This window comes from Salmo salar, chromosome ssa17 (assembly GCF_905237065.1).
Source record: "Salmo salar chromosome ssa17, Ssal_v3.1, whole genome shotgun sequence".
NCBI lineage: Eukaryota > Metazoa > Chordata > Actinopteri > Salmoniformes > Salmonidae > Salmo > Salmo salar.
The window spans coordinates 16,722,783-16,844,678 of record NC_059458.1 but is presented as its reverse complement, the minus strand read 5'-3'; the positions used below and the strand labels follow the sequence as shown (position 1 = coordinate 16,844,678).

The 121,896-nt window shown below is 43.6% G+C and overlaps 1 protein-coding gene across 2 annotated transcripts; it reads left to right on the top strand.

Moving 5' to 3' along the window:
* The first annotated feature begins 6,470 nt into the window (after window positions 1–6,470).
* LOC106575281 (E3 ubiquitin-protein ligase Midline-1) lies at window positions 6,471–67,366 on the top strand. Of its 2 annotated transcripts, none has more exons than XM_014151709.2 (10): window positions 6,471–6,602; window positions 37,145–37,919; window positions 55,009–55,104; window positions 57,947–58,054; window positions 59,123–59,271; window positions 59,419–59,546; window positions 60,376–60,519; window positions 63,267–63,428; window positions 63,684–63,891; window positions 65,481–67,366. In XM_014151709.2, exons 2-10 carry the CDS (start codon window positions 37,206–37,208, stop codon window positions 65,827–65,829), a joined length of 2,058 nt encoding a protein of 685 aa, XP_014007184.1. In that variant the 5' UTR covers window positions 6,471–6,602; window positions 37,145–37,205; the 3' UTR covers window positions 65,830–67,366. The 2 variants fall into 2 exon arrangements, with proteins under 2 accessions (XP_014007184.1, XP_014007183.1); XM_014151708.2 differs by lacking the exon at window positions 6,471–6,602 and adding an exon at window positions 26,980–27,266.
* The last annotated feature ends 54,530 nt before the right edge of the window (window positions 67,367–121,896 follow it).

Here is a 121,896-nt window from a genome sequence, read left to right as displayed (position 1 = left end):
CTTGATCTCCCAGAAAGTGGGAGAGCAACACTTATGTAGCTCCACTACACAATACATTTTTTTAAAAGCCGCATTCGACAGGATTACTAACACAAACTGACAAGCTCAAATAGACAGAAGCCTTCAATATGGCAGACCATTCCTCTCTCCTCTCTCGGCATGTCCAGCCCACTCATTATCCCAGCCAATCATGGATAGTGGGAAGGTTGCTCACTTTTTCTGTGGCTTAACCAACAAGGCTAGTAACTTAACAATTGTATTCGTATTTACAGATGGCATACAAGTTTGTTATTACGGCACATGAAAGTTCACATGTTCGAGAAGGCATTTCTGCCCCCAAAAAATGTTGATAAAAAAAATGTTTTACGTTCAATCGGCTCTCCTGTGAAGCCGTGACATGCGACATACGCCTAGTTTCCTGAATCGGGTCACAAATACACTACACGTTTTAAATGTTTAAATGTTTTAAAAGTTCTTAGTAGCCTTCCCTGTGGCTCAGTTGGTAGAGCATGGTGTTTGCACTGCCAGCATGGTGTGTGCAACGCCAGGGTTGTGGGTTTGATTCCCATGGGGGGCCAGTACACACACACACACACACACAAAAATGAAATGTATGCATTCACTACTGTAAGTGCCTCGGGATAAGAGTGTCTGCTAAATGACTAAAATGTAAATGTAAAATGTTCTCTTGCAACAGGATGATCAAATGAGGACCCCACATCTAAACATGTGTGTCAGTAATCTGATGGACAGTCTTCCACCAGTCTACCACTCCAATCAGAGGTATAATAAAATAGTGTTGCAAAGCGTGTAGTAGTGGTCCAAGCACACGCAGGGTGTGTTACAGTACAGTACAGTGACGTTACTAACGAGCTTGATGTGTAGTAGTGGTGTTATGGATGGCTCTGTGGTTGTGTGTGGCACACATGGGCCCAATAAAGACATGGAATTAGAAATTGCACAAATCCTCTCCAGGGATGGAAAAGGAAGATCAGAGGGCCTGGATAGTGCATCTCTTTAATGCACCATTGCCCTTAACCACACAGTTGTTTCCCGGTGTGTGTGTGTCCAAGTGTGTGTCCAAGATGTGAAATCCAAGTGTTATCCATTATTCCCAAAAAGTTGCACCTGTCAAATGTTGCAATTTGCAGTATAATATAAAATGACATAACATACCATAGTTAAGTATTCTCGGTTCAATCTGTGTCCTCGCCATAAACGTCCCATAAATTAATTGGTATGATGGAAATATACAGTCATAACCTAGTTTTCACTAATGCCTGTAGCTACAATGGTTAACATACTTATTATATACGTTATCCCCAGGGTGGACTATTATCATGTTGCTCATATGAAGGTTACACAGCAGGGTCATGTTAATTAGACACCAAACAGAAAAAAATGTATGGAAACAGGGACAGACTACCTGAATGTGTCCAAAAAGTAACGTTTGTTTTCATGAATACAACCCAGTAGTCTCTACATCCATCCACATGTCTGATGGTTTCTCTTCTCCAGATTATTGCACTCGCTAGCTAATTAACCCCAATATGCAGTGAAGTGGCACATGGGAGATGGAGGCCATCTGCAATCTATTCAGTGAAAAAATAATCCTGAGAAATCTAACTGCGTGGTGAGCTGCCCTGGAAGAGATACAGTATCATTAGCTATCACTATGACAGCATTTCAAGAAGTCCAAGAAGACCTTGGTGTTATTAACACTCAATCTCTTGCATACAAATTCCCATCGCACAGAGCTTAAACTTTACGAGTTTGTGAACTTGTGAAAGAGGTGTTTATTTTATACTTAGCAAATGAAAATTACAGTGGCGGATTTGAGTCCAAAAAAAAAAGCTAATCCTTTTGGGCTTGGGGGAGTACTGAGCTAGCTGAACTGTGGAGGAACAAAGAGCAAAAGGAATCACTCATTAATTGTGTTGGTTTTGTTCTTGGCCTTCTGGAACAGGCAGTGAATGTAATTAAATTAACATGCCCCCCAAAGAAGCAAATAGCGAGAAATCGCTTGTAGAACACAGTGAGCGAGCGGTGGCTCCTAAACTGAATCCAAGTGAAACTATGCTCTGAGGACGCTTCAGGGTCCTGGAGGGTCCTCTTAATGCGTAGATAACATTTTAATATATACTTCTGTCTGGAACAACGCAGCAAAGTTCAGAGCACAATCTGCAGCCATTGTGATATGTACAGTCGCCTTCTCCTGAGAGTCACTGCAGTACTTATTGGTTTAGTTCACTTATTTTACGTGACACCCTGTTTGCCTTCATTTAACTAGGCAAGTCAGTTAAGAACAAATTCTTATTTACAATGACGGCCTACTTGATGGAGGCTATATGGCTAACACATCCATCCCATCCACCCCCCGCCATCCACCTCCCACCCGGTCTCCCGCCCTCCGAACCCCTCAGGGGCAGCTGAGAAAAATGAATAATTTTTCCAGGTCACTTCCCATGGTTGCTCCTTGCATCGCAGCTGACTTGGCCTACTTTAATTACAAAGTCGACTGGGGGTCAAGGGAATGGAAGGTTGCTGAGAGTCGCAGTGACATGAGGCGGTAAGTGGTCATGGCATGCTTCTTCCCCATCCTCGCCCACACACTGAAGCCTGGAGGCATTGCCTGGCGGGCTAGGAGGCTCGGAGGAGATGCAGTCCTACATACGATAGAAGCTCCAGAAGTACTGGAGAGCCTGCAGCAAGGCATGCTGCACTGACTAAATTGGCAGAGACTGACGGAGTTCAATGCTGGCTTCCATCTTGGCACATGGCTCTGTTGGGATGTACTGTACAGTATCTCACTGTACAGTTCATGGCCACTGACATTGGTGACTGGGTCGTTGGTTAGCGTTGTTCTACGATCTTGTGATGTATGTTGTATAAAAGGCATTGGTGTCTTCTCAATTCTCTCTCAATATTCAGCTAAATTGCTAAGTATCTTTCCATTTAACTTGCAATACCGTAGTTAACGATCACACTATCAGTTTTCTTTCTCCTGCTTCATAGCTCTAACAATCTAACACTCATTTAAGTGACAGACACAATACTCATGATGAAGAATATTCTTTCCAAACCAACAAAATAATACAGGATATAATTCACCAATTTATGGGGTAAATGTATGTAGTCTCAGGGAAAATATTGTTTGGATTATTTCAAATCCCATTTCATTGGTGCCCAGTTAATAAAGATACACCCTCATGGACAGTATTTAGCTGGATGGATTGTGTATTGTCCTATACAAGCCATCTCCATCTTTGATTCTGACCCACATTACATAAGAGCCACTGGGATTGAGGAGGATGGAGGGGAGGATGATGAAGATGGTCCACAGTTATGAAGGCTTGTGTTGCTCCACATGCAGAAATCGTGTTATGTATACTGTGACACAAAGCATTAATGTCCTGAGCAGGCAGTCTTTGTTCAATGGCTTGTAGGTAACAGCATTGCCTGTGGACACTTTTCCCCAACCATTCCTCTGACACAGACTTGACCCTGAGACTTGTGCTGGAGAGTCATGTTTTAAACTTGACCCCACCACAGACCTGTACCAAAGCAAGCTGTATTACAGTGAACCTGTCACATCCACTTGTATACAAACTACTGCAAATTCACTGGAGGGATGCTATTCTCTTTTTAGAGTTTAGACCTGCCTCTGTTACTGTTGCTCTGACTCTTGGCCCTGGATTTTGTGTTTTTGGCGCCACTGTGTATTACTGATGTTGCTCTGAGGGACCATCATTCCTCTGCCCAGGAGAAGACTGCTGCATGGTGTCCATATTAGGACAGCTTCATTCTCAGCAGGACTACTTCTACTTCTGCTGTAATATAGATAAGAACAGCATGTTGTTGATACTAGCTTAAAAAGGCTTTGCAGATAAGGTTTGACGACCTAAATGTTCCTTTGTCCCTGCCCACCACTCTAAGATTAGCGACCCCAGTATACGTGTACTATCTTGTCCTCTGCTGTTACTTCATTTAGGAACTTCATGAGAAGTTACTTCATTTAGGATTCAACTTTCACTGTTTCATGCCAGCAAATCCATAGGTGGTGAACCTCCATTCCCCCCATTTTAACCATAACCGATCTATAGGTGGTGAACCTCCATTCCCCCCAGTTTAACCATAACTGATCTATAGGTGGTGAACCTCCATTCCCCCCAGTTTAACCATAACTGATCTATAGGTGGTGAACCTCCATTCCCCCCAGTTTAACCATAACTGATCTATAGGTGGTGAACCTCCATTCCCCCCAGTTTAACCATAACTGATCTATAGGTGGTGAACCTCCATTCCCCCAGTTTAACCATAACTGATCTATAGGTGGTGAACCTCCATTCCCCCAGTTTAACCATAACTGATCTATAGGTGGTGAACCTCCATTCCCCCCAGTTTAACCATAACTGATCTATAGGTGGTGAACCTCCATTCCCCCCAGTTTAACCATAACTGATCTATAGGTGGTGAACCTCCATTCCCCCCAGTTTAACCATAACTGATCTATAGGTGGTGAACCTCCATTCCCCCCAGTTTAACCATAACTGATCTATAGGTGGTGAACCTCCATTCCCCCCAGTTTAACCATAACTGATCTATAGGTGGTGAACCTCCATTCCCCCCAGTTTAACCATAACTGATCTATAGGTGGTGAACCTCCATTCCCCCCAGTTTAACCATAACTGCTCTAAAGGTGGTGAACCTCCATTCCCCCCAGTTTAACCATAACTGATCTATAGGTGGTGAACCTCCATTCCCCCCAGTTTAACCATAACTGATCTATAGGTGGTGGATCTCCATTCCCCCCAGTTTAACCATAACTGATCTATAGGTGGTGAACCTCCATTCCCCCCAGTTTAACCATAACTGATCTATAGGTGGTGAACCTTCATTCCCCACAGTTTAACCATAACTGATCTTGGTTTTGTCTCTTTGAAGAGCTTTTGTCCAGCTATATTCAATGATCTCTTTTCTCTAACCAGAGCTCGCTTATGCTGCTTGTTTAGCATTAGAGCAATACAATCACTGTCCCGATGGTAAACTTAGTGAGTCGTCTTTGTCTAGCTAGCCTCTAGAGTACTTCTCAACTGATCCAGCTATCAGATTCCATGTTGCATCCCTACTGTGTAAACCCTATTATGAAAATAACCGTTTTATGTTGGGAGGGCCTATTCTGTTAGCTTTGTTGGGATAAGATTAAACCAACTGTAATCTAACTGAACACATTGTTGGACTATCTCTCATGTGTCTGCACGTGTGGGTGGAGGGATACTAGCGAAATCAGGTCCACGTCCTGCCTAGCCTTTGGGGAAATTGGGCTGTCTAGTTGCAGCTTCACTATGTTCCTGATCTTGTAAGAGGTTTGCACTGCTGGCACCGCTAAGGGTAACTCAAATCCCCAGCCTGTGTCATCAGGGGGTACAAAATATTATTGCTTTTCCCAGATGTCTAAAGCGGTCATTTTGGATCTCGCTCCAGAACTACAGGACATTAAGCTGAAGCTCTGGTGGGTAATGTTGAACCCCGATTGTCAATCAAACTGCAGGCATGCTGGGGTGGAGCGCGCCTCATACTTGTAATTCCTAAATCCTGCAATCTGCTGCAAAAATATTTTGGCCTAGATTTACCCAGAGGCAATAGCATGTTTTCCAAGTCAGTGGGTGACGCTACAGAGAGCTTGATTATCATCAGGAACAATAACGGAAAGAAAACCCCAGCTGATCCCTCTGCCTTCAAGGACTGTCTGGAATACCCCATGATACACAAACTTCAAGTTGAGGGAGTTTACACTTTATATTCAGGTATAGTTAAGTTTACACTTTACAAAAACATATATTTTAAAAAGGTTTACTGTTTATTATAACAGTTCACAGTTAAGAGTAGTTTTATAAGTAGGTTTATAAGAAGCACATGATAAATGTTCAGAGTTAACAAGTGTTTTAAAAAGGATCAAGCCCATGTAGGAAAGAGCTGGTGCACTGTGTCCACCATGTTTATAAGAAAGAGTGATATAGATAGCAGGACAAACCATTGGCGCTAAGTCTGCTAAGTGTCAAGACAATCAGTAGCATCTCCCCCCTGAGGTTTCCCGCTCTTTTGTGTCCCAGTCTGAAGTCAACAAATGGGACAGTCGGAAGAGGGAAGGTGGGGGAGAGTAGTGGAGGAGCAGGCAGCTCAACTCTCAATGTTCCGCATAATGGGAATGAGAGGTCCAAACCACATGATAAAGCACTCAAAGCACTGGTCTCTCCAACCTGCTTCACGCTCTCCTGAGCAACTCGACAAGTACGAGTCAGGGGGAAGGGGGAAGGGAGGAGGAGAAGGAGAGGAGGGGGAGAACAACAGAGAGAAAGAGTCACTGAGGAGGCTTGATCACTCATGTTGTGTTTTGAGTGCCCGTTGGATACGTGGCTCCGTCTCTCTCTCTCTCTCTCTCTTTCTCTCTCTCTCTCTCTCTCTCTCTCTCTCTCTCTCTCTCTCTCTCTCTCTCTCTCTCTCTCTTTCTCTCTCTATCTTGCCGTGCTTCATTGTTTTCCCAGGTTGGTCATCCTATGCTTGTCTGTTCTCGGTTGGAGGATCACGAAAGAGTCTTGAATGTAAGTACTTCTTCATTTGTTCAGGGCCATCCTTGTGGGCTATTGGAGTTTGTTTGGTCAAACATGGGGACGTGTGTTTTCGGGGGCTCCATGTGCTTGGGCATGGGAGGCGCCTGCACGTGTACGTTGTTGTTATTCTGTCTGTGGCTTCCATTCTTCGGGTCTGACATGGACTGGGATAGACTTCTGGAGCACGGCATTGAGATGTACTTCAAATTGATTCAGATTCAGTAAGACAAAGTAAATAAAAGTGCAAATACTTTGAGGTAACTATATGCAAATTTATGTCCAAAAACAACTTTGAAATTGACTGATTGGACTGTATACATTAGAGACAACAAATACCATAGATTCAATAATAAATAAACCTATTACTTTGCTGATTCATTTTGCAGTACAGTTATTGAGAACATTATAACACGTTAATTTCAATGGAAAATTTGATGTCCTACTATTGTGGCTGAAACAGGTAGGCAATTGCTTTGCATGTTGAAACAAACATCCAAGTGATGTTAGCTTTCATGCAGAGGACATTTTTCAGATGAATTCGTATTGGGACCATAATTCCAGTCTTGCCTGACTGATGTCTAATATAATGACCCAAGTCTTTGTTTCGTTGGAATAAGGCTTTGGCCTATTTGTATTCTCACAGGCAGCAGCCAGAAGGACTCTGAAAAGGGCAAATACTCTTGGAGCAATCATATATTGTGCCTTTTTCAAGAGATTTATCTTCAGAGGTTTGCCAGAATCAGGGTTTGTGTAAATACCACTTGAATGACATGCTCATTGCTGAATTGTATAACAATCTAATACAAGAATGTACAGCGCTCAAGGACAAATGGTTTTAATTTTGCACTCATCTGCAGGACCATGTTGTCAGGCTTTTTCTGAACACCTGCAACTGAGCTGGGATAAATTTAGTCTTACATTTTTTGTTGGCGCGAAATACGAAAAACCTTAAAAATGCTATAATTTCAATTTCTCAAACATATGACTATTTTACACCATTTGAAAGATAAGACTCTCCTTTATCTAACCACATTGTCCGATTTCAAAAAGGCTTTACAACGAAAGCAAAACATTAGATTATGTCAGGAGAGTACCCAGCCAGAAATAATCACACACCCATTTTTCAAGCTAGCATATATGTCACAAAAACCAAAACCACAGCTAAATGCAGCACTAACCTTTGATGATCTTCATCAGATGACACTGCTAGGACATTATGTTATACAATACATGCATGTTTTCTTCAATCAAGTTCATATTTATATCAAAAAACATATTTTTACATTAGCATGTTTTGTTCAGAACTAGCATACCCACCGAAATCTTCCGGTGAATTTACAAAATTACTCACGATAAACGTTGACAAAAAACATAACAATTATTTTAAGAATTATAGATAGAGAACTCCTTTATTCAACCGCGGTGTCCGATTTTAAAATAGCTTTTCGGTGAAAGCACATTTTGCAATATTCTGAGTAGATAGCCCGGCCATCACGGCTAGCTATTTTGACACCCACCAAGTTTGGCACCCACCAAACTGAGATTTACTATAAGAAAAATTGGATTACCTTTGCTGTTCTTCGTCAGAATGCACTCCCAGGACTTCTACTTCAACAACAAATGTTGTTTTGGTTCGAAATAATCCATAGTTATATCCAAATAGCTCTGTTTTGTTTGTGCGTTCAGGTAACTATCCGAAGGTTGACGCGCCGGCACGTTTTGTGACAAAAAATGTCAAAATATTCCATTACCGTACTTCGAAGCATGTCAAACGCTGTTTAAAATAAATTTTTATGCGATTTTTCTCGGAAAATAGCGATAATATTCCAACCGGGCGACGACGTATTCGTTCAAAGAGAGAAAGAAAAACATGGAGTCGTCACATGCACACGCGCACCAGTGTCATTGTTCTCAGAAGGACCACTCTCCAAAACCCCTGCTGTTTTTCGCCCAGAGACTGCAGAGCTATCATTCCACTTTCTGGCGCCTTCCTAGAGCCAATGAAAGCCTTAGAAAATGTCACGTTACAGCAGAGATCCTGTATTTTCGATAAAGAGGCTAAAGAAGGACAAGAAATGGTCAGACAGGGCACTTCCCGTATAGAATCTTCTCAGGTTTTGGCCTGCCATATGAGTTCTGTTATACTCACAGACACCATTCAAACAGTTTTAGAAACTTTAGAATGTTTTCTATCCAAATCTACTAATTATATGCATATTCTAGTTACTGGGCAGGAGTAGTAACCATATTAAATCGGGTCCGTTTTTTATCCATCCGTGAAAATACTGCCCCCTATCCCAAACAGGTTAAGTCATTTAGCAGACAATCTTATCCAAAGCAACTTACTGTACAGGAGCAATTAAGGTTAAGTGCCTTGCTCAAGGGCACATCATCAGACTTTTCACCTATTTGGCTTGGGGATTCAAACCAGCGATCTTTTGGTTACTGGCCCAACGCTCTAAACCCCTAGGCTACCTAACAACAAAGGAACACAGAGACACGCAATTCTGACCTAACTTCTGGTCTTTTTTGGTCAATTATAGATGAAAGATTTACCCATTTTGAATGTTATATTGTTTTTGTGCATCTCTGAGCGATGTACTATCAATTCCCGGGGTCATTTCATGTTTTCATGTGTATCTGAGTTTTTGGCGTTCAAGCAGGCAGAAATCCTGCCGGTATGACGTAGCACTGTGATAAAGTCACTCTCACTACACTGGAAGTGTCATGCACTGACCATAGAGAGCCCTTGGTTCTCTATGGTGTAGTAGGTCAGGGCGTGACTAGGGGGTGTTCTAGTTCAATATTTCTATGTTGGTGTTTTGTATGGTTCCCAATTAGAGGCAGCTGGTAATCGTTGCCTCTTATTGGGGATCATATTTAGGTAGCCATTTCTCCAACTTGTGTTTGTGGGATATTGTTTGGTTTTGTGCTTGTTGCAACACGCAGTCACGTTTTGTTGCTTGTTATTGGTTTTGTTGAAGAAGTTTCACTTCAAATAAATATGTGGAACTCAACACACGACAGAATATCCCACCAAAAGAGGACCAAGCAGCATGTGCACGAGGTAAAGGAGTTTTGGACATGGGAAGAAGTCATGGGAGGACACGAGACCCTTCCTTGGCGGGAGTCGTAAAGAGGCATGGAAGGACAGCGACGACGCCGGAGACCGCAGCCACAGAAACCCAATTTTCTTTTTGGGGGGGGGGGACACACTGAAGCTGGCGGCTGAGCAGAGGGAAGAGACGGAGACCATCAGGGAGGCGATAGAGAAGTGGTTGGTCGACCCAAGGACAGTGCCAGAGCCCGCCTGGGAGTCGATGGAGCAATGTGAGGAGGGATATTGGAGAATGATGTTGGCGAGGAGTAGGCTGCAGTGCAGGCGTGCTGAAGAGCGTGTCATCAGTCCGGTGCCATCTGTGCTGGCTCCACGCACCAGGCCACCAGTGCGCCTCCCCAACCCGGTATGTCCTGTGCTGGTTCCTCGCACTCGCCCTGAAGAGCGGGTCATCAGTCCGGTGCCATCTGTGCCAGCTCTCCGCACTCTTCCTGAAGAGCCAGAGACCGTCAGGGAGGCGATGGAGAAGTTGGGAGAGAGAGAGATGAGAGAGATGTTGTACAGGTGTGTTCTGCATAACATTCGACCTGAAGATCCTGTCAGCAGTCTGGTGAGTCCTGTGCCAGCTCCCCGCACCCTCCCTGAAGTGCGTGTCAACAGTCCGGTGCCACCTGTGCCGGCTCCATGCACCAGGACTCCAGTGCGCCTTCCCAGTCCGGTACGTCCTGTGCCAGCTCCCGCACTCGCCCTGAAGTGCGTGTCACCAGTCCGGTGCCACCTGTGCCGGCTCCACGCACCAGGTCTCCAGTGCGCCTCCCCAGTCTGGTACGTCCTGTGCCAGCTCCCCGCACTCGCCCTGAAGTGCGTGTCACCAGTCCGGTGCCACCTGTGCCGGCTCCAAGCACCAGGCCTCCAGTGCGCCTTCCCAGTCCGGTACGTCCTGTGCCAGCTCCCTGCACTCGCCCTGATGTGCGTGTTACCAGTCCGGTGCCACCTGTGCCGGCTCCACGCACCAGGTCTCCAGTGCGCCTCCCCAGTCTGGTACGTCCTGTGCCAGCTCCCCGCACTTGCCCTGAAGTGCGTGTCACCAGTCCGGTGCCACCTGTGCCGGCTCCACGCACCAGGCCTCCAGAGCGCCTTCCCAGTCCGGTACGTCCTGTGCCAGCTCCCCGCACTTCGCCCTGAAGTGCGTGTCACCAGTCCGGTGCCACCTGTGCCGGCTCCAAGCACCAGGCCTCCAGTGCGCCTTCCCAGTACGGTACGTCCTGTGCCAGCTCCCTGCACTCGCCCTGATGTGCGTGTTACCAGTCCGGTGCCACCTGTGCCGGCTCCACGCACCAGGTCTCCAGTGCGCCTCCCAGTCTGGTACGTCCTGTGCCAGCTCCCCGCACTTGCCCTGAAGTGCGTGTCACCAGTCCGGTGCCACCTGTGCCGGCTCCACGCACCAGGCCTCCAGTGCGCCTTCCCAGTCCGGTACGTCCTGTGCCAGCTCCCCGCACTTGCCCTGAAGTGCGTGTCACCAGTCCGATGCCACCTGTGCCGGCTCCATGCACCAGGCCTCCAGTGCGCCTCCCCAGTCCGGTACGTCCTGTGCCAGCTCCTCGCACTCACCCTGAAGTGCGTGTCACCAGTCCGGTGCCACCTGTGCCGGCTCCAAGCACCAGGCCTCCAGTGCGCCTTCCCAGTACGGTACGTCCTGTGCCAGCTCCCTGCACTCGCCCTGATGTGCGTGTTACCAGTCCGGTGCCACCTGTGCCGGCTCCACGCACCAGGTCTCCAGTGCGCCTCCCCAGTCTGGTACGTCCTGTGCCAGCTCCCCGCACTTGCCCTGAAGTGCGTGTCACCAGTCCGGTGCCACCTGTGCCGGCTCCACGCACCAGGCCTCCAGAGCGCCTTCCCAGTCCGGTACGTCCTGTGCCAGCTCCCCGCACTCGCCCTGAAGTGCGTGTCACCAGTCCGGTGCCACCTGTGCCGGCTCCAAGCACCAGGCCTCCAGTGCGCCTTCCCAGTACGGTACGTCCTGTGCCAGCTCCCTGCACTCGCCCTGATGTGCGTGTTACCAGTCCGGTGCCACCTGTGCCGGCTCCACGCACCAGGTCTCCAGTGCGCCTCCCAGTCTGGTACGTCCTGTGCCAGCTCCCCGCACTTGCCCTGAAGTGCGTGTCACCAGTCCGGTGCCACCTGTGCCGGCTCCACGCACCAGGCCTCCAGAGCGCCTTCCCAGTCCGGTACGTCCTGTGCCAGCTCCCCGCACTTGCCCTGAAGTGCGTGTCACCAGTCCGATGCCACCTGTGCCGGCTCCATGCACCAGGCCTCCAGTGCGCCTCCCCAGTCCGGTACGTCCTGTGCCAGCTCCTCGCACTCACCCTGAAGTGCGTGTCACCAGTCCGGTGCCACCTGTACCGGCTCCACGCACTAGGCCTCCAGTGTGCCGCTCCGGCCTGGAGCTTCCAGTGACGGTCAACGGCCCGGAGCTTCGAGTGACGGTCAACGGTCCGGAGCTTCCAGTGACGGTCCATGGCCCGGAGCTTCCTGCGCCGGTGCCATGGCCGGAGCCTTCTTCTGCGCTGGTGCCCAGTCCAGGCACGGCATCCAGTCCCGCTCCATGGCCGGAGCCTTCCTCTGCGCCGGTGCCCAGTCCAGGCACGGCGTCCAGTCCAGCTCCAAGGCCGGAGTCTTCCTCTGCGCCGGTGCCCAGTCCAGGCACGACGTCCAGTCCTGCTCCATGGCAGGAGCCTTCCTCTGTGCCGCTGCCCAGTCAAGGCGCGGCGTCCAGTCCCGCTCCATGGCAGGAGCCTTCCTCTGCGCCGGTGCCCAGTCCAGGCACGACGTCCAGTCCCGCTCCATGGCAGGAGCCTTCCTCTGCGCCGGTGCCCAGTCCAGGCACGGCGTCCAGTCCCGCTCCAAGGACGGAGCCTTCCTCTGCACCGATGCCCAGTCCAGGCACGCCGTTCAGCCCGGCGCCATGGCCGGATCCAGGGTCTGGGCGTGGGCGGCAACCCGCACCGGAGCCGCCACCGACACTAGTCACCCCCCCTACCCTCCCCATTTGGTTTCAGGTTTTGCGGCCGGAGTCCGCACCTTTGGGGGGGTACTTTAAAGTTTCACTTTAAATAAATATGTGGAACTCAACACACGCTGCGCCTTGGTCCGTCTCTTACAACAACCATGACAGGAAGTTAATAGGAATATGACTTTTAGACCGTGAAAACATCTATCATACATGTCAGATTTCAATACTGGCTCATGTCATAACTCGGGAGGATGTCTTCTCTCGAATGAGCCATTGATCATATTTTTGCGATATTCCCACATTGAGAAATGTGTAATTGAACAGGAGGCCCACCTAATATCTCCTATTTGTCTGCCTCTTCAGTCCAGGGCGCCTTGCATGGTTCTGTTGTGAATGTCAGACTCCATTCTGCGAGGCACATTTATCTGCAGGCTGAACATGGTGAGATTGTAGACTCTTAAATAGACGGCAGATTGTTTAAGTGGTTTTACAGCTAACTAGCTACTCACATGATGATATTAACTTTGGTATTATCGTATGTAGCTATGTTTGCAGTCCAGCCCATAGAGAGAGCATTGCATTGTGGGTTTTGTAGTCAACTTGAGCTGGGACAAATTTCCACGATTTGTTGCTGCCAACTGTATTATGAAGAAAAAACGTGTTAGTGTTATTTAACACTATAAATTATAGGAATTAGTTGTTTGGGTGGATTTTTCCTTTAGGGCTGAAGCACTTTGAAACTCCCGGGATACTGTATTCATCAAGGCCTAATTGTAAATTCCACATAGAACTACAAATGAATTATAAATGTCACCTTGACCCTTTTCCACTTGGTTGTCATTATATGTAGGATGCTTTTATCGAGTATTTCGATTCAGTGCAACTCAATGACATTTGAAGTGAGTTTCAGTCAAGACAGCTGATGAGTAACCCACACAGTGTACATACATTTAAACAATAAGGCCCGGTGTATGGCAGGTGTTTGGAAGGTGAGGTGTATGGCCAATATACCACGGCTAAGGGCTGTTCTTATGTGCGCCTGGATACAGCCCTTAGCCGTGGTATATTGGCCATATACCACAAACCCCAGAGGTGCATTATTGCTATTATAAACGGGTTACCAATGTAATTAGAGCAGGGCTAGACCCACCCAGTTTATTAACATCAATAACACACATGCTTGGTAGGTATACAGAGTGCACATCAAATAAAGAGTCCGAATTGGCTACAACCTAAGTTTTAATATTCAGTATTGGTTGTTTTTCTGTGTGGCTGCTCTCTACTTTTCACACGGTTCTGCCCTGGGTCCATTGTTATAGCACGGCAGAATGTGTCCTAACATAAATATTGGATGACAAGATAAGTGTATTAGTGCAGGGGCCTGCTTCCTCCTTCCACCCCCTCATCTAAACATATAACACCATCAGCTAATCCCAAGGGAGTGATAAGATACAATATGAAATATTTCTTAACACTTCGAGGTCAGGAAGGTAATATGTTCTTGGGAAACCGATGAAAGGTAGGATAGCTGTCTGGAACTCTTTATTTACTTGTGAAAAGATGTACTTTCTTATTCAGACTTCTCAGTTGACCTCGAGCTAATGTTTGTCCTCTGAGAGAAACTGTGAAATGGGACTGCTTGGGCTCAGACATATAGATGTAGTGTAACGGCCGTCAAAGGGAGTAGACCAAGGCGCAGCGGGTTGAGTGCTCATTTTAACGTTTATTTTAATAAACTTTAACACGTAACAAAAACAAGAAAACGAATGACAGCTAAACAGTTTTGCAGGCTAACCCTAGCAGTGCAAAAACAATTTCCCACAAATCCCATGAAAAAAAACACCCCTCTTAAATAAGACCTTCATTTAGAACCAATGAAGAGCAGCTGCTTCCAATTGAAGGTCAACCCCATCAACTAAACATAGAAATAGAAAGACTAGACTAGAACATAGAAATATACTAACTGAACATTAACCAAAACCCCGGAACACTCTAAACAAACACCCCTCTACATAAACACATATCCCAACAAACCCCGAACCACATAAAACAAACACCCCCTGCCACGTCCTGACCAAACTACAATAACAAATAACCCCTTTACTGGTCAGAACATGACAGTACCCCCCCCAAAGGTGCAGACCCTGGATGCACCTAAACAAAAAACACAAAAATAACCCCCCCAAAATAATCCCAAACTAAAGGGATGGAAGGGAGGGTGGCCACCGTCACTGACGGTTCTTGTGCTACACCCCCCTCCCCATCCCACCTACTATGGAGGTGGATCAGGCTCCGGCCTTTCTCCCCAACCTAACCTGTCCACCCCCGCTAAATACCCATTAAATATTACCCCTCCCGAAGTCTCTGGGCTATGGCGCATCGCTGAAGACCTCCTCGGGCTGATGTGCATTGCTGGAGACCTCGGGCTGATGCGCGTCGCTGGAGACCTCGGGCTGAAGGGCGACGCTGGCTGCTCCGACTCCGGACTGTAGGGCGATTCTCGCTGCGCCGACTCCGGATTGTGGGCCGTCTCTCTCGGCTCCGGACTGTGGGCCGTCTCTCTCGGCTCCGGACTGTGGGCCGTCTCTCTCGGCTCCGGACTGTGGGCCGTCTCTCTCGGCTCCGGACTGTGGGCCGTCTCTCTCGGCTCCGGACTGTGGGCCGTCTCTCTCGGCTCCGGACTCTGGGCCGTCTCTCTCGGCTCCGGACTCTGGGCCGTCTCTGCTGGCTCTGAACTGTGGGCCGTCTCTGCTGGCTCTGAACTGTGGGCCGTCTCTGCTGGCTCCGAACTGTGGGCCGTCTCTCTACGGGGCACTGTCGCCTGAAGCTCTGGACGGGGCACTGTCGTTGGACGCTCTGGAAGGGGCACTGTTGCCGGAAGCGCTGGATGAGGCACTGTCGTCGGAAGCTCTGGACGAGGCACTGTTGCCGGAAGCTCTAGACGGGGACTGCGCACTGAAGGCCTGATGCGTGGAGCTGGCTTAGGAAGCGCCAGCCTATTTACACTCACCACAGGGCTAGTGCGAGTAGCAGGAGCAGGACGAGCTGGACTGGGCTGACGCACTGGAGGCCTGGTGCGTGGGGCTGGTAGTGGAGGTACCAGACTGGTGACATGCACCCCAAGGCTAGTGCGAGGAGCGGGAACAGGACGTACTAGACTGGGCTGATGCACTGGAGGCCTGGTGCGTGGTGCTGGCTTTGGACACGCCAGACTGGAGACACGCACCTCACGGACCTAGTGCGAGGAGCGGGAACTGGATACACCAGGACATAGGTAAGCACTGGAGGTCTGGAGCGCACCTCCTGCACAACCCATCCTGGCTGGATGGTAATAGCAGCCCTGCACGAGCGGAGTGCTGGCACAGGGCGAACTGGGCTGTGCAGAGGCCTGATGGTTGCCGTGCGTAGAGCAGGCGTAGGGTAGCCTGGGCCTAGGAGGCGCACCGGTGGCCAGATGCGCTGCGCTGGCATCCTCCTTCCAGGCTGGATGCCCACTCTAGCACGGCACTTGTGAGGGGCTGGGATCGCTCGCACCGGACTGTACGTGCACATGGGCGAGATTGTGCGCACTTCCGCATACTCCGACTCCACTCTCCACTCCATATGCTCCCCATAATAAGCATGGGGAGTTAGCTTAGGGCTCACCCTTGGCCCAGCCAAACTACCTGTGTGCCCCCCCAAAACATTTCTTGGGGGTGCCTCTCGTACTTGCCCCTCGGCGCGTATAATGCCTCATAGCATTGTCGCTCTGCCTTGGCTGCCTCTATTTCCTCCGGTGGGCGACGGTATTCACCAGCCTGATGCCATGGTCCAGCCCCGTCCAGAATTTCCTCCCATGTCCATGATTCCCCATAGTCCATATAGTTCCTCTGCTGCTTTTTACCCCGCTGCTTGGTCCTTTGGTGGTGGGAAGTTCTGTAACGGTCGTCGTATGGAGTAGACCAAGGCGCAGCGGGTTGAGTGCTCATTTTAACGTTTATTTTAATAAACTTGAACACGTAACAAAAACAAGAAAACGAATGCTAGCTAAACAGTTTTGCAGGCTAACCCTAGCAGTGCAAAACAACTTCCCACAAATCCCATGACAAAAACACCCCTCCTAAATAAGACCTTCAATTAGAAGCAATGAAGAGCAGCTGCTTCCAATTGAAGGTCAACCCCATCAACTAAACATAGAAATAGAAAGACTAGACTAGAACATAGAAATATACTAACTGAACATTAACCAAAACCCCGGAACACTCTAAACAAACACCCCTCTACATAAACACATATCCCAACAAACCCCGAACCACATAAAACAAACACCCCCTGCCACGTCCTGACCAAACTACAATAACAAATAACCCCTTTACTGGTCAGAACGTGACATGTAGGACCTTCATTTGATTGCTGTTTTGTTGCTGAGAATTTCCTGCATAGCAGGAAATTCTAACTTGTAGTGTATTCAAGGTTTAAAAAGGCTTCTAAACTTTGCAATTTCCACTTTAAAATGTCAAACTTGATTTGCCCTAATGTATCAAATGTATCAACCCCTACAAAAACGTCCATTAATTATAATCTACATGATAATTCACATTTCCTGTTGCTGCAGGAATCATTTCCTACTGTAGCAAACTGACTCAAATTGAAATTCTACATTTGTATTTATAGATTTGAATAGCTTCAGTCTGCCCTTCGCTTCAGAAAATTCCTGATTCTAGTTGACACACAGAGTTGAGGCAGTCGTGACAAAGTCAGGGAGTGACAGTTCTGGACCTGAGGCATGGAACAGAGCTGTGGTTGATCACACTGCTGAGACCGTTAACATAGAAACACAGAGAAAGTGATGCTGTTATACAAAGGCTTTGTCTTTGTATACTTGACAAATAAATTCCATCAGCAAGTCATGGCCATCCCCCAAACAGTAAAAACAAAATGGAGAATGTATTCATATTACTTTGGTGGGATCAGTTTCAGTTCAAATGACAACATGGTCTCATTAAATGTCAAAATGGTGATATTTAACCTCTGTACCCAAGCTGACCTATTCGTAAAATAAATGATACAGATATTCCCTTACATAGACTGCTATATGTTGTTAGTCAAAGCCTACAAGGGAAGATGCCACACTGGTTCGCAGTTGTCAACAAGGCAAAGGCAAGTTCACATCGGACCACAGTAATTAGACTAAAGAGGGACTGTCCCTCTTTAGTCTAATTACTGTGGTCCGGTTTTAATAAACCAACTCCCTTGTTGCCATGGTAGAAACACCACCGTTTCCAAGCAAGGCCTTGGCATGGGCGACCAGCAGTGTCTCAGATCTATTCATGGCCAGCCAGTCTCCCAAATTCCTGCTGAAAATCTATCCTCTCCCCCTGCTGTGGCTTCCAGTGTCTGGCAGCCTTTCTCTGGCTCCTCCACATCACACAGTTTCCCACTTGAGTCAAGAATGCTGGAGTTTTCAATAGAACTAAAAGTGGTTTGTTTGTGAGGGCCTTTCTCTTCTACACTGTGGGGTTACTGGACTGTGTGAAGGGTGGTTTGTGTTCCGCGTGACCAGACATGACACTAGAACGTACCTCTTGGCAAAGACAGACTAGAGAAAACCAAGCAAATCCAATTTACTGTGGTGGAGGGTGGATATTTAGTTCTATTCTTCCACCCGCACCTACTCATTAAAGTCTGTAGGCTTGGGAAAGATGCAGTGGCCACCCTTTTCCAGATCTATGCTGAGGACAGTAGCAGAGGACATACAGTCGTAGTATGTTTACCTCTGTGATGGCGTTGTGCAAAATTGTCTTTAGCTTCAATGTCATGGCTATTAAACCAGCTATGCTCCTGCCACAAACAAAATGGTCAATGACTTTACCCTGAGGCCGGTTTCACATCACTATCTAATGAAAGTGCGATGTCAGTCTTTGGGTATACAGGGACATGATAGGAAGCTGCTGTGGAGGTTTGTTGACTAGAACACGTTTGACACCTTCAATATACAGCAGAAACAACCTGAGAGATCTTAGAGCAGAAACTGATAACTGCAAATATATTTTGGTGTGAACGTCTTTACTTAGACCCAGGGCAAATCATTGACCTCAGACAGTACCCGTATTAGCCTAATCAAAGTATCTGAGTTGACTTACAAGGGCCTAACGCCATCATGTAGGGTTATTGTTTCTCAAGTGCACACTTGATTTGAACTGGTTGATTTTAGGCTTTGTGCCAACATGATTTTAGAAAATGTTGCATTGACAAAAGGCGCAGATGGAGTCTGTGTACACAGCTGTCGGCGTTAACTGGATATTCAGTTGGATGATGTTTTCAGTCAATGGCGCTGCATTCATACAACGGAGCAATAGATTTTTTTTCAAGCTACAGTAGGCTAGACGATAGCCCAGGATAAAAGAGAGGAGAAGCGAGTACAGAAAGAACAGTATTGATTGTCTCCTAGCCTTTAGAAAACATATGTTTACTTAAAAGGAAAGAAGACAATCAATGTATTTCCCTATTTCATGTTGCCACTGGGGTGAAACTACAGCAAGGTTACACATTGATTCTTACCTGAACTCGAGCACTGAAACATCGTCTTAGATAACCTTCTACATGCTTTTTGCTGCTGACAATCTGCTGTGCTTTGTAATTATACGTTGTGTTTGTGGACCCATTTGACCCAGTCTATGGAGGGAGACCATCACAGTACATTGAAATGCAAGGTGTGTATACACACAGCTAAGCCGTGTTTAATCTCATTAATGCAGAGAGGCCACTATTGGTCCTGGGGAAATGTAATTTTGTTATCAATTTCCCCTAATCTCCACTGTGATAGAACAGGCTCAAGGGGACAATATTATTAAATGCAAGGGCTTTGGTGGGCAGTCCTGGCATATTAGATATATCATTTCCCTGAAGGGCCAAACACCCAAGTTAATTGTCAAATAAATGGTCAATTAGTAATCCATTCAGAATTCATATGGGACGGGTTACCTTAACAAGGTATATTTATGAAATTCAGGTAACACTATACATTAGGCTGCTCTTATACCCGTGTAGTAACACTGCAATTGCCCTAGTAACAACATTGCGGTAATGATGATCTTAACGCATACAGTATTTCAGCATTAGTACACCGATAGAAGATCCACTTATTGTTAAACGTCACAAGAGCGTCACAAGTGCAACTTAATGTAATGTGTTAACACACATCTAGTCCATGGAAGGGTGACACTGTGCTGACTTGATCATGCTTTCACGCCACTCGTTCCACACTATCGACTATGGACACACCCTGTTGTCTCCACAGCTCGATGCAGCAACCACTCAATGTTGCTTTCCATCCACACAATCCATTCGGACTAATTTGATATCCATCCTGTGCATGAACACACGCTGAGAGGAAGTGTCAAGGTTGCATTGCATGGCCACCAATCAGAAAGCATCTTTCTTCGTTAGCAGATAACAAGTTGTGAGACAACAAAGCCACGGTGTGCCAAGGGAAGTGATGTGAAATCAGTATGTGGCCTATGGTGAATTCTGTAACGTGTTTCAAGAACAAAACATCACATTCTGTCTTGATAGAGGCCTACAATGCAACGTTTCATGGACAAAGGCTATGCTATAGGTGGTTTATTGATTTAGCTTTTCGACGTAAAAAGAATACAGATAAAGTGCTTAGTTTGCCTTTAGTCTGAGTCCGAATCTGTTAAAGGCCCAGTGCAGTCAAAAATGTGATTTTTCTTCATTTTATATATATTTCCACACTATGAGGTTGGAGTAATACTGTGAAATTATGAACATTATGATAATGTCCTTTTAGTTTAAGAGCTGTTTGAAAAGACCACCTGAAATTTTAGCCTGTTTTGGTGGAATGGAGTTTTGGCCTGCCTGGCGACATCAACAGGTGGTAAATTAGTTTACACACTCTTCGAAAAAAGGTTTCTGAAAGGGTTCTTCAGCTGTCCCCATAGGAAAACCCTTTTTGGTTCCAGGTAGAACTCGTTTGGGTTCCATGTAGAACCCTCTGTGGAAAGGGTTGTACATGGAACTCAAAAGGATTCTACCTGGAACCAAAAAGGGTTATTCAAAGGGTTATCCTATGGGGACAGCCGAAAAACCTTATAGGTTCTAGATAGCATCTTTTTTTCTAAGAGAATAGATCAATTAAAAGGGAGTTCCCCTCCCTACTCAGACCACACCTAGACAGTCCTAGCTAAGTTATTGCTTGAGTAATTGCTCTTTTCTAAGAAGCTTTTTTTTGTTTCTTTTTGACCATTTTAATGAGAAATATCATGGTAAGGTACTTAATTGTTACCCAGAAATGATTTGATATTGAGATAAAAACGGCTGCATTAGACCTTTCAGACTTAACTGTTCAGGGTTAAACTATTTCAGGTGAAAGAAACCCATTGTTTGACTTCCCATTGAGATCCTTAGAACTTTTTGTTTAGTTTGGACCCTATTCAGAACTTTTGGAATGCAGAATTTAAGGAAAATTAGTCATTCGAGATTTTGATAGGATCCACGACTATAGCCTGGCTCGAGGGCGTATCAATGGATCACGCGACCTAATGGTCGCTCATCACCATTTTTAATTCCTCTGCCATAGCTACCCCATGTCCGCTCATGTAAAATGCATGACTCTGATGAATGTTCCTACGCCTTCATCTCTTAGCCCCATTATGCATTTCTCTGCCGTCTCTCCCATCTCTCTGTCTTTGATGCCTAAAGATGATACATAACTTTCGTATTAGCGAAGAGCGAAGTGAGATATTCCAGTTCTGAGCTAGCCGAGGGTATAGACCTCTTGTTCTCTGTTTTGAAGGAGAGATAAATCACGTCTATCCCTAACGGGCCGTCACATTACACACTGCATTACTTCTAGCTCCACTGTTAGGGGAACAGCGAGGTTAGAGTGACTGAGTTATTCATGACTTATTCATGAACTTGCATTTTTATACACCTGGATATTTTTGTGTGTGATGTTGCTTGCGAGGACGTATGGTATAGGTGGTAGCCCGCCTGGGAACTTAGTCTTCTCCCATCCATATTCGTCCTCTTTGACTTATTCTTTGAAGTCATTATAACAATGTTCTAAATTATTATAAGACGTGTTATAACTGTCTTATAAACCGTGTTGTATCGTATACGTTCAGATTGGCTGAACAAACGCCCAGTGCTCACTCCCCCACACTGGATATGAGTGATGCGTTCATTAGATATCATTTCTCTTTTTAATTATTTCATCTCTAATAACTTCAAGCGTCACAGCTTACATGGGCACTCGACAAATAGTGCCTACGTACGATGCGTGTTAAAAAAGGATTAGCTGGCTGTCGTAATGGGTTTGGCACATCACAGTTCTGCTGTAATCATAGTAAGTCATAGTAAATACATGAAACATATACAGTATTTATGTCACTAGATTGAGGATGCAGAGGATTATAGCACATCACACCATCACAGGGTCCAAAACCTTATTTCACTCAATATGTCCTTGCCGGAGTCTAGCTAGTGTCAGTGATGGCGAGAGAGGAGAGGACGTGTTTGACAGTTTGAGTTCTCTTTGTAATACTGTTCCTACTGTGAGCAAATGGTGATGCTGTGTGACATGCCAGTGTTGTGTGGTGTGTGTGTGTGTGTGTGTGTGTGTGTGTGTGTGTGTGTGTGTGTGTGTGTGTGTGTGTGTGTGTGTGTGTGTGTGTTTGTGTGTGTGTGTGCATGCATGCTTGTACCCATATGTGTGTGTGTCTGTGCACACGCACGTGTGTGTGTGTGTGTGAACTGGATTTCCCTTGTGTGACAGAGAACGACAGCTGAGTTCAGTGCCGGGCGAGGGGTGTGTGTGTGTGTGTGTGTGTGTGTGTGTGTGTGTGTGCGCGTGCGTGCGTGTGTGTGTGCGCGCGCGTGTGTGTGTGTGTTTGCCAACACTTCCAGCATCCCCGCAAACTGTTTTCACTGTGCAATGCACTGTTCACCGCTGGATTTGATTCAGCATCAGGATTTCCACTGAACCATAAATTCAGGATGCTAAAGATATTGATGTTGTATTTCCATTCATCTCTTGTAGGCTATCTCACTGGTTTGTATCCACTGGCAGAAAGGAGAATGCAGTCATCACTGGTTATAGTCATTATTGACCACTTAATTCATCCCTGAGCGGTCATTTCATTCAGTTTGTGTCCAATTATTGGTTATTGCCTAGCAACCACAGCCGACTCATAGGAAGTCCTTGAACAACATAACACAGCAAACAGAGAATGTCTGGTCCTTTCAGCTGATAAATGTTCTTTCTCTCTGTGTCTTCTTGAACCATGCAGCCAGGCATACCTGTGGAACTTGGTGATTAGATCTAAAATATTGGGCCATCCCGGGAAGCATGTGTTGAGATGCCAAATGCAAACACTGGTCGTATATCACTACAAAGAGTAAAAAATGCTCTTTAAAGGCCCATCTGAACTCAGTTAAAGGGGCAAAAGTCACCAAGTGAAGAAATGTGTTTGGGATTTGCCTGGAGGCCATGACGCCTTAGAGCGTGATGCCCCCGAGGCAGACGCGTACTTGTATTAAAGTGCCCTCCCTTTTCTGAGTGCTTTGTCAACAAAGCTATGCAGAGAGGTTTAGATTTCCACTCAGCTTTATTAAACTACCACTACCATGTGTAGGAGCTCCCCTGTCAGACCATACCAGTTCATTGCAGGAGGGAGTCGAGATAGATGTGAGTGGATGTTATGACCAGGGAGGAAGATGAGAGATGTTGATAAGAAGGGAGTGTGTGTGTGTTATCCATAGCGGCAGTGCCCTCTAAATAATCTGGTAACAGCCCTGGTTAGGCTTATCCCTTTAATGGGCTCACTTAGAGAAAAGAGGCCATCTCCTGAACATTCCAAGCATTCCACCACGTTAAAACCAAGGCTCCCAAAACACATCCTAGATAGAAATGTAGAGAAACCCCAAACAACAGCTTGTGCTAATCATGTTTGTCAGTTTCAACCAATATAATCGCCCACATCCGGATGAAAGAGCTGGCATTTGTACTTCGTACACTATGACTTTGCACTAAGGATTCCACAGTCATTGTGTAGGTTGACGATATTGCTTCCCTCTACTAATTCGATTGCAGTTCTTCCAGGAAGAACAGAGAAAAGAATAGAAACACAGCATCAATGAATAAAACCCTTTACATCGGAGGACGCAAGGTGCAACCTTGTTATAAATGACCTTTTTGACTTGTATAAGAGTCTCTTGAACACTGAGGAGGCTGAAGAACGCCTGTGTGCTGAGTGGCGTGCATTGTGTTATTACAGCCGAGCCGGGGGCTTTCCAGCCAGGCTCTGTGACTGGAGGTCTATCGTGGGCTTAATTAAAGAAAGAGTCTCTACTGTGGGTATTCATGTGCTTTCTGAAGAGGCCTCTCCACCCAACAGCACATCCCAAGGCAGCAGCAGCAGCAGCAGCAGCAGCAGCAGCAGCAGCAGCAGCTCTCCAAAGGTTGCAAAGAGAACTGGGTTTTTGTTTGATTTTCTTTTTACTCTAAGGGAAATGGAGGATATCATCTTACTCTGGAGATGGCCACTTATTTACTGAGGCTATTCTGGCGAAGTGTTTTTCCCAAAGTTAGAGAAACCTCTCTCCTGCTCAAATCTGCTACATAGTCTTTGTCTTAAAATGTACAATATATTTTTTTTTGCATTTGTGCAGACTATACGTCATGTTTCATCAAATGTGCTTAGCTGATATACTGTAAAAGCACATTTTGTGATGATACAAGAACTGATCAGTCTAATTTTAATGGTAGGTTTATTTGAACAGTGAGAGACAGAATAACAACAAAACAATCCAGAAAAACATTATAAATTGATTTTCATGAGGGAAATAAGTATTTGATCCATTTTTCCATTTTAGTCATTTAGCAGACACTCTTATCCAGAGCGACTTAGAGTAGTGAATGCATACATTTCATTTGATGCATTTTTAGTTTTTGTACTGGCCCCCCATGGGAAACAAACCCACAACCCTGGCGTTGCAAACACCATGCTCTACCAACTGAGCCACAGGGAAGGCTACAACTGAACCACAAAGAAGGTGTCTTTTATACAGGTAACGAGCTGAGATTAGGAGCACACTCTTAAAGGGAGTGCTCCTAATCTCAGTTTGTTACCTGTATAAAAGACACCTGTCCACAGAAGCAATCAATCAGATTCCAAACTCTCCACCATGGCCAAGACCAAAGAGCTCTTCAAGGATGTCAGGGACAAGATTGTAGACCTACACAAGGCTGGAATGGGCTACAAGACCATCGCCAAGCAGCTTGGTGAGAAGGTGACAACAGTTGGTGCGATTATTCACAAATGGAAGAAACACAAAAGAACTGTCAATCTCCCTTGGCCTGGGGCTCCATGCAAGATCTCACCTCGTGGAGTTGCAATGATCATGAGAATGGTGAGGAATCAGCCCAGAACTACACGGGAGGATCTTGTCAATGATCTCAAGGCAGCTGGGACCATAGTCACCAAGAAAACAATTGGTAACACACTACGCCATGAAGGACTGAAATCCTGCAGTGCCCGCAAGGACCCCCTGCTCAAGAAAGCACATATACATGCCCGTCTGAAGTTTACCAATGAACATCTGAATGATTCAGAGGACAACTGGGTGAAAGTGTTGTGGTCAGATGAGACCAAAATGGAGCTCTTTGGCATCAACTCAACTCGCTGTGTTTGGAGGAGGAGGAATGCTGCCTATGACCCCAATAACATCATCCCCACCGTCAAACATGGAGGTGGAAACATTATGCTTTAGGGGTGTTTTTCTGCTAAGGGGACAGGACAACTTCACCGCATCAAAGGGACAATGGACAGGGCCATGTACCGTCAAATCTTGGGTGAGAACCTCCTTCCCTCAGCCAGGGCATTGAAAATGGGTCGTGGATGGGTATTCCAGCATGACAAAGACCCAAAACACATGGCCACAGCAACAAAAGAGTGGCTCAAGAAGAAGCACATTAAGGTCCTGGAGTGGCCTAGCCAGTCTCCAGACCTTAATCCCATAGAAAATCTGTGGAGGGAGCTGAAGGTTTGAGTTGCCAAGCGTCAGCCTCAAAACCTTAATGACTTGGAGAAGATCTGCAAAGAGAAGTGGGACAAAATCCCTCCTGAGATGTGTGCAAACCTGGTGGCCAACTACAAGAAATGTCTGACCTCTGTGATCACCAACAAGGGTTTTGCCACCAAATACTAAGTCATATTTTGCAGAGGGGTCAAATACTTATTTCCCTCATTAAAATGCAAATCAATTTTTAACATTTTTGACATGCGTTTTTCAGGATTTTTTTGTTGTTATTCTGTCTCTCACTGTTCAAATAAACCTCAATTAAAATTATAGACTGATCATTTCTTTGTAAGTGGGCAAATGTACAAAATCAGCAGGGGATCAAATACTTTTTTCCCTCACTGTAACCTTAGATGGAAATTGATTTTCTTGTCTTTCTCAAAAGTACATTTTTAAACTGTGCCTTACACATCCGGTTCCAACTCTAAAAATAAGTGCCAGAATCTCTGCCACGGTCAGGGTGCTTAACTAGCCAAGCGCCCTGATTCATTCCATTCAGCCAAGGTCTTAAACTTCAATTCTTTCTGACTAATACAAGCATATTACATTCTACAGATTCTAGAGGGGAGGTGGCAGATTTGAACTTTTCAAGTGACTATGGGGAATGTGATCCAAGATAAGGTCAGTGAGTCACTCAATATAATGTAGAAGTTGAGGGAGAAGGAACGCCCTACATGTCTCCAGAAGTAAATGACTGGGGACAGAATCTTTAATCTAACCTTCTTTCATTTGGGGAGAGAAAACAGCATGCTACAATTAACTTTTGCTAGTGTGTGTGTGTGTATGAATGTGTGTGTGTTTGAGAGAGAGAGAGAGAGAGAGAGAGACAGAGAAAGAGAGAGAAAGAAAGAGAGCGAGAAAGAGAGAGAGCGAGATACCAAGAGAGATACCAAGAAAAAGATGAAGAGAGACAGAGAACTTTGGCAAGATTGCAATGAGCGTGAAAATTATAAGTGGGACAATACCAGGAAGGAGAGAAGATTATAAACCAGGATTGGTGATCGCCACATTTTCATTTCAGATGCCATAATCCCACAACAGGCATACTGTACTGTACCAACTGACTGCACAGCATGGGCTGTCCCTGCTCTAGCTACAGTACCTCCCGATTGGCTCATCTAAAGCAGGGCCGCCCACTAAGCTATTTGAATACAGAGTGGAGGGGGAGGGGGAAGGGGAGGGGGAGGCGGAGCGGTGAGCTAGATTCCCTCCTCCTGCCTGCGTGTTCTCACTGGGCTGGGGAGAGGAGCGGCTTTAGGGTGCGAGGAAATATGCCACGAGAGGCGATGTGACAGCCAGAGACAGACGCACACTGACACAAAGTTCCCGCAGTCGGACTGGAGTATAGCAGGTCTACTACTGCTGCAGCTGGTCTGTTGTAACAGAGAATGAAGGGCCTCTTCTGACCTGACGGTTCAGCAGCTCAGTTCAGCGCTCTCATTTCTTCTTCCTCTCTTATTTCACTTTGTTTATGGACAATGGGATTTTAACCATGTGGCAGGTAAGGTGGACTGTGATTGATTGTGTGGAAATGTTGTTGTGTGGTCCCTGAGGCTATGGGGTCTCTGGTTACTTAAAGCAGGGGTCATCAGAAGTTCTCTCCAAAGCTCTATACATCTAGTGATGATGATAGCACAGAGAGAGCTGAGTTCTAATCATCATTAACTGGGATCACAGTTATAGAGCTGATGATAGTATGACCATGAGGTTAAATAGGCTACATTTCCAGATGGGACTACCACCATATACTTGTGAGAGGTAGTTACTTTAGTGAATATTCTACTGTATCAATATAACCTATTAATCATCAGAATTTGAGTATGATGCACTTTACTTCAGCATCTGTGTTCTTGTGTTTATGAGACTAGAATAGGTTTGCTGTTTGGGGTTATAACATAAGTAGTTGTTGTAGTGCTTTGCATATTCAGATGAGGGGACTGTGATATGTAAAATATTTTTAATAGCAGGAATACAGTGGGACTCCTAAGGGTGCACGTCGCGATTGTATCAGTGCAGGGAGTGATGCCTCTGTTCGCTTCCACAATCGTTTTCGTGTGACCTAATTTTGGGACGCTGATGAGCTTTTGTCCTCTTAGCAGACTCTATGTGAGTGGGTGAGAGATATCGGTGGGGTGTTCGCAAAGTTAGTGTGGTGTGAGAAACCTGAACTGTTGGGCTTTTTAAAATAAATCATGGAAGAGAATGTCACACACTGACTATGCGGGCGGCATGGGTGGGGAGGCAATTGGGAGGATGGCATGTGTGCGTGTGTGCGTTTGTTTATGCCATGTATTTCGGAGTTCCTCCAAATCCTCTCAGCATACTGCCGTCAACATGGTGTGATACTGATCACACAGAGTAGGAGGGAAGCAGAGGTCACATCTGCCCATTCAGCGACATGTCCTTTCCAGCCAAACACGCATTTGACAACGGTCTGCTGAGGACTCCTGAACCCTAATCACAAACCTATCATGGTCACTTCCCTTCACTTACTGTATTGTGGGTCAAAGGCACAGAGATGCCCCTCTAACCTTCTCTCCCCTGGTTCCAGATCTATTTGTCCATGTTTGGCATGACAATGACCATATGAGTTGACAGACAGCACAAACATATCTTGGATCAGGCTTTGCATTTATTGTCTTTGATCATGAAGGGAGAGCTGTGATTTCAAGATATGGTTGATGCTTTGTCAACCTGTTATATAAAGCGGTCCACAGTCGACTTGGTCAGTGGAGACGACTGCTTGAGGACCATAGTCTGATAAGCTCTCGTGGGGCCACTTTGACCTGCCATAGGACATGACAGACTGTGGGAATGAGTCACTGTGACTTGCTCTGTTTGTCACTGGGCATAAATATAGCAACAACAGCATTGTCTGTTTGTCTCTGTTTTCCTGTCTTTGATGTACTTCTGGTCATGTTGTGTGTCTTGTTGATATAAGGTAATTAGATGGATGGTGACTTAGCTGTTATCTTTGAGTTAGTAGTGGCATATTTTCAGTTTATTACAGTTGTGCTGTTTGCTAATTGCAATCTGGGTATCTCCCAGCTGGAAAGGAACCACAGACAGTTTTTTTTCTTCTTTTCTGCGCCTATGCTTATGCGTTCTTTGATTATTTGGTCCAATAGATGCATTAACAATATGTCCATGGTAACTTCTTCTGCAATGAGCCTTTGACAACGAGAGACTTGTTTGGGATTTTGGCTCTGCCTCTTCGATCAGGGAAGTTGTGTGGACAGGAACACAGTTTTTCAGTTTCCAGCGATCAGTCATAGTCATTCGGCACAGTAGAGCGAGAACAATTGAAATAGGAAAAGTGTGACTTTAGTTTGGTGGTTGCCATTTTGGGGGAAATGATGGAATGTGTAGTGATGAGAGCCGTCTCTCTCAAGATCCAGAGAAGCAGATGCTCAAATGTATAAGGATGTGTCCTTCTGCACGTCTGCATTGTTGCCACCAGAGAGCATTCTTTCTTGAAACGTTTTACAAAGTCACTTTGACGATCATTTTTGTGTATAAATTGAAGATATTTTTAAAATGTATATATCTTTTTTTTGATTATTATTATTTATATATTTTTTTTAGGGGTGGATCAGCTTAATATTGCAGAAAGATTGTTGTTTCCATCAATGTAATTGTCTGCACCATTTCCAATCCCCCATATCTTTTTTTGGTAAATATATATATCCATATACATACACGTACATACCCATACATATGCATATGCATATGCATACGTAAACATTCATACATATACACATATATACATACATACATACATACATACATACATACATACATACATACATACATACCTATATAGATATACTTTTTGTGGAATATACCTTTATTATTCCCCGCAAACCCTACCAAATTGAAGAATTTGACAGTCCTCCCATTCATATCACAAGAATGGACAAACAACACTATTAAAACAGGCAAGAGAATAGACAGGCTTGTGCATCGTGCATGGTACATTGCCCAGAAAACCCTGAAGAAGAAGGCCCTGCATGCTGAAACGTTGGTTGTTATACCCATTAAATGTTTGGGAGCATAATTAGTGTGCAACTTTCTTTCTTTCTTTTTATAGTTTACCCTCCGGGTATGTGTCAGCTTATGTCTTTTACTACAGAAAACTCAATAAAAGGTGTAGTATTTGAAGTGTGAAACATAAACAGATATCACCTACACAAATGCTGCTTAAACACCTCCCGTAGTGGTTTCATAGAGCTTCTAACTTGATCCATGTGTAGGGTGTTATGTATGCTGTTATGACCTTATACGATTGTTTACCAGGTCAGTTCAAGCATGCCAAGAATAACCTGGGGTCAGCCTCTTGGAGTGTAACTGATGGAGCAACCAATGACTTGTAGTCTAACTGACATGTCAGGACGAGGGCCCCCAATCCCATGACTGTGTCTGCAGTCTATAGCGACACCTTCTGCTGGTAGAAAAGGGTATCAGTATGACTTGATGATGCGTGTCAGAGAGAAGATAACCACACACACACACACACACACACACACACACACACACACACACACACACACACACACACACACACACACACACACACACACACACACACACACACACACACACACACACACACACAGTTGCACACACACACAGTTCAAAACACACACACAGGCACACACACACACCAGCCGCACACACACACACACACACACACACACACACACACACACACACACACACACACACACACACACACACACACACACACACACACACACAGGTGTATTTTCACTTCAGGACACTTGTGCCTGCATCTTAGCCACATCAGTATTTAGCACAAAACAAAAAACACACACACACACACACACACACACACACACACACACACACACACACACACACACACACACACACAGTTGCACACACACACACAGGCACACACAGGCACACACACAGGCGCGTACACACACACACACACACACACACACACACACACACACACACACACACACACACACACACACACACACACACAGGTGTATGCACACACTCACACAAACGAGTGCACTCACACACACACCTTTATTACATTCCCACCTCTGACCTCTATGTCTGTTAAACTCAGTACCATAAGCTTCCTAGCTCCATATAACATTCCATAGACGCCAGGTAAAGTTTTCCCACTCTCTCCGACCGGCACTGGGTCTTTGACTCTGCCAGAACTGGCTGATGAGTGGAGAGGCATATGTCACCCCTGACCCCTCTCTCTTCCCCTGTCACTGACTGACACTTAGCCATGTCAGTGGAAACTAAAGCTGGGTCTTGAACAGTATCACAGAATCACATCAACAGTCTCAGCTATTCTGAACGGGAGACAATCACACACATTTAATACACTGTCATGTAAACATGCACACATACTTGCATAGTCGCTTCATAAGACATGTCTCTCGTCATCTGTCTTGGGATGTAAGGGAGTGGAGCGAGGGAGAGGGGAACGATCCTATACAGTATGATACATTATAGATAAAGGATTTGTGTACTATTTACATCACACAGGTCATATAAGATGTCTCCACCGTAAACTGGATAGACTCCCGCTTTCTACACAAACTCATAACCTCACATATGTGACTCGTTTCAGGAAATGAGGCGTATGTCGTGGGTCACTACTTCACGGGAGAGCCATTTTTTATGCAGACTTGCTGTGCAAACATGCACTCACACTTAAGCATACAGGCACGCAGGCTCGCGCACAGGCACACGCAACGCACACACACACACACACACACACATATGCTTGCTTGCTCGCACACACACGCATACAGTACACACATGCGTCATTGAAACTTTTCCATCTGGCCCTGTCAGCTTTATAAACACTATTATATAAACACATTCTTCCATTCTTCCCCAATCTGTCCCCAACACAAATGTAATTTTTAATAACATTTTTTTATTTTTATTATTCCATATCTGGGTCAGTCAGGAAGGGGGAGCCAGATGAGGATCATAGCCAGAGAGACCCCCTGAGTCAGATGTGCCAATTTAGGGTTCCAGGTCCCCCCCAATCGCCCGGCTCGCACCCCAGCCTCAAACACAGCGTCCAATCCCATTAGTCGTGACTGACCCGATCTTCAACATGAAAGTCTCTGATTGGTCACAGACACACTGGCAGGAGCGGATTATGGATAAACAGGCAGGGTGTCTGGGGCCGAAACAAAGACAGGCAGGCCGAGATTGAGGGGGGCAAGAGGCTAAATGCTAACGCTAATGAGTCTGACGGACGGTCTGGGGCGGTCATTAGAGGTGATTAGGGGGGCACTGCATGCGACGGTCATGGGGAGAAGGGGAGAGAGAGAGAGAGACACTGGGTAACAATACACTCTATAACTGGTGTCAGAACAGTGGAGGGACTGGGGCTGTGGGACTGTAGCTGTGACAAATCCGTTTTTATGCCAAGACCAGAGGGTCCAATTGCCATTTAGTAGTGGATATTTTCACACTCTCAACAATGACTTTGGAAATATGCCTACAGTATATATTGACAACAAAAGCAGACATCAGGGGCATGAAGACCAGGCACCAAATGTTATTCTATGGTTCAAAGGGTGGTGTCAATTTCATACTCAATAAAAAATCTACAACTTCAGGTAAATTGTATGGGGGGGGGGGGGTCAGCTCCTGAAAGAAACTTTAGGGTCAGGGGTTAATCTCAGATGCTCCAATTTTGTGGGTCTGAAAGAGAATGTTGTTACTCTTAACATCCAATCCTCTAATCTGCCTTTAGGTTATTAAACGTGTTTCGAGAGAAGCAAAAAAATTCAAAAGTCCTAGGTAGCTACAACAATTTTTTGTTATTTTTGGCCGTGGTTAGGAAACTATAGATTATGTCGTGATATATGAACTATGGACATGTGAGCGTTGATTCTTGTTAGATACTGTATAGAGATTATAAAACCATAATTATTAATTTGTATTTTTGTCCCTTTTTTCAACTCCAAAATAATGCAACCATTTTTTTTTACCATTAACAATTGCAAAATAAAACTGATATTTGAAGTATGTATCTCACATCTAATCCCCAAAAATTACGCGAGATGTAGAAGAGATGTTTGTATTTACGCTACCTATAAATGGTTCATACTTTTGCCCTGAAAGTATGAACCATCTCCATTCGTGCATCTCCTCTCATTTTTTCACCCGTCTCAGTTCATTTGGAAATGAAAGTGCATATGCATACACACACTGATTATGTTAGGTAGGTCAATGCCTTTGACCTAGTTTGAGCGTTGCGCTCCATGGGATGCCACAGTCGCTCACGTCAAGCCACCGGATAGACAATATTCCCCTCCATTTTGTTACAGCAGCTTTCTGCTGGTTAATTTTTTTAATTTACATTTTATTTTAAGTTTCAGCTGTTCTGGGATAACAAGCGTGGGATTATAAAATGGTATCCACTGTATGGGATCTCCCTTTTTTGATAGTCCCATTGTCCTGAACTGAAAGGGAATCTTGACCACATATTATTGAATAAGGGGTGTTTTGTTTGGCTACTCTAGCTACAAACATTCAGTAGGAGACTTAAGCTTACTATGATAGCATAAGGGCTATTTTTATATCCAATTTCAATATACTGTAGCTTAAAGGCGTTAACCAATCTCCAATTGAATACTTTTCCTTTTTGTCTCAGAGCATCTGATCTTTGCACCCTTATACATCATATTGTCTTCCCCTTTCATCTTTTCATCCACTCTTCATGAAGTGACTGTTTTTAGAAACTGGAGAGAAAAAGGATCTGTTTAAAATTTAACAGATCAAAGATAGTGAAAAAGCCACAACCTCTAGCAACTGAGTTGAATTAAAGATACAACCAGTGCCTCCACACACAGACAAGATATCCAGCGAGGCACAAGGGGATATGCATAGTGCTCTAAATCAGGGGTTCTTATACTTTTTTCAGCCTGGGACCCAAATGAGAAATTCAATGTTTTTCTGGGACCAGAAAGAATATGTTGCAATTTCATAACACATTTTGCCACGGGGAAGAGATATATATATATATATACGTACATATTTTTTTGCAGTTTTACAGCTAATTTCATGCAATTCTACACATTATGCCATGTTAATATGATATTAGAGTGAGGGGGAATATCAAAATCAAAGTGGGACCCTTGGAGTTCAGGGCCCCTGGGACCATGGCCGGCATCAGTATTTTGCCACGATAACAACTTTAAATAGCTGGCTAGACTAACTTACCAATCAAAAAATTGTTAGCTGATAAGGCGAATTGAGTGACTGACATAACAAGAGAAAAACTGCTGATGCACAACCAAATTTAGAAATTGCACCATGTATTCTACTATTGTAACTCTCAACAGTAAGTTCACCCCCCCCCTCCCTCATACTTTAAAAAAGTCTACTCTAAATGTTACTTGGGACCATATAACTTACTCACAGTTCAGGCAAATTTAGCTGAAAGTGATAAAGTTTCCTTACCGGTAAATCCATTTTTGTTGTTGTTAATGGTTAGGTTTCAACTTGGTATGAAGATTTGTGTAGCCTCGTCTTCAATGGCCATGTTTTAGTCTGGCTATGGCCTAGCTGGCTGTCAGTGTGAGTCTACATTCTTTGTACCTGTCCCCACCTGGCTTCAATTGCCAAGCCAGCAACATTTAACTTTCTCAACCAAACCTGCCTAAGGCACCATGTTAGTTACAACAGAAAGGGTTAATGCCATGACAGTTAGCAAATGGAAAATACTGTAATTCAACTTGCGACTCTCTCCAGTCTGCATATCAGCACACTAACATAACTCCACATAGTATTTGATTGATCTTAAAGGTTCAGACTCAGTTCAACTACTAACCCTGCCGATTTTAATTGGACCACAGCTATAAATGAGCAGAAGAGAGAGAGAAGACAATACCCTCTCCCTCACCCCCTCTCTGCCCCTCTCTTCTCTTCTCTCCCTCCTCCACTGTGAGGTCCGACAGATTGCAGTGTCACTTTTTGTCTGTGAAGTGGGATTGTCCACAGAGCTAACCGCTCTAGTGAACCGCTCTAACTCTCGCTAACTTTCCTGGAATTGTCGGGACAACTCTGTCCTTTCCTGTTGTGCTTCTGTGGCTCCTGTGAAACTCCTGTGAAACGCTGGTCGGCAGCTACACTAGACGACTTTGCGTATTCAGTGTGTGCGTGAGGAGGATAAGGGATAAGCAGGCAGCAGAGTGATGCCTGCTGTGGACCGGTGTTCCACCCCGCTGTGTCTCCATGCTCAGGGATCTGTCCTCTGAGCTCCCTGCTGCCTGTGTTTCTGATTCGGGCTCTTCAGCTTCTGTAGCATCATCCTCCTCCTCAGTAGAGATGTCTGCAATGCTGAGTGCACGGGAGCGAGATCCATCGGTGGGTACTGAGCGGGTAGGCTAAAAGGGGATCCGCGTGTTAAAGAAGGGCAAAGACCATGGCAAAGTCTGACGGCGGCTCCACTTCAAATCAATTCAAATTTTATTGGTCACATACATGTGTTTAGCAGATGTTATTGCGGGTGTAGCGAAATGCTTGTGTTTCTAGCTCCAACAGTGCAGTAATATCTAACAGTAATATCTAACAATTTCACAACATATACCAATACACACAAATCTAAGTAGAGGAATGGAATTAAGAATATATAAATATATGGATGAGCAATATCAGAGTGGCATAGACTAAGATACAGTGGATAGTATAGAATACAGTATATACATATGAGATGAGTAATGCAAAATATGTAAACATTATTAAAGTGACTATTCTATTCCATCGTATTCTATTTATTCAAGTTATTACTTGCTTTGGACTTTTACCAGAGGAATCTATTCAGCTGTTTCATGGTATATCTGGTGTTATTAGGTTGAGAGCAGACACTTTGACATGCAGTCGCACACTTTAATGGTGTACACTGAAGTCAAGGGATTTTCTTCACTGAGTTCAGGGAAACGATTGGGTCACTGCAGTTGTCTCTGATAGCCAAGTCATTGTTAGTACGGTGCGCGCTACATTGATTTATTCAGTTCGGTATCCGGTCAATTAATCTAGGCATGTTTGGTGTACGTGTTTTTAAAACGTATGACTTATTACACAATGTACGATCCTTAATAAGGAATGTGTGTTGTCACTACAGCGTCTGTCCGATGACCGACGGTTTAAGCATTCTGCAGTTGACATTCAGTGGACTCAATTTCCCAGATCAGAGGAATTCAGAGACCATTCAATGCTATATAAGACGTGTTGTGTCTGTCACAGTTCCAGGGGGTAGGGGAGTGGCGTTGCTTAGCAGTCTATTCCCACTTGGAACTAGGTCAGAGAGATGTATAGTACTGTACATGCTGGACACACGAGTACAGAAAACAGTGACATCTGTTGAAAATACTACACTCGGGGACATCCCTGGAAAAACTGCTTTATTAGAGGAAGGATTATTCTTTGACTTTGAAGGATTATTCACTTATTGACATAAGACTTTGAAGAAGGGTTCAAATTGAACCGTTCGATTAAATCAGGTCAGCATTACCACGGTCACGTAAAATCACGTAATGGTTCTGGGTAGCTGTAAAATCATGATATTTCCAGGTAGACAGGTCCTGTTTCCTGTGCTCTGCTCAGCATCAGTTTATTGAAAATCATTTGCCCCTTGCTGTACTCGGCCAACCGGAAGTCTGAGGGTACATTTTCACTGCCGCAGGATTGAGAGAATGGCATGGCGTCGGGAGAGTATTGGCACACGCCACCTCAGACAATGGCATGAGTGTTTAGCTGACCTATCTAGACAGCGTTATGGGTTTCAGTTCTCTGTTCTGATGAGTGATTATCTGCATTCAGCATCAATTGTGGATTAGATAACCCACCTGGAAGCCTACAAAAATGATATACAAATGTATATTGCCAAATGTATTGTGTAATGTATTGAGTTGTGTAACCAGGTTTCGATAGAAGTAAAAAAACATCCCTCCTTATTGGTTTTGACAAGGGCTCTGAGTCACCATCAGTCAGTGTTTTACAACTTGCCATTACTGAGACAGATGTTTTAACATAAATTGTACTCCTGTCCTCTGTTTATTAACATTAGACAATTAAGACAAATAAATAAAGGAAACATAAAGTAACAGAAGAGACTTTTGCTTTGTTATTTCTATGACCTCAACATTTTATTTAGCATAGCATCCACCCATATATTGTGGACATTTTAAACAATACAAGCTCTGATAGCTCAACACTCCACGTTTTGGTTGAATTCATTTATCGCTTTATTTCCATTGAAGTACTACATCTGATGACAATGGAAATGATCAGCTAACTTTAGATAACCATTCACGTGTATTTATCTGAACGGTTAAGTCTTTCTGTCCACCTCTCCAGATAGCTGAGCAGTTAACCTGGATTTCGCTGACACGCCCGCGCCTGAGTTCCACCTGAGAGGATGGACGCGCTGGAGTCAGAGCTGACTTGCCCAATCTGCCTAGAGCTCTTTGAGGACCCACTGCTCCTGCCCTGTGCCCACAGCCTGTGCTTCGGCTGCGCCCATCGCATCCTGGTATCCCACTGCGCCTCCAACGAGCCCGTCCAGTCCATCGGAGCCTTCCAGTGCCCCACCTGCCGCTATGTCATCTCTCTCAGTCCGCAGCGTGGCCTAGAAGGACTGAAACGCAACGTCACCCTCCAGAACATCATCGCCCGCGTCCAGAGGGCCACCTCCTCCGGCCCCCTGGCCCTGCTGCCCCAGAGCGGGCCCAACTCCCCTAGCGAGGACGCCGGGCGATTCGCCCTGGCCCTGGTCCCCGCCTCCACCGCCATGACCAGCCCTGGGACGCCGCCCAGCCACGTACAGTGCCAGTTCTGCGAGCAGGACCCGCCGCAGAATGCTGTCAAGACGTGCGTGACGTGCGAGGTGTCATACTGTGACGAGTGCCTGCGCGCCACGCACCCCAACAAGAAGCCCTTCACAGGCCACCGTCTGATTGAGCCCATGCCAGACTGCCACCTGCGGGGGCTGCAGTGCCTGGAGCACGAGGAGGAAAAAGTGAACATGTATTGCGTCACCGACGAACAGCTCATCTGCTCGCTGTGCAAACTTGTGGGTAGACACCGAGACCACCAGGTGGCGGCCTTGAGCGACCGCTTCGAGAAACTCAAGGTAAGGGATGACTTTTTGAATGTATGCATGAACCTGGTTGCTATGCTCTGCTGGTGGACATGTTGTTTTGAGGAGGGGCGGCATCAGAACGGCCGTGGATAATGTGTGTGACGGGGTAAAGAATTAAAAGCGAGAAGTGAGGAGCTGTGGAAAGCTGTGTGTGAAGTGAAAAGAGTGAGAAAGTGAGATGCCCGATTGTGCATTCACCATCGTAGGTGTGACTTTGTAAGTGTAATGTTGTGGTGAAGAAATACAGCTACTATATTTTGTTTTGAGTGCACTATAATCCTCACTAACTATGTAGCCTAGATTTCCAACAAAAAATTATGTTATCATATTTTGTTTCATCATTAGCGGAGCGTCCTAATCATACAATTAGTACAAGTACTGCACCGCCCCAAAATGCCAAGATGGTCTCTCTGCATTTCTCCTGTGCAGGCAGTGTGAAAATAGGGGCTTATAAGTGATGAGGAAGATGGCTGCATTCAGAAGGTTGAGGTTAAACAGTGGTAATCGCTCCATTTGGTGAGGGTTGGTTTAATTGAGTGTGACTGGTAGGTTGTGTTAGAGGCTGTTAGGGAGGGCCCACTGGGAGATGGCCTGTTATTACCCCCTCTCTCAGGGGGGAGCTGAAGCACACTCAGGGGGGCTGTCGGATGGGGGCCTGCTGCCATGTGAAGAAGGGTGTCTGTTAGGGCATGGTGGTCCCCAGAAGTGTGGTGTTTGATGGATGTGTCCTATATGGATTCTGCAGAACAAATTAAGACCAGAGTTTGATTTGTGAGAAGGCCATGTGTGATCACTGATTTTCAGTGGCATCTTTTGCAATCTGCTCCATCTCTCCTGTCTATGTTAAGTGGTCTAGAAAAGTGTTCTGATTACAGAAGTAACACATGAAGTCCAAATGTAACTATTATCAATGCTTAATTTGTAAATCGGGAGGTTCTCAAACAAAAAGTGAGCACGAGAGGGGGGTGACCTGTGAGGATCTGAGGTACCGGAATGCATGATAAAAAAACTGCTTTATAATAAAGCATTGCAAACATATCATCGTATTTGCCTAGTGGCATAGAGCAGTAGAGTAGAGGCACTTGCAGAAGTTGCACAAATGGCGACATCATTTGTTGCCTATGGTCTGGGAAGAATGTGTCCTTTTATAAAAGCATTTCATACAATTCTACTTCATTTTAAGTGACTGGTGACTTTAGCAGAATCTTTTTTTAATACAGCACAAATTATAGAAATTACAGGCTACTTTGACACTGACAAACTGATAATCTGAGATCAATAAAAACGACCTTGTTTTGAATCCATCAATAGCCTAGGCATAGATGTGTGGAGACACACAAAGGCTGCATTTATACAGGCAGCACAATTCTGATATTTTTTTTCTTCTTCGCTAATTGGTCTTAGATCAGCTCTGGAAACGATCTGATGTGATTGGTCAAAAGACCAATTAGTTGAAAGAATATCAGAATTGGGCTGCCTGTCTAACACTGCCATTTTGTACAGTCTGAGGTAGAAATTAAAATCCTAGAAAAGCTTTCCAGTTTCACTGACTCACCCAATGATCCACAGCTCACTCACCAGTCATGGACAATGCGCTGGTGTCAACAGCCTCTCTCTCTATTGTTTTACTTTGTAAAACAATGCTGTTCACTGAACAGGCCTATTTGGAAGTTGATCAAATATTTTGGCATCCTACAGACATATTAGAGTCTTCTCTTTTTAGCAGTAGCTATTTGCTTTCCAACCTATGTTTTCCTGCGATTGTATTTGAAATATTGCGAAAGGTCTGTTTTGGCCGCATGATATTCACTGGCAGATTTGCCGCGCGTTCCCGAGGCCAATCCTTGTGTTATTTTCATTAAGCTATTGATCCTCTGTGGCTAAATTATAGACATATTCCTGGTGTAGAATTCTGAATCATTTCATTTATTTCAGAACAGACAGCAGCAATTCTATAATTTAGTGCAACACTGGAGAGGTGATAGTTGCAGGCTCGCGTCTATCAGAGCAAGAGAGACGGGGAGATATAGATATAGATATAGAAAATGAATATCATTCTAGTTCTGTGAGTGATTCAATGGCCACCAGACTACAATGTTGCGCGAACCATAAACCCGGGCCGGGTTAACCTTTTCACATGACCTTTTTTAGGGGGCAGATCTCTTTGATTTGAATTTTTACATCGTAAACAGTGTAAATAATGCTTCATGCCAGGAGCGGTAGGCTACCGGATCCTGGCAAAACTTAAAGGTGCCGGATCCTATTCCGGCAGGATCTGGGCCAAACTAACCACTGACTATTATGTTCAGTGTGTATTGCAAACAGTGAAAAAAAAATGTCATGCCATGAGAGGTAGGCTACCGGATCCTTGCAAAACTGAGAGGTGTTGGATCCTATTCCGGAAAGGTCCAGCTCAAATGAAGCACTGGCTATTTTTGTTTTTCAGAGAGATGAACCATTGATGGAGCGTTTTTTATTCTACACTACAGTGTCTTTCTGCCTCACTTCCATATTATGTATGCGTTATTACAGACAGATGCATTCAGATTAAGGTCAGTGGATCTCCCAATTAGTACACTGAATAATTTCATAGTGGTATACATGCATTTCTCATGGATCTTCTGCTGCCCCTAGGTGAGTCTAAAAAATGCTGCCCCCCTCAAAACTAGAATGGGTACCTAGGTGCATGACTACAGACTTGCTCTGGGGCTTTGGGGTTCTTGGTTATAAAATGGAGATAATTCCTGATGCAGTGACAACGCAATACCACGTGTGCACTGCAATTGCAAAATAAACACATTTCTACCTACTGTAGAGGAAGAACATGCTGATGTATGTCCAGTGAAGTGGATCTTTTTGGGGGGTAATATTCTCAGTGTTGAGAATCCTTGACATTTTCCTATTTGACAACAGTAACAATTAAGCAACAGAATACAAACATTTGCTTCCATTTGGAGCCGAATGAACACAACCCAGGATTGGCTTACGATTGGTTAATACTCTCACTCTGCGACAGACCTGCATCAAAAGGCCTCGTGCTGTCGTCTAATCTCTCTCACTTCACCTTTTGAAGGATTTAAAGATGTGTAGTGTCATGAAAACACTCCTGTAAGGGTAGGCGAAGCTCGAATGTAGGTCACTACTACCAGAACCCTTTGCACCACACCATGTAAAATTCATGCAGTATTGATTTGACTTTTAATTACTCTTGAAAGAAAACATTAAGGATCATTAAACGTGTACTCATATTACGCTGAGCTACCGAACGATTGAAGGGAAATTACTGTCCTATGATTGCAGTATTTTCAGTGGTGGCAGTGGGCCTCTGTGAAGGGGCTAGGTCATTGTGCCTACACCCTTTCCTTTTGGGAGATAAAATTACCATTTCACGGAAACGTACAGAGAGAGGAAATGGTTCAAAATAGCATCAGAGGTCCATGGATCTGGGTCATAGAGGAAGCTCTGATCTAACAATGCAGAATCATGATAAACTTGTAGTAGCTAAGCAAAGACCTTTGACTGTCCTCTGTCTTCCTCCCCTCCCCAATGGCACAGCTCCTGGCTTGGCCATAACTCTTCACTTTACTCAGCCCCACTACAACTTCTTCCCCCCATGCCCTGGAGTAATCGAGTCATACTGTTACATGGTCATGACCCTTTCTTTGCCTGCAGCCTTGCCTCTGATCTATGACCGGCCATGCAGATGACTTTGTGTCTCAAGGGTCTAGGCCAAGGGACGGACCACAGACAACACAAGCATTGACTGTTTCGGAAGTGTTATCATGTACAGTACGTTATGCAGCATTATGGCTTGCATTTTGCACAACTGGCAGAGTAGTGTCAGGAGAAACGTTACGTTTATCATGAACACTGCAAATAGATGGTAAATAGTGATATAAATGATTTTGTATACATTTGATGTCAACAAAACGAATGGCACAAAATCACATGGAATTAATGCAGATGTACTTCATGGATGGATCCTGCAACTTTCCCACATGGTGTGCACATGAAGGAGTCCATTAAGGGACAGTAAATAGCTGAAAGCTGCTTGCCTTTCTTCGTAAACAAAATCACTGAGTTTATATCAGACGGAAACAGCTTGGGAAAATGAAACAGGAGAAATGGAGAACTGATGGAGATGAAGAGAAAGTTGACGCAGATAAAGTGTGGAGAACGTAATGGCACACAAACAAACAAACTAACACTGAGACAAGATACACAAGCAATACAAACACATTAAGAATAAAGCAAGATGTGAGAAGTTGACGTACAGTACATCAGAGAAGTTGATATACAGTCTATGGCTGTTACAACATTATGTATCCTCTGCTCAACAACCAACAAGATCTTATGGTCTCACTTCAGTATTCAACGTTTGCACAGGGGGGACAAACGTCAAAACTCAACAGCTGCGTTTAGACATTAATTCCGACTGGTTAAGGTAAGGGTTAAGGTTTGGGATAGGGTTAAACCCTGTGAGACCCAAGCATAGGCCTGAACCTTACCGAAACATAGCATTGGCCTAAACCTGATTATGGTTTAGGGTTGTTTTTTTTAATGGAAAAGTTGCAAAAATTCACCATTGGACATCAATGGTAGGAAGAATTTGTGTGAAGAAAACCTGGGGGTCCTGGGGGTATGATCTTTGACCCTCTGTAACTTTCTCACTCATCATTACTAATGATTCATTCAGGATGATCCGTAATCATGTTAGCATCCACATTTATGTAGAATTGTTTAGAAACATGTTCTATTCTCATTTACAATATAAGTGACTCCAAAATGACACAAAACATTAATGACCATATAATTCTATTGGCATAAAATAATCAGAAACTCAACCAAAACGGACTGCAAATGCATCCGATACGTTTGTAGAGTCACACGCTTGATGTAGTCATTGCGTGCTAGGAATATGGGAGCAAATACTAAACTTTTGATTACTTTCTTAATAAGAATCTTTAGGGGAGTCAATCATTTTGACACCTACCTTTTTGAGTAAAAAAAATACGACTTGTTAAACGAAATCTCTTTCTCTGAGCAATTGGTTTAGTATAAAATAATATAATTTCCCTTTTTTTTGCATACAGTTTAGCTCAGTATTTCTATTATTTATTTCATACAGTCATTATTGCTCATCTTTATCAAGGATGTTAATAATTTCGGGCACAGTACATCTAAAATGAAGTTATATTGTCTGAAATAGAAAAATGCATCAACTTGATGTAAGGCGTGTATATGGGAGGCGAAGTCAAGTGCAGGAGAGCGGAGTATAATAAACAGGTGCACTTTAATACCGGTTAACATATGACAGCAACTAACACATACTAGTGCCAAAAACACGGTCTAAAACAAAAGTGAAGCGCCTGACAAATATCCATGTAACAATAAACAATCACTCTGTCACAGTATCCAACGAAGGTGGCGCCCCTCCTCGGTCGGGCGGTGCTCGGCGGTCGTCGTCGCCGGCCTATTAGCTGCCACCGATCTATGTTTCTGTGTCTTTTGGTTTTGTCTGTCTATCCCGCACCTGTTTCGTGTCTGTCATTAGTGGGGGGTTATTTAGTGTGTATTTTCAGTTTGGGTTCTCGTGCGGGATTGTTTTATGTCAACTCTGGACAGTTGTGAGTGAGTGCTGCGCTCGTTGCTAATTATATTTACCGGGCTGCGCCCCGTGCGTCTTTTGTTTTGGGAACGTGTTTTCCCGAGTTTAATTTATGTGCGCCCTGTGCCTTTCGGCTTCTTGTGTTTTTCCCGGATTTTCTATTAAAACCCACTATTACTCCGGACCTCTGTCTCCTGCACCTGACTCTGCCTCTCTACTGATCCTGGTAATCGTGACACACTCACAAATACAACATGGGGAACAGAGGGTTAAATAATAAACAAGTAATTGGTTAAGTGAAGCCAGGTGTGATAAGACAAAGACAGAAATAATGGAAAATGAAAAGTGGATCGGCGGTGGCTAGAAAGCCTGTGACGTCGACCGCCGAACGCCGCCCAAACAAGGAGATGGACTGACTTCGGCGGAAGTCATGACACTTGATCAATCTACAAAACTGTAGTTTGCTATCAAAACATTTATTTTTGAAAGGATCGACTATTTTGTGGATTTTCTATGTATGAAGAACATCTAACTTATTTTAAATAATATTTGGTTGTCCTTTCTGCTTTAACTTGAAGAGTTAACCTCCTGTCTTACCTCTTTACCTTAAAATAAAGGATCATCAATGGCAGTTCTGACCTTACAAATGTATTTTTTTAAAGATATACATTTTTATTATTTTGATATGTAAAGGCAACATCGAAGTTACTCTTATTTGGTTGTCTATCTTTTACTTGTCTATCAACGTATGAAGAGTTTCATTCCAAAACACTATATATCCATCTCATTCTCAGATAAAAAAGTAATACTGCTAGGCTTTGCACTGTCACATGTGGCACACATGCTGGAAGTTAGTCCCACAGTGCCCTCGGCAGGGAAATTCTGTAACATATTGTTTTTATAAAGAACTGTCCGAAATATACATTTGTGACATCAATATTTATTATCCAGAGCAACTTACAGTTAGTGCATTCATGTTGAGATACCTTGGTGAGACAACCATACACGACAGTCAAATACACACGATATGAACATTCCATTCCAGCTTAACAATGGATATATACAGTTGAAGTCGGAAGTTTACATACACCTTAGCCAAATACATGTAAACTCCGTTTTTCACAATTCCTGACATTTAATCCCTGTTTTAGGTCAGTTAGGATCACCACTTTATTTTAAGAATGTGAAATGTCAGAATAATAGTAGAGAGAATGATTTATTTCAGCTTTTATTTCTTCATCACATTCCCAGTGGGTCAGAAGTTTACATACACACAATTAGTATTTGGTAGCATTGCCTTTAAATTGTTTAACTTGGGTCAAACATTTCAGGTATTCTTCCACAAGCTCCCCACAATAAGTTGGGTGAATTTTGACCCATTCCTCTTGACAGAGCTGGTGTAACTGAGTCAGGTTTGTAGGCCTCCATGCTCGCACACGCTTTTTCAGTTCTACCCACAAATTGTCTATAGGATTGAGGTCAGGGCTTTGTGATGGCCACTCCAATACCTTGACTTTGTTGTCCTTAAGCCATTTTGCCACAACTTTGTAAGTATGCTTGGGGTCATTGTCCATTTGGAAGACCCATAACTTCCTGACTGATGTCTTGAGGTGTTGCTTCAATAGATCCACATAATTTTCCTCCCTCATGATGCCATCTATTTTGTGAAGTGCACCAGTCCCTCCTGCAGCAAAGCACCCCCACAACATGATGCTGCCACCCCGTGCTTCACGGTTGGGATGGTGTTCTTCGGTTTGCAAGCCTCCCCCTTTTTCCTCCAAACATAATGATGGTCATTAAGGACAAACAGTTCTATTTTTGTTTCATCAGACCAGAGGACATTTCTCCAAAAGGTATGATCTTTGTCACCATGTGCAGTTGCAAACCGTAGTCTGCCGTTTTTATGCCAGTTTTGGAGCAGTGTCTTCTTCCTTGCTGAGCGGCCTTTCAGGTTTTGACGATGTAGGACTCGTTTTACTGTGGATATAGATACTTTTGTACCTGTTTCCTTCAGAATCTTCACAAGGACCTTTGCTGTTGTTCTGGGATTGATTTGCACTTTTCGCATCAAATTACGTTCATCTCTAGGAGACAGAACGCGTCTCCTTCCTGAGCGGTATGACGGCTGCGTGGTCCCATGGTGTTTATACCTGCATACTATTGTTTGTACAGATGAACGTGGTACATTCTGTAACGAGGGTCGTCTAATGGGGACCAAGACGCGGCGTGTGATGTGCTCATATTTACTTTTATTTAACTCAAAATCAAACAAACAACAAAACGACCGTAAACAGTCCCGTCAGGTGCAACATACACAAAACAGGAAACAACCACCCACAAAACACAGGAAAAAACACCCCTACTAAAAAGGACCTTCAATTAGAGGCAACGAGGAACAGCTGCCTCCAATTGAATGTCAACCCAATTGATGTCAAGCAAAGAGGCACTGAGTTTGAAGGTAGGCCTTGAAATACATCCAATTGATTCAAATGATGTCAATTAGCTTATCAGAAGCTTCTAAAGCCATGACATAATTTTCTGGAATTTTCCAAGCTGTTTAAAGTCACAGTCAACTTAGTGTATGTAAACTTCTGACCCACTGGAATTGTGATACAGTGAATTATAAGTGAAATAATCTGTCTCTAACCAATTTTTGAAAAAATTACTTGTGTCATGCACAAAGTAGATGTCCTAACTGACTTGCCAAAGCTATAGTTTGTTAATAAGAAATTTGTGGAGTGGTTGAAAAACGAGTTTTAATGTCTCCAACCTAAGTGTATGTAAAATTACGACTTCAACTGTAGCTTTTAGACATCTAAAATCTATGAATTAAACATCTGAGAACAGCAAAATGTTGCAGACACATGAAGTGTCCCATAATTAAGTAATCACTTATACTGATAAAACACAAATGCAAGAAATATGTGGATATAGCGTTTTGGAACGAAACTCTTCATGTGAATGTGGCCCTTTGTCTCAGTTTTGCAACCTTTTAACCCCAATAATTTTTACAACAATTACAAAACTACTTCGAGGTCTGGTTCAAAATTATTATATACATTACCAGTCAAAAGTTTGGACACACCTACTCATTCAAGTGTTTTTGTTTATTTTGTCGTGTCTGGACTATCATTAAATGTGAAGACTGTATATAATCAAATCAATTCTCTAGGTTTAATTATTACGTGATTAAACTAATCATGTAAACATTAATTAACTAGGAAGTCAGGGCACCAGGGGAAAATGTAAGAGTTAGAGTTATAATTTCCCGAATTTAACTCTTCAGATATTTTAATATCTGATCCATTGGTCTTCTATTAATGATTTATTATTATTATCAGTTCTCATTCCAAACATTGTAAAATTCTTGGTTATCTGCACGAACCCTATTTTCCATAATGAATTAGAAATATACAAATTGGCTTAATTATTTATTTACTTTCTAACTAAATTATCACACAGAATGACATAATAAACATACAGTAGATATTGGTTACTAACAATGATAGAAAAGTCCCTAGTGGGCTAAGCCGATATGATGGCGTGGTAGACAAAGGAAAGGGGTGGGGACTGAGAAAGAGCTGGAAAGACAAAATGGATTCAATACACACAGTGGATAATTGCTAATACACTGCTCAAAAAAATAAAGGGAACACTTAAACAACACAATATAACTCCAAGTCAATCACACTTCTGTGAAATCAAACTGTCCACTTAGGAAGCAACACTGATTGACAATAAATGTCACATGCTGTTGTGCAAATGGAATAGACAGTAGGTGGAAATTATAGGCAATTAGCAAGACACCCCCAATAAAGGAGTGGTTCTGCAGGTGGGGACCACAGACCACTTCTCAGTTCCTATGCTTCCTGGCTGATGTTTTGGTCACTTTTGAATGCTGGCGGTGCTTTCACTCTAGTGGTAGCATGAGACGGAGTCTACAACCCACACAAGTGGCTCAGGCAGTGCAGCTCATCCAGGATAGCACATCAATGCGAGCTGTGGCAAGAAGGTTTGCTGTGTCTGTCAGCGTAGTGTCCAGAGCATGGAGGCGCTACCAGGAGACAGGCCAGTACATCAGGAGACGTGGAGGAGGTCGTAGGAGGGCAACAACCCAGCAGCAGGACCGCTACCTCCGCCTTTGTGCAAGGAGGAGCAGGAGAAGCACTGCCAGAGCCCTGCAAAATGACCTCCAGCAGGCCACAAATGTGCATGTGTCTGCTCAAACGGTCAGAAACAGACTCCATGAGGGTGGTATGAGGGCCCGACGTCCACATGTGGGGGTTGTGCTTACAGCCCAACACCGTGCAGGGCGTTTGGCATTTGCCAGAGAACACCAAGATTGGCAAATTCGCCACTGGCGCCCTGTGCTCTTCACAGATGAAAGCAGGTTCACACTGAGCACGTGACAGACGTGACAGAGTCTGGAGATGCCGTGGAGAACGTTCTGCTGCCTGCAACATCCTCCAGCATGACCGGTTTGGCGGTGGGTCAGTCATGGTGTGGGGTGGCATTTCTTTGGGGGGCCGCACAGCCCTCCATGTGCTCGCCAGAGGTAGCCTGACTGCCATTAGGTAGCGAGATGAGATCCTCAGACCCCTTGTGAGACCATATGCTGGTGCAGTTGGCCCTGGGTTCCTCCTAATGCAAGACAATGCTAGACCTCATGTGGCTGGAGTGTGTCAGCAGTTCCTGCAAGAGGAAGGCATTGATGCTATGGACTGGCCCGTCCATTCCCCAGACCTGAATCCAATTGAGCACATCTGGGACATCATGTCTCGCTCCATCCACCAACGCCACGTTGCACCACAGACTGTCCAGGAGTTGGCGGATACTTTAGTCCAGGTCTGGGAGGAGATCCCTCCAGGAGACCACCCGCCACCTCATCAGGAGCATGCCCAGGCATTGTAGGGAGGTCATACAGGCACGTGGAGGCCACACACACTACTGAGCCTCATTCTGACTTGTTTTAAGGACATTACATCAAAGTTGGATCAGCCTGTAGTGTGGTTTTCCACTTTAATTTTGAGTGTGACTCCAAATCCAGACCTCCATGGGTTGATAAATTGGATTTCCATTGATTATTTTTGTGTGATTTTGTTGTCAGCACATTCAACTATGTAAAGAAAAAAGTATTTAATAAGATTATTTCTGTCATTCAGATCTAGGATGTGTTGTTTAAGTGTTCCCTTTATTTTTTTGAGCAGTATACTTTGCACATGAACGGCCGCTCATTCTGAAAGAAATTGCAATGTTGTTGTCTCTCTGTTGAAAACAGTCTATCATCCTGTAGAGTTCATAAGAGTCTCTGGTTAACTTTCCCAGATGTCACAATGTATTTTGTGGTTGTAGGTGGTTAGGATGGTTACTTCAGAGTACCATTTGGAAATGTTCTCATAGAATAGATGCTTTGGCAGTTGTCAGTATTCTCGTACTAGGTTTACGTAATTTCAAGCTGCAGACTCGTAGTTCGTGCCAACTAGAATTTGCTCCTTCTTCTGTAGTGATCGACAGTCTCAGAGTTTAACCATTTCCAGCAGTGTAGCCAAAACTACAGCTGTATGGTCTCAGTGGCTTATAGAATTGTAGCCATTCCAACGTGGGGACGTCATCCTGGCATTCTCTGACTTAATGTATATTTTGTAGGATAGTGTTTTATTCTCTTGTGGAAGAAGGGGCAGTTCTATGATGCCTAATGTGATGTCTGGGCTCACGGGGGTGTGGCCACTGACTAGTCAATCCTTATATGAAAATCCATACTCTCATTTAGAAGGTTAACATCACATTACATCTTTTCACAAATAGTTTCATGTTTAATCACATATGTTTCAACATATTTAGATGTATACTTGACAGCTGGGAAATGTACACTTTAAGAGATACAGTTATGTGTGTTTCCTGTCGTTCATGAGATCACCAAATGAAACACACTCGTCATGACTGTCCTTTAAGTGTCCACGGACCATTCCCACATTCTCAAAAGTCGAAATATTGTTTAGTTCTTCAAAGTAGCCACCCTTTGCATTGATGACAGTTTTGCACACTCTTGGCATTCTCTCATCCAACTCATCCAAAACCATTTCAAATGGGTTGAGGTCGGGTGATGCACCACTCCATCACTCTCCTTCTTGGTCAAATAGCCCTTACACCGCCTGGAATTGTGTTTTGGGTCATTGTCCTGTTGAAAAACAAATGATAGTCCCATTAAGTGCAAACCAGATGGGATGGCATATCGCTGCAGAATGCTGTGGTAGCCATGCTGGTAAAGTGTGCCTTGAATTCTAAATAAATCACAGACAATGTCACCAGCAAAGCACCCCCACACCATCACACCTCTTCCTCCATGCTTCACGGTGGGAACCACACATGCGGAGATCATCCCTTCACCTACACTGTGTCTTACAAAGACATGGCAGTTGGAACCAAAAATCTCAAATTTGGACTCATCAGACTAAAGGACACATTTCGACCGGTCTAATGTCCATTGCTTGTGTTTCTTGGCCCAAGCAAGTCTCTTCTAATTATTGGTGTCCTTTAGTACTGCTTTCTTTGCAGCAATTCAACCATGAAGGCCTGATTTACGCTGTCTCCTCTGAACAGTTGATGTTGAGATGTGTCTGTTACTTGAACTCTGTGAAGTATTTAATTGGGCTGCAATCTGAGGTGCAGTTAACTCCAATTAACTTTTCTCTGCAGCAGAGGTAACTCTGGGTCTTCCTTTCCTGTGGCGGTCCTCATGAGCGCCAGTTTCAATATAGTGCTTGATGGTTTTTGCTACTGCACTTGCAGAACCTTTGAAAGTTGATATTTTTCTGATCGACTGACCTTCATTGTCACGGCTGTCGAAAGGAGCAGACCAAAGTGCAGCGTGGTTGTAGTTCCACATTTTATTAAATCCGTTAAACTTTGCAAAACATAAATAACTGAATTGACAAAGACAACAAACCGTGACGCAGAGAGAAACAAACACTACTCAAAATATAATAACCCACAAAAACCCAAGAAAAACCCCTACTTAAATATGATCTCCAATCAGAGGTAACGAGGACCAGCTGCCTCCAATTGGAGATCAACGCAAACAACCCCAACATAGAAATAGAAAAACTAGAACTTAAACATAGAAATAGAAAACATAGAAAAACACAAAACACCCCCTGTCACGCCCTGACCTACTCTACTATAGAAAATGACATCTTATTAGGGTCAGGACGTGACATTCATGTCTTAAAGTAAGTCTCTTTGCTTATTTGAGCTGTTCTTTCCATATTTTGGACTTGGTCTTTTACCAAAAAGGGTTATCTTCTGTATACCACCCTACCTTGTCACAAGACAACTGATTGGCTCAAAAGCACTACAAAGGAAAGAAATTACACAAATTAACTTTTAACAAGGCACACCTGTGAATTGAAATGCATTCCAGGTGACTACCTCATGAAGCTGGATGAGAGAATGCCATGAGTGTGCAAAGCTTTCATCAAGGCAAAGGGTGACTACTTTGAAGAATCTGAAATATAAAATATATTTTGATTTGTTGAACACTTTTTTGGTTAATACATGATTCCATACGTGTAATTTCATAGTGTTGATGTGTTCACTATGATTCTACAATGTAGAAAATATAAAAAATAAAGAAAAACCCTTGAATGAGTAGGTGTTCTAAAACTTTTGACCGGTTGTGTAGGCTTCCAAACTCTGTTTTAGACAATGCTGACTTTATGACCAACATTATTCTATTTACACTTTGTAGTAGGTGTGTCCAAACTTTTGACTGGTACTGTATATATATTTTTACATAATCACTACATCTTAGACAAGACAGCAAAAAATCCTCAAGTCATGTACTTGCATTGATGGCTACCAACATATGCTTTTGTAGGGGGACCATTGTAGTCTCAGTCGAATGGACAGGGTTCTAATGTTTCAGAGGCTACTAATGCCAAAGTAATCATACTGACACACAACAAATACTACTAAGAGATAAATATGGTTCTAAGGAAATGCATACAGTGTTTGACACAATTTTTTAGTTTAGGACCTGTATATGATGCAATATAGGTAGCGTTGCATTTTTGCAACTGTGGTTCTCAAAGGGATAAAACAGAAAAACGGTTAAAATTAGGCATTCATTCCGACTGTTTGGGATAGGGTTAAAACATAAAAAATATGAAAGAGTGCCTAGCACTGGGATTGAAACCTCGATCCTCAGAGCCGTAGCTTGGGGTTCAAGCCCTTCCTCTATCCAAACCCACAACGCCCTATCAAGCCGCGAGCCTACTAGATGGTAATAGGTGCTCACATTGCCCCTAGTGGATGGTATCGAAGGCATCTCCCGACGTCCTGGGAATCTGGACAAACGTTGAATACTGCGGATCTGGTGTGACCTGACTGCAACACCAGCGCTAGAGGGAGTAGTGACGTGTGATGACCCGGTAGACATTTTTCAGAGCATCAGACTGCTTGTTCAGGGACACCCGGACACAGAATGAGCAGGAAAACAATGTCCCACCTGCCTATGTGAAAGAGACAGTGGTGTAGCAACAGTATAGGATAATCGGTCTACTCCCATGACATCACTGCCTGAGGCTAACTATGTCTAACATCACTGCATGTCAGTCAATACCACACACAGTGAGTTAAAACAGGGATAAAACATGTTTCTTGTTGTTATTCCGAACAGGAACCTGTTGCTCAGAGACATTTGGTATTGTGTTATGTAATTGGGGAATGGGCACTGACATGATAGGACATGTAGTTCACTGTCTGCTAGCTTTTGTTCTTTTTTCAAATCAGTGTCTGACCAGCGAATCCAGGTATGCGCTTGCATGTAATTAAATGCCAGGCAAAGCACGAAAACCAGCCTAGTTGCCCTGATGTAGAGGATGCAGAAGAAGTTATGTCACATGCCATGTTTTATCAGTGACCTTGTTTACAGTATAAAGGTACAGGACCTGACGCACCATAGCAATGATTAATTTATTTTACTCAGGGGTGTGAAGAGTCACTTCAGAGTATGGGAGAAGGAGAAAAGGGCAAAGTCGTACTCCTGAGTCACGCCGTTCATAAAGGCAAACAACGGAGTAGAAATTGACATCCAAAAAGGTTCATACTTACAAATGTATAACAATTTGGGTATTTATAAGCCACACATACATTATAGGTTGACTTTTGCATTAAGATAAAAACAGCCTTGCCAGTCCTCAGCTCTCTTTATGTGTCACACCCTGACCTTAGAGATTCTTGTTATTCTCTATGTTTAGTATCTGTGCCTGACAGAACTGTGCACTTTCGTTTTGTTACTTTGGTATTTTGTTGAAGTGTTTTGTGAATAAAAGTATCATGAACACTTACCACGCTGCGCCTTGGTCCACTTCTACCACCAACGAGAGCCGCTACATTATGCTGTGATCGTGTCACATAAATCGTTTTTTAGATCCCCTTAGTGTTTCCTCCAATATAGATATTATCAGATATTGAATAGTAAACATTTTTCCCTCATAGTAAAAGGGTTCTTACAGGGATCTTAGAAGGTCAAGTAGCAAGAAGCCATTAAAAGTGTGGTGAGTGGTAGCTTTCTTTTGATTAGATACAGATGCTGAAGGAAAGATGTTAGAATGTATTTCCTTCGTAGAACTCCCTGCAACTGCCTTCAATGTCAGCTGACCACACTCAGGAGTAGCTCACTTTTTTTTATAGAACTGTATTTAAATCTCTAAAGTTTCCATATACCCTTCCACTAATGACCAGTGATTTCTCCCAGTTTGAAATGTTAACTACAGAAATGTGGCTAGTGATATTTTGCAATGAAGAGAACTAGTGTATTTGGTAAATGGATACAGTAGGCTGTTATTTCATACACTACATTATCTCCCGCTGAGAGAACATTCAAAATAGAAACTGACTATAAGGATTTAGGTATTCTATCCGCTTTAGTGGCATGTTGGTTTTAAAAACGAACAATTTGAAATATCTATAAATAGGACAATTGCATTGAGTTTGAGTTCAACCATGTGCCTCCTGCTTAATATAAGTCTTACCATTATTGACCTTTCTTTACTCCATATAGTCAAAGGTCTTTCAACAAGAGGTCTTATCCACATGATTTATCTCTCAGTGTGTCTTATTTACACAACACGTTTACAGACAACAGGCTTGGATCACCCCAACATTGTCATACATGATTTATTGTCCAACAGTTTCAAGATATGTAACAGATGCTTCTTTCACATTTCCTCTGACACTCTGATTTATTCTGAGCTCTTACTAGGTGAATAAGAATAACATACTTCATAAATATCCTCAACCCAGAGCGTGTGTCCACTTTAAACTCAGTGAATTGAGAATATTGGCTATAAATACATGAGATCAAGAGTAATTTCTCCTGACCCTAATACAAATTTACAACAGGGACATTTTAATTAATCTTCTCAGGACCGTGGGGGACAAATTCCATTGTATTAATATCAATTTCAGTCGGACATTAGATTGAACATGCTGAGGAGACCATAATGGAGGGAGTCGTTGGTTGGTGACTGAACTACGGTTTTGGTTTCCAGCGATACCTATTCAATATGTCCGATCAAGCAAGAAGTCATGCTAGTAGTCCTTGTAGTATTGCTGTTCTCCTGCATGGGTTCAGTTATTTTTACACCCCCGTTGATCATGCCATCCCCTACGGTCCTTAATGTGTTTTTTTTTGTATGTCATCGTCGTATTAAGGCCATCCATTAGATTGGTAAACCCCCCCAACCGTATTCTTCTGCCTGGCTCGTCTGTTGTTTACGTTGTTTACCCATGGGGCAACTCCATTTAATCCCTACTGAACATCACATTGTGGCTTAATATGGTCGGTTGGGCAATAATATGATAGAATGTTGAAATAAAGAAGACAGGCAGGCAGAATAGGAAGGGGAAAAGGGGGGAAAAAACGTCAGGAAGAACAGCTCACATAAAGACTCTGATAGGTAGATGGGCTGTCAGAGGAGCTTTTGACGCTTCATTTGCCGGTCGGGGGGGTTTATGCATGAGTTTTTTTTTTGCCGGAGTGGCTCAGGCTCTGGCTCAGGCTCTGCCAGTAGTGTTCGGCTGTGAGTCCAGCTCCAGACTGAGTGACCGGGATGAGGCGGTATCGGGACGAGGGACAGGGGCAGCGCCCGGAGGTTAGTGTCCAAATTGTCCAAAAGCAAATGTGACAACCGTGGATGAGATTTTGGAAGGGGAATAGGGGAGGTGGAGGAGGAGAGGGAGGAAGAGGGGGAGGAGGAGGAGGAAGCTTCTCCGTTTTGGCTTCATGATTTTGCTCTCTCTAAAACAGAAATGTAGGACCTCTAACACCTTTTGATCAGCTTGGTTTTGTGTTTATTTTCTCTTGAAAGTATGGTAGGTTGCTTTTCAGGCTTGTTCATAAGAAAAACAAGGACAGTAATTGTTGTTTTCTCTTCTGTCTTCAATAGTAATTTTCTCTTTCTTTTGCAGCAAGCGTTGGATTCCAACCTGAGTCATTTGGTCAAGAGGAACAATGAGTTGGAGGGGTTGATGGGAAAGTTGATCCAGACCTGTCAACATGTAGAGGTGAGCGCTCTATGTCACTGACCATACTATTAGTTCAGAGATGCGTGCACGTGCAAGGTGCATGCTGTATTTAGTTAGTGTCGTGCATGTGATGCAAGCCCAATTCACTGTATGCTGTTCACCTCAGAGAAAACTTTGTTCATTTTTGTTTTGATGTCAAATTTCAAATGAAGAATGATGATTTCCCTGACATGCTTATGCCCATGTTCTCATGTCATCATGAAGTAGTTTATGTGGCCACAGATGCTCCTGTCTCTGCTTGAGTTTGCATATACAATCTTGGTCTACAATTTCAAAATGCACAATGTTTTCCTGATATGTAGGCTACTTATCATTGAGTTGTCAAGCAACACATTATAAACATTGATTATATTATATATGTGTCCAATTTAAATATGCGCATGTGCAATACAATCAGATTATACTGATGTATACGGAGACAAAAGATTGGTTGTGCCACTTCTTTAATGAAGGTTCTTCTGGATTAAGCATTTCTGACCATAGCCACTTGTTCTTGATCTGTGATGATTCAAATTAGAAGTGCCTAAGAGGAAAGAGTCACAGCCCCATGGTGGAAGAGTGGGCTAGGAAATGACATGTCCTGAATCTTTATGACTTATACTCTAAGCAGAGATCGTATTATGTTTCCATGGCCACTGTGACCAGTACACTAAAATGTTTGAGGACAGGCCGCAGGTCCACTTTGGTCATTTCATTTAGCCTTTTAAAATCCACAAACTTGGTCCTTTCAAAACGGATGTATTTAAATAATGCATCAGAGAAAAAGAGGGGAAATATCTGACCTCGTTTTCATGGTGGATGTAGGTCGGAACGAATGTGTACATGGTTTTTAAACACATTAAATAATGAGTGTATAGGCTAACTCTTGAGCTTTTCAGTTTTTGTATGTGTTTGTGTGTGTGTGTGTGTGTGTGTGTGTGTGTGTGTGTGTGTGTGTGTGTGTGTGTGTGTGTGTGTGTGTGTGTGTGTGTGTGTGTGTGTGTGTGTGTGCGCGTGTGTGCGTATGTGCAGCTTGTGCTCAGTGAATCAACTTTGCAAAAGTAATCCGCGTGAATAATTGAGGAATGTGGAATGACTTGCGTACTTATTGTGCAACTCATGAAACGACTTCATTAAATCTGTAGATTTTAATTTGCTATATCCACCCCAAGGATTACAGTTAGAGTTATTTTTAGTATAGTCATCATCACTGTGCCTAAATGTGCAAGGAGTGGAAAGACACCCTTTCTCAGCACTTAAAGAGAGTACACAGGACACGTGTGTACTTTTTGGAGAGACCGCTAAATATTTTAAAGCCTTCTAAAGAAAATCAGCCTCTCTTCCACCTTCTGTTAAAAGTTTGAGCTCTTTTGACGCGCAAATTCCCCAGAAACGCATTTACTTCGGGTTAAATGAATCACTTATGCTCCTGCCAAAGACTCTGTCATGTCCGTCACACCCCCTTGCCATGGCCAAAGGCTGAGCCCACAGTGTGTCAGCCACGTGTACTCATGACGCTGTCATGGCAACATGGCCACAGCATGTGTGTGTGTGCTTGCTTGTCTGTTTTTGTAGGTATATAGGGGAGAGAGAAAGAGACAGAAATGCGGTGCTAATTAATAAGTATTCATCTAATCTAATTAATCTAAGATTTCAAGAGATGCTAGAATGATTTAGGAGGAATTCAGTATGTCCTCACTGAACATCCATCTCCTACTGTAATACAAAGATGGTTCATAAGACCTAAAATCAACAAATATTGCATAGTAGATCAGAGGGAGAGATAGTGGCACTCACCCATGACCTCCTCTAAACCCTGTGAACGTACAGTAGAGAAACCCACTCACAGGGCGAAGGAACCTAATTACTGGCGTTGGAAAAAATGGATCTGTGTGCGTTTCAATGAGTCCCTTTCATATCATAAACAGCCTGTCCACACCAGGGAGTGACCGTAACACACCTCGTTGGCTTGGCAACTCTCAAACAATCCCCTCTTTCACGACTCCCCTCTCTGCTTTTCGCTTCGCTTCGGTTGAAATTTGTCCAGGTGGTGAAATCTGTGTTTCACCAGGACATAACAACGGGCACCGAAGAGGCATCTATTTCAAAGGCCGGTGGTTAGTAAAGTGGATCTGAGTGTGCATGCACAAACCTTCAAGATCTGTAGACTGATCCAAATGCTACATAGAATTGAGCACTGTTAGACTCAGCAAAACACAGGCGCAGGCAGTCCTTATCTTCTGTAGTAGCCAGAAACAAACACACATTAAGGTACTGTGGTTCAATATTGATTCATTCACCTGGAGGTTATTATTTGCAATGCAAAACCAACGGACATCTGAATTATCATTAGTTGAACTACAGCTTTAAATGGATACTGCAAGATTCTGACAATTAATGTTTTTCTACTTTTTTCTAAATCGCGGCCCTGAGACAGGTCGGACATTTTGATAATTACAACCCATTAATGGGATACTGTGAGATCCGTCTTTCGACAAAGCCAGAGTCAGATGAACTCGTGGCTAGCATTTGTATATCTCTGCATGCAGTATGAAAGAAGGTAGAGGTAGATTTGCAAGCCAGTGCTGAGCCACTGCCTACTAGCGTTAGCGCAAACCATGCGCTAGTGTTCCTGCAGACTTCCAGTCATTGTGCTGACGCTAGATATCGTTGGCCCTTGAAACTACTTCTAACTTCCTTCATAATGCACACAGACATAAAAATGGTATCCATGAGTTTGTCTAACTCTGGGTAAGTAGAACAATAAATGGTTTGTACTTACAGTTTACTTAAGGCTATGAATTATCAGACAGATGAATTATGTTTCATCTGTGTTTTTCAGGTCAATGCATCACGGCAGGAGGGAAAGCTGATGGAAGAATGCGACCTCCTAATTGATATCATCCAGCAAAGGAGACAGATCATTGGGACCAAAATCAAGGAGGGAAAGGTAAGTTCCAGGAGTGGCCATGGGTCTGAAAGGGGAATCCCATCCAACACACACACACACAATCCTCTGCACTTTCACTGAGCTGCAGTCTGAACTGTAAGGCCTGGGAGGGAATGTAATAGTAAAACAACAGAAGGGTAAATGTCTCTCGCCTTCTGTTCGGGGTCTGCATTGGATCTGTTGGAAAGTCCACCGTCTGTTCACTCAATTTGTTCATTTATGATGCAAAGCGAACATTTGAACAAGGTCACCAGGGGAATTGGACCATGCTTAATTATCAAAATGTCCGACCTACAGGGCATGTCTCAATTATTTTTACTGACTGACTGAGTTGGAATTCACTCAAAGCTAACTATTTGTTGTCAGAGAGGAAATGAAAAGGACTTCACACTTTGTGTTACTTTTACTTGCTTCAGTTCCCTTGCTGTATTTCTGTTGGCGTTGGAATTACCAATAGCAGTCCAGGGTTAGTCAGAAACCAGGTTCCTGCAGTTTCTCTAAAGGGCGGGACTTCCTTCCTTCCTGGTCTCGTGTCAGGACTTGAGTCAGGAGCGGGGCTTTAAAGTAGAAGTACCAATATCAGGGGCCATAGAGGCAGTTTAGCTCTGGCCTTTCGGCTGGAAATGAAAACCTGCCTAAATGGAAATCCTTTATGGTGGGCGGTTGCCGCTGAGATGATAGAGAGACAATTTGGTATTTTTTCCTGCTCCTACACCTCTGGCATTGTCCAGATATAGGATGCGGGTGACAAGTTGTTTCATATAAATACCAGAAAATTGCAACAGAAATATACACATACGAATGAAACCAAATATTAGTTGTTTAGTTGAGTGGGTCAGAACATGTTGATGAGGGTAGTGTCTCTGACCTAAATACAACATCCAACCAACCACATTTCACAGCCCTCAATCACTCTCTCTAAACCTCTCATTAGGTTAAGAGAAAGCAACAAGCAAAAAACATCTGGATATGATCCCAAACGCCCCATCTGGGCTAAATCTCTAACATCCCTGATGTGGGATTGAGTTAATCACCTTCAACCCATTCTAACTCCTATCTGCTCTATAGGCAGTCCGGATCAGGAAGCTAGCCCAGCAGATCTCCAACTGTAAGCAGTGCATCGAGAGGTCCTCTGCCCTCATCACCCAGGCCGATCAGACCCTGAAGGAGACGGACCACGCCCGATTCCTCCAGACCGCCAAGAGTATCACCGAAAGGTGAGCCAGGCCAGCAAGGAGAGTGTGGTAGAAATTCACTACGAACACTGGGTCTCTGACTATCCATTGGCCATTCACGGTCAATCCAATGTGCAACGTAGTGGGATAGTTGTGAACTAAACCCTCTGGGATATGTGTTTGCGTTAGGGTTTCCATGGCGACAGCCTCCTCTCAGGTCCTGATTCCAGAGATCAACCTGACGGACACGTTTGACACGTTCGCTCTGGACTTCACCAAGGAGAAGAAGCTGCTGGAGAGCCTGGACTACCTCACAGGTATAGAGTACAATCAGCTCTGGTTACTAGTAGTGGTGGGCGCCAAAAGGGATAGTTCAATACAATGTATAATTTGGCAATATCGTGATATACTGTAATATTGTTGCCTATATCATGATATTGCTTTATATCATGATATCTACTATATAAAAGCACTGACAATATATGTGGCTATAATCAATTGTTAAGAGCGTGAGTTGGCATCTCTCTCTACAACCATAACCTAAAAATGTGGTTGAATGCACTTAACCTTACTGTGGTCCAAAGTTCCACATCTACATAATGTCAAAATTGTCTTGGTTATTGTCAATGTTATTGCATGTTATTGCAGTACACATATGAATAGGTTTCTATGAGATCGTGGAAGGGGTTGTTGTTAGGTCTTTGCGATGGCTGAGGGTTTCGCTTGAGGGCTGGCTCACTAAGTGAATTAGTCTGAGTCATCGATGTGTACTCACTGGCGGAGGGTGAGAGCGAGAGAGGTTGAGAGCGAGAGTGGGAGAAAGAAAGAGAGGGAGAGAGAAAGAGAGGGAGAGAGATGAGATGAGAGATGAGAGAGCGGAGGGTTAGGGAGGGGAGGAGAGTGAAATATGTCATCAGCCAAATCACACTGTCAACCTCTGAAATATCATCTGGGCTATAAATGATCATTAGCAAACAAAAGCATTGCAATCAATATAAGTCACTAGCCTTCAGTCCTCCTTTAAGAGCCACAGTAATTTGTTTGAGGTCAAACAACATGCTCAAAGGTGAACTACTGGTATTCCATTGTTATGCCATAACATTTTCCATTCTTATCCTTCTCTAATTTCGCATTACCCATATCTAGCACCAAGTCCTCCGGGCATCAGAGAAGAGCTCTGCACTGCATCGTACGACACCATCACCGTCCATTGGACCTCAGATGACGAGTTCACAGTGCTTTCCTATGAGCTTCAGTATGCTATCTTCACAGGGCAAGCCAACGTTGTCAGTAAGTATCTGGGTGTAGGCAGAAATGCAGTCACACATACCAGAAACACCTCCAAGCACACAACTATCTTCATAGGTCAAGCCAATGTTGTCAGTATGTATCAGGGTGTAAGTTAAACTACCCTCTGGCATACCAGACACACCACCAGACACACAATGGTATCTTCACATGGCAAGCCAATGGTGCTAGTAAGTGCACAGAACGCCTTGAGAGAACACTTTGTGCTCACAATTCTCTCCTGATGATAAATTTTGTATTTTCCAACTCAAAGCCCCGCGATAAATCAAGTGCAAAGCCAAACAGCTGGAGGACTTAAGAATCAAAACCGAATCATGCGTTTCTTCTCATCGAGCCGGTCGACTACAGCCAATGGGGTGAGCTCAAATCTCAGGATCTCAGCTTGAGTTATTACAGTGTCAAAGGGGACAGAGTGGGAAGGAGAGAGGGAGACAAGCTGACTCGGAGCGAATTACAGTCATAACACGAATCAGTGCTCAGAGCTCTCCTCCCCCACGGATCACGCCTGAACGCCACACTCATGCATACTTCGCTGGGCAAGCAATATAAAATGAGGTCATGGGATGGGAAATATAGCTTCTTAGATGAAGAGAACAGAGGGGGAAGTGTGGCTCGATGAAAGCGGACGGCTAACAAGGTTATAGGATGTCATGAGAATAAATAGGATATGATGTCTCGTATTGTGAGCATCTAACTTCACTTCAAACAATAGCATTTTAGCAACAGCTAAAAAAATAAGAGAACACTGAAAACTACCAGAACTATAGCTTTAATATTGCAATACATCCCCAGCGTTGCTGCAATTTGGAACAAGAGCCGCTGGCTTTTTCCATGCTTTAATCATGTTGAAAACTCCAGTGTCCCCAAGTTGAATGCCTTTTTGAACGTCTTTCGATACCGTTATACAAAATGAATGAACATAAATGTATAATAGAAGTCGCCGATGTTCACCCTTGAATGATAATTGAACATAACAATTGTGTCAGATGCTGTCTTTGGAACTCCATTGAGCAGAAGACCCTCTAAGGGTCTTTTTTATTTTTTTATTTTTTAAGTCTACCAACATCAGCACTTTTCATGAGGGGTGGCGTAAACCCAATGTGACACCAGTTTTTTTCCACTTCCTCCTCTCCTCATCCTCTGCACACGCTATGTTCTCTTCCCGCTCTAGTTTCACATCCAATCACCAGGTCTAAGCTCTGGGCTGAGGCTGAGGTGTTGTCACAATGTCACATCTTAGAAATGTCTCCGAAAACACGGCAGAGGAAAACGGGTGACGGCAAACACTGGTCCCATAGGGTCTCACTCAGCGTCATTTAATTGCAGGGCAATTTAATAACTCACTGTGTTTTCTCTCACCAATGTAAATGATGTGTGACAGACACTCCGTTCCAAAATGGCTGCCATGTGTGAGGTGAGAATGGCGCGTTTCCATTTAAAATATTGGCAAACGTGCGGTACATTCACAGTGCACTATACATTTACAGCAGGGCAGCCTTCAGAACACACGTTAGACGTGATGACGGGGTATGATGGGACATGGTAGCCTATAGGGACGGACAAAAAGGTGTAATGGGTTCGCACTCAAGAAGATGTCACGTGAAGCATACGGAGAATACACTGTGCACTCAGCACGATGGCCGCTCTGTCAGAGAATTAAGCCTACGGGCATCAATGTGGCACAGCACAGCTTAGTATAGGCCTATCAATGTACAGCACAGCTTAGTATAGGCCTATCAATGTACAGCACAGCTTAGTATAGGCCTATCAATGTACAGCACAGCCAGTCCCATGGAACAGCACAGCCATTGAGAGGTGACTGACCTCCCCCGTCCTAACACCCACAGAAACCACATGAAACAGCAGAGTAGAGTGAATGGCAATAGAAAGGGAATGTGTTGGATCCTAATAAATGAATCACTGCTAATGGCATAATGCTGCGTTGCATTCTGGCTGACTGTCTTTTTGAACATCACCGGCATTTGTCATAATGACTTGACTTTGTATGATAAATTACCCCTTAATTCCACATGTCTACTACACCCTCCGACACCAAAGTCCTTTTGGACAAGAATCATTGTCTGAACACACTGATCATGCATCCTTCCCCTCTCACTTGGGTATGATTAAAAGGCCATAGAATTGATTGAGGAAATGACTGATAGTGGAATTTGGACCACTCCTCTCTATCCTATAGCTATGGTCTCCTAGGACCACATGAATCAACTTCCTCCCCTCCTAACACAAACAAACTCAAACCTACACCTCTCTCACACTATAGATAAGACTTCCCTAACTAAAGAATTACAAAATACAATATGTTGGGGGAAATATGGACTTAATTAGGTGAATGTTGATATTTGGTCCAAGTATGATACTTACCTTGGCTGAGGATTGGCTGTCTCTGAGGCAGGCAAAGTAAATAATTTCCTCATTATGTGACAATGAACTTTGCTTATGTCCTGGAATTCAGTAGTTTACGAGTGACCTTATCAATTGAAAATCTTTGCTTTTCAACGTTTATCAAGGCCACAATACTTCAACAACAAAGTATGTGTACTGTACATGTGTAGTCTGTGTTGTGGGTCTGTTATAGCCACTCTGTGTTTGTTTATGTGACTGCATGTGTGCAAACGGAGACATATGTGTGTTCACTCATACGCACCAATGCATAGCTGAGTGTGTATGCATGACAACACTGTAACTGTGTGTCTGTGTCTCCCTCCCAGGCCTGTGTAACTCAGCAGACAGCTGGATGATTGTGCCTAACATCAAGCAGAACCACTACACCGTCCACGGCCTGCAGAGTGGCACCAAGTACATCTTCATCGTCAAAGCCATCAACCAGGCAGGTGCCCGCAGCAGTGAGCCAGGGACACTCAAAACCAACAGTAAGGGCGCCATACATTACGATATAAGGAAACTTGGCATAATGACATACAGTTTTAGAGAAGTATCTTGTGATTCTTACCTAATATGGTCACAAGATTATGTATCAATACAGTGTCCATATTAGGACAGCATCACATGTCGGGGATGGTGTCCTAATATGGACACCATACATACAGCTGCTGCCTTCATAGCCTATCCTATCATAGCCCCTTGCTAACTTAACCATGTTGTCTCTCTCCGTCCTCTTCGTCCAGGCCAACCATTCAAGCTGGACCCCAAGTCCGCCCACAAGAAGCTGAAGGTCTCCCATGACAACCTGACGGTGGAGCGTGACGAGACGACATCGAAGAAGGGACACGGCCAGGAACGCTTCACCAGCCAGAGTAGCTACGGAGTCGTCGGTAACGTTTACATCGACAGCGGACGCCACTACTGGGAGGCCCTGATTGGAGGAAGCACATGGTGAGTTAGACCTGGGAGACCTGATGGACCAATGTCTTGCTCTGAGCCACATGGTGTTTGGCCTGATGGATCTGGCTGGGTAGAATGACAGAGATAGAGGGGCGGTTATGTTACGCCACTTTCTAAGTCACTTTAAGGCACATTTATACAATGTAGACAGAGAAAGATTCAATGCACATTTAACCTCTATGGGCTAGGTGGGACGCTCACCTACTCAACAGCCAGTGTAATCCCGTGGCGCGTTATTCAAATTCCTCAAAAATGCAAAAACTTCAATTTTTCAAACATATGACTATTTTACACCATTTTAAAGATAAGACTCTCATTAATCTAACCACACTGTCCGATTTCAAAAAGGCTTTACAATGAAAGCAAAACATTATGTTATACAATACATGCATGTTTTGTTCAATCAAGTTCATATTTATATCAAAAATCAGCTTTTTACATTAGCATGTGACTAGCATGTGACTAGCATTCCCACCGAACACTGCCGGTGAATTTACTAAATTACTCACGATAAACGTTCACAAAAAGCATAACAATTATTTTAAGAATTATAGATACAGAACTCCTCTATGCACTCGATATGTCCGATTTTAAAATAGCTTTTCGGTGAAAGCACATTTTGCAATATTCTCAGTAGATAGCCCGGCATCACAGGGCTAGCTATTTAGACACCCAGCAAGTTTAGCACTCATCAAAGTCAGATTTACTATAAGAAAAATGTTATTACCTTTGCTGTCTTCGTCAGAATGCACTCCCAGGACTTCTACTTCAATAACAAATGTTGGTTTGGTTAAAAATAATCCATAGTTATATCCAAACAGCGGCGTTTTGTTTGTGCGTTCAAGACACTATCCGAAAGGGTAAATAAGGGTGACGAGCATGGCGCAATTCGTGACAAAAAAATTCTAAATATTCCATTACCGTACTTCGAAGCATGTCAACCGCTGTTTAAAATCAATTTTTATGCCATTTTTCTCATAAAAAAAGCGATAATATTTCGACCGGGAATCTGCGTTTAGGTAAACAGACGAAAGAAAATAAAGCATTCGGTCGACTCGGGCACGCGCCTAAGCCCATTGTACTCTGATCGGCCACTTGCCAAAAGCGATAATGTGTTTCAGCCAGAGGCTGCCTCGATATCGTTCAGCTTTTTCCCAGGCTCTGAGAGCCTATGGGAGCCGTAGGAAGTGTCACGTTATTGCAAAGATCCTCAGTCTTCAATAAAAATAGCCAAGATGAAACACAAGTTGTCAGACAGGCCACTTCCTTCATGGAATCTTCTCAGGTTTTGGCCTGCCAAATGAGTTCTGTTATACTCACAGACACCATTCAAACAGTTTTAGAAACTTTAGGGTGTTTTCTATCCTAAGCCAATAATGATATGCATATTCTAGTTACTGGGCAGGAGTAGTAACCAGATTAAATCGGGTACGTTTTTTATCCGGCCGTGTCAATACTGCCCCCTAGCCCTAACAGGTTAATAAGTACGAGTTTTTAACACTTGGTAAGTGTTCAAAAGTGTTGAAGTGTTTGGGTTTTAGAGGCTGGTTAACAGTGTCTTCTTACTTCTTTCTCTGCAGGTATGCGGTGGGCATCGCCTACAAGTCGGCCCCCAAGCACGAGTGGATCGGCAAGAACTCGGCCTCCTGGGTCCTGTGCCGCTGCAACAACTCGTGGGTGGTGCGTCACAACAGTAAGGAGCTGGCCATCGAGCCTTCGCCCCACCTGCGCCGCGTGGGTGTCCTGCTGGACTACGACGCCGGCTCGCTTACCTTCTACGACGCCGTGGGCTCGCAGCACCTGCACACGTTCCACGTGTCCTTCGCCCAGCCTGTGTGCCCCGTCTTCAACGTGTGGAACAAGTGTCTGACTGTCCTCACGGGTCTGCCCATCCCTGAACACCTAGAAGGGTTGGAAACCCAGGACTGAGACCCCTTGGGAACTAGAGTTCCCCCTGGCCAAACCAGACTAAGTTGGTTTAGGTTAAGTTAGGTTAAGCCACCTTCAAGGCACTTTGGGCCTCTATGACCTAGCAAAGGCCGTCTTCAATCTTGAATCATCCCAGAAAACGTCATGCTACCACCATTTAATTTTAGGCACTTTGGACCACCCCTTGGGCCAACGTCAATCGCACAGACCACCCTCGATTCAACCACAGACCGCTGTTTGCAGTGGGAAAGAAGGAAAGAGCTACGTAGCTGTACAGTTGTGAATTATAGCATTGCCCCACTCCCACCTTCATGATTATGGTACCAAAGTAGCCATGAATTTAAATGATTTTACTACCATTTTCCTGTGCTTATATGATAGATATTCATTATTGAAGTGTAAGAAAATAGCCTAGATAAATTCCAATATGTACATTTTCCCTTATGTTTACATATTGTTCATACATTATTTATGGTCCGTTTACAGGGATAGGAGACATTTATAAAGCTAGGGAAATTATTTTGATGCAATTTATCGATGTTACTGTCTAATCTAGGAAAAGTATTGTGTCCTAATACATTAATAATGTGTAAATTATACATATTTTGTGACAACATAATTTCTTTCTTCCTTACAGTACCTTAAACCCCCAAGCGTAAAAGTACCGTTGCATTTCAGACAAGCAGGGAAACACAACAAATTGTGTCTTTAATTTTTGTTATGTTTTGTCCTCTTTGCAATGGGATAGGTCCTTTGTAGTTCAGCCATGCATGTTATTGTGAATCTCTCAGGTCTATTCCAAATCCTATTTTCCTCCATGAAAATAATGCAAACTACTTTGTCCTCTCCTGAGTGAATACTAACTTCCTACTGTCCTTAGCAGTTGTCACAAACCTGAACTGAAAAACACTTCCACTTTGTTGTTAGGTACAGTGAGGACAAGACTATTACAATAATCTCTCTATTCAGGTCCAGTGACCGCTGGGAGGTAAATTTCAGTGACAACAATCATGCCTCTGGGCATTTGTCATCCATATGTCACACAGGAAAGCACCGCACTTACAAACTCAGTCATTATTTCACCAAGGTCGATGCCACCACTAGCCACAGCTTGACCTCAGCTTGACCACTGTATGACCCAGTGACCATGAACTCCAATGTTGTAGGATACGTCTCGCCACCACACACAGGCACTCCATGATGTACATAATATATTATGTTCTCTTTTACTCTGTCTTCTTTCAAAAGAAGGACCATCTAGATATTTTACAGACCATCTTTAAGTTTTTAAAGGAACAAAATGGATTGGTTCACTCATTAATATGTGTCTTAGGTGTGGTTTGGGATTATCTGTTTCCTTGTATTGGATGCAGCAATTATCTACTCTTCAATGTTACCACAAAAACAGTTTAAATTCAGTTGTGTGTTTGGACACTATTTTAGGAAAGAGGATCGGAATGCTTGTGTCACTGTACAAATATGAAGTAGCATTTGTCGACTGTCAAAGGTTCAATAAAGAAAGATACATTTTAACTTGTTTACTGCCTCCTGTACTGTATATTTTATACACACCGACACACACCGACACACACACACCGACACACACACACACACACACACACACACACACACACACACACACACACACACACACACACACACACACACACACACACACACACACACACACACACACACACATACTTTGTTGTAAACATCACTTTAGCAATAGTTACCGACCACCAACGTAGCCTAGTATATTGTTTTTTCTCTTTCTAGACCCTTGCCTTCCCACCATAAACCAACCCAGCCAGCCACCTATGTCTAAGTTTAGCCTACAAGCTGGTGAATTTATCCTGAGAACTTCCTGTAGACAACAGGGCCTCTTCCTAGTCTGCTAGAGGCTTTTGTCTCTGGTTCACAGGGGCAACGGTGTGACCGGGCAATATGGGCCTTACCCAAAACAATATGGGCCTCAGACAAAACAACAAAGAGCTGAATACAACTGACTGGGGTCTTTCCTCTTACAACTGACATACATGTTTGACAACTGTGTGTGTGTGTGTGTGTGTGTGTGTGTGTGTGTGTGTGTGTGTGTGTGTGTGTGTGTGTGTGTGTGTGTGTGTGTGTGTGTGGTACTCCACTGAGTGTCTCAGGGTTGCCATCCCACTGGGCAAAAACTGTGATGATGTGGAAAACTGATTGACTTGCAAAAAGTAATCAATGTAATTTAGTATTTTTTAAGCTGAATTCAATGACAGGGTGAAATCTTTGATTGATTTCACACTTGCATCATTTAGCAGACGCTCTTATCCAGAGCAACTAGGGTTAAGTGCCTTGATCAATGACCGATTTTTTTAAATCTTCACCTAGTCAACTTGGGGATTCAAACAAGCAAACTTTTGGTTACTGACCTAATGCTCTTAACCGCCAGGTTACCCGCCGTCAACATATCACATTGAATTCACGTTAGTTGACAGCTCAAACAAATGTAAATCAAAAATAGATGTTGAACTGACATCTGTGCCCAGTTGGACGGTACAGTGATTGTCAAGAGGCAGCTCTTGCACCAGCCCAGGAAACTGTTAGGATGACATGATTTTCAATGACATCTCTTTTGATCCACTGGTAGAAAAGCTTTAGGGATTTGCTGTGTGTTTGGTGTGTGTGTGATGGCATATGTACGTTGTGCATGAGTGAATGTGTATGTGTGCGTGCATGCATGCTTGTGCGCGCATGTGTGTATGCATATGTGATTGTGTGCGTGCATGTGTGTTGTTCATGAACTTACAGTGACCCTGCACATCAATTACTGGTCAGTGGAGGTCATGACTGAGCAGGAGTGCTGTGACATTTTCCTCATGGCTGGATGTTTGGCCAACACACCAGGAATCTTAGCTACCCGTGAGAGAACTGCCCAGAATCACAATCTACAGACACAGGACATGAAGGATAGCTGATAAGAGGGAAATAGGAAAAATAACAAAAACAAATGTCTATATCAACTGCCTTCATTCAATTTGATAAACATTGTCTGGTTTCATGTGGCTATTTCGTTGTATAACAAGCATCTACACATATTTCAATAGGGCACCCATGTTGCTGGTCACGTATTAAAAGGAAAAGAAACCCGAAAAAGTTGTCCATATAATTATACTTTACATTATGGCACATGATACTCTTTTCTTTCAACAAAAAGTATTACATCAACTGTGGATGCCGAGTCGAGTCAACTCCATGAATGGCCAGCAGAGGCCAGTATAATGTGAAAAGAAAGTACTTCATCCATAATCCATAACATCATTTGGGAAAATGATAGAAAGTCTTGTGCCAATGTCTAACGGTCAGGGTAGTGATATTAATATGATTCATTACAATGGGACCACACATGCCCAGTTGAATCTGTGTTGTCTGGCTCTTCATATGGGTTATGTTGAGGGTTAATATCTCTGATACAGGCGTCGAGCTATCAACAATGATCTGACAGTACTGATTGTACTTTATCAAAACAACATCTGTGAATTTGGAATACTATAACATAAACAAAGAAAACAAATAAGGGAAAGATCCTATTAATTCACTGACTACAGCTGTTCCATTAATCAACGTTGGATCCTAATCAAAAGCTTACTAATTCCTCTTTGACAATGTTTTGCTTCCTGCCATGTGTAATACATTTCCGTTTGATTCGCTGTGTGCCACTGATCGATCATATGAAGGCTGGGAAGCAATTCCATTTGATTATTTAAGTCCTACTGCAATGGGCACAGTTTTTCTAAAGTTATCTATCTGGATTTTGCCTAAATGCATGGGAATAGAATGGGAGTCCCCATTCAAGTAAACTATTTGTCAGTTCTATTCATTCTATGTCTACGCATTTAATCCTATCTGGTAGGCAAAATCCAGATGGACAATTTTTTTTAAACTGGGCCCTGGGATTACAGGATTATTAGGATAGATAAATGAGAAGGGAGGAGTTTTGGAGTCAGTTGTAAACAAGCATCATTCTTGCTTCCTTCTTTTCTGGTCTGATCAGACATGATCGGATGGCCTAAATGTTCACAATACGTGATTACAATGCACAACGAATGACATAGCGTGACAACCCTGACTTGCACATGACACATAATGCACCCATAATTCACTGTGTAAAAACACATGGAGACTTTTCATCAGATCGATATGGTTTGTACCAGCATAGTCAGACAGAGCATGCTCTGTATCCAGTTACACCAGTACTCACCCACAAAAAAGTTAAGCGAACATATCAAAGAGAAAGAATGTCAAAGAAGATAGAATTTCATACACTTTCTTGACATCATCATGTCTCAAGTGAAGATGGGAAGGTCGGTAATCACAACTATTAGTATATAAATATGATATCCTCCTATGTTCCCTCCATGAAGCCTAATCAGAACTGCAAAGGTATCAGGTCTGTAATCTAACATCATAATAGTTCTGATGTTCTTTCATCAGACCTAATCATAACTGAGAATAGCGGAGGAGCTCTTTGAGAGCTGGGTCAGAATGACAAATGATGCGGTCGTTTCATCTTAAATCACATTTTCCTCCAGCCCTCTCTCTCTATTTGGTTGAGGCAGCTCTGATAGCTCCTGTATCTGTCAGCACCACTCTCTTACATCCACACTGGGCAAGTTCAATTAAGAGGCAGCTCACAAATACACTCAATGCAAAGTTATGGACTCAGTCTCACCTCCAACGCACTCCCTTTCTTCTCTGTCTGTCTAGCTGTTTCTCTCTCTCTCTTTCTTCTCTGTATGTCTTGCTCTCTCTCTCTTTCTTCTCTGTCTGTCTTGCTGTTTCTTTCTTTCTCTCGCTTTCGTCTCTGTCTGTCTAGCTGTTTCTCTCTCTCTCTTTCTTCTCTGTATGTCTTGCTCTCTCTCTCTTTCTCTCTCTTCTCTGACTGCCTTGCTCTCTCTCTCTCTTCTCTGTCTGTCTTGCTGTTTCTCTCTCTCTCTTTCGTCTCTCTCTCTCTTCTGTATCTGTCTTGCTCTCTCTCTCTCTTTGTCTTTCTTGCAATTTTTCTCTCTCTCTCTTCTCTGTCTGTCTTACTGTTTCTCTCTCTCTCTCTCTCTCTCTCTCTTTCATCTCTGTCTGTCTTGTTCTCTCTCTTTCTGATTTGTCTGTCTTCCTGTTTCTCTCTCTCTATCTTCTCTGTCTGTCTTGCTGTTTCTCTCTCTCTTTCTTTTCTGTCTGTCTTGCTCTCTCTCTCTCTCTATCTTCTCTGTCTGTCTTGCTGTTTCTCTCTCTCTTTCTTTTCTGTCTGTCTTGCTCTCTCTCTCTCTCTTTCTTCTCTGTCTGTCTTGCTCTCTCTCTCTCTCTCTCTCTCTCTCACTCTCTCTCTTCTCTGACTGCCTTGCTCTCTCTCTCTCTTCTCTGTGTGTCTTGCTGTTTCTCTCTCTCTCTTCTCTGTGTGTCTTACTGTTTCTCTCTCTCTCTCTCTTTCTTCTCTCTCTCTCTCTTCTCTGTCTGTCTTGCTCTCTCTCTCTCTCTTTCTTCTCTGTCTGTCTTCCTGTTTCTCTCTCTCTCTCTCTCTCTCTCTCTCTTTCTTCCCTGTCTGTCTTGCTGTTTCTCTCTCTCTCTTTCTTCTCTCCCTCTCTCTCTCTTCTCTGTATGTCTTGCTCTCTCTCTCTTTCTTTCTTCTCTGTCTGTCTTGCTGTTTCTTTCTTTCTCTCGCTTTCCTCTCTGTCTGTCTAGCTGTTTCTCTCTCTCTCTTTCTTCTCTGTATGTCTTGCTCTCTCTCTCTTTCTCTCTCTTCTCTGTCTGTCTTGCTGTTTCTCTCTCTCTTTCTTCTCTCTCTCTCTTCTGTATCTGTCTTGCTCTCTCTCTCTCTTTGTCTTACTTGCTATTTTTCTCTCTCTCTCTTCTCTGTCTGTCTTGCTGTTTCTCTCTCTCTCTCTCTTTCATCTCTGTCTGTCTTGTTCTCTCTCTTTCTGATTTGTCTGTCTTGCTGTTTCTCTCTCTCTCTCTCTCATCTTTGTCTGTCTTCCTATTTCTCTCAATCTTCTCTGTCTGTCTTGCTGTTTCTCTCTCTCTCTCTCTCTCTCTTTTCTTTTCTGTCTGTCTTGCTCTCTCTCTCTCTTTCTTTGTCTGTCTTGCTCTCTCTCTCTCTCTCTCTCTCTCTCTTCGCTCTCTCTCTTCTCTGACTGCCTTGCTCTCTCTCTCTCTTCTCTGTGTGTCTTGCTGTTTCTCTCTCTCTCTTCTCTGTCTGTCTTACTGTTTCTCTCTCTCGCTCCCTCTTTCTTCTCTCTCTCTCTCTCTTCTCTGTCTGTCTTGCTCTCTCTCTCTCTCTCTTTCTTCTCTGTCTGTCTTCCTTTTCTCTCTCTCTCTCTCTCTCTCTCTCTCTCTTTCTTCCCTGTCTGTCTTGCTGTTTCTCTCTCTCTCTCTTCTCTGTATGTCTTGCTCTCTCTCTCTCTTTCTTTCTTCTGTCGGTCTTGCTCTCTCTCTCTCTTTCTTTCTTCTGTCGGTCTTGCTGTTTCTCTCTATATATCTTCTGTCTGTCTTGCTCTCTCTCTTCTCTGTCTGTCTTGCTCTCTCTCTCTCTCTTTCTTCTCTGTCTGTCTTCCTGTTTCTCTCTCTCTCTCTCTCTCTCTCTCTCTCTCTCTCTCTCTCTCTCTCTCTCTCTCTCTCTCTCTCTCTCTCTCTCTCTTTCTTCCCTGTCTGTCTTGCTGTTTCTCTCTCTCTCTTTCTTCTCTCTCTCTCTCTCTCTTCTCTGTATGTCTTGCTCTCTCTCTCTTTCTTTCTTCTCTGTCTGTCTTGCTGTTTCTTTCTTTCTCTCGCTTTCCTCTCTGTCTGTCTAGCTGTTTCTCTCTCTCTCTTTCTTCTCTGTATGTCTTGCTCTCTCTCTCTTTCTCTCTCTTCTCTGACTGCCTTGCTCTCTCTCTTCTCTGTCTGTCTTGCTGTTTCTCTCTCTCTTTCTTCTCTCTCTCTCTTCTGTATCTGTCTTGCTCTCTCTCTCTCTTTGTCTTTCTTGCTATTTTTCTCTCTCTCTCTCTTCTCTCTCTGTCTTGCTGTTTCTCTCTCTCTCTCTCTTTCATCTCTGTCTGTCTTGTTCTCTCTCTTTCTGATTTGTCTGTCTTGCTGTTTCTCTCTCTCTCTCTCTCTCTTCTCTGTCTGTCTTCCTATTTCTCTCAATCTTCTCTGTCTGTCTTGCTGTTTCTCTCTCTCTCTCTCTCTTTCTTTTCTGTCTGTCTTGCTCTCTCTCTCTCTCTTTCTTCTCTGTCTGTCTTGCTCTCTCTCTCTCTCTCTCTCTCGCTCTCTCTCTTCTCTGACTGCCTTGCTCTCTCTCTCTCTTCTCTGTGTGTCTTGCTGTTTCTCTCTCTCTCTTCTCTGTCTGTCTTACTGTTTCTCTCTCTCGCTCTCTCTTTCTTCTCTCTCTCTCTCTTCTCTGTCTGTCTTGCTCTCTCTCTCTCTTTCTTCTCTGTCTTCCTTTCTCTCTCTCTCTCTCTCTCTCTCTCTCTCTCTCTCTCTCTCTCTCTCTCTTCTCTGTATGTCTTGCTCTCTCTCTCTCTTTCTTTCTTCTGTCGGTCTTGCTGTTTCTCTCTATATATCTTCTGTCTGTCTTGCTCTCTCTCTTCTCTGTCTGTCTTGCTGTTTCTCTCTCTCTCTCTCTCTCTTTCTTTTCTGTCAGTCTTGCTCTCTCTCTATCTCTTTCTTCTCTGTCTGTCTTGCTGTTTCTCTTTCTCTCTCTCTTTCTTCTCTCTGTCTTGTTCTCACTCTCTCTCTCTCTTATTTGTTGTCTGTCTTGCTGTTTCTCTCTCTCTGTGTCTGTCTGTCTTTCTGTCTTGCTCTCTCTCTCTCTCTCTCTCTCTCTTTCCCACATTTAGTCAGTCAGCCAGTGAGTCAGTCTCTCCATCCTTTCACAATAGTCAGCAATTTTATCCTGACAGCCAAGAGAATCCAATTATTTTGCACCCCTCAAATCCTAAAATCTTCACTGAGGGTGAAACAAACTTGGACAGGCCCCCGTTTTACCACTGCACCAGCTAATTAAGTGATGTTAATTTATTGCACTCCACATTTGCGAGGGCTTCTGTGCTTTCAAGTCATTGAAAAAAAAGCAGTTTGAGTAGCCGAGCGGCTGAAAACGATAAAGCCATAAATTGAAAGGTCACCGCATCAGCGCTAACGTGTTACCTAGGTGTTCCAGTCTTCTCCCTGACCTTTCCTTTCCACTAATCTACAAAGTAAGAGCAGATCCAATGGGAATAGAGATGGTGAGGGCAGCCGAGCAACAATGAACAGTGAGGTCACTCAAGGACGTGCGCAGCCAGTTTTCATCCGACCGTTAACATTCTGAAGAGAAGCTCTAGCTTACACTGACTCCCAGACACAGGACATGTACAGCCTCCTGGCTGGGTAAAATAGATGCTGACGCTCCAATGGCAATGGCTCACCACAGTTTAGCCCTCCCCCTCAAGGTCTGAGCAGTTTAACAGCACATTTTCTGTAATTCATTTGTTTTTTTGCCATGGCTATGACGTGTTCATATGCTATCTGGAGGGGGCACACTAGTATCCAATAGTGAAAAAGCAGAGAGCCTCACTTATGTCACGCCAGGTTGAAACGGCGCTGCCATTAAAAAAAATGAAGATAGCAGAGAGATGATGTGAGACGCTGTGACTCAGTAGGTTGAACAAACAAGCGGAGGTTTGTTTGCACAGGGGGGCGGGATATGACGGGGCGCATCGCAAGGCTAATTGCTTATGGATTACCTGTGCAGAGTCCCCTTGGAGACATATATATTGGTGGCGCTCTCCCAGGTGACACTTAAAATGGCATGTTGCTGCCCCTGTTGTGTTGAAGGAAAGACAGTTTAGTATTAGATGAATCTGTGTGTGTGAAGGGGGTTGGGGGGTTAGTGTGGGTGTGTGCTTGTGTGCGTGCATGTGAGGGGGTCTGTCTGTCTGTCTGTCTGTCTGCCTGTCTATCTGTCTGTCTGTCTGGTCTGTCTGCCTGGTCTGTCTGTGCACTTAAAAACGTACTGAAACAAATACGCTTCACTCATAGCGTCTCCTACAGCACCACACAGACCTCATTCCCATAGACGTCACAGATAGTAATCTGATTTGACGCCTGACCATGACCAAATATGCAAGCAGCCACCCAGCATGTATCATTGAATAACTAATGATAGAGTGAGGATTAAGACAAAAAAAATAGAAGAAAATCAAAGTTATCGGGCCTTATTGCTTAAATAATGGTGTGTATATGAACAGGAAAGATGTGTACAGCAGTAGTTATATAGGATGAGCCTTGACTAGAATACAGTATATACATATGAAGTGGGTAAAACAGTATGTAAACATTATTAAAGTGACCATTGTTCAATGACTCCATATATATATATATATATATATATATATATATATATATATATATATATATATATATATATATATATGTGCAGAAGTCTCTAAGGTGCAGGGTAGAGTACTGGGTGGTAACAGGCTGGTAACAGTGACTGAGGTTCAGGGCAGCGTACTGGGTGGAGGCACCTGTACTGTCTCCTACTTCTAGATGGTAGCAGGGAAAACCATCCGTGGCTGAGGTGGCTGAGGTCATTGATGATCTTCCTGGCCTTCCTGTGACACCGGGCGATGAAGATGTCCTGGAGGGCAGGCAGTGTGGCCCCCAACTATGTGTGAAAGCAATATCTTTAAATACATCTGGACATTATGCAAATGTTACCCTTTTACCAGACATATACATGACAAAGGTTGTCATATTTGCCTTTGATTTTGACATCAAGAAGATTATTGCTCTTCAAAGCTCCCCTGGAGTTTGCCATTCAGGACGAATGACCTGCATAAAGATCTCTCATCAGGGGACGAAAAATGTACATTTTCTAAATGAAAAAACAAACCCAGCATATTGATTCGCTTTGATATAACATCCCTTAACTCCTCTTGATGATAGGCAAAATGAAAATAAATGTTCTTACCAGGTGAGTTGTGAGTAGAATGGGAATGATCCAGTTTCTACATCTGAACACCAGAGGGTGCTGTGGACACATGAATGAACCCAAGTGGATGCTTAGTGGCCTGGGAAAACCTGGCTTGGAGCCCCATGGTGTCTCATTTCTACCTCTGCAACACTGTCGTGCAGAGAGCTAACACCGAACAGAGGCGGCAGAGACAACGCTCATGCAAGACAATGCAAAACAAGACTTTATTCTCATTTGGTTGGTCACGTATGCTTTCCGTGTCGCCCATTCTTACGCCAAACCGAGACCTAGCCCCTCCGGTGTGGATTTTTGTCAGAAAATAGATTTCCACCATGTTTTTACTCTAAGCCTCCCTCAACCCGTTCCATATTCACGACCCTCCATGTTTGCTACTTCCTGGGGGCAGCCGGCGAAATCATGTATTTTAGGAGATGAATGTCCACATTCACTCGCAGCAGTTAGTGTGCTGAATGCATGCCAGAGTGATACAAACAACCTGGGGATGTTGGTTAAGTTTAATATCCATTTGGCGTTGCGATTTTATGGGTCAGCACGGCTCCAGTGAGACGAGCGTCAGTCGAGAGACTCTCCATTGCACACCTTGAATTATAAATCTGATGCATATACTGTAGCAATGCAATCCAGCTCCATTCGCTACAGATGACTGCAACCAAAGAGCATTGATACTATCTATACATTGTACACTAACTGGGCTAACTGCTCTGCAGATACTGAGCAGTAGATAGACACAACTGGACTACATCTCTAAACGTTAACTCAATCCTTTGGAGTCATAGAGGTGCAGTAAAAGGTTGTCCATTAAATAATAATGACTAATGAACAAAGGAAATATTCTACCTTCTGCTGGTGCAAACTGATTATAACACAAGTGTAAAAAAAACAAGTGTGTGTGTGTGTGTGTGTGTGTGTGTATATGTGCACAAACTCAGTGTGTGTGTGTGTTTCTCTGAGTTTGTGTGTGCATGTCTGCACATGCCTGTGTGCGTGTGCTTCTGTCTGTGTGCATGTGTGTGTTTCTCTGAGAGTGTGCATGTGTGTATGTGTGTGTGTGTGTGATTATGCATGTTTTACCATAGTCTCTGATATTCTTCTCACCACGTCTGACCTGTAGATTGACAGGGATCTCCAGGGGTACTGAGGAGGATACTTTAAAGCACTTTGTAGGAATAGTCAGCCAGCAACACAACAGGGGATTCAAGGCATCACTCCTTCAATCAACCTGTAGAATTGGAGTGAGCTGCTCAACAGCGGCCCACTCACACTCCAGAGCACAGAGAGGGGATTTCAGAGCCTCACAGGTAGCCCTTTGTAGGCCTGCCAAATCTACGGCAGGGGGGTGGAAGCCCATTTCCACCCCGAGTCCATCTCTCCACCCCTCTGCCTGGACTAGTTTGAAGACTTTTAACCTCAGCCTTCTTTCTTAGGGGTGGGGATAATTCATGGGGATCTAAAGCTGAGATCTTGTGAAATGCCATTGGGATTCGACTTCCTCTTACTGTATATTCTCACTATAGGTGTATAGTTCTGTCTACAGCTGAATGATATTTTGAATTAATATAAAAGGTATCGAAACAGATGAAAGCGCTTATCACTAATTCATGGGGATCTAAAGCTGAGATCCTGTGAAATGCCAGTGGGATTCGACTTCCTCTTACCGTATATTCTCACTATAGGTGTATAGTTCTGTCTACAGCTGAATTATATTTTGAATGAATATAAAAGGAATCAAAACAGATGAAAGCACTTATCACAACAGTGCCATGAATCGACGGTATGCAGATGGGGTATTACGGATCAATAGTTTGTTAGTCTCCCCTGTTAGACGCTCTGTCAAAGGTAAGTGAATGTGCCCATGGACTCTTTGTAAAATGCAAACCTAATGGTTGGATCAAAGGTCGAGCGGCAGAGACCAGCAGTTCAAAATCGATGGCCGGATTAATCTCGTTCCACTGTGCAGCTATTACAGCAGGGGAGTGATCACTAGACCATGGCAAAGGCCAGCATTCGTCTCTGTAATGATCAAATGTGTCGGATGACAAAAGGTCCACTTCTAGGAACCACTGCAACATAGACATAGACTCTCCACCTTTTCAGCCTTGACAAAGATGCACTTCGATTGAGACGTATGCCAAACACTGTGAGGCATTATTCTCCCTGACATGCTACTGTGCACCTCTCTTTCCAACACCTTATCCATACCATTAAGTGATGAGCAGTATGATTCCATGGAAAGAAAGAGGGGTGGAAGGATACCGTGAGTAATCTTAAACCCCTAAATCTGGAATTGTAAGCTTAACTGGCTATTTATAGTCCTTTAGTCTCAACCCTAGCACCCAATAAAACCCCTCATTCTCCTCCCTTACCAACTTTTTTATATAAGCAGATTGGCATGGGAGGAAGCAGAATTGAATGGAAACTATTCAAATTGAGACTTTGCTGTATTATTTTCCACCAGAATCCCCTGACAACCAGAGCTGGCCTTTTATATTAACCCTGGCTCCCTCTTCCTCCCCCTCTTCCTCCCGAACCTCCAGCACCAACCAACCACCAGCCTCCAAGGGATCAATTGAACTACAAATTCAATGAATTCTTTGGCAGCTCCTGTATTTCCTTGGAGAAACCACTCCTCTAGCTATCAGTCGAGGGGGAAAAAAAGAGAGCAAAAAAAGAGGAGAAAAAGCGTCAGTTTGCTATGGGATGTTTAGCGCGTGGCTCTGACTGGTCTTGGCAAAGGAGTTGCTGCGTTCCCTCCCAGCAAGGCTAAATACAATGCTGTAAGAGGAAATGAAAGAGGGCCAAAGGATAAGATCAGGAAATACAATAAGGAGCTGTCTTGTAAACAACACCTTGATGGCAAAAACAGATAATACAAGGAAGTGTATTGAACAGCCATTACATTTTTTTCTGACAGGGGGTGGATGTTTGCAGTTTTTTCAGGGTGTGTTTGCCGTTTTTCAGTTTTTTAAACAATTGCTTGTTTAAATCACCCTATTTCTCGTTCCAGTCACGATACATAATGCACTTTCACCACATTCAGCATGCTCATAAATAGCATACATAAGCAAAGATTTGGCATTATCATTGATTTTATTCATACATTAATAGGCCACCCTTGAAGATAATGAACTTAGCTGGTGTACGCATTATTCACTCAATAGGACAAAATAATAATATTAGATATTAATATTTGTTTTCGGCGCATGGGTGATTAGTTGTGGGTGTGTGAGAACCTGTTTAGAAAATATGATGAGTGTGAAGACCCCGAAGGGAGGATCAACTTTATAGGGCAGAACAAGTGAACCGTTCCACCAGCGTATAAGACATACCCGAAAGGATGCTGTGACACATTTACTTCCTCAGGCCTCATCTCACCAAGTGGTCTAATGGAAGAATATTTCTAAAAGTTATCTTCCGGCATAATATATAATATAATACATGCCATTTAGCAGATGCTTTTATCTAAAGCGACTTACGGTCATGCGTCCATACATGAAAGATAACTACTTAATTTAATGGATGTAAAGTGCCTGTAGGTCGAAACATGGAATAGCTAGTTCCATCTCTCACATTATGGCGTCCTGAAAAAGGCATCTCTTTCTCCTTCTTTCGATTGCAAATGAGAGTGCAGCCCAACAATAACAACAACAACAACAGCAGCAGCAGCTGTATGTCTGTCGAGGAGGAAGTCTGTGTTCTTCTACAATAGCTGACAGAGCGGTGTTTGTCCACGTCAGCAGTTTATGTGACAGCCTGAGGAAGTCTTAAAGTACTGATCTCCAGGATTGGATGGAGTCGTTTGATCACCACAACACTGTACTTCTTCCAGTACTTTCAGGACTCTCAGTCCCTCTCCTCTTGAAGGTTGGAGGAGCTTCTACCTACATACCATTGATGTCTGGAGGAGTGGTGCTGATGGTCGGAAGACTATTGTGTTCTAATAGCCTGACCGCCCACACGCACACGGTGGTTGAGTGACACTTTATCAGTGGAAATGTCCCCATAATTATAAGTTAACTGCACCCACACAACTTGTGCGGGCACTTTGAAGATTCATAATGAAGACTGAGAAAGTTTCTGCATGAGGGGAATAAAAATAAAAATGTACTTTTCTTAATGTTGATTAGTGACCATTCATCTGGTATTGTTATTTGATATGATCTGTTGGAAAATATCTATGTACTGTACATGGTGTGCCGTACATTCCATGCAAAAAGTTTTTCCACGTCATAGCAGCAAAATGTATAAGATGCTGGGGATAAGTTAGTGGGGATAAGTTAGTTATCACGTCACTTGATTTCATCATAACAGTTTACAACACAGTTATAAGAGCCATCCTAGATTATTAGGACATTCCCCAGGCCAAGTGGAGGCTGCTGAGGGGAGGACGTCTCGTAATAATGCCTGGAATGGAGCAAATGTAATGGTATCAATCACGTGTTGGATACCATTCCATGGACTCCATTCCAGACAGTATTATGAGCCGTCCTCCCCTCAGCAGCATCCACCGCCCAAGCCAGGTCCTCATTTTATCTGATGAGCAAGGATGGCCACGCCGTCGCCATTCCTCACAGCTGGTAAAGATCAAGAGCGACAACACACACACACACACACACAAGCCTCTCCCAATCTCCCAACACCCGTGGATGTGTACTGCATAAGTCTCTATGAGTGAGAGGTGAACTCCCGATTAAACACTACTCGCCGCCACGATTATCCTTCCTCCCTCCGTGACATAAGCCCAGGCATTTAGATCACTTAGCTCTTTCTGAATCACTGTCTCTCTCTGGAGCTCACAGTATCCTCCTCCCCGGCAGCCAAAGACATGGGGAGGAGGATAAGGGTTCATCAGACAAGAAATAACCCATCAGGGTGAAAATATTCCTCCGTCCTCACCTACACCCTTGACTTTGTATCTTCATTCCTGCTCTCTTCAAATGTCTTTGAATGTTGTTCACTTATTTGCAATTCTCTCTCTTTAACGTCGAATGACAACACGCTCTTCTGAACATGAACATGTACAAATTACCTTGACTAACCTGTAACCCCGCATATTGACTCGGTACCCACCTTGATAAAGCCTCATTATTGTTATTTCATTGTGTTACTTTATATATATTTTTTGACTTTAGTTTATTTAGTAAATATTTTCTTAACTCCATTTCTTGAACTGCATTGTTGGTTAAAGACTTGTAAGTAAGCATTTCACGTTAAGGTCTACACCTGTTGTATTCGGCGCATGTGACAAAAACAATTTGATTTTAACCTTCTGGAATAGAAAAGACTGGACTTCCATGCATTTTTTTTATTCCCCCATGACTGGTACACTACAACTCATTTGTTAGATAACTTTGTTCTGGCCCACTGCGCCTGAATTTTGTTTTAAATTAAGTTCCCAAGGTGATTATAAATATTGTCAGTCCTGGTAATAGGTCAATTTAAAATGTTGCGACTCTTGAGACTCGGGGCAGATTTCTCCTCCTCCACTCTTTGTGTGAGCTTGTCAACACCCCAAAGTCACTTTCGCTGTCTTTCTTCACAACGGAGTTAGCGAAAATTGATTCTACCTCATTGCCTAAGCGACCTCTGAAACCGACTTCTGTGTCGGGCCAACCTGTGCTGACAACCCCCCACTGGAGTAAAAAGTCGGCACATGGGCGCCAGCTCCCGCTCTATACACCACACCGCTGTCTCCATGCCCCAGGATCCTCTCTGTTCCAATCCTGATTGACTTCCCTCCTGCTCAAAGCCTGCCAGCTCTGTAGGTCATTCAGCTAGTAGAAAAGAGACAAAAAAATGGAAAGAGAAACAGGGGAGTGAGTGAGAAAATTTAACAAAGAACCCACATTGGCTCTCACAGTGTGGTGCTGGTATATCTCAGTTTCTGTAGACTGTGGAGCATGGCAGAGTCTGTACATCTGTCCATTTGTCTGTGGCATGGTGAAATTCACTTATTTTATGTCTGGTATGACCTGAAAGGGAGAAACATTTGCTTGGGGAGAAAGTTAAAAGCATCAAGGAAAGTCTAATATGAAAGTGAAAGTATAGTTTGTGGTTGTGCATTTTCAAGCGGTGTATTAAAATGACCTGAAATGAGGAAGTGCAACCGCTACCCAGGGACTGTAATGCTATATTGTTTTTGTCATGACTGTTTCTATGCACTTTCAACAGTATCCACTTTCTATGCAATTATAGGCACAAATGGGTTTTAAATGGTCAACACTGAGTAAAATAACTACGGCACTCAGTCTCCGTAGCAAAGTGTCTTAAATTGGAGTTGAACATGTGGGTACTCGACGTCACATGTCCTCCTCCTCACCAGCTAATTGGTATTCATTAGCAGGCAAACGTCAACAGAACTTGGCACTAACGGAACATCCTGTTCTTCTCTGTTTAACCATGGGAGAGTCGGGGGGAGCATTAGCTGTAGTAGTCTTTGAGAAGAAGCTGTTTGGAAATGATGTGAGTGTTAATTGGGCTGAGGACGTGCTCATTTTTTCTGTCTTCTGGGGACTGCCTATGTAGTACCAAAACCTAGCCAATCAGCAATGTACAGTTGCTCCGTTTTCCTGTCAGAACAGCTTGTTCTGACACAACACACCTCTCAAGAGTTCAGAGCTTCAATTTGCTTTGTAGGTGTTTTATTTGTGACTTTTTTCTCTTGAGACATTTTTAAATTTGGCACGCACTTCAGAGTCAAATAGGACTACCGAAGTAGGATTCGGGTCCTTTTAAAAATGTAACGTTAATTCTCATTACAAAATGAACATCGTTGGAGAATAATCCTTGGCAGTTAAAGCAGGGAATGTGCTAATATTTCCACAAGACTAAATACGTCAAGCATGACTGGAGAGAACCGGGAAGTAGGCCGCCCGTTGCGGAAAGGAAGGGAAGTCGACGTGAGAAGATCACTGTGTAGTTGTGAAGGGAGACTGGGGCATCTGACGCAGGCAAGAGAGGATGGGCTGTGTGTGTGTGTATGTAAGTATGTGTGTATGTGTGTGTGTGTGTGTGTTTGTGCATGTTTGCGCGTGGCAAAGGAACACCGGCACAATTTGTAAAATGCAAATATGACCCAGTCAAACACGCAGGAGAGGGAGAAGAGTGAGACAGAGTGTAAGACAGAAATAGAAATGAGATTCTACGATAGAAATAGAGAAAGAAAGTGAGATAGAGGGATATGGAGAGAGAAGGTAGGAAGACGTAAGGGAGGGAGGGCCCAAAATGAAGGTGTTGAGCAACTTTCAGATGAATTATGAATTATAAACAACCTAGGGAGAGAAACCCGCTATGGATTCGAGATGCTGTACTGATGTGTAACTGTGGTAAAAGCAAGAGATTCTTCATACGGTTACGCTTCAGGACTTTGTGGACTAGTGGAGAATTACTTTACTCTGTTGAAGCAGGCGATGACACATAATCAGGAAACATAATGACTGTATTCTAGGATCAGTTTGGCCTTTTAGATAATAATGAATGAAATTATATAGATTCTTTGTGAAAAGAGGCCTTGAACATTGATAATCGGCAGTCAGGCTTTTGTGGTGCTGTCCGTGGTTCTGAACCTCCTCCGTCCCTCCACCGTCTTTGTCATTTGTTATCGTTAGATACACGGTGAGATGATTTGCAGGTCCTCAGTAATTGGAATGACCAGATTGTTGCCGGTGCGTGGGCAAAGACAGAATAAAGAACACATCCACCTTTGAAAAGCAGTCAAAACAGAAGGGGTACCAGAAGACACACACACACACTGTAGACACACACATTAGCACAAACACACACCATGCATGAGCACAAACACACAACATGCATGAGCACACACACACACACACACACACACACACACACACACACACACACACACACACACACACACACACACACACACACACACACACACACACACACACACACACACACACACACGTGTTTGAACATGGAAAGATTCTGCACAGTTTATTTGGAAGATTCTCTCATTTATTTGTAACTCGCTTTCTCCTCAACCAGGCAAAAAATGTCCTTGTGACGAGCCCTCATTACAGTATCTCTTCTCAAACACACACACAAACACGTCTGGAACTGGGCATCAAAGTTAACAGAGCTCCTTTAATATGTGGGTCTGAGCAGCAGGGAGAGAGTGGACCCTGCGGCACAACCAGGGCTGATTTCAGTGACCCGGGCCACTCTGTGAGATCTGTGAACTGCGTGTGTGATGTATGCGCAGTGGACCTCTGAGGAAAGAGTTCGCTATTTGAAGTGGAGCAAAGATGAATCAGCTCCACTTCCCAGGCCTGGCGCCCTTCAGATCTCAGATCTGTATTTGACAGTGGTGGAAAAAGTACCCAATTGTCATACTTGAGTAAAAGTAGAGATACCTTAATAGACAATTACTGAAGTAAAAGTGAAAGTCAGCCAGTAAAATACTACTTGAGTAAAAGTCTAAAAATATTTGTTTTTAAATATACTTAAGTATCAAAGTATATGTAATTGCTAAAATATACTTAAGTATCAAAGGTAAAAGTATAAATAATTTCACATTCCTTATATTAAGCAAACCAGACAGCATTTTATTTTGTAATTTAAGGACAGCCAGTAGCACACTCCAACACTCAGACATAATTTACAAACTAAGCATTTGTGTTTAGTGACTCTGCCAGATCAGAGGCAGTAGGGATGACCAGGGATGTTCTCTTGATGTGCGTGAATTTAACCTTTTCCTGTCCTGCTGTCATGTTCTCGTATGTAGGTGGCAGGGAAGTCAGGCGCAGGAGAAACCAAGTTGGTTAACATGGAGTATTTAATAACAAAACCAACTCCAAAACAATTTACAAAATAAATGGGTAAAATTACCCGTCGCACCCCGATACACAAACCCACGTAACATAACACCAAAAACAATCACCGACAAGGACATGAGGGGAAACAGAGGTTTAAATACACAACATGATTCATTGGATTGGAAACAGGTGTGTAGGAAGACAAGACAAAACCAATGGAAAATGAAAAACTGATCGATGATGGCTAGAAGACCGGTGACGTCAACCGCCGAGCACCACCCGAGCAAGGAGGGGCATCGACTTCGGCAGAAGTCGTGACACCTGCTAAGCATTCGAAATCTAACAAGTAGTTTTGGGTGCCAGGGAAAATGTATGGAGTAAAAAGTACATCATTTTCTTTAGGAATGTAGTGAAGTAAAAGTAAAAGTTGTATAAATATACATAATATAAATATAAATAGTAAAGTACAGATACCCATAAAAAACTACTTAAGTAGTGCTTTAAAGTATTTTTACAACTTTTGAGTACTTTAACCCACTGGTATTTGACATGGCTGATCAAACCATTTCCTTCAGACAATGCATTTTATTTCAAAGTAAGCCTCTCACTGTGTGTATGCTGTTTTTTTGGGCAAGGTGGGTGGAGAAGTTTAGCTGTCTACAAGTCAGTAGATATAATTTAATTTAGAAGAGAACAGACAGTGGAATTATAAAGCTACTTCAGTTGTGTTTACCAATGAGCCAGATTGAGATATGAGACCACATGTTTATGTACACATTTTAACATACAATTTTAATAAGACATTACAGGAAACATTTTCCTCTACTTTTAGTTGTGCACAAGTTCCGTCACTCATATTGTATATATACTGTCACGGCTGTCTAGGACCAGTGGAGATGTGGAATCAGGAGCAGGAGACAGAGGGCCGGAGCAACTGTGTTTTAATAATAATAGCAAACGCAATAGCCGTAGGGCACAGGGTGCGTGGCGAAGTCCGCCAGGGGAAAACACATTCCCAAAATAAGTGCACTGAAAAAAAAGCGCACGGGGCGCAGCACGGCAATATAATGGACAATAACAGCTTACACTCGCAACTGTCCTGAGTGGACAATAAACAATCCCGCACGAGAACCCCAACTGAAAATACACACTAAATAACCCCCCTCTAATGACAAACACAAAACAGGTGCGGGATAGACAGACAAAACCAAAAGACACAGAAACAACGATCGGTGGCAGCTAATAGGCCGGCAACGACGACCGCCGAGTGCCGCCCGACCGAGGAGGGGCGCCACCTTCGTTAGATACTGTGACATATACAGTATTTATCAGATTATTACATAAATCATATTTATCTGCAGGACAGTGGCAGTATTCCAGTCCTTCCAGTCTATAGCGAAAGGTTGTGTTGTTTTCAGCTTTTGACAGGCAGCATAAGAGCTGAGGCTTAAATGACTGCTATAAGTGCATCTGGCTGAAATAAAGTAATTGGGAGTAATTTCCTACCGAAGCCATTACATCCATTGCTTCAAATGAGAAATTCAGCTTGACATTTTGAAAAACGCCAAACCTTTCAGACATAACTTTCTTTTCACTGCTCCCTTCACTCTCTTTCTATCAAATATACCCCCTTTCTCAAACTCCCCTGCACTTTCTGCAGATGAGCCCTCCCAAAAGTAGCTGCAATTACATTCGAAGCCCAGGGCAAGGGATAGGAGTGGAGGCAGGCGGAGTTGGGAGAGAGAAGGGGGATGGGGGGGGGGGGTTAGCTGTGTGCGATTGGTCATGCTTACCCTCTCTACTGAACCTCAAAGAGACCGAGAGATGAGAGAAATGGGATTGGCTATTCTCTTCCCCCGGATGAGAGAAATAGACTGGGGGCCTGGGTCTTTGGTCACCGCACCCCATGGCCCAAATGATGACTCATGGCTTTAATCTTGTTTGCTCGGAATTGATGCTTCTGTAGCCTGAGTTCCTACACTAGCTGCCGTAGCCACTCCATACTGCAGACTGGCGCAAAGGCCTACCACATAACAGGAAGAGGAAGAAAGAGGTGTGCAGCTAATGGAGGACAAAAGACGGTCAGAAGAGTCGGTGTTTCTGTAAAAGATGAGAGCGCTGTTTCAAACAGGAAGTGATGATGTAGCCTTTCCTGTCATGGACTCTTGGCAGGACGTTGCTTTCAGCATTACACCTTAACAGAGGTGCTGCAAATCTGAACCTTTCTCCACAGATCCCCTTTAGAAATCCTTTCATTTCGTTTTCCTGCTGGACTTGCTGCAACATATCATCCCAAACCAGGACAATTAGAAATAAGTGCAAATAGCTCACAGTCATTCTGCCTTCCAGAAAATGCTCATTTCATCTCCTTTACTTCTAGGAAATATCACCGATTCACAACGCTCATATATGAATAGGCTTCGCAGACACAATTTCACAATTGCCCAATTTAGGACAAAAAACGAATGAGTTCTGTTTGCCAGACTTTTGAGGGGCTTTGTGTTATTTTCTCTTTGTATTAGTATTATAAATATGTCTGGACATCATCGTTATTGAGCACCACTTGGACTGTCTACTTTAAGAATTTAGGACAGTTTCCAGTGAGTACTTTGGGCTGTTATCGTAAGTGCGTGAGATTGGGTTATAGTAAATATGGAGGCCTTTTATGGCCACATACATAACTCTTGATTTCTAAGGACAAGGGCTCAGGAAGAGTTGCCACTGCTCTGTTTATAGAATGACATTAAACCCCTGGGATTCTCCTGAAAAATAATCAACCCACACCAATAAAAAACAAAAGCAGCTTAATGAGCAAAAGGCTTTCACAAACCCATTATCAGAGGGCTGGAAAGACAAAGGCATCACACAATTACAAGGCCCTACACTTATCTTGTCGCGGCAGATTCCTGTGGAGGGAAGAAATAAAGTGTCCAGTAAGATTATAATTACTGAGGCATCTGGTATGCCAAGGGAGAGGCAGGACAATGATTCGCTGATTCTCAGGACTTACTGTCATGCCAGGTGAGATATACAGTGAGGGAAAAAAGTATTTGATCCCCTGCTGATTTTGTACGTTTGCCCACTGACAAAGAAATGATCAGTCTATTATTTTAATGGTAGGTTTATTTGAACAGTGAGAGACAGAATAACAACAAAAAAATCCTGAAAAACGCATGTCAAAAATGTTAAACATTGATTTGCATTTTAATGAGGGAAATAAGTATTTGACCCCTCTGCAAAACATGACTTAGTACTTAGTGGCAAAACCCTTGTTGGCAATCAGAGGTCAGACGTTTCTTGTAGTTGGCCACCAGGTTTACACACATCTCAGGAGGGATTTTGTCCCACTCCTCTTTGCAGATCTTCTCCAAGTCATGGAGGTTTCGAGGCTGACGTTTGGCAACTTGAACCTTCAGCTCCCTCCACAGATTTTCTATAGGATTAACCTCTTAGAACGCCTTGCCAATATCCAATGGTAGCGCCTGGCGCGAAATACGAAAAACCTTAAAAATGCTATAATTTCAATTTCTCAAACATATGACTATTTTACACCATTTGAAAGATAAGACTCTCCTTTATCTAACCACATTGTCCGATTTCAAAAAGGCTTTACAGCGAAAGCAAAACATTAGATTATGTCAGGAGAGTACCCAGCCAGAAATAATCACAAACCCATTTTTCAAGCTAGCATATATGTCACCAAAACCAAAACCACAGCTAAATGCAGCACTAACCTTTGATGATCTTCATCAGATGACACTCCTAGGACATTATGTTATACAATACATGCATGTTTTGTTCAATCAAGTTCATATTTATATCAAAAAACAGCTTTTTACATTAGCATGTTCTGTTCAGAACTAGCATACCCACCGAAAACTTCCGGTGAATTTACTAAATTACTCACGATAAACGTTCACAAAAAACATAATAATTATTTTAAGAATTATAGATACAGAACTCCTTTATGCAATCGCGGTGTCCGATTTTAAAATAGCTTTTCGGTGAAAGCACATTTTGCAATATTCTAAGTACATAGGCCGGCCATCACGGCTAGATATTTTGACACCCACCAAGTTTGGCACTCACCAAACTCAGATTTACTATAAGAAAAATTGGATTACCTTTGCTGTTCGTCGTCAGTATGCACTCCCAGGACTTCTACTTCAACAACCAATGTTGTTTTGGTTCCAAATAATCCATAGTTATATCCAAATAGCTCCGTTTTGTTTGTGCGTTCAAGTCACTATCCGAAGGGTGACGCGCCGGCGCGATTCGTGACAAAAAAATTCAAAATATTCCATTACCGTACTTCGAAGCATGTCAAACGCTGTTTAAAATCAATTTTTATGCTATTTTTCTCATAAAATAGCGATAATATTCCAACTGGGAGACGTTGTATCCATTCAAACACTGAAAGAAAAACATGGAGTCGCCACAGGCACGCGTGCGCCAGTGCCATTGTCCTCAGAATGACCACTCCAAAAATAACTGCTGTTTTTCGCCCAGAGACTGCAGAGCTATCATTCCACGTTCTGGCGCCTTCCTGGAGACAATGAAAGCCTTAGAAAATGTCACGTTACAGCAGAGATCCTGTATTTTCGATAAAGAGGCTATAGAAGGACAAGAAATGGTCAGACAGGGCACTTCCCATATAGAATCTTCTCAGGTTTTGGCCTGCCATATGAGTTCTGTTATACTCACAGACACCATTCAAACAGTTTTAGAAACTTTAGGGTGTTTTCTATCCAAATCTACTAATTATATGCATATTCTAGTTTCTGGGCAGGAGTAATAACCAGATTAAATCGGGTATGTTTTTTATCCGGCCGTGAAAATACTGCCCCCTATCCCAAACAGGTTAAGGTCTGGAGACTGGCTAGGCCACTCCAGGAACTTAATGTGCTTCTTCTTGAGCCACTCCGTTGTTGCCTTGGCTGTGTGTTTTGGGTCATTGTCATGCTGGAATACCCATCCACGACCCATTTTCAATGCCCTGGCTGAGGGAAGGAGGTTCTCACCCAAGATTTGACGGTACATGGTCCCGTCCATCGTCCCTTTGATGCGGTGAAGTTGTCCTGTCCCCTTAGCAGAAAAACACCCCCAAAGCATAATGTTTCCACCTCCATGTTTTACGGTGGGGATGGTGTTCTTGGGGTCATAGGCAGCATTCCTCCTCACCGTTCTCATGATCATTGCAACTCCACGAGGTGAGATCTTGCATGGAGCCCCAGGCCGAGGGAGATTGACAGTTATTTTGTGTTTCTTCCATTTGCAAATAATCGCACCAACTGTTGTCACCTTCTCACCAAGCTGCTTGGCGATGGTCTTGTAGCCCATTCCAGCCTTGTGTAGGTCTACAATCCTGTCCCTGACATCCTTGGAGAGCTCTTTGGTCTTGGCCATGGTGGAGAGTTTGGAATCTGATTGATTGATTGCTTCTGTGGTTAGGTGTCTTTTATACAGGTAACAAGCTTAGATTAGGAGCACTCCCTTTAAGAGTGTGCTCCTAATCTCAGCTCGTTACCTGTATAAAAGACACCTGGGAGCCAGAAATCTTTCTGATTGAGAGGGGGTCAAATACTTATTTCCCTCATTAAAATGCTAATCAATTTATATAATTTTTGACATGCCTTTTTCTGGATGTTTTTTGTTGTTATTCTGTCTCTCACCATTAAAATTATAGACTGATCATTTCATTGTCAGTGGGCAAACGTACAAAATCAGCAGGGGATCAAATACTTTTTTCCCTCACTGTATCACACTTTATATGATTTATAATTCTGTCACTCCGTGTTAACCATTATGTATCACAAAATATGTCATGTTACGATGATTTGCGGTTTGTCCGTATAGTGCTTATTGCTACAGATTCATATTTTTTCCCGGTGGTTTTAACTTTATCTCTGGAATGGATCCGCCCACCTGCTTGCAACCACTTTGCAGCTAACGGATCAATTAGTGAACAGTTAGCATGAGAGTAGATGAATTGGAGAAGGTGTGCAGTGTGTCTGGAAAAACAGTGACTCATAGTGCTCTCAGTCCCGCAGGTGAGTCACTAAATGTGGCCCATTTCATTCTAATTGATCTCAATGTAGGACTATACCGCAGCAGTCTTTTTACCAGTTTCGAATTAGACACTGAAAAAGTTCAACCAAACGGAACAAAAGATCATACTGCCAATAAATACACTTTAAATCACAGTAAGGCCAATATCGTTGGCTAGTCACAATTCAATGAAGGCCTGTACCTCAGGAGTCTTTTCACATGCTTTGAACTGCTGACTGGAAGAGTTCTACCAAACTGCACACAACATCATACTATTAAAGAATACACTTTTTGGACCATTGACTACAGAACAAACAGACCCTATCAAAAGGCTTGCAGAGAGACTCCAGAAAAATCTTAAAGTGTGTTCAGTCAAAATAGTATCAAGGCTTTATTGCTGAGAAGGACAGCTTCCGAACATCTAAACTGACCCAGTGATTATGTAATTGACCTTGCATCTAGGATTTTAACTGTCACCCGTCGATGGATGTTGGATTGAACTGCAAAATCCCAATGCTTGACCGACCTGTATAAAGTGAGGCCAAATTGCCGTTATCATGGTTTGTCACCTTGGCAACCACAGTTTATCCAATGAAATGCAGTTGCATCAGTGCATTCTGTAAATGCCCTAGGCATACAGAACAACACGGTACGTACCTAGTCTTTCTTTTCTGTTCAAATTTGGTATTTTGGAAAAACAATTAACGTCATGCATTATTTTCTTATAAAGTACTTGCTCCAACTTCAAATAAATGCATGACTCACTGTGTCGGAGGTACTTGTACTGCCCTCACTTCATGCCACTATTAAATAGGCCAGGGTTTAGTCAGTCCAAATAATCAAAGCTTGATGGGGAGTTGGTTTGGGAAACCCTGAAATGAGAAAAGCTGCATAACACCCACTGGTTGCACTGACAGGGCAGGGCCAATGTAAACTTGAACTGGGTACAAACCATGGTAACAATTCAACCACAGAATTACAAAATAGTTTTTTTATTTCATGGTCATTACAATGTTATTACAGTTTCAATAAAAAAAAGTAGCATTGCTTGAGGGGTTCACAAAATCTAGTAGACGTATTGAATTTAAGTTGTGTGGGTTAGATTCATGGCAAATTTAAATAGGTATAGCACAGAACACGGTAGAGTTCTAGCAAATACACAGCACTAAGGTAAGGTTCAGTTGATACACCGCATACTAGCACAACAAATGCGAGGAAGCAACGCAAAAGATGCAAAGCTAAATCACAATAAGTACAACTACTAAACAGTAAGACTCTAGACAAATGTAAACTGTAGCCTTCCGTTTTAAGAGTACACAGCAGGGAATACAATAAAAACACAACATTTGCTTCACCTGGATGGTCTCCAAGTTGCCAAGCAACAACCATTACTCTTTACCCTAATATCACTAACAACGAAGCTCAATAACAATACAATATATATATATATATATATATATATATATATATATATATATATATATATATATATATATATATATACAGTTGAAGTCGGAAGTTTACATACACTTTAGCCAAATACATTTAAACTCAGTTTTTCACAATTCCTGACATTTAATCCTAGTAAAAATTCCCTGCCTTAGCTCAGTTAGGGTCACCACTTTATTTTAAGAATGAGAAATGTCAGAATAATAGCAGAGAGAATGATTTATTTCAGCTTTTATTTCTTTCATCACATTCCCAGTGGGTCAGAAGTTTACATACACTCAATGTTTATTCACTCAATGTTTAACTTGGGTCAAACGTTTCGGGTGGCCTTCCACAAGGTAGCTTTGAGCTAAGACAGGGAATTTTAACAAAACTGCAGCATCCCACAAATTTAAATAAATGTAAAAAAGAAGGATGCTATTATAGATGTGCATTTAAAGTATAACTTTTTTAATGTATATAAACAAAGTGCATATAAATGTAACAATTCAAAACAAATACAATCTGAATAACATATTAATAGAATATTGCACCATATCAAAGAATAATAAATAAACTGCAGCATTTCCACTTAAAACATTAAACTGGTCCCTCTTTTCTCTCTTTTCTTTATTGCCATGTTATACCCAGCATCACACAGCAATGCTGACCATATTTTGCATTTATGAGAGATTTTCATTCAGAAATGCAAGCTGCCTCACTTTCGAGGGGCTGATGTGTTTTTTTTCTCTCAGTAATTATTTGTCCTGTTTTCGAGAAGACCTTCTCAGAGGGAACGGATGTGGCCACTATGCAGAGTCTCCCTGTCATGACTTTAGTAAGCCATGGGTAGACAGAGGCTGTCACGTCCTGGCCAGTATAAGGGTTAATTGTCATTTTAGTTTGGTCAGGACGTGGCAGAGGGTATTTGTTTCATGTGGTTCAGGGTGGTGTGCTAGTTAGGAGGGCGTTTGATTTATTATTCCGGGGTTTTTGGGCACTGTTTCTTGTTTACGTATTTCTATGTTGATCTAGTTAGTTGTATGTCTATGTTTGGTTAATTGGGGTGGACTTCCAATTGAAGGCAGCTGTGTGGTGTTGCCTTTGATTGGAAGTCCTATATTAGTTGGGTGTGTTTGTCTGTTTAATTGTGGGAGATTGTTCCGTGTATAGCATCAAGCCTTACAGGACTGTTTATTGTCGGTGTGTTTCTTTTGTATACGTGTTTATTTTGGGTTTTCCTTCTTTCAATATAATAAAGAAGATGAGTTTACACATACCTGCGGCATTTTGGTCCTCCTTAACCGACGACAACCGTGACAGAATCTCCCACCAACTAAGGACCAAGCAGCAGAAGAAAAGGGATTTCGAGTTGGACTGGCAGGAGAGATGGACCTGGGAGGAAGTTCTGGACGGGGCTGGACCTTGGCCCCAGGCTGGGGAGTACCGTCGCCCACGGGAGGAAATTGAGGCAGCCAAGGCAGAGAGGTGGAGGTACGAGGCCTTGGACGCGCTGAGGGAGAAGCACGAGAGGCACCCCCAATAATTTTTTTGGGGGGGGCACACGGGTAGTTTGGCTAGGCCTAGGAAGAGCCGGAAGCCAGCTACCCGTGGTTATATGGAGGAGCGTATGAGGTGGAGAGCGCCATGTTTCGCTGAGGAGTGCACTATCTCACCCATACGCATGCACAGTCCGGTGCGCGTTATTCCAGCCCCTCGCAGGTGCCGTGCTAGAGCGGGCATCCAGCCTGGTAGGAGGATGCCTGCGCAGCGCATCTGGTCGCCGGTACGCCTCCGAGGACCAGGCTACCCAACTCCCGCTCTACGCACGGCTACCATCAGGCCCCTGCACAACCCAGTCCGCCCTGTACAAGCACCCCGCTCGTGCAGGGCTACTAGTTCCATCCAGCCAGGACGGGTTGTGCAGGAGGTAAGATCAAGACCGCCTGTGCGCCTCCATAGCCCTGGGTTTCCAGCTCCTGTCTCTCGTGCGGACCCGGAAGTGCGTCAGCCCAGTCCGACTCGTCCTGTTCCCGCTCCCCACACTAGCCCGGAGGTGCATGTTCCCAATCTGGTACGTCCAGTACCAGCACCACGCACCAGGCTTCAAGCCAGTCATCCCAGTCCGACGTCGCTAGAGCTGCCCGTCAGTCAAGAGTCGCCCGAACTGCCCGTCAGTCAAGAGTCGCCCGAGCTGCCCGTCAGTCAAGAGTAGCCCGAGCTGCCCGTCAGTCAAGAGTCGCCCGAGCTGCCCGTCAGTCAAGAGTCGCCCGAGCTGCCCGTCAACACCTCTCATCACCCCGAGACCCCCATCCCTACAGTGAAGCATGGTGGTGGCAGCATCATGCTGTGGGGATGTTTTTCAGCAGCAGAGACTCGGAAACTGGTCAGAATTGAAGGAAAGATGGATGGCGCTAAATACAGGGAAATTCTTGAGGGAAACCTATTTCAGTCTTCCAGAGATTTGAGACTGGGGCGGAGGTTCACCTTCCAGCAGGACAATGAACCTAAGCATACTGCTAAAGCAACACTCGAGTGGTATAAGGGGAAACATTTAAATGTATTGGAATCACCTAGTCAAAGCCCAGACCACAATCCAATTGAGAATCTGTGGTATGACTTGAAGATTGCTGTACACCAGAGGAACCCGTCCAACTAGAAGGAGCTGGAGCAGTTTTGCCTTGAAGAATGGGCAAAAATCGAAGTGGCTAGATGTGTCAAGCTTATCGAGACATACCCCAAGAGACTTGCAGCTGTAATTGCTGCAAAAGGTGGTACGCTAGGTTGTAGAGAATTAGTCCATGTAGAAGGACCAAAAGAAGGGAATGTGGATAGTTATAAAAGGTTGCCTATACGTTCTGGAGGAGAGCCACATTCATGGTTAGAAAAGCAAGAAAAAAATGTAACGTTGTTTGAACGTGATTTGTGTGTATTAGCAGTAGCAATAAATAGAGCGGTTGGTTCAGGCCCTATTGGGGCGGGGAACCGTGACAGATTATGTGGAAGCAGGAAGACAATAGTGAATAATTCTGGTTATGTGTGTTTTCAACAGCAGTGATATTTGATGTGTCACTGGTAGAAGACATTAGGTCTCCCGTATTCTCCAGTAATAAATTGGCAGATGCTTTAGTTTTGGTTCTAATACAAGGTATCAGGTCCAGTGACCAAATTATTAGGCACCTATACCATTACTACTCTCCGGGAAGTGAGTATCACTAACTGAAAAATAGTAACAATTGGCGTGTTTTTGAGCCGTGGATGAGGAGAAACACCCTGGTCCATAAATAATAACTATTTATGGTGACCGACGGCCACGATTCTCCCTTTAAAGAGGGGCAGAAAGACAAGTTTAATAAAGCCATAGAGGCTCTGAAAGAGGCGCACAAGCAATCTACTACTTCGGCTCAAATATGGAAAAAATTTTGCAAACTGGATATAATTGGTCAGCATTTCCCTGCTGATGGACAATTCCAAACAAATAAAGAACTCAGAGATGCTGTTGTGGTATGGCACAATGAAATGAAGGAGAAATCGCAAGCTCAATATTCAAGCGTTTTGATGTTGACGTTTTATCAACAGAAGAGTATAACCGATAATACTCAAATTAAAGATATGCAGGGTCATCTTGTCTAGGTGACTAACAAGTATGAGGCAACTAATAAAACATTTGAAATATCAGAACTAGGACCTCGCAAGGGCTCTGAAAAAGAATCAAAATAAAGTCCAACAACTTAAGGCTGCCCTCCAGCAGCATCAGAACACCTGTGGGGGGTATATAGTCTCGCCACATTCCCACCGTTCACCCCGGGATATCAAACTATCGTAATCCTGCCTGGTCGTCCTCTTGTGAGGCATGTGACCCAGTAATTTCTCAGTCACAAATTGAAATATACAAAGGGAGCTCCGAAATCGAAATATTTGTGACAGCTATTGAGGTAAATATGACAACAAATACATTCGGCAGCGAAAAGCCACCAAACGTCGTCACCAATGCGGCGCATTTGGCCATTGGGTTAGAGACTGCACGGTGGTGCCTGAGCCCTCTGTACCGTATCATTTCGGGGTAAATGTGGCTGTACAGACATTTTCTTCACTGACTAGTGAGCAGCAGCAAGCACTCATGAAAGCGGCCGGAGTTGGGAATAACACATAGGTGTATTTTGCCTCTGTGCGGTTGTTAAATAGGCCAAATTTACGACAGGGAAAATTATTACATTCAGCAGAGTAACAGGGGCAGAATCGAAAGCGATATGACTTCTTGCAAGCTCAGAAAACCTTTGGGGGGGGGTTTAATTTCATGAGACATTTTATTTTGTCTTATTCTGAAATAGATTTCTAGAATTGACAAAAGGGAGGAGGGCTCAAGATAAGTGGAGTTAATATGGTGAGTAATTGTTAGTAGAGTTTTGAAAAAGCAATTCTGTCAAGTGATTGGAGTTACCAAACCTAAAATGATCTTTTAAAATGTTGTTCATGAACATGGTTACATAAAATCATGGGGGGAAAAGTGAGACCAGTCATATACAGGAGTAAATCGTTAGACTCGGTGGCGAGATAAATGTCGCCGAGTCTAAGGATAGTACAAGCTAAATAAAGTGTACATAAATGTTGGGATGGATTAAAACAATTAATGATTGGAGGGAGGACAGCAGACTTCTCATTATTTTGTTTTGTTTGTAATTAAAACTTTTGTGTTGCTGATTAATAAGTAGCATAGTGAATACTACAGAAATGTACACTTTCCCTTCCAGGAGAGGATGGGGTGTCCTTATCTCTCTCTTTGAAATGTTTCCTGATACTGTTGTCTTGGAAGAGCAGTTAGTGAATTTCTGCAGTTTTATAAAGTATAACGGTATCCGATCCGGCTGTAAAGGGAGATCCAAGATAAGTAAGGCCTGGCTGTTTGTTTTTGCCCTATGTTTTATCACACACACCAGCACACACATACACAACCCGCAGGTTATGAATATTTGTTAGTGGTGTTAAGACCGTGTTTGATTTATTGTGTGGTGTATTTTTAATTTGGTTGTAAACTGGGTACGCAGAATGATGGAAATGTTTTTAAATGGTTTCTGAAGTACAGGGAAAGAAAAGGGAAAGAAAATAATGAATGGTGTTGAATGACCTTTGTCTTGATTTTCTGGTGAGGCCTGATCAAACTCACTAGAAATGATAGCAACACTGGGTCAGATTTAGGTATAATATGAAGAGGTATATTGCTGTTGTTGTTTTTTGGTTGTTCTTGTTATTGTCTTTGTTTCGATACAAATCTCACCAGATTGCGTCTGCTGTATGGTCTAACTCCCTGACCCGATAACTCTGCGGTGAGGTTGCCAGTATGATAAGGGAGTATAAGCCAATTTGGAAAATGGTTTCAACACTGTGTTGGTATGCTCTTTGACATTTGTCTTAGGAATTTTGTATTAAGAAAATTGGGAAGGTAATAATTTGTCATACGGTAAATAGTTGTTTGGATTTTCTGAATCAGAAATAACTTAAACTGTTGTTTTGGTCTGTCCTCTCTCGAAGTTATGGCGATAGTGGCTACCGATGGTATCTATATGCATGGAAGGAATAATACGACGAGAACAGTGTGAGCTTCAACCCTCCTAACTGCCTGAAGTAATGGCGTTCACTACGGCCCTGTCCTGCACCTCTTCTTCTGAGACCTGTGTCCAAGCCAGCAACCTGTGTATGAGCGGCAGGAGTGCGGCATGGGTCCTGAGAATGTGCATGTGGAGTGAGCATAGAGAGGCATCATGTTCAAACTCCTCTCATGCTGCTGGTGCACTGGTAGGAAAACGAAATGGTGGTGGCGGCTTAGGTGAGAGATTCTTGTGCTTGGGAAAATATGATTAATTCCCCAGATATTCAAATTGGGACATTATGAAGGGCCATCAACTTTGACAGGCATGAGTTGGGAAGATGAACTGTAACGCTATCTGAAGAAGAAAATGAAGATAAGCCAGAAGATGAGTGCCGGGAAGGAGGGGGGGGGGGTCAACTGTGCCTGTAAATTGATTTAGGCTTGCCCTAAACTGTTTATTTGGGGTATCAGGTTGATTGTGGAGGTCTACACACTGGGAAATGTATGGTAATTTAGGTAAAAAATGCATTGAGATATCAATCTGTCATTAACATGCCACTCGCAACAGTAAAACAGGGACATACAGGGGCCGTGATGAGAGAAATTAATCCTGGTAATATAAGTAGTGCATACTGTCTATATATTTTCACTGTCTGTAAATGTACATACAAACAGTGATAGACTCAATGTGAAGCACTAAGGACTGTCATTCTAAATTTGGGTTGATAATGTATCAAGTCTCTGGGGAATGATACCACTCCTCTGTATATAGTGATATCAGTTCCTCTCTAGGTTTCTTGCCTTTCTAGGGTGTTTTTCCTAGTCACTGTGCTTCTACATCTGCATTGCTTGCTGTTTGGGGTTTTAGGCTAGGTTTCTGTATAGCACTTTGTGATATCGGCTGATGTAAAAAGGGCTTTATAAATAAATGTGATTGATTGATTGATCAGGGGATGGCTCGTAGGAGAGGAAGGACAGCTAACTGTGCGCGATATAGAGACTACTATGAAGTTATATTGAATCTCACACATACCCTGATCCTGGTGAGAGTAGCAGAGATAGTGTTGTCATTTCATACACTATTGTCAACTTTCAGTGTGGGGTTTGTCAAAGAAAATATAACTCTTCAAAGAATAGCCACAGCTCCCTATAAACAGGAGGCCACATCACCGGAAGGGAAGTAGTAGCATCACATCTCTTGCAGTGTGATTAAGAAACATGTGACTCATAGCTGGAGCTAGACCATGCTAGGCCCTTTCTCCCGGCTAGCTAAAGAGAACCATCAGCCACTCCTGGGCTACAATACCCGGACCCCTTCTACTGGCGGTACGGGGCATGGAACCCTGCCGATCCTTCACGACTGGACTACGACGTAATCTGCTCGAGGGGATACTCAACTGGCCTCTACATCACGACGCCCCCTGAATGACCATCTGCTAGCCGCGGCCTGCTAGCTGCTAGCCGCGGCCTGCTAGCTGCTAGCCGCGGCCCGCTAGCTGTCTAGAGCATATTGGACTGTTAGCTGTATAAATCCATCAGCCAATTTCTTGGGCCACTATACAGTGAGGGAAAAAAGTATTTGATCCCCTGCTGATTTTGTACGTTTGCCCACTGACAAAGAAATTTTCAGTCTATAATTTTAATGGTAGGTTTATTTGAACAGTGAGAGACAGAATAACAACAACAAAAATCCAGAAAAACGCACGTCAAAAATGTTTTAAATTGATTTTCATTTTAATGAGGGAAATAAGTATTTGACCCCCTCTCAATCAGAAAGATTTCTGGCTCCCAGGTGTCTTTTATACAGGTAACGAGCTGAGATTAGGAGCACACTCTTAAAGGGAGTGCTCCTAATCCCAGGTTGTTACCTGTATAAAAGACACCTGTTCACAGAAGCAATCAATCAATCAGATTCCAAACTCTCCACCATGGCCAAGACCAAAGAGCTCTCCAAGGATGTCAGGGACAAGATTGTAGACCTACACAAGGCTGGAATGGGCCACAAGACCATCGCCAAGCAGCTTGGTGAGAAGGGGACAACAGTTGGTGCGATTATTCGCAAATGGAAGAAACACAAAAGAACTGTCAATCTCACTCGGCCTGGGGCTCCATGCAAGATCTCACCTTGTGGAGTTGCAATGATCATGAGAACGGAGAGGAATCAGCCCAGAACTACACGATAGGATCTTGTCAAGGCAGCTGGGACCATAGTCACCAAGAAAGCAATTGGTAACACACTACGCCATGAAGGACTGAAATCCTGCAGCGCCAGCAAGGTCCCGCTGCTCAAGAAAGCACATATACATGCCCGTCTGAAGTTTACCAATGAACACCTGAATGATTCAGAGGACAACTGGGTGAAAGTGTTGTGGTCAAATGAGACCAAAATGGAGCTCTTTGGCATCAACTCAACTCGCCATGTTTGGAGGAGGAGGAATGCTGCCTATGACCCCAAGAACACCATCCCCACCGTCAAACATGGAGTTGGAAACATTATGCTTTGGGGGTGTTTTTCTGCTAAGGGGACAGGACAACTTCACCGCATCAAAGGGACGATGGACGGGGCCATGTACCGTCAAATCTTGGGTGAGAACCTCCTTCCCTCAGCCAGGGCATTGAAAATGAGTCGTGGACGGGTATTCCAGCATGACAATGACCCAAAACACACGGCCAAGGCAACAAAGGAGTGGCTCAAGAAGAAGCACATTAACCTGTCTGGCCTAGGGGGCAATATTTTCACGGCCGGATGAAAATGGCACACAAATTAAATAGGTTACTACTCTGGCCCAGAAACTAGAATATGCATATTATTAGTAGATTTGGATAGAAAACACTCTGAGGTTTCTAAAACTGTTTGAATGGTGTCTGTGAGTATAACAGAACTCATATGGCAGGCAAAAACCTGAGAAAATTACAAGCAGGAAGTGGCCTGTCTGTGATTTTGTAGTTCTCCCTTTTGCTTCTCTATCATAACTACAGTGCTCGTGGGGTTATGTAGCACTTTCTAAGGCTTCCATTGGCTCTCTAAAGCCTTCAGAAAGTGGTTTGAGCATTCTCCTGTCACTGGGCAGATAATAGGAGCTCAGTTACTGAGTGGACTGCCTGGCAACAAAGGGATTGGATATGCTCGATCCCGTGAGCGCGCTGTTCCTTCTTTTTCTCCTTGAATGAATACGCTATTGTTCTGGCTACCAGAGCAGCACCCACCCATAGCACGCGCTCCAGCAGGTATATCTCACTGGTCACCCCCAAAGCCAATTCTTCTTTTGGTCGCTTCTCCTTCCAGTTCTCTGCTGCCAATGACTGGAACGAACTGCAAAAATCACTGCAGCTGGAGACTCTTATCTCCCTCACTAGCTTTAAGCACCAGCTGTCAGAGCAGCTCACAGATCACTGCACCTGTACATAGCCCATCTGTAAACAGCCCATCCAACTACCTCATCCCCATACTGTATTTATTTATTTATTTATTTATCTTGCTCCTTTGCACCCCAGTATCTCTACTTGCACATTCATCTTCTGCACATTCTACCATTCCAGTTTATCTTGGCCCGGTCGCAGTTGCAAATGAGAACTTGTTCTCAACTAGCCTACCTGGTTAAATAAAGGTAGTCTCCCAATTCCTAACAGCCAGCATACACTTGACATAGCTCCCAGTAGATTGGGACCAGTGACGGTAAATGGAAAGTGTCAGAAGGTGGCTGCTTATCAACTGTTGGGACCCAACGTTTACACTGTAACGAGGGTGTTCACAAAGGGGTGGGGGTAGATCGGCCTTGGGATGAGCGATGTGTACCTAACCTGAGCACAGGAAAGTATTATCCACAGGTACCGACTTTAGCAGAACATAGGAGGTCATTGGAGATGTTGGTGGCTATGGAACCAGGTATGATTTGGAAGACAGGGATGGAGTATTTGAAAGGTTCAGTCCTTGATATATCAGTGAACCATGAAGGCAATAGGAGAACAGGTGACAGATTCCATGCAATAGCTATTCTCACGGCAGTCGCTGTAGGGACAGTAACTGAAGGAGCAGTACTAGTAGTGAAGGATGCTATAGTAACAGCATGGAGTTGGACTATGGCGCAAATGAGGGGTATTTTGAAATACGTGTCATGGGCAGTGTTATTAGTAGGAGGGGTTACCTTGGTAGCATTGTTGGGATGTCATCTTCCGAGGGTGTTGATGTTGAAATGTATATGCAGTGCTGAGTTACCTCAAGATGAGGTAAATTTGATTAACCCTTTCATGTGTGAGTTCCAAATATCTCTAACGGTCGCCCCAGCGTGAATTTGTTTTATGCACGTGATGTTAGAACGTTCTCTCCATTCCAGAATGTGATTGTTACGCAACAGTACATTTAATCCGCTCTGCCCTCAAACCAAGGCACGCAGACTGTTTTTATTTGTAGGCTGTTTTCAGCTTGTCAATTTAAAATATTTTTTATTTTCTAAGAACGGTTTGAATTGAGGTGTGTTCCACCTCATTCATTCACATAAAAGTAGTCATTTTTACTTTTGTGTACAAATTTAAAAAAAAAAAATTCTGACCCGGACAAAATTCCCCAAACACTTCCCAATTGTTTGTGTAGTTCACGTCTGCAGACATTTGCTCATCTCCCGTCCTGTACACACGTATTCACATTTTCCGTCTGTTGCCTGCATCGCGGTCATAGGTGTTTTCGTTACCAATAATAACTCTGGAAATGTGTGCGTTTCTATCAAAGTAAGTGCCTTATTACTTTAAATTAGTTTCTGCATGTCGTGTTATGTAGTTTCTACTGTAGCATAGTATTTTTGTGTATATTCCTTATAACCGCGGACACACTAGGTAACGTTACTCATTTCATAACCTTTATGGTGTTATACTCAAATCAAATCAAATGTATTTATATAGCCCTTCGTACATCAGCTGATATCTCAAAGTGCTGTACAGAAACCCAGCCTAAAACCCCAAACAGCAAGCAATGCATGTGAAAGAAGCACGGTGGCTAGGAAAAACTCCCTAGGAAAAACTCCCTAGAAAGGCCAAAACCTAGGAAGAAACCTAGAGAGGAACCAGGCTATGAGGGGTGGCCAGTCCTCTTCTGGCTGTGCCGGGTGGATATTATAACAGAACATGGTCAAGATGTTAAAATGTTCATAAATGACCAGCATGGTCAAATAATAATAATCATAGTAGTTGTCGAGGGTGCAACAAGCACGTCCGGTGAACAGGTCAGGGTTCCATAGCCGCAGGCAGAACAGTTGAAACTGGAGCAGCAGCATGGCCAGGTGGACTGGGGACAGCAAGGAGTCATCATGCCAGGTAGTCCTGAGGCATGGTCCAAGGGCTCAGGTCCTCCGAGAGAAAGAAAGAAAGAGAGAAAGAGAGAATTAGAGAGAGCATATTTAAATTCACACAGGACACCGGATAAGACAAGAGAAATACTCCAGATGTAACAGACTGACCCTAGCCCCCCGACACAAACTACTGCAGCATAAATACTGGAGGCTGAGACAGGAGGGATCAGAAGACACTGTGGCCCCATCCGATGATACCCCCGGACAGGGCCAAACAGGCAGGATATAACCCCACCCACTTTGCCAAAGCACAGCCCCCACACCACTAGAGGGATGTCTCCAACCACCAACTTACCGTCCTAAGACAAGGCCAAGTATAGCCCACAAAGATCTCCACCATGGCACAACCCAAGGGGGGGGCGCCAACCCAAACAGGAAGACCACGTCAGTGACTCAACCCACTCAAGTGACGCACCCCTCCCATGGACGGCATGGAAGAACACCAGTAAGCTAGGGTTAGAGGCAGAGAATCCCAGTGGAGAGAGGGGAACCGGCAAGGCAGAGACAGCAAGGGCGGTTCGTTGCTCCAGCCTTTCCGTTCACCTTCACACTCCTGGGCCAGACTATACTTAATCATAGGACCTACTGAAGAGATAAGTCTTCAGTAAAGACTTAACCTCTCTAGGGTAGGTGGCACCAAATCGTCCCACCTACGCAACAGCCAGTCTAATCCCGTGGCGCGATATTCAAATACCTTAAAAATGCTATTACTTCAATTTCTCAAACATATAACTATTTTACACCATTTTAAAGACAAGACTCTCCTTTATCTAACCACACTGTCCAATTTCAAAAAGGCTTTACAACGAAAGCAAAACATTAGATTATGTCAGCAGAGTACCCAGCCAGAAATAATCAGACACCCATTTTTCAAGCTAGCATATAATGTCACATAAACCCAAACCACAGCTAAATGCAGCACTAACCTTTGATGATCTTCATCAGATGACAACCCTAGGACATGTTATACAATACATGCATGTTTTGTTCAATCAAGTTCATATTTATATCAAAAACCAGCTTTTTACATTAGCATGTGACGTTCAGAACTAGCATACCCCCCGCAAACTTCCGGGGAATTTACTAACAATTTACTAAATTACTCACGATAAACGTTCACAAAAAGCATAACAATTATTTTAAGAATTATAGATACAGAACTCCTCTATGCACTCGATATGTCCGATTTTAAAATAGCTTTTTGGTGAAAGCACATTTTGCAATATTCTAAGTACATAGCCCAGCCATCACGGGCTAGCTATTTAGACACCCAGCAAGTTTAGCCTTCACCAAAATCAGATTTACTATAACAAAAATGTTATTACCTTTGCTGTTCTTCGTCAGAATGCACTCCCAGGACTTCTACTTCAATAACAAATGTTGGTTTGGTCCCAAATAATCCATCATTATATCCAAACAGCGGCGTTTTGTTTGTGCGTTCTAGACACTATCCGAAATGGTAAGTCAGGGTTACGAGCATGGCGCATTTCGTGACCAAAAAAATTCTAAATATTCCATTACCGTACTTCGAAGCATGTCAACCGCTGTTTAAAATCAATTTTTATGCAATTTATCTCGTAAAAAAGCGATAATATTCCGACCGGGAATCTGCGTTTCGGTAAATAGAGGGAAAAAAAGAAAGACGGGGGCGACCAGTGCACGCGCCTAAGCCCACTGTCCCCTGATCGGCCACTTGACAAAGGCGATAATGTGTTTCAGCCTGGGGCTGGAATGACGACATTCAGCTTTTTCCCGGGCTCTGAGAGCCTATGGGAGCCGTGGGAAGTGTCACGTTACCGCAGAGATCCTTTGTTTTGGAAAGAGATGTCAAAGAAAGCCAATAAATGGTCAGACAGGCCACTTCCTGTAAAGGAATCTCTCAGGTTTTTGCCTGCCATATGAGTTTTGTTATACTCACAGACACCATTCAAACAGTTTTAGAAACTTTAGGGTGTTTTCTATCCATATCTAATAAGTATATGCATATTCTAGTTACTGGGTAGGAGTAGTAACCAGATTAAATCGGGTACGTTTTTTATCCGGCGGTGTAAATACTGCCCCCTAGCCCTAAGAGGTTAAAAGATTTAGATGCACTATTGTAAAGTGGTTGTTCCACTGGATATCATAAGGTGAATCCACCAATTTGTAAGTCGCTCTGGATAAGAGCGTCTGCTAAATGACTTAAATGTAATGTAAATGTTTTTTTTCTTTACCTACCTATTGTTCACCTAATACCATTTTTGCACTATTGGTTAGAGCCTGTAAGTAAGCATTTCACTGTAAGGTTGTGTTGGGCACACGCGACAAATAAACTTTGATTTGATTTAACCTGAAAGGCCGCTCAGCAAGGAGGAAGCCACTGCTCCAAAACTGCCATAAAAAAGCCAGACTACGGTTTACAACTGCACATGGGGACAAAGATCGTACGTTTTGGAGAAATGTCCTCTGGTCTGATGAAACAAAAATGGAACTGTTTGGCCATAATGACCATTGTTATGCTTGGAGGAAAAAGGGGGAAGCTTGCAAGCCGAAGAATGCCATCCCAACCGTGAAGCACGGGGGTGGCAGCATCATGTTGTGGGGGTGCTTTGCTGCAGGAGGGACTGGTGCGCTTCACAAAATAGATGGCATCGTGAGGGAGGAAAATTATGTGGATATATTGAAGCAACAAGACACCAATCAGGAAGTTAAAGCTTGGTCGCAAATGGGTATTTCAAATGGACAATGACCCCAAGAATACTTCCAAAGTTGTGGCAAAATGGCTTGAGGACAACAAAGTCAAGGTATTGGAGTGGCCATCACAAAGCCCTGATCTCAGTCCCATAGAACATTTGTGGGCAGAACTGAAAAAGCGTGTGCGAGCAAGGAGGCCTACAAACCTGACTCAGTTACACCAGCTCTGTCAGGAAGAAAGGGCCAAAATTCACAAAACTTATTGTGGGAAGCTTGTGGAAGGCTACCCAAAACATTTGACCCAAGTTAAACAATTTAAAGGCAATGCTACCAAATAATAATTGAGTGTATGTAAACTTCTGACCCACTGGGAATGTGAAGAAAGAAATAAAAGCTGAAATAAATCATTCTCTCTACTATTATTCTGACATTTCACATTCTTAAAGTAAAGTGGTGATCCTAACTGACCTACAACAGGGAATTTTTACTAGGATTAAATGTCAGGAATTGTGAAAAAATGAGCTTAAATGTATTTGGCTAAGGTGTATGTTAACTTCCGACTTCAACTGTATGTGTTCACAGATTCATCTATGGAGCCAGCACTTGGAGGCTTGCAAGATGATGTAATGGAGTCCTGACTGACAGACAGGCTTGATATTCATATCTCTGAATGGAGAGAGATCTGGCCCTTAGCGTAAACATTTTACTACACACAACTTTCACTTGTGTTGTCTTTTTTTATTATTGAAGTGAATGGTATCAGTCAATATGGGGAGGGAGAAACCCTGTGTATTCTGCACAAATATCAGGGAACTCCTGTTGTATACGGGACACCACACATGACAGTTTGACCACTCAGACGTGTTTGCCAAGGTAGCCCCATTACAACCAGACAAAATGCAGATAGGCATCAGTATCGGTATCAACTGAGAATGACAATGAAAGGTGAAAGGTGGACATTGTTATATTAGCAGAACACTTCTTCTATGGTATTATGTAAAGGGTTGTTTCATGTACATGGACCTGTTACAGCTGCTTCTAATAAAGTATCCCGCCTCTCTTCTGAAAAGATGCTGACCTTCCACTAAGTGCCCAATTTCATCAATTGAGAGTGATTTAAGTTTTGGAAGACTGAATTGTGTTGGAGATGCTTTGCTAGAGATGAGTCGTTTGTTTGTTTTGAATTGTACCGAATTACCTTCCAAACGTCTAGACCACTTTCCAACAATGGCACCCACTTAGCTTTTCATCTCCAACGTTTAGAAGATAATCTATGTTCCTTTACCGTGTCGTCTCTCTGAGCAGTGTGGCACCCATCCTAACATCACCCCAAACCTTAATTTCCTGTAGCTCAATACAACTTACATTGGAGATTGACATGAAGAATACATACAAATCAACCCAAGTTAGTATGCCAGGGCTACTTGAGGATTTCCTGTTCATTGCTTTCTATCCAGCAGACCAGTTGGAAGATAGGGATTTGATATGCTGTCACTTAAAAACGCATCTTCGCCAGTTTATAGGAAAATGGTGGGGCGTTTTTTTAAGCTACGGGAAGGCTCATGTAAATCATCCAGAAATTGACATTTTAAGGTTTACAAGCTTTTCCCTCTGAGAGAAAGCCAATTAGTAGAAATATAAGAAAATATGGGACAGCGATGGGGAAATTAATTAAAGTCTATAGCTATTGATTTTCATGTAGATTCTAATGGAGCAGCTCTTGGTCACCGATTCAAGTCCAAAGCTAAAAGTATGACAGTTAAATGGATCCTATTTGAGCTGTTTCCTCCGATTCTCCTCTGCTTCACAGTTTTCCCTTTCTCTTTCTCTACAATTCCATGGCAAGTCTCGCCAACAAATCAAATGGAGTTGGCGTACTCCGGCGGGCCTGTTGTCCAACTCACGTGCAGCGACGCCAAGTTCCACGACTCGACAGAAAGCACTTGGCAGCGAACGCGACGAGCGCACACCAAACCAATTAGCTTGGCCACCAGGAGTCATTTGGAGAATTTCAGTCTATGGACATTCTCAAGTCTAATGAGGGGTATTTATGTCAAGGGTCAACAACTGACACTTCATTTAAAGTTCCTGAATGCAGAACAGAATATAAAGTACTCAGGAGGAAAACAAAGGAATGTAAGGGGATGTCCAGGCATGTCCAAACACTTGGAGGAAAAGCTGTCTGCCCTCGATTGTCACAGAAAAATAACCTCATCACACACACCTCATTGTTCGAGCATGGAGGGATGTGTGATGTTTGATACACACGGCAGCCCTTTGAAATGCTCCTGGACACCTGGACAGCTAGTTGACATGAACGGTACATTTTACAGAATAACCGATAACACCTGCTGTTAACTTGGCAGTGGGGGATCTCGGGGTCTGATTGACGTCTTCCATTACTAATTTGCGTTAGTCCAGTTTTATGGGCATTATTGATAGACCCCATGCTTGTAATCTATATTTATTGAGTGGACCGTTAATGTCCTTACAGGCCCAGTTGACATTACAATACACTTTACATACTGTATAGGTGATGGTCTGGACTCTAAAGCAGTAGTCAAAAGTAAGGAAGTAAAGGGGAATTGGATATATATACAATATGATGTTTTGATCAAAGAACATGGGGCAATTAAAGTTACCTGATTTACAGTGCATTCGGAAAGTATTCAGACCCCTTTCCTTTTACACATTTTGTTATGTTACCTCCTTATTCTAAAATGGATTCAATTACTGTTTTCCTCGTCAATCTACACAGTATTCTGACCCTTTGCTATGAGACTTGAAATTGAGCTCAGTTGCATCCTGTTTCAATTGATCATCCTTGAAATGTTTCTACAACTTGGAGTCTTTCCTGTGGTAAATTCAATTGATTGGACATGATTTGGAAAAGCACACACCTGTCTATATAAGGTCCCACAGTTGACAGTGCATGTCAGAGAAAAAACCAAGCCATGAGGTTGAAGGAATTGTCCGTAGAGGTCCAAGACAGAATTGTGGCGAGGCACAGATTTGGAGAAGGGTACCAAAAAATGTCTGCAACATTGAAGGTCCCCAAGAACACAGTGGCCTCCATCATTCTTAAATGGAAGAAGTTTGGAACCACCAAGACTCTTCCTAGAGGGGAAAAAGGGCCTCTGTGGAGATGGGAGAACCTTCCAGAAGGACAACCATGTCTGCAGCACTCCACCAACAAGGCCTTTATGGTAGAGTGGCCAGACGGAAGCCACTCCTCAGTAAAAGGCACATGGAGTTTAAACCAAGATTAAACTCTTTGGCCTGAATGCAAAGTGTCACGTCTGGAAGAAACCAAGCACCATCCCTACGGTGAAGCATGGTGGTGGCAGCATCATGCTGTGGGGATGTTTTTCAATGGCAGGAATGGGAAACTAGTCAGGATCAAGGGAAAGATGAACGGAGCTAAGTACAGAGAGATCCTTGATGAAAACCTGCTCCAGAGTGCTCAGGACCTCAGACCGGGATGAATGTTCCAACACAACAACGATCCTAAGCACACAGCCAAGACAACGCAGGAGTGGCTTCGGGACAAGTCTCTGAATGTCCTCCAGTGGGCCAGCCAGAGCCCGGACTTGAACCCGATCTAAAATCTCTGGAGAGACCTGAAAATAGCTGTGCCATCCCTGTGGCTCAGTTGGTGAGCATGGTGTTTGCAACGCCAGGGTTGTGGGTTCAATTCCCACTGGGGGCCAGTATGAAAATAAATAAAAAAAATGTATGAAATGAAATTTATGCGTTTACTACTGTAAGTCGCTCTGGATACGAGCATCTGCTAAATGACTAAAATGTAAAATGTCTGTGCAGTGACACTCCCCATCCAACCTGACAGAGCTTGAGAGGATCTGCAGAGAAGAACAGGAGAAATTTCCCAAATACAGGTGTGCAAAGCTTGTAGCATCATACCCAAGAAGACTTCAGTCTGTAATCGCTGCCAAAGGTGCTTCAACAAATTACTGAGTAAAGGGTCTGAAAACGTATGTAAATGTGATATTTCAGTTTTTTATATGTAATACATTTCTAAAAACCTGTTTTTGCTTTGTCATTATGGGGTATTGTGTGTATATTGATGAGGAGGGAAAACTATTTAATCCATTTCAGAAAAAGGCTGTAACGTAACAAAATTCCAAATCCACTGAATAGACGTGGTGGACTTCTAGAGGCAGTGATATACTTTTGATTTATGATTGGCGTGATATTGTGAGAAGCTTGAGACCCCCTGTTACCGATGTCAGTCAATACTTGAGGTCTTCCACTGCATTTGAAGCTGCCGTCATAACTTAAGTCCCCGAATGTCAAGGAAAATTGGGTGCATGTATGTTCACTCTATTTACAGCTTCCTGTTGATTTTGTTGATTCGTTTTTTTGTCATTCCCAAGGTGGGGTGAAATTGATCCACCTTTTATCCAGACAGGTAGAGCGAGGGATAGAGAGGGAGAGAGTGATGGGGGAGAGAGTGAGAAAGGGAGGAGAGAAAAAGATGGAGAGAGATTGAGTTAGAGAGAGAAAACGAAAGAGCGAGAGGCCTGCCTATCATAAACATACCTGTCAGCCAGCTCTCCTCCGTCAGTCAGACGTGATGACAACTCCCTTCCTGTCTCTGACTCAATCATGTATTGGACCAGATACTGTCACCCTGCGCTGCACATCAACGGGTACCCTGCATGAGGAAACGCACATCAGACCAAAGATGGAGCCATCATTTTGTGAAACGTCGTAAATCTGTTTTAGACTGAAACACCCAGGACTTTGGCTTGACGACTGGGCTGAAATACAAATACATGGATAACATGGGCTGCAAAATCATCTCTTTCCAACACAAGTTGAAATACGTTCACTATATACAGTACTAGCATAATATATATTTATCAAACATGCTCGATTAACCCGAGAGACAAACCAAGCTGTTAGAGGCCAATGTGTATAATGTAACATATTGTACATGTCTTTGGTTGAGCATGCGACCCAAACCAACAAGCTGCTGCATAAGCATTCCATGTTATTTCCCTCCAACCACACCAGGCAAATACTACTGACCCATGCAAATCCTGTGTTTGGATAGAACTGCCTTTTGTCTTCTGGTTGGAGGTCGGTGCCTTTTATGAAAACAATCGATTTATTAATTAACCTCTGCTGTATCCTCTAAAAGGGGAAACATCGGGGGGGGGGGATAGGATATGATAGCAATGATTCTGACCTTTCATTTGACCCAATTTAGGATGATTAATTTGCTGCTGTGTTTTAGCCCGGGGTTAGATGCGAACAGAAGAGAAACTTTAATAATTGCTTTTCCGGGACAGTGCGGAGAAAGGGCATCGGAAACTTAATGTTGTGTGCTCCCATCAAGTTCAAACAAACATAACTTCTTTAAGTCAAAGCACACCGCCGTGTTAGAATACTCTTGCAATTAAAGGAGATCCGTTTTGGTGATGGGGACTTTTTAAAGGGGCGGGGGTGGGATGAGGGGGTGTGGGTGGACAACAATAGTCCCAATTAAAGGACATGTATCCCCATCCCCATCTCAGCATTTTTAGCATTCTCCCTCTGCTCTCCTCGCTCTGCAATCCCCCCCCCTTCATTTGCATTTTAATTCCTGTGCTTGGGCTCGTCGCTGGAGCTAATCCTCTGCTAACCTAAATGAGCCCTGTGTTCTGAGCAGCCAGAATATTCCAAGGCCTCTCTCAAAGCCGTGTTCCTGTCAGAGACATTCTCACCCGGGCTGTTTTACTTTGATGTTTACTCATCAGTCGCACCGCTACTGAGACTCTCTCATCATACGCCCTCTGTGACAACCCAGACTCATTCATTCAAAAGTCCTCACACCTTGTTGGTATAGGGAAAATTATTACGCTTTTTTGGGGGGGAGTTGACAAATATTCACCGGCAGCCATGCAGACGGTTGTCTCACCTAACGGTAAAGAGTTTTGATGCAAAGGGGATTAGGCCTATCTCATCACTATCCGACAAGAGGGCTTTATTGGATGTGTAATCGCATATTTGTTTGGAACCCTCTCGACACAAGTGCTGACAAGCTATAGCCAAGCGGAGAACAATTCCATTCTTGGCGAGCACAACCTGATTCTGCTGTGATAGTGATGAACTGAGAAAGGTGGGGAAGGGAAAGGAGGGTGTGTGTGTGCGTGTGCGTGTGTGTAGAGGCGTGCAAGGGTGGGCAGATGGAGGGTCGGTGAGAATCTGAAACAAAAATATGTTTAATTAAAGCCTCACAATCTGGAAAGTGTCCTCCCCAGGTACCAACCTATGCATTTTTGGGATACCAACTTTTAAATTAAGAATAAAAAAGGACCACATCTGAACAAACATCCATGATGGGGGCAACACAACAGCTGAGCTGCTAGCTGAACTGATTCTCTGGTCCTCTGTGATTCCCTTGGCTAGGTACCAGAGGGAGGGGGAATAGAGGTCTCTTGTTGCTGGCTGAATAAAGTCGGAGTCAGTTTGGAAGCATCTACAGACACACACACACACACACACACACACACACACACACACACACACACACACACACACACACACACACACACACACACACACACACACACACAGGGACTCACACACACATACACTGGGCCCCTAGCTCAGTTTGAGCGAGCGTTCCTCACTCATCATTATTAACACTGCTTAGTGAAGAGGCTGTGGCGATGCCTCGTTTGCCCACCCTCTTGTAACCCTATTTAACTCACCACCCACCAGCACTTGCAACACATACACCCTTCTCCTCTCCACAAACACACACACACACACACACACACACAAACACCATAGGCACGAAAACACACTGTGTATTGAACAGGCAGTAGGTGGAACACGTCAGTGATTGTAGAGCGGCCCATTTAACATTCCACTCACCCTCACTCTCAAGACCAACCGCTTCAGGGACATCACAATGTGCGAGTGTGTTAACATTCTACAGGCAACTCTAGAGAGAGAGAGAGAGAGAGAGAGAGGCACAGAAGACCTTGTAGACAAGGTGAGAGAGAGTAGAGAAAGAAAGGGAGAGAAAGAAAGAGAGCAAGAGAAAGGTGGATATGGTGAGTGAAAGACAGAGAAAGGGAGGCGTGGGGGAAGGAAGGAAGGAAGGAAGAGAGAGAGAGAGCACGCTGACACATCATGCTTTTCCTAAACACTGCTACGCTTTAGAAAACAAACTGCTCTCCTCTTACAGAGGTAATCCTTGTGCTGTTACTGTATGCAAAGGTCTGAGGAAGCTTTTCCTGTAGCTCTCTTGCTCGCTTTCCCTCTCATTGCCTCTCTCTCCTTTCTCTTTTACTCACTCTCTGCCTGTATCTGTTTTCTCCCTCTCTCTTCACCCCCACCCTCTCTCTCTGTTTCTCTCTCTCTCTCCCTCTCTCTCTTCACCCCCCCACTCTCTCTATTTATCCCCCCCCCTCTCTCTGATTCACCTCACCAGCCTCCCATTGAAACGCAGATTGAGCTCAGTGCGGTTGGTCGATAATGGGGGCGACCGCGTAGGTGCCACGCTTTAAATAACAGTTAATTACTCAGCACTAGAGATGAAAGCCCTCGTTTGTGATGTCTCCTTGTTGGGAATAATGAAACCCGCCTCACCACAAAAGGATGGAGGGGGGAGGGGAGGTGTGGATAACTCAAAGACAACAACTAGCAAGGTCTGAATCAATGCATAGAAACAGAGAAATAGTCCAAAATTAAAGAGAAACGTTGGAAATGAAGTGTGAATTGTGAGGACATGATATCTTGTTTATCTGTGAAAATGACACAGGGTTTATTTATAGAAAGGCTCTGGTCTAAAAGTATTCTGCTAGCTGGCCATAAATAATGGATGTGCATTCATTATGGTTATCGCCTCGTTCTCTCTTCCTCGTTGCATAGCCAAAACAGACACATAACGTCTCCATTTGCTGATATCTGTTTGACTGATGTGTGATCTCACCAGTGGGGAGAGGGCTGGAATAAGGTGGGAGGGGGATGCTGTCGGACTGTCTGGTCGAAAGTCTTCAGCTCAGAACTTGCGGACTCAGTCGATGGACTAAAATGAATGGACTCTCTTTACATAGCCCATCATGGGCGTTCCTTACTATTGGATTCAGGGAAAATATGTAAGGTCATTATTCATTACCCAAAAGTTTTATTATTTTGGGGGTAAAATAATCTATGCTTGCCTGCTGTCATTCTGTTTTTCACAAACTCAAACCCGAACCTCCCTCGCCCCAACACACACCCCACACCCACCCACCCACATACTCACACTGGCTGGCCTGTCCCATTGCATCCCAAGCAGGGATTACTAAGGGATTACTATTACTGATAATATACTAATAATGTTACTAAGCCTATTAGTACCCATCAGTCAACAGTCTGTGGGTTCTCTGGTGGAAAGGGCTGGAGGAAAGGACCTTAACCTCCTTCAGCAGGTCACCAACAGGCAGGCAGCACAATAATGTCACGTACAATGTGCCTGTGTTTGCATGTGATAACGGAGAGACCTTTTAAAGGTCCAAGTCCCGAAGCAAAGCAGAAGGAGAGCGAGAGAGAGAGAGAGCGAGAGAATGTGTGTGAGATAGACACACACAGAGAGAGAGAGAAGTCTAACAGACACTGAGGCGTAAATATGTCAACAGAGCCACCTATTTTTCACCTACCAACCAACAGACCGCCCTGCAGTCTGAACTATTCCTTCACTCCTGTGTGGTTTGTTTTGTATTTTAGTCATTTAGCAGACGCTCTTATCCACAGCAACTTACTGTAGCGAGTGCCTACATTTTCATACAGGCATGAATCACAGGGGAGAGGGCACTGCACGCATGCCAATTCTGTCGTGTGTAGAGAAGAAGGGGGAGGCAGAAAAAGGGGGAGAGTTGTGTTTTGTGAGAGGAGAAGTGATTTGGGAGATCCTGTTGTGTAGGGAGGTTGATGGAGGGAGGGATGGATGGAGGGGTGCGACACTAGATGGCACTCTTGGGGTGGCACACTTTCTCCCGCTCTCAATCTATCCTCCTCTATCTCAATTTCTCTCCCTTCCCCTCTCTGTTTCTCTTTCTCTCTCAGGCACATTTTGTACAAGAGTCCCTGTGCCTTTCTACAGCAGGGGAATCGAAAATTGCGTTTCCTGAATCGATGGCAAGGTGCTTGAAAAATGCAATGTTTTTTGGAGCACACTGTGCCTGTTTGTTTAATTCCTACATCCTCCCTCTCCTGTGCTCTTGTTCGTTCTGTTTGTCTCCTCTGCTCTCTTCCCCACCTTGATAGAGACGACCTCAAAGGTGTTGATATAGGCACACCAAAAGAAATAGCTGTGGTAGTTAGTGAGTTCTGCAGATAAACAGGTGAGTTCTGCAGATAAACAGGTGAGAGAGAGAGAGAGAGAGAGAGAGAGAGAGAGAGAGAGAGAGAGAGAGACTTACTACAAGAGGTTGTTTGTTGTTGCCCAAAGGTGGTGCCAGTTTGGGGGGTTGTTTCTTTATCAACAAAATACAAGACATAATTAGGAGCTTCTCCGTTGCCAAGAAAGAGTAATCACTCTTACATCTTTTTAGACAAAGTTTCTCAAAGTTTCATCCTAGATCTGCTTTTGTGGATTTGCAAAATCTTTGTGATGATAACTAGATTCCATGCACACATCTGCAAGCTGGCAACAAGGCAATTCCATGTAAACATAATTTTATTTTTATTTTTTATTTAACCTTTATTTAACTAGGCAAGTCAGTTAAGAACAAATTCTTATTTATAATGACAGCCTACCGGGAATAGTGGGCTAACTTCCTTGTTCAGGAGCAGAACAACGGATTTGTCAGCTCAGGGATTTGATCCAGCAACCTTTTGGTTACTGGCCCAACACTCTTAAACACTAGGCTACCTGCTGCCTCAAATTAATAATTATGCTTTGACACCAATTTTTCACTTTAAAATGTATGCCAAACGAAAACCACTGATTTCAAAACTGAACGAACCATACAACTCTATGCACAAGGACTACTTTTAACAATTTACACAGAAAACTTCACAAAAACACAATTACCGGAACAACTGTGCAAATTTCCCTCCATCTTTTATGCGACCACATTTTCCAAAAACTCTATTAAATAAATAACAGCTCCAAATTAAGATTCAAAGATGTCTGCAGAAAAAAATGGGGTATCAGCTATGACATGACACCTTGAATTTGAAAACATTTATTTTGGTTATTTAACTGCAGTAGGTGAAGTGGATTTAAATACAGAATTACAGTAATGGAATTACATCATGGGTCTCTGATCTGAACTTTACAAAAATACATAGTTAAGGATATGAATATATATATATATATATATATATATATATATATATATATATATATATATATATATATATATCATTCTCTTCATGGTGATGTATCCTGGCCATCCTACAATCTAAGCTAGATGCCCTCTATCTCACACAAATCATCAAGGAACCTACCAGGTACAACCCTAAATCCATAACCATGGGCACCTGCTTAGATATCATCCTGACGAACCTGCCCTCTAAATACACCTCTGTTGTTTTCTACCAGGATCTCAGCAATCACTGCCTCATTGCCTACGTGTGTACTGGGTCCGCAGTCAAACGACCACCCCTCATCACTGTCAAACGCTCCCTAAAACACTTCAGTGAGCAGGCCTTTCGAATTGACCTCATCCCGTCAGTAGAGGATGCCTGGTTGCTCTTCAAAAGTGCTTCCCTCTCCATCTTAAATAAGCATGCCCCATTTAAAAAATGTAGAGCTAAGAACAGATATAGCCCTTGGTTCACCCCAGACTTGACTGCCTTTGACCAGCACAAAAACATCCTGTGGTGTTCTGCATTAGCATCGAATAGCCCCTGCGATATGCAACTTTTCAGGGAAGTCAGGAACCAATATACTCAGTCAGTTAGGAAAGGCTAGCTTTTTCAAACAGAAATTTGCTTCCTGTAGCACTAATTCCAAAAGGTTTTGGGACACTATAAAGTCCATGGAGAATAAGAGCACCTCCTCCCAGCTGCCCACTGCACTGAGGATAGGAAACACTGTCACCACCGATAAATCTACGATAAAAAATTATTTCAATAAGCATTTTACCACGACTGGCCATGCATTCCACCTGGCTACCCCTACTCTGGCCAACATCTCAGCGCCCCCTGCAGAACCCCCCCCACTTCTTCACCCAAATCCAGATAGCTGATGTTCTGAAACAGCTGCAAAATTTGGACCCCTACAAATCAGCCGGGCTAGACAATCTGGACCCTCTCTTTCTAAAATGATCTGCCGAAATTGTTGCAACCCCTATTACTAGCCTATTCAACCTCTCTTTTGTATCGTCTGAGATCCCCAAAGATTGGAAAGCTGCCGTGGTCATCCCCCTCTTCAAAGGGGGAGACACTCTAGACCCAAACTGTTATAGACCTATTTCCATCCTGCCCTGCCTTTCTAAAATCTTTGAAAGCCAAGTTAATAAACAGATCACCGACCATTTCGAATCACACCGTACCTTCTATAACTATGCAATCTGGTTTCCGAGCTGGTCATGGGTGCACCTCAGCCATGCTCAAGGTCATAAACGATATCATAACCACCATCGATTAAAGACAGTACTGTGCAGCCATCTTCATCAACCCAGCCAAGGCTTTCGACTCTGTCAATCACTGCATTCTTATCGGCAGACTCAATAGCCTTGGCTTCTCAAATGACTGCCTCGCCTGGATCAACAACTACTTCTCAGATAGAGTTCAGTGTGTCAAATCGGAGGGCCTGTTGTCCGGACCTCTGGCAGTCTATGGAGGTGCCACAGGGTTCAATTCTCGGGCGACTCTTTCTCTGTATATATCAATGATGTCGCTCTTGCTGCTTGCTCTGATCCACCTCTACACAGACGACACCATACTGTATAGATCTGGCCCTTCTTTGGACACTGTGCTAAAAAACCTCCAGACTAGCTTCAACGCCCTACAACACTCCTTCCATGGCCTCCAACTGCTTTTAAATGCTAGTAAAACTAAGTGCATGCTCTTCAACCGATTGCTGCCCGCACCCTCCCGCCTGACTAGCATCACTACTCTGGACGGTTCTGACCTAGAATATGTGGACAACTACAAATACCTAGGAGTCTGGTTAGACTGTAAACTCTCCTTCCAGACTCACATTAAGCATCTCCAATCCAAAATTAAATCTAGAATCGGCTCCTATTTTGCAACGAAGCATCCTTCACTCATGCTGCCAAACATAAAAACGTAAAACTGACTATCCTACCGATCGTTGACTTCGGCGATGTCTTAACAAAATAGCCCCCAACCCTCTACTCAGCAAACTGTCATCTGTCACAGTGCCATCTGTTTTATCACCAAAGCCCCATATACTACCCACCACTGCGACCTGTACGCCCTCGTTGGCTGTGTGACCAGATCCCCTGTGCGTCCCGCAAAGGCGGAGGTGTTGCTAACATTTCTGATAGCAAATTTCGATTTACAAAAAAACCCCAATGTTTTCGTCTTTTGAGCTTCTAGTCATGAAATCGATGCAGTCTACTCAATCACTTTTTATAGCTGCTGTTTACAGGCCTCCTGGGCCATATACAGCATTCCTCACTGAGTTCTCTGAATTCCTATCAGACCTTGTAGTCATGGCAGATAATATTCACATTTTTGGTGACTTTAATATTCACATGGAAAAGTCCACAGACCCACTCCAAAAGGCTTTCGGAGCCATCATCGACTCAGTGGGTTTTGTCCAACATGTCTCCGGACCTACTCACTGCCACAGTCATACTCTGGACCTAGTTGTGGATCTTAATGTTTTTCCTCATAATCCTGGACTATTAGACCACCATTTTATTACGTTTGCAATCACAACAAATAATCTGCTCAGACCCCAACCAAGGATCATCAAAAGTCGTGCTATAAATTCTCGGACAACCCAAAGATTCCTAGATGTCCTTCCAGACTCCCTCCGCCTACCCAAAGACATCAGAGTACAAAAATCAGTTAACCACTTAACTGATGAACTCAATTTAACCTTGCGCAATACTCTAGAAGCAGTCGCACCCCTAAAAACAAAAAACATTTCTCATAAAAAACTAGCTCCCTGGTATACAGAAAATACCCGAACTCTGAAGCAAGCTTCCAGAAAATTGGAATGGAAACGGCACTACACCAAACTGTAAGTCTTCCGACTAGCTTGGAAAGACAGTACCGTGCAGTATCGAAGAGCACTCACTGCTACTCTATCATCTTATTTTTCCAACTTAATTGAGGAAAATAAGAACAATCCAACATTTATTTTTGATACTGTCGCAAAGCTAACTATAAAGCAGCATTCCCCAAAAGAGGATGGCTTTCACTTCAGCAGTGATGAATTCATTAACTTCTTTGAGGAAAAGATCATGATCATTAGAATGCAAATTACGGACTTCTCTTTAAATTGCGTATTCTTCCAAAGCTCAGTTGTCCTGAGTCTGCACAACTCTGCCAGGACCTAGGATCAAGGGAGACACTCAAGTTTTTTTAGTACTATATCTCTTGACACATTGATGAAAATAATCATGGCCTCTAAACCTTCAAGCTGCATACTGGACCCTATTCCAACTAAACTACTGAAAGAGCTGCTTTCTGTGCTTGGCCCTCCTCTGTTGAACTTAATAAACGGCTCTTTATCCACCGGATGTGTACCAAACCCCCTAAAAGTGGCAGTAATAAAGCCTCTCTTTAAAAAGCCAAACCTTGACCTAGAAAATATAAAAAACTATCGGCCTATATTGAATCTCCCACTCCTCTCAAAAATGTTAGAAAAAGCTGTTGTGCAGCAACTCACTGCCTTCCTGAAGACAAACAATGTATACGAAACGCTTCAGTCTGGTTTTAGACCCCATCATAGCACTAAGACTGCACTTGTGAAGGTGGTAAATTACATTTTAATGGCTTCAGACCGAGGCTTTGCATCTGTCCTCGTGCTCCTAGACCTTAGTGCTGCTTTTGATACCATTGATCACCAGATTGGAAACCCAAATTGGTCTACACAGACAACTTCTGGCCTGGTTTAGATCTTATCTGTCGAAAAATATCAGTTTGTCTCTATGGATGGTTTGTCCTCTGAAAAATCAACTGTAAAATTCGGTGTTCCTCAAGGTTCCGTTTTAGGACCACTATTGTTTTCACTATATATTTTACCTCTTGGTGATGTCATTTGGAAACATAATGTTAACTTTCACTGCTATGCGGATGGCACACAGCTGCACATTTCAATGAAACATGGTGAAGCCCCAAAATTGCCCTCCCTGGAAGCCTGTGTTTCAGACATAAGGAACTGGATGGCTGCAAATGTTCTACTTTTAAACTCGGACAAAACAGAGATGCTTGTTCTAGGTCCCAAGAAACAAAGAGATCTTCTGTTGAATCAGACAATTAAACTTGAGGGTTGTACAGTCGTCTCCAATAAAACTGTGAAGGACCTCGGCGTTACTCTGGACCCTGATCTCTCTTTTGACGAACGTATCAAGACTGTTTCAAGGACAGCTTTTTTCCATCTACGTAACATCGCGAAAATCAGAAACTTTCGGTCCAAAAATGATGCAGAAAAATGTATCCATGCTTTTATCACTTCTAGGTCAAACTACTGCAATGCTCTACTTTCCGGCTACCCGGATAAAGCACTAAATAAACTTCAGTTAGTGCTAAACACGGCTGCTACAATCTTGACTAGAACCCAAAAATGTGAATATAATACTCCAGTGCTAGCCTCTCTACACTGGCTTCCTGTTAAGGCAAGGGCTGATTTCACGATTTTACTGCTAACCTACAAAGCATTACATGGGCTTGCTCCTACCTATCTTTCCGATTTGGTCCTGCCGTACATACCTACACGTACGCTACGGTCACAAGACACAGGCCTCCTTACTGTCCCTAGAATTTCTAAGCAAACAGCTGGAGGCAGGGCTTTCTCCTATAGAGCTCAATTTTTATGGAATGGTCTGCCTATCCATGTGAGAGACGCAGACTCGGTCTCAACCTTTAAGTCTTTATTGAAGACTCATCTCTTCAGTAGGTCCTATGCTTGAGTGTAGTCTGGCCCAGGAGTGTGAAGGTGAACGGAAAGGCACTGGAGCAACGAACCACTCTTGCTGTCTCTGCCTGGCCGGTTCCCCTCTCTCCACTGGGATTCTCTGCCTCTAACGCTATTACAGGGGCTGAGTCACTGGCTTACTGGTGCTCTTCCATGTCGTCCCTAGGAGTGGTGCGTCACTTGAGTGGGTTGAGTCACTGACGTTGGATCTTCCTGTCCGGGTTGGCGCCCCCCCCCCCTTGGGTTCTGCCGTGGCGGAGATCTTTGTGGGCTATACTCAGCCTTGTCTCAGGATGGTAAGTTGGTGGTTGAAGGTATCCCTCTAGTGGTGTGGGGGCCGTGCTTTGGCAAAGTGGGTGGGGTTATAACCTGCCTGTTTGGCCCTGTCCGGGGGTTTCGTCGGATGGGGCCACGGTGTCTCCCGACCCCTCCTGTCTCAGCCTCCACGATTTATGCTGCAGTAGTTTATGTGTTGGGGGGCTAGGGTCAGTCTGTTAAATCTGGAGTATTTCTCCTGTCTTATCCGGTGTCCTGTGTGAATATAAGTATGCTCTCTCTAATTCTTTCTTTCTTTCTCTCTCTCTGAGGACCTGAGCCCTAGGACCATGCCTCAGGACTACTTGGCTTGATGACTCCTTGCTGTCCCCAGTCCACCTGACCGTGCTGCTGCTCCAGTTTCAACTGTTCTGCCTGCAGCTATGGAACCCTGACCTGTTCACCGGAAGTACTACCTGTCCTAGACCTGCTGTTTTCAACTCTCTAGAGACAGCAGGAGCAGTAGAAATACAACATATAACAATAAACTAACAACGAACCGTGACTAACAGAGAATGCTATGTGCACAAACTCAAAACAAGATCCCATAACACAGGTGGGAAAGGTCTATCGGACAATTTTCTTGGGCTACTATAACTATAACTATTTTGCCAATTGGACTGGTCCCCCCTACCACACGGAACCCCACTAATCTACAGATGGAAACGCACGAGGTGGCTAAAACAGACCTCCCTCCATCTTCTGCCAGCTTGCTACCTATGGCCCGGCTAGCTGTCTGAATCTCACTGGACCCTTATGATCACTCGGCTAAGCATGCCTCTCCTTAATGTCAATATGCCTTGTCCATTGCTGTTCTGGTTAGCGTTTATTGGCTTATTTCACTGTAG

What these genes read in the sequence shown, in the direction of transcription:
- LOC106575281 (XM_014151709.2), top strand. Translation starts at nt 37,206, where the DNA reads ATGGACGCGCTGGAGTCAGAGCTGACTTGCCCAATCTGCCTAGAGCTC. An exon ending in GCCAAGAGTATCACCGAAAG is followed by an intron (nt 59,272 to 59,418) that starts GTGAGCCAGGCC and finishes TGTTTGCGTTAG; the next exon opens with GGTTTCCATGGCGACAGCCT. An exon ending in GAGCCTGGACTACCTCACAG is followed by an intron (nt 59,547 to 60,375) that starts GTATAGAGTACA and finishes ACCCATATCTAG; the next exon opens with CACCAAGTCCTCCGGGCATC.